At 46.4% G+C, this 138,904-nt stretch overlaps 1 protein-coding gene across 6 annotated transcripts; it reads left to right on the forward strand.

The window, feature by feature from the left end:
* Nucleotides 1-27,631: 27,631 nt before the first annotated feature.
* Nucleotides 27,632-99,005, forward strand: LOC117239480. Of its 6 annotated transcripts, none has more exons than XM_033505063.1 (5): nucleotides 27,632-27,875; nucleotides 28,481-28,576; nucleotides 46,833-48,242; nucleotides 94,040-94,192; nucleotides 96,486-99,005. In XM_033505063.1, exons 3-5 carry the CDS (start codon nucleotides 47,184-47,186, stop codon nucleotides 97,455-97,457), a joined length of 2,184 nt encoding a protein of 727 aa, XP_033360954.1. In that variant the 5' UTR covers nucleotides 27,632-27,875; nucleotides 28,481-28,576; nucleotides 46,833-47,183; the 3' UTR covers nucleotides 97,458-99,005. The 6 variants fall into 6 exon arrangements, with proteins under 6 accessions (XP_033360954.1, XP_033360957.1, XP_033360952.1 ...); XM_033505066.1 differs by lacking the exon at nucleotides 27,632-27,875 and adding an exon at nucleotides 27,930-28,080; XM_033505061.1 differs by lacking the exons at nucleotides 27,632-27,875; nucleotides 28,481-28,576 and adding an exon at nucleotides 33,181-35,149.
* Nucleotides 99,006-138,904: the final 39,899 nt, after the last annotated feature.

The following is a 138,904-nucleotide window of genomic DNA, read 5'->3' on the forward strand; positions in this document are numbered from 1 at the left end:
GTGACTCGACTCTCTCTAGAGAGGGAGAGGGTGGCGGTGACGAAGCAGGGGAAGAAAATAACGGCGAGAAACGGGGAGCTCGTTATGCAGATTATTAAACTTTGATAATCGATAAATATTCCTGGCTCGTTTTCGACGAAGGTCAACACGCGCGCGGCCCTTTTTCCGCCCTCGGCTTTGCCGAGCCGAACGCGATGGTACAACCACGAGGCGACTTTTGTTTACGCGGAAATGCCGTTTGGCATAAATATTCGAACGGAGGCTAGCTCCGCCTGTTCGCTGTACAAATATGCCAAATTTCTCGGCGAGTATTCGACAAAGTCGGACACTCTGCTCGATAATCGATATTCTTTCGCCGGGCTTTGTGCTGGTTTCCCACACCCGCGGGCCTCGCGAGAAATTTCTCGATCAGCGAATATGGGAACCGACCGATTAATAACTGCTCATTAGCGGCGAAACGTCGTTCTATCGAGCACCCGCGCCACGATATGCCGTTTCGGATAACCGAACCTCGGCGCGGCGATTCGTGGGAAACGTTCGATGGAAGCTTCGCTGCGCTTTTCGTGGTTAGATTACGAGGGGGAAACGTGCATGTTCGTTTAGTGGCTGGATTATTTGGCTAAGGATGATCGATCAATGTAATATTTCGCTGCTGAGAAAAACCTAGAGTTTTACGATAATGCCGTGGCGGGTGGACAATTCCTTGTTCGGCAGAAGGAAAACATTTGTCGTATCCGAATCGAATTGTGAAAGTATAGTTATATCGGAGAAGAGCGTGCAAGCTATCGTAAACTGGATACCCGATGAAGAGTAAAACCTGGTAAACTGTTCTTTCACCGAACGATTAAAAAACCACGAAAGGAACTCTTTCGTAGCAAAAAAATTCCATTTGAAACGATCTATTAAGCTGGCGTTTGCTCTTCGACAATTTTTCATTCTCGTTCTCCGAGAGCCAAGGAATACTTTTATACGGAAAGGAACGCGTATCTACGTTCCATTCGAAAGAAACAATTCAGATCAGAGGAAGATTAACGGAACAATTTTTTCCAATCAACGACACTTCCGACTCTCTTATCAGGCGGTGAAACGATTAGTAACCCACCACCCCTAGCGACAAGTTTAAGCGGAGCATCGAGGAACGCGCGAAATTCTTTCGCGGAAGGTCAACAGCCGCTCGAACGAGTTCAAAGAGAAATAGCTCGGTACGAGGAGGAGGAGGAGGAGGAGGAGGAGGAGGAGGCGGCTACAAGCGGCGGCTGTTCACTCGCTATGCGGCTCGTTGCGTAGATATTCAAACGCTTGCCTCCTCTCGCTTCCGGCAGTCGGAATAAGGTGGAACGACGCCCAGGCGTCCCTAATGACTGCGGATCCGTCGCGGCGCCCGTACGCCGATGATTATAATCGATAACCCAGCCGGCCTCCTACCGCCGCCACCCTCTTCTCCCCCTAGAACCAACCCCGTACTCCTCTACGCCCCTCTGCATGCCGCGTGTCCTCCGCTTCCCGGCACGAGGGAAACCAGCACACGTGGGTCCTCCCATCGGCAACCACCCTCCTCCGCATCACCGACCTTCTAGTCTGCCGCTCGTAGAAGCCGATATAGAGGAGCATCTGGTTATGTTTATCGCCTCTTTATAAGCTCGTAACCAGCCCACGAGCATCCGTCGATACCTCCACGTCCTGTTTTTATTTCTTTCTTGGTTTTTTTCAAGGATCCACTCTTTGTACGTCCACTTTTTGGACGATGCGCGGAGCAAGATTAGAGCTTAGCAGAACCGGAATATAATCTGTAATCTTCGAACGTTCGTCCTCGTTAACGAATCCACGAAGTTACGTCGTGTTGCGTTGCGTTACGTTGTGACAGTGAAGCGATCGGTCTTCCTGATCTTCGATGAAATATAAAAGAGAGATGAGAAATTTCGAAATTGAGGGCAAAAGAGTTTGGAATGGTAAAAGATTAGAGATAGATTTTCGAGATAAGCGAAGACGTCCGATGGAAACAAAGAATCTATTCTATCGATGAAATACAAAAAAGAAAGAAAAAAAAAATAGGGCGAAATCAGGGAAGGAAAGGGGAAAAGAACTTTGGAGGAATTCGGAATAAGTTGCTGGTCGCTAATGGCGAACGATGGCGAAGACCAAATTTCGCTTTTTACGTTCGAGAAACAACTTCCTGTGGGAAATTAATGGAAGGTAGAACGAATACTGTCGAGTACTATCCACTGGATGGAAAATGAAGGCAAAAGGGTGGCGTTGATGAAGAATTTAAAAACTAGGGTTTGGACGGACGATGGTAAAAAGTAGAATAGGAAATGCGTACAAGGTAAGATAGTCGGAAGACAGCTTCTTCGAGAAATTCGATAGCAGTTCTTTAGTTTTCAATTTCGTATATTCTCGAGATATCGGACGTGGAACGTAAATCCGAAAGAGTAAATTAATTCGTTAAAAATGAAAAAAATGCTAAATACTCTGGATTATTTTTACCAGATTCTGACAAGGTTGGGCGATACATTTTGTGGTGATTAAAATTCGAAAGATGGTAAATCGGTATGTACACCGTGTCCTTGGATGCACGGGTATAATCGGAAACGATCATTTTCCTTCGACTGGCGAATCCGAGTTCACGCCTTTCTATCAGGTTACGACTTCTCGTTTTATATCCTAATGGCGTATAATTACGTTAATTATTAAAAATGTTGGAACGAAAAGTATTACATAAAACAAAAAAAAAAAAAAAAGAAATAAACCGCATTCGCTTCACGCCTCAAGAGTGGTAAGAACAGGTTATGGAAAGTCATACTTCGTACAGCAACGAGGACGTTATGATAGGCAGCCGTGGTAATAACTGAAAAAAAAAGAAAAGATCAGAAATGACTCAATTAATCGGAAGGATGCTTAATATCGTGCTCCTGAGAATCGAAGATCGTGTGTCCTTCGTACGTTTTGCATAAACGCAAAACTTTAGGCCGCGCCACGCGAAATTATCGTTTTTCTTAATCGAAATAAAAGCGATTCGTCTTCAATTTACGATTAAGCGAAGTGTACGCGATTAAAATTCGCCAACTTTTCTTAACGAGGTACACTCTGACACGCGTATTTCGTCTTTGTAACAATTAAAGCGTTTTGATTTCACAAAGTTTTCAGATATTGTGTTTCCTGTATCCTTATCTTTCTCCACGTTGTATTATCGTGTTATCGTTCGTACAAGGTGATCTACGAAATTGAGCATACGGTGCTCGTTAAAATAATCAGAAATACCGTTTCATCGATGTAGTCCAGATGAAATTAATCTCGAAGAATACAGGACAAGATAAAATTAGAGTTTTGTTTCAGTCATTTCGGTCGTACGGATATAACTCGATAATACGATATAGGACGAGACAAGACAAGGGATTAAATTGCTTGTGAAATCGCCTATATTCGATCGTTTCAGCCTGTAAAACAATTCCAACACCCCGTATATTTCAAACGAGAAACCTTTGTTCCCATTTGCAAAGATGTCACAACGAGCACATATTTATTGTATTTTTGAAATGTTGTTATTGTATGTTTTCGGCTGCTACACAATTAAACGTATGTATATCATTGCACGAACGATCGCGGAATTTCAAAAGATTTTTTTCCATATGGACGAGTGAACATTCGAACGTTCTCGTTAGAACCGACCTACCGATTTGTCACCACTTATCAAAAAGCTGATAGAAACACGGCCTGGGCTATGCTTATCGTCCAGACGTAAGCTCAGAAACCTTAACAACATATATCATTGATCGATGATACCGTTATCTCCACGTACGATGGTAAAGTGTCTGCGCAGTCGTACCTGGAACACGATTTTACGAAAGGTTGGGGTCGGTTTCTGGCATGTTTCATCTGTTTCTATGCACTTGAATTTTTTTTCATAAAATCCTATAACGTTAAGGATCTTCGTTTTTCCACTTTTACTTTTTAATATAAACATTTTCTACTTTTATACGTAATAATATATATGCCTTATTCGTTTCGCCTTCTTATCGCGTTCATTCGAAACTTCGACGCGATTTTTTATCCTTAAGCCTTCTGTTTTTTAATTAATAATATCCGAGAGAAGGTGTCAATTCTATTTCTAATTCCAATAGCGCTTCTAAATTACATAAAATAATTGCGAAATAAAATAATTCTACGTGAGTAAGGTAATTCAAGTATTCTAAATAAAATAAAATAATCCTCATTTTTTCAAGCTTCTAGGTAATTCGCTGGAGTGGCAATCGGGTCGAACGGCGTGGAAATTCAGCGAGCGTGCAATTTTACGGGATCCTTGCTCGGTTCTGCCGTTAGCAGCATTATTGATCGATGACGGCGTCATTTTATCTTGCGGCTAGGTAATGGTTATGTACGGTCAGTGGCGGCCGCATCATTAGATCAGCAGGAGCAACGGTCTGCCAAAAATATCTGTAGCCGATATCGTTTCACGGATACGTCTCTTTACAGATCCCGCACGTTTTGTACATTTGTTTTCTTCCCTTTCTTTTCTTCGCTCGTTCGTTAGGATTTAATTATTAGATACGGACAATCGTCTCTTTGACAACTGGCTACGGGTTAATTAATTTTGTTAGCAGCACGTTAATTAGATTTATTACGACGGCAGCTAAACTCCAACTAATTTCGTTCAAACAGGCGGTCGAAAATTTGAACCGTAGAAACACATTGTTGCATACGATAATCTATGCTTTCGCGAAGATTTACGATTCAGGTATAAATTCTAACGTTTAGGCGACATCGCGATTAAAGATACAAATTAGGGATTAAACGGAGAGTAGAATAGAAAATTCTGGTGGTCTACCTTACGCAGAAATTTATGGATTGCTCGATCAATAATTCGTAATTTCGTAGCTGTCTTTGCAAAGCTACGTTTTCGCGTAACGAGAGTAGAAATTACTTGTTAGAATTGGTTATCGCTGGAAATTACCAATACGACGATCTTATCGCCGTTCTATCGGCAACCAGCGTTTAAGATAATTTTACCCTCGAAATAATTATTTTATTTTTTATTATCACGAATGGCTGTGGGTTGGTCGAATGGACAAAGACCTAGACATTGCGGTCTTTTATTTTGCGATACATGTCCATTCGATCTCCGTCGTGAGTACGGGGCAAGATAACAACGTCATCGATCAATGTGCCTTTGAGGCGTGTTGGAAGCTCGGCAAGCGATGCAAGCATTCTCGAAGGGTGGAAATAATTGCACCGTGTCATCGGAAGCCAACAGCTTCTCTACTCTATCAGTTCAATTTTCTATACTTGACGCACATTGAAAAATAAGAGGCGCTCGCCAAAGGCAAAAAGCCTTTTCGTCAAAGCGATAGTTTTATTTAAAACACGGAAGAGTCCATTTTAACGATCTCAAAATTTCTATTGATTTTTTCCATTCGACAAATAGCGCGACTCGGAAGCGATCGGGTTAAACCTTAATCTTTGGGCTAAAGGGTCCGCGTAATAGCAAGCGAGGGGATGAGGGAAAATTAAGAATAGAAACGGTGCGATTAAGAATAGAAGCGACGATGTGGCAGGTTCTGGGCGAGCATCGAACTCGGAACTGATTCCGAATCGATTACATCTGCCGCGTCTCTGATCGGCGTTCCGACAGGTTTAATAAAATATCGTGTCGCCAATGGCGGAAAATTTTCCGCTCGATGCTCGTGGCCGACGTCTACGGACAAAGCGGCTGCTCCGATGAATGATGTGTATATTAATTCTTCGTCTCTCTTTTCCTCCTTCGTTTCAGTCTAAATTACGTGCTTCGTGTTCTCTCAGATACCTACACTGCCGGTCGACGCTTTGGAATCGCTACTGCCGCTATATGGAATTCGAAAATTAGCGAAAAGAAAGTGAATTTAAGATTCTATTTTCTTGGAAGGCACGTTAGTGAAAAATTGTTACGAAGAAAATCCCTTTTTTATTTTATCGCAAAGGTTATTATCGATCGTAGTGTTAACACGAGAATTATTAACGATTATAGCGTGAAACTGGTATCAAGGAAATAGTTATTTAATCGGTATATCGTGTAACTAATTATAACGCTAACCATCGGAGTTAGTCAGTCAGTCGATGATTTGATTAATTTGCGAAATGATTTCGTATCACGTTGATACGTTAGTTCGTTGGTTTGTTTATCGACTGTTGTTGATCGCTAGTCGGATTCATTGTTTTATCACCTGATTAGCTGATTGCTTAATTAACTAACTGCACGAATCAGTACGCCAGCTAACCAATTAATCTGCCAATTACACAATTATACGCTAATAATTAGCAATATAAATTAATTAGTCGCTTAGTCATTAGTCGATCTACCAAGTTACTAATATCAACAAATTATCGTTTCGTTGATTAATCTGTCAGTTAGTTAGGCAGTTGACCAATCAGTCGATTAACCAAAAAATTAAACTATCAATTTTCCAACATAAGAAACCATCAAATCTCGAAGGATATCTCTCTAGATATCTGAAATCGATTCCACAGCCAACGCGGGAATATTTTCTACCACCTTGTACAACGCTAATCTGTCAGATTACTACCGCGTTATTCGGCTAATCAAACAATTAGTCGATCGTTCGACAATACCATCGTCGATTAAAGCAATCCTCTGTCCAAGACCGAACTCTCGATCTACCCCTGTTGAAAAAACTAGAACCGTACACACACAATCTCGTATCGATTCAACCCGAAAGCTAAATTACAAAACTACGCCTTCGATCACCGTGAGCAATCCCATCTACGTGCTTAAAACGGCAAATGAGGGCGGGTATCGGTTCCTGGTCGGGCAATTATAGCGGCGATCACGCGGCCCTGAGTGTGTAATCGACGGCCCGGTTTCAGAGAGAGATCCGAGGCAAGTAGGGTCGGCAGCGGCGTCGAAATTAAATTTAATGGGGTGAATCAGAGAGAGAGAGAGAGAGAGAGAGAGAGAGAGAGCAGGTCGAGCACAGCGTAGTCGGCCGTCACGTGGAATAAACGCGGGACAAACGGGCACGCGAACGAGGATCTGCCGCGGACGTGCATGTTCCTCTGAATAACGTAATCGCCGTAGTCAGCCCGGCTCTGGTATCGTTGGCTTACATCGGCCTGGCCCTTCCTCTCCTCACGACCCACCCTGTCGATTCACCCTGTCGGTTCCGCCGCTTCCTGTGTAGCCTGCGGGGGCAGCAACGTCACTGGGACACCGGCTGAGAGTGAGGGATGAGAGTAGACTCTGCGGGTGGAAACGAGAACGTCGATGAGGGATGGAGAGGGTGGGCTGGTCGTGGCAGTGCATAGAAGGGTGAGAAACGAAGGGTGGAGAAGAGCGGAAATATGAGAAACGAGGAGATGGAATCGTGGAAGGGAAGAGTAGTGTGAAAGAAGACGAAGGGGCGGGTGTGCAGGTGGAAGAAGAGGCGTTTTTCGCAGGGACTTGGGTTTTAGACGTTTGCAACTGGAATTGCGTATTCTTAACCTCCTGACAGAGATGGCATATTATACGGTTTATTGGTGGATTTGGATCTTCGTTCGTTTAATGGGGAAAATCAGGGGTTGGGAAATTGAAATTAAAAAAACCGGAGGAACAAGATGAAACTGAGAGGATTTGAGCGGTAGACGAAACGACGTAAAAGAATGGGACGGCGAGAAATAAAAGGAACTAAAAGTAAAAAGCTTAGAAAATTGAAAAATATAAGACGAGTCTACGGATCGAGTGTACGAAACAACGTATGGCAAAAGAGATGTTATAAAAGAGAAAAGGCTGGTTTAAAAAGTCGAAAACGGGAAGAAACAAACGACGGAATTTTTATAGTATAGAGGAAATGAATAATACGAATATGAAAGCGATCTAGAGGGTCCACTGTGTTTAGAGACGCGAGATACGGTAGAAGATGAGAGAGAATATCGTTAAAAGAGAAAGCTCACACTCGGTTGTTTTTCGAGTGTGAAACAAAGTGAAAGAGGCTACAAGGGAAAGAGGAAGAGCAGACGAGAAAAGGTAGAAAACTTTCAAGAAGCCAAAACTAGAAAAGCCTAGGAGTAAATTTGCGAAATCACGGAATAAATTCCGAAATAAATTTCGGAGAAGCTTATCGAGACACCAAAATATTCTATGGCGTAGAATAGAAAGCCAATTTAAAATTTTCATAATTTCCAGTTAATCGAATCGAATCGAATTCTATAATTAAGTAGTTCGAAGAATAACGATTTCGTTCCGAGATGTAAAATAAAGGTTCTATTCCGAATCTTCCCAACGTTCCGCATCTAAAATAGAGATATTATTCCGCAACGAATGCGTAATAGGATGCGAAATTACGTGTAGTCTAAGTAATTTTTGTTAATAAGAACGTAGATTGTCACATATGAAATTGCAAAAAAAAAAAAGAAAAAAAAAACATAGACAATTACACCATTCGCGACGTAGCCTGCGTCGATATATAACGGGTGCACAAATATTAAGAAACTTTTAGAATATGCAGTTGATGAGTTCGGCTCGTGAGTGGCTCGATTCTCACTGCCGCGATATTTAAACAGTCGGAATAAAAACCAGTGTAGAAAGATGCACAAAACTGGCGCGACAAAAGCAAGAGACAGGAAAATCCAGAACGGATGCAAGAACAGAGTGGAACCGAAGAGAATGGATGCGGACGCAAAGAGCCAGCCAGGAAAATGGTCGTAGAAAAATGATAAGAGAAATCCGCGTGGAGGCGAACATCGAACGTGGAGAGGCGCAAGGGGATGAAATACAGAACAGAGAGAAGGGAAAAGAGGGAGAGCATGCGTGAAAGAGAGGGTGAATGGAGGGTTGGCGGGTAAGCGTGGGGGTAGGAGTCGAGGACTCGTATACCCTGGGGGCTTACAGCTGTCGCGTACCCAACACCTTTTTTCCGCGCGCCGGTAACATGTACGTAGGTTGCAATGCGTGCATAGAAATTGCCTGCATAGGGGTAAATCGCACATTTCCTGCGTAACGCGTGCAACTGAAACGCGACGGAACGCTTTCCTAGGAGGCTGGCTCGCCTTTTGAATTACTTGCCATTTTTTCGGCTGCGTGCCACGTACCCGCCTCTCCTTTTCCCCCGATCTCTTGCGCGACGACAATTTTTGAGCTTTCCATCTTTAAATAAAAATCGATGAATTTTTGAATAGCCTCTCGTAAATCACGATTTGATAGAGAAATTCTTTGATTTTATGTGAAAACGAATCGAAAATGTGGAATAAAATTTGTTCGTTTGAGATTTCATTTTTGTGTAAATCGAGTTTGGAAACTCGATGAATACGCGTTACATTTTGACTATATCTGTAATCAAACAATCCCGTCACGCAGAATACCCATCAACCTCCCAATTTTTATCATATTTCGCAACTGAAAATGTATATCTAATAAGAAAGGATATTTACGTATCAAATAATTTGTCAAATATATAAAACTAGCCGGTTGGCTGCGCAAGCAAAATTTCACTTCGAAATTTCTTTCCCGCAAATTTTTTGAAAAAAAGAAAATGGGTTTAACATTTACAAAAGTGACCTGCCCGATTCTCTCTAAAAACAAAACGTCAAACGAAAAAATTGTATCCCACCTTTTTGTTATATCTTTTCTCGAAAAAACCATCCAAACCGTCAAAATTTTTATACACGTGGAATAAATGTTCTTGTATCGCGTTAGCGCGAGTATTTCTTTTTCTATAAAGAGATATTAAATTTCTCTTGCGGAGTCGTGTTCTTTCAAAGTGAACAGTTAAAAAACCGCGGAAATTTCACGACGATCCGACCCGGTTTCTTCCTCTGGTTTTCCGTGTTTTCTAGCTGCAAGAAAATTGCGCGTCGACGGATTTTATCGTTGCGTCAGGAAAATCGAGAAGTTCTCGAGCGGAGAGCGCGACGGAACAGAGAGAATCCGTGGATTTCGCGAATTATAATTTAATTATCGCGGCGGACCGCGCTAAAGCGCGCTGCTGGGAGTCTCGTGTCGTTTCCACGAGCGAGCCGGCCAGAAAAAAACCGCTAATTAACGGCTTTTCGAAATTCCATCGGCGATGCGATCTCACGTTGGCAATTCTGCTGGAAATGTTCACGAACGTTCGGCGTTGTTTTCGCGGAAAACACACGAGGCTTAATGGATAGCTTACAGTTATCGGTAGATTTGTAAATGGTGAAAATTAGGATTTCTATACGAGAAAATAGTGGACGACGTGTTCGATGAATTGTACATGGGAAAAATAGGAGGATTAGTTAAAATTAGGAATTGTAAGAAGTTGCGCGTACAACGAACATAAATAATTAGGCATGATAAATATAAAGCGGTAGCACGTTCGTTTAACGTAGACAAATGATTCTGTTTATTTATAAAGAAGTTTAAATCGTAATATTCTTTAAAGATATAACATTCCTTTAATTCCACATTAAAATAACGAAAAAAGATAAACGTTAATATATACGGACAATTATTTGGTAATCACGCTTGCAATAAAATAAAGAATATCAAAATACGAAATTAAAGAACAGAATAACGTAATGTCCACGAGATTTTCAGATGCGGTAAATTCAGAAAATAAAATATGTTTAAATATACAAAATTTTAAAATATAATAGCGAATGTGTGACGCGTCAAATGTAATGTTAAGTTATGACGAACAAAGACAACAATTTTCTAGCTGGCATTTAAAATTTCTGCATTTATACGATGTTTGCGAATATGCTCGTTCTGAGGAGAATAAAACGAGGGGAATAGTTGACGCGCAAGAAGAAAACACGAGCGATATAATGCAACATAAGTTTGCGAAGATCTGGTCGCTAAATGCAATCGGAGGGACAATTTAACCGATAAAAAGACTCTCAAAAATCTGGCTGCTAGACCTAAAGTCGAAAGCAACCTTTCTTCGTCTCTCGAGAAGCACCCAGAACACCATTTACAAGACCTAGCTCAAACTAAACTAGCGTGCAAGGAAGCTACCCTGGTACCCGTCGACTCCCCGAACCATCGATCACATCAATCCCGGTTGCAAAATCTATCAGCGACTGCCTGGCAGGATTCCTCGAAAGAGCACCCCATTCGATTCGGTCAGCCAGAACGCCGCCGGCACTCAAGTGTCGGACAACCGACCTCGCGACAAATCGTCGCATTAATTCGTGCGGACGAACGCGTCCCATTCGTTTCTAAATCGGGCTTCTTTCACCGGCTCGTAAAAGGAGAAAGGGTGAGAACGAACGCTCTGTAATCCAATATATATATGCATACACCGAATGTTTTAAATTTCTTCGAAAGAACTGCTCGACTCGCGATCCCTCGAAACGTCTAAATATTCATTTCAAAGTAGCGTCGTGATACGACTTTTAAACCGACAACTAGCGTATTTCCATCTTCTTCTTCGTCGTATTCTGCAATGACAAATTCGTACGTACCTATAGGTATATTCTATATGTGTGCATGCGTATACACTGTTATATAGACACAGAGAGAGAGAGAGAGAGAGAGGAAGGGGGCGCAATCACGTTGTCTCCGTGCTCGGGATCATAAAGCTTGCGGTGGCAAACGGGTCCCGGGACTTTTCAGCCTGCCGGAGCCACCCTCCCGCACTCAATAATCCCATAACGCTATAGCGAGCCCCTATTACGAAGGCTGGCGACCCCCGTGGCAAGGTATAGAGCCAGGGGGAAGCCACCCTGGTTCGAGGCCGCGTGGCACGCTACCGTGAAACCGCCCTTGTCTTCTCACCCTCTTGTACCGCTCGGCGCGAATCGATGGGGAGGCCTGATCGTGACCGAACCATCGTCGCCCGGTATACAGATTCGTAGGTGGCCCGATCCGCTACGAGAATCAAACGTTGAGTCAATGGACGACTCGCTGGACCGAACTGTGAATGAGTAGCCCGCAGGGATAAGAGGTTCGCTATGGGAATTATATGAATGGTCGAAACGTTCAATTCGAGATTTTTCATAGAATCTTCGTAGGTTGTAATTCCGGTATTGGACGAAGAGCAAATGACAGTGGGAGATTGAAGAGGGGATAAAGGGGGAGAAATTTCGGGATGTTTGCAGGATTTTGTTAAACACGGTAGAGTAAAGTTAGAATATATAGAATATATATATACCCTTTCGTTATTCATTTTTTTCAGTTTGAAGCTTTACAGCTTTGGATCTCGAGGGAGCTGTATTCGAAATTAGTTGAGCTGTGAAAATTTTAAATGGGCTTGGTCGGTCGAGTTAATGGAGAGGATCGTTGGTACGAGAACTAGCGATGTTTTTGAAACGGCTGCTTTGTTATATTTTGTAGAAAGAAATTTCATTTTAGTAGTACATTGCTCTGATCGCGAGAAATTGAGAAGGAAGCAAAGTTTAGAAATTAACGAACGAAATAGTCGTCTTGTGTCCGTCGCTTTCGTCGAATATTTAAATATTTTAACAATAATCTTAACCGTTTTATCGTTTACCACGACACGCCCTCGCCTTCTCTGGCGTTTCATCGAACCCGTACACGAGTCCTGGACTAATTAATCTCATCGGCTCCCATAATTTACGTCACCTGGACCCGAAACTAATCACGCAATTGAATCATCTTTCGTTTAACGTGGCGTTAAGCCCGACTGAAATAATCGCCGGGGTGGCGGTCTAATCTCGCGTCAATTAATATCGACCTCGAAAAGGGACACCGGCAACGAGATAAACAGCCCCGACTTCGTTGCAACACCTACCACCCCATTGGCTCGTCTCTTCGCAACTTTGCGTCGAGAGGAGGCGAAGCTCCGGTTGCCAACTGCGAGACGCCGGAGAAAATCTTTCCGCCCTCTCTTTCTCTCTCGCTCTCTGTTTCTCTCCGTCACCAGTAGCCAGTTCGAGGGAAACTGTGCCATGAATCAAAATTAAAGTCGCTTTATCGTAAATTTTCCTGCGCCGCCCACGCTCGACTCCTCGTGGCTCTAAGCAGGGCAATTAGTCATTCTCCGCGGCTATGATAAAACGTAAAAGTCCCACTCCTTGGCCCCGTTCCTTCCGAAACTTCTTAAGAAAACGCCGCTTGAATCTTTGCGAAACCCGTTCGCACTCCCCGCCCCTCTCGTCAAGCATTTACGGATCCTCGATCGATAGTTTCGAAAACCGTTGAGAGGCTTTTTCTTTCCAAGTTTGGAGATCGCGAGACCGTTGATTAGAAATATTGGAAAATTGGGAACTTTTCGAAGAGTCGCTTAATCGCGAAACTTTTTAGGAAATGCGTGAATTCGGGAGATTGCGTGTCAAGAATCTCTATAACGAAGAAGAAGAAGAACTAACGCGAAATTACGAAGGAATGGAATCTCTGTCTTCGATTGCGTTTCGATGATATTTCTGTAGCAGCACGACGAAAATTTGAGTTATAACGTCTCTCGTTATTAGAAACACAAATTATAAGTAACTTGCACGGTTTCGTATATTTCTGCATTTTATTTCCGATATATTCGAGCATGAATTCAAAAATACGCCTGAAAGAAGAAATACGCGCTTAATTTAAGGGTTCGAAAATACTTGTAAATTGGGTGATTGTAGTTTCGATAAAATCGTAGCTATGATGCCAGATGTGTCTTCTTTCAATGCTAAAAGAGAGAAGAAATATCTTTGATCTATCTCTTTGGTGTAATGAAACTAATGGGCATTTTGCATGTCCTTTGTTGTCGAGAAAATTTATTTAAATACTCTATCCAGGCCTGTTCGAAAATTTCCTCTCTTTAAACCTGCAATGCATAATGCGTGCGCCGATATTATTTCGAACGTGAAAAAGGAAAACCGTTGCAGTCTGCAACTCGCTGTAAAGATCATTTTTCAAAAATGTTTCAAAAAATAACGCGTTCGCGCTAATGGCGCTTACGTAGGAGTTGAGAATCGTTGGTCCTGAAAATGTTTGGAATTATTGTCGCAAGTAACCTGGTTAACTACGTTTCATCGGACGTATAATTTACAAATCTCCCGAGTAGAAACCTACCGCCATATTGCAGCGATTGCAACGAAAGTTTTACATTTAAATTCAAAAACTTTATAACGCGATCGATTAGTGCTCGTGTAACACGTTTCATGCTTACGTCGACTTTGGCGAACAAATATCGCGCCTCTGATTCTGTGCCATTATCGGTTATCAGCCTCGTGCTAAGAGCATTCGCAATAAAAATATTAAAACCCCGATGAAAAAGCGTTTTATTCGAAGAAACGGCATTTTCTACGCATTAACACGATAATTATGAACAACATAGCCAAATGCATTTTCGTCCCTGTTTTCTATTTATGGACTAAAGTGTTCAACTGTGATATTCTTAATAAAGAATGTTTCGTGTCGTTTCTTGTACTTTCCCCTGTCGCTTTAATCGTCCGTAGCTAAAACAGCCCTGAAACCTGGCCGTGTTTCCATAAAATCCATGGATTATTCGAAACTGTCAGCGCGGGGCTATCGGACCGCGCCGGTAATTAATGGACAACGCGTTAAATAATTCATACGTAACATTCGAACGAGCGCAATAAACGAGCGCGTAAAACTTCGGATTTGTCGCGCGACCGTTTTCCTCCGCGCCGGGAAAAATCGCGTCGACGACTGCGGTCCCTTCGTTTACGATGCCAAGCAAAATCATCGTGATTCGTCGTACGCGAACGACCTCGCACTCTCTTCGACGTTTCCGTATCCATAAAAAGATAAAGTAACTTTGAGCTCTGGTTAGTTGACAAATATCTAATTGAAAAATTGCTCCGAGTCGTTTTTAGAAAAATGTTAATGCTACGCATCGATCGTGTAACTTCGACCTGCTATAAAAATTGACTTCTCTTAAATACGCGTTATTCGTTGTTTTTTTTTTTTTTTTTTTTAGTTAGCCAGTGTCATTAACGTGGCATATTTTTCATCGTCTTCGCTACACTCGTTGAATAATGGGTCTACGTACTACCACGTTTGACTATACTGTCACTGCCACTAAGCGAATATTCATCACTGCTGTCTGAAGGAGGATCGACATACATCTTCTCATTGTCTCCGGACATTCAATAGGATGGCTTAAAATTTTAGGTTCATTTGAATTGGTAATTGTTGCCAAAGGTATGGCAGTGTGTATTCGAAGACAAGCGCGATAGAAAAAGTCTCACCGGTAAAGATATTGTCACCAGGTACTTCAGAGTTCTAAATACTCCTGAAATTACTGACTTTGCTTAAACATGTTACCAAATTACTCGCTGTTGCTAGTTGTAATTCTGATAAATAAAAGCTTTCAAAGAAACCGCGATACCCGCGAAACGATCCAACGGATATCGTAAGGATTACGAATTCTAACTGAATCACCGTATTCCTTTTAATTTTCCCTGGCTAGATACACGCATTTCCTATCGGTATAGGTGTCGGTATGAAATCAGGGAGCAACCGATATTCTCTGCGGCGTGCATCCTCAACGACGTCTACGGGGACCCATATCCGGCGACGTCGACTCTCCTTAACCACGAAACCACGGTACCATGGAGTGTACCTCTAAACCGCCAACCCGTAGTTTTGTTGATCACAGAATCAACACCTCCCTTCTACTACGACCACCCTCGTTGTCGGCGTCGTCGGATACCCAGCCCCGTGTCAGCCCATCTGCGCGACGAACTGAAAATCCCGTCGCTCCACAGCGAAACCGTTTCCTCATTAATTCGTAAAATCATCGAACGACTCCTTCCGTGTCGATGGATCGATCGACGAGGGGAGTGCGCGCCCTGGGGTCGCGGAAGTCGTGCAAAACGAATTATGTAATAATTCGGTGTAGCGGAGAAATGTTGCAAGCTTCTTGCAGACTTCTTTGATCGAGAAACTGTAGCACCGGTTCGCGTAATTAGATTTCGAGGGACGCGTTCTTTGAAAATTAGCCGGAAGGAAAAGAGTGGCGATATCGAATCTATCAAGAATGAAGATGTTTTCGCTCGTACGCCACTTGCCTGTCGGAATTCCTTTATCGCGGAATACACGGGCACAGGCAGCTTCTTCCGCTGTCATTAATTCTCGCGTGGTTTTCTACGAGCATGCTTATCGAAAAGGGCAAAGACGAGCGTCAGACGAATCGGTAAGGGTTGTGACGGTTTAGCGGCGCGAGCGAACGGAAGGAAGGGAACGGTGGCAGCGTAAATGGGTGAGGCTCTTAATTAAAATGTTTAACACAGCCGCGAGAGCACGACGTCGAAACGCGAAACTTAATTAAATTGGTTATGACAATAAAAATAGAGGCTGCCCCACGGAGTTGGAACGAAACCGAAGCGGAGAAAGAACGCAGGAAAGAATAAAGCGAATGCGAACGAGCAAAAGCGAGTAAGACAGCGGGAGGGGCAGTGGCGGTGGAACAGGTTGACGTGGAAAAGGAAAACGAGAAAGAGCCTGGAAAAGGGTGGAAGACGCGTGGAAAAAGCAGCGGAGGGAGAGAAAGAGATCGAGAACAAAGAGGAAATGTGAACAGCGTCGACGAGTCCGGCCGCACACGGTTACATACTCTCGCGTCCGTTGGGTACATGCAATCAGCGAGGCGTACGTATATACACGATGCACGCGTTTAATTTGACCAGCACGCGTCTCCGTGAGGATTTTTCGGTTCGACGACACAGGGAGGCTCGAGGAACACCTCGGCAGTCAAAATGAGAGAGAAAAGGGAAGAGAGAGAGAGAGAGAGTTGGAGCCGGAGTTAAATATCGGCTGGGGGAGGGGGGTGACAGAAGGGGGTCCCGGAGTGTCATTCCAGTTTTCCTCGGTCTGGCTCTCCGGCTAAAGGACGAAGAGAACAAGCCAGAGAGAAAAGCAGAGAGAGGCCGACGGTGGCGCAGGATTTGCGAGACGTCACTGCGAAAATACGCGCAATTGAACTTTTCAACCCCGTCGGCCTTCCCTCGGCTACCGATCCCCTCCTCTTCCCGTCCGCTTCCATTTACTCTGTCGCCGTCGGATTCTCGGCCCGGCTTGTCGCTTTCCTCTCCGTCTCTCCTTTTGTTCCTCTTTTTTCCGCTCGATCTATGTCTTGTTCCTTCTGTCACGCTCCCGTGCTCGCTCCTATTCTCTTCCCTTTTCCCTCTTACGCTCTCTTTGTCATTGGTTTCTCTGTTGCTCGCCTCTCTCCCTTTCTATCTCGCCCTCTCTCTCTCTCTCTCTCTCTTTTTGCCTCCTCTGCCGCCTCCGGCTCGTGGGCCCTTCGCTCTTTTGTCACGCCACCCTTGTTCGCGCTGTCCCACTCTATTTGCCACCCCCCGTCGTTCCATCATCCCTCAAAGCCGTACAGTCTAACCGGTGGCACACGAAGGGTCGCTTTTGCCGGTGTTCGTGAACGACACGAGGCTCCACGATGGTGATAGTGGTGTCGGTGGTACGGCGGTGGGCAAGCTCTCGTTGGATTTTTCTCCGTCCTTCTTTCCCTCGTCGTCTCTTTGTCCTCTGGCGGCGCGGAATCCCGGGGTGGGATTTGCAGGAGCCGGCAAATATGCGCCCGATAAAGACTACCCACACCGCGGTTCTACCAACCCTGCCAAGGGATTACCTGAAGCCTTCGCGGCGATCATCTCCTTCCGACGAGGCTTTGCCGCGCCTCCCCGTCAACGGTTAATGCGTCATGCCTGTTCCTCGCTAATCGACGATTCTACTCTCCAAGAGCCGACATACGCACTGTTTGCCAAAGCAACACCCCTTTCGTGTCGTTTTGCGGGCTTCGGATTACCGGAAATTAGGACTTCTGGGCGTGGAGCTCGAATGCCTGCGGGAGAAAGTTCAGGCGAGGTCATCGAGCTTCGCAGTTTTCGACGATTATAAGGATCTTTGATATTTGAAACGAAACGAAAGGGTGGCTTTAGCGTCGACGTCACGAGTGTCGACGGTATCGGGGAAAAATTGCAACTAGCTTACGAGTGCTAACGAACTAGCATCGCTCGATACACATACGCGTTTGTATCGGACTAAGTTTACGTAATTCGTTGGTTGATAGTTTAGAAATTTTACTAATTATTAGCGGAAGAGACGCGATTCCGATGTAATACATCGGACGGTAGATCGACGAACGATGCGTGAAATGGGATAGCTTCCTAGACGTTACACGTTCGTGCAATTTATTGTAGCATTGGAACGATACTACGAGAAATATTTTAAGCAATGTACGAGTCTACGCTAAAAATCCTACGATTCCAATATATCATCCTACTTTCGATCGTATTTCGATCGCTATTCAGCAACAAGTATTTGCAAAATTCTTCACCCAACCCGGCAACCTCATCTTCCCCTTCCGACGACCGCGTCCAAAAAAAACTGCTTAAACTTTGCAGAAATATTCTTTCACCAAGTTATGGCGAAATTTCGCGCGTCCCACATATAAAACTGCGGAATTCCGTCGAGAAGAGCCCCCGACACCTATCGATCGTGGTCGTCTATCTGGAATCGATTCTCGGTACGTATCGTCGACGATTCGAGAGGCGAATGGCTGGGGACCGATTCGGAATCGAAACGCGGCCGTGCAACTCGCGACGTATTATGGACGAAAGGAGTGAGAGCAATCTTCGTCGATAGCGTCTTTCCTCGCACAATAAAAAGATCGATATCTCGTGGCGTGTTTCGCTCGACGCGACCGCCAAGATTCTTTATCCGACATCTGTGTCAAGGAAAAATTCTTCCGATCCTTGCCGTGATCCCGTCGTTCTCGGCTTCTTTCGTAATCCTTTCCTCGGTTACCCGTCGAACCGGCGTCCTCTTCCCCTTTCCTCGTCTCTCTTTCGCCCCTTTTTCCTTTCGGGGTAGTCGCGCGTGGCTATGGAAAACGCCGCGGGAAAGTAAAATGCCCGTCGTTACCCGAAGACCCGCGTCAACGACGTTCCACCGAGGGATTCCGTTGCTCGAGGATTCGACGAAGATTGACCGAGATTAACGGGGACCTGACGAACCAATCCTTCAACGAGGCGTACCGAAGATATCGCGATGAGGGGGATGCTCGCTGGAGATGTTGGTTTCGAACGACCGGCAGATTGGTTGGGCAGATTTTGGTCGATGCGGAATTTCAGAAATTCGCTCGTATATTTTTAGCGCGATTTCTGACTTTTACGTTATATTTGTCGGATTAAGGTTGGAATTTTGGGCGTTCGATGAACCTTTACTCGAATTTACCATCGCGCATACAGCCGATGTTTACCGGTACAAATGTGTGTACTACGAGAGGCTACAAGTAACAGCGGCGATAGGATGGTCGAGATGCCGATGACAACGAATTCAACTTCGACAACGAATCCACGGTCCACGGGATGACGGGACACGATTCGGATAACTCTCTCGATAACTCAATCAGCAATTCGCCCAACGACTAACTAACTAACTAACTAATTAACACGTAATCCAAATGAAATTGCCCTTATATAGTCCTTTTCTCACTCCTTGGGTCAATCTCTGTTTTTGAGGAGAGCCGCGCAACTATTTTCTACTTCCGTTATTACACGTCCCTCCCGTGACCGTGGTTCAGGTTAGGGCCGAGGTGACTCATTATGTCACCTCGAGCTCAAACCCATCGTACCTTAAACCTTAAGTACCCGCATAGCTATTTCTTCGTTTATTGTTAAATGTCGTTGTCGTAAACATCTGGATTGGGGTATTGGGCTTCTCCGAACATTCTAAAGAAAGGTCCCGATGTTCTTTTATCTCCGACATATTTATTATCGCGATCTCCTCTATCTCTGTCTTTGTGATTTTTATCATTTCAGGGGATTTTCCTATGATTTTCGTCACGTACGAGTAAAACTGACCGTATAGCTTTAAAAAGCTTTAAAATCATTTAGCGAAAATCCTCGAATATTTCGATCTTCGTCGGATTGCTGTTCAGCATCGTCAGGTCACGATGAAAATCGGTCACGAACGATCATACTCTATTAGGATGATCGCAATGGCGATGATGCGCGAGCGCTCGGTTCTGGCCCGGTAGGCGCGTCTTAATTAAAATTAATTGTCCCGGCCGCGTAGCGTCGTAAATCATAATAACCGGGGCCGAAAGTTATGGATGTGCCGCGACGCTCGAACGGATCTTTCATCTCGATCGGCGATCGATGGTTAACCCAGGGCCGCTGGAATCGGGACTCCTCGTGGCGGACAGTGATTGATCGTCCGTGTGGATGCAGAGGATCCTCCGCTCGACTACCGTTTCCTCGGCGGACACGCGAGGAAAACAAGCGACCGATCGAACACGACGTGACACAGCCGGGTGTCAAGCGTGCTGTGATCTCTCCACTCCGTTCTCGCTCGCGATTAACCCTTTCCGCTGGAACGCGTTCCGCGAATACAGGATACCGAAATCTAGAAAACACGGTATTTTGTGTTTCAAAGCACGCTAACCAGGCTACTTATTAATCCCGAATCGATATGAAGCTAACTTGAACGCTAAAAAACCAGCGGCATAACGCGATCAATTACAAGGACGGAGTAAGAATCAGGATATCGAGGAACGTTTTCTCTTTAATTTTGAATTCGACGAAATCTTCGTTCTTTCCATCCATCGTAGAACAAAGTAACGATCAGGATGGGCAGTGACGTTTTTCCTTCGATTTTTCAATTCGACAGCATCTTCATTTTTTTCCGCCCACGGTGGAACATCGACGACATATGGGATAGACGACAGGTTGAAAAAATCGCGTTGCCCGGAGCTACAGAGCTGTCGGCGTATTATGCACGCGTCGAATCCAATCGCATTAGCCGCTCCCAGGAGACTTTGGGTGGCCATGCGTCGCGGCAAAGGCAAATATTATTCGAATTCCGCGTGCACGCCGCCATTAGGCCATCGTTCCTCAGCCCGTTAATCTCTCAGGGGCTAACGAAACACGGAGTCGGCCGTTATTAGTGCCGAATTTAGAATTAAGCGTGGCCTGGCCACCCCTCCGGTTCTCCCTTTTGTTTCCAGCCGGGGGAAAGCCTGCCCGTGGAACAATGCCGGGACAATTCTTTCGCCGCCGCGCCGTCGACTTAATTCGCAGGACCACTTTTAATTTTCATTTTCCTTCTCTTTTTCCCCTTCGTTCTACTCGCGCCTTTTCTTTCTTTTTGCGTTCTGTCGCGTCGGGTTAATCGCTGTTCGATAGAACGATTTGGAATGTATATTCGAGGTTCGAGAGATCGGGGGCGTTCCTCCATAACGTTTTATTCTTCTATTTCTTGAACGTGTTTAGCTTCGGTGATGATGAATTTTGTGGCGAAATACCAATTGATCGTTTCGCCCGTCTTCGCCTATCTCACGAGCTTCCGCGTTTTATTACACACGTTATATCCGAAAGTTCATAACTCCGAGGGGAAACATCGCCGTCTCTTTCACTGGCCTTCGTCCCAAATGCAAATAGAATACAGTCCCATAGGTTGACCGAAGCCTGCTCGCAAACACTGTATAAAAAGGGATGCTGGTTTAACCGAACGAATAATTTAATTGTTCCCGAATTTACCAATTATATCCGTCTTTCGTCAGAGATCGAGGTACCCGGCAAAATTGTCCGAGTCTTTGAAAATTTTGTCTTTTCGAATGGTTTAACAGCTTACAGCATACAATTGGAAAACAGTAAAGAAACATATAAAACGATGTGAAATAGCTCGAAAAATCATCGATTCCAATCCAACAACGATGAAATAATACAGAAAAAGAAAAAAATGAATAATACTCGAAAAATGACAAAATCTACCTTCGCTTTATCAAAATTATTCTAAAATTCAAACCTATCTTCCTAAAGCATGCCTGTACCGTCGACCGTCTAACCTAACCCTAAGCCGTATTGCTCGATAGCGCGTCACAGAAACTTTCTGTTCTTCGAAAAGACTGCTCGTCGTCCAAAGGAAAAAAAAGGCGAAGAAAAGCGAAGCGCGGAGGAAGAAGCGGAACGAGGAGAATACGAAGGAAAAGAAAACAACGACGAGCAACCCAGTTCCTCGAAGGCCTCTCTCTAATCGCATCCGGAGCGTTTCGTCGCTGAAGAACGAGCGCGCGCGTCTCGTTTTCTCGGTTGGAGAGAAGAGACAGAAGAGACAGAAGAGACAGAAGAGACAGAGGTCGTATCCGAGGACCCTTTCTCACGCGACGTCGCCATCCCGCCGGATCAAACCAGAATTACTCTGCGCGCAACCCCTTACGATCTTCGAAGATTCAACCCCTACGACACCAGGGTCGCTCGCTTAGCTGCAAACGGGACGGAACTGCTTGACCGTTGTCCAGTTTCTCAGCATCCCTCTCCCTCTTCCTGCTTTTCATCGTTCGCTAGCCCGTGCGCGTCCCGTGAGAATCAGCCTGGAATCGAAAACTGGTCCAGCGTTACGCGGATCCTAGAATCCGATGCACGATTGGCGGAGAGAGGTGGAGAGAATCGCGCGGGCTGCACCCCAGGGACCAGTCCGGGGAAAAATGATGTTCGTCTTCAGTTTCGGCGCGACGGTACGACTCGCGTGACCTCCAAACGAACGGAAATCAGAGTGTGACGATAACAGCCCAGTGGCAGGCGAGAAATCCGAGTTCACGTTCTGTGAAACGTGAATTTGTACGAGACGAGTAGAGGAGGAGGAGAGAGAGGAAGCGATAACCGCGAGGTCGAAGATCGCGGCGCCGAAAGCGGTTGCGATTCCACGCGTCGCGTCGTGGCGATTACGCTAATTGCCGCTCTAATTGACCGACATTCGCCGGCGTCGCGTCGTTATCGAGCTCGAGCGACGCCGCCGTTTTTCCGGCCATCCAACGCCCGCCTGATCCAGCTCCGAGCCAACCCGGAAACTGGGCTATTGTTGGAACGAGGCGGAGGTTCGCACCTCGCGAAGAAGATCGTTCTTTTTTTTCAGGATATCGGAGACACGGCGACGAGCGTGTTAAATTTTCGATCGTGCAGTGATTCTCGTTTGAGTTAGCTGTCGAGATGGTTTTTTGACGAAAGGGAATTTTCGTGATCGTTTTTCCGTTCTTTGGATGATTTGGCTCGAAGCGTCGAATAGATAAAAAGTACAAAGACGCGAAGAGAGAGTTTGTCAAGTTTTGCTCGTCGTTGCATTTATCCTCGTGCATGTTAGAATGGGAAAGTATTTTTTCTTTTTCTTTAACATTGTTTCTACGTTTTCTACGGTTACATTTGCACGATACATTTTCTACTGTTCGCGTTCGATCGATTTACCTTTATAATCGCATGCATTTTTCCAGTCTGTAACACATTTCGTGGTGTTATCTGTTTCTACTTTGTACGTTAATATTACCGCGTTAAGTTTAGATCTTTCCAAAAATTCACACGCCGCAGCAAACCGTAAGAAGCAAAATTTCGAATCCGTCGCCCTAACTTTCGACGTGTATTCCATCATTCCGGATACCACTCCTACCCGGTCGGACTACGAAGAATCGATATCCCGAACGGTTGTCGTTCGATCGCCATCGAAAACTCAATCTACGCGATTCTCGGAAAACGGGACGTTTGATCGTTCGTATAGCAGCAACTCGCGTTAACCGACGAAATCGTCGGTGTGTTCGCTACTCCCTAAATGATTCGCTTCATTTACACCTATAAACGGCGAGTTTTATGGCCGGTTCATTCGTTTCTGTCGCTTAACTAATTGCCGGGCCGTGTTTGCCCGCCGCGCGGATCATCCCCTGTCTTTTTCCTGCCCCTGTAATTAGCCCTTCTTCGTTATTAGCATTAATTTATTAAGCGACCGTTCTGGTCGGAGCGCGCGGGCGCTATCGCTTCCACCAACGATCCACCTCGACGCGTACATCGCCTTTAAAAGCTCGCCGCCTACTCCGTTTCCTTTAAGCCAATTCGTTCGACTGAAATACACTTCCCGAGTAATCCATCTTAACGTAATTAACCGATTATACGTTGAGCAGTTAGCGGTCGACGCTAAGCTTCGCGTCACCGGTTCACCGGCTCACTGATTTTTCCTTCCGACCCTCGTTCTCACCTGTTCCGGCTCGTTGTGGTTCTATGAACGATAGCTGAAGAGATTCTACCTGAGGAACTGCGTGGAAATTTTGTTTCGCCGGTTTGCCGAGGTGATAAGTCCAGAGTCTCGAGGTTCGCTTGTAATTTTTCGCGTTGCCATTGTATTCCTCTGTAGAGAGGGTTTGCAAAAGGGTCGTAGGTGCACGCGGAGCAGATTTTTGGCGAGTTTGAAAGGATATCGAACGGGAATTTTGAGGGTGTAGTTGTTTGAGCAACGGCGGGACTATATCAGATTGCGATAGAAACATTTTTTAGCGACTAAACGTTTTATTTCGTTGATTGTACAAAAATTGACGGTGACGGGTTTTTGGTTAAATTTTTGACTGTTCGGTGAATTGTATATAAATGTACGATAATGTGTACAAATTTCATTTGTATCGGGAAACTCGACGAATCGGAGACTCTTTTCTTTGTAACTATAATTTTTATCGAGTGTACGAAGTAGAAAAGACTGTTTGGCATTTTTCATGGGATATTTTTAATTACGGTATAATATAATCTCTTGAATGCGAAAGAGAATCTCTGCGAGCTTCGGCGTTTGTCGGAACTTGTTAAACCTGTAGGCATTAACGACAGCTAATTAACAAAAATTTGGATCGTTTGGTAACCAGAACAAAGCAAAGTGCAACGGAGGTTGATTTCCGCGAGTCTGCGAAGTTCACGGTCCTTCGTTAAATTCGTAAGTAAAATTCTGTAATATATTCCCTCAGAAATTGAAGAAGCCAAGGATTATTTTTGCTTCCGACATTCATTGAAATTCGTTAAGTCATTAATTTGTTTTTTCTTCAAAATTCAAATATCTTCCATTTCCATTTTCACCTATTTTTATAATCGCTTGTTCCTCCATCTATTAAACATTAACACGATCGCATTTATAATTCATTGTTCGCGAAGCTTGTTATCGGCCTAAGTTCTATTTTTCTTCTGGCAAATATTCCTATTTGATATTTGTTATCCGAATGTAATGTTCCAGCGAAACCTTACTTGTCTCTAAGCGTAGAACGTATTGTCTAGCTTCGCGCATTCGTAATCCACCGAGACGCTTCTATTCTTCCTGCTCTAAGAAACAAAGGAATAACGCGAAATTAAATTCCAAATCCTAAATTAAAATTAAACGAAAATACGGTATTTCCAAAATTGAAGCGAAGAAACCGTAAAACCGCGTAGCGCACGCTGTTAATCCTCGCAGGAGTAGAAACACATCGCCGTATCGAACCGAGCCAAATATTACCGGCAGCGAGGTTCCATGCTGTTCGCCTTGAATTGAAGTTCGTTCGAGGGTTCCCCACGAAGCTTCGCCGGAGATACGAATTTTCTATGTATTTTCCGTGCGCGATCCAAGATCAACACGCGGGATAACTGGCTTCCGTTAGCCGGCGAATCCCCGAGCAAGAAGAATCCCGGTTTCCTGTACAACCCCATCCATCGTGGGCCAGGATGTTCCTGCAGTAGGAAGTCGCCAGTTAGCCGGGAACGCGCGGCTTCCAAGATATCGCGCGCGTGCGAAATTTCTCGTCGTTAACGCGGTCTCCATTCTTCTTCCGCGCTCATCCTCGCCTCCAGAGTCGAGATTCGTCGCGGTCCTCCGCGAGACTTTCAACTTTGTCCAACTTTGGCTTCCCGGAACGGAGAAATCTTCGCGTGGCGTTTAGAAAAAAAAAAAAAAAAAAAGAAAGAGAGAATCTTTAAAACGAGACACGTGGCTCGTGTGCGTCGTTCGCGAAGAAAATTGATTAACTTCTGGCAGGAATTTTGAAGGTGTTAATCTTGGTAGATCGACGAAACTCCTGGCGAGAAGATGAGAAAAGTGTATCGTTGAGAGGAGGCAGCAGTGCGGTGGAAATTAAGGTACGCGAAGACGCGAGGATTTGAAAATTAACATTGGCAGAGATATCGATTGACGGAGACTGAAAAAGTACGTGCGATATGTTTAATCCTCGACGAAAGAAAGAAATTATCGATCGTTTTTTTTTTTTTACATGTAGAGAACCAATAGGAGGACCTTCGAATTAAAAACTGCAGAGTAGAATCTCCGAGGGCCAAATGTTTCGTACATTCCGTAAATAAAAATTATACAGATAACGATCGTCCGTGTAAAATACTACTGGTACGATTAAAATGAAAAAATTATCGACGCTCGCCGCTTAAAACTTTGTTTCTAGGAAGGAGTGTCTACCGGAGAAGCGTTGGAGAATTTTTTACGAACAACTCGAGGAAAACAAAGTCGCTGAAACGCAATGTCCATTGCGGAAGCCCAAGGTCCTGTCCAAGGATAATCGTTTCTCTCTGTATCGTTCCGCAAAAGTTTCCAATAACGGAAACGACTCGAGAAGACATCCTCCGCGGCTCGATATCCGCGCGCAATCGTGCGGATAAACGCGCGACGTTACCCAGGGCCGAGTGTTTCAACTTTTACAGATCTCACCCCGTAACGGGCGAAAGGGTGTGTGTTAAGGGGGTTGGCCGCGTGTATGGATTTTTGCGTGCTCGTGTGCACCACGGTACGTCGCCTCTGATAAAATTTTATCGCCTTCGACGCCTCGGCCATTACGCTGTTCCTTTTAATGCAACTCCACGCGCACTATTCTGTCTTTTTCCTCGTCATTATCACCGTTTTCATTATAATTTTAAGATATAGAATCGATCGATTTGATTTACGAATTTTGGCAAGGATTATTTTAATTTTGTTTGCCATCCGATTGACAGATCTGTTAATTTGGTATCTGTAATTATTTTCACAGTTATTTCTTCGTCAGATTTATACTTTTAGATTAACTTTTGAAGTGACGTTTTAAATGAAGTTGATATTAAATGCGGTATAAACATTTGATCGAGTATTTTGATCGAACTATTTATTTGTAAGATTTTCAATTTTTATAATATCAGTCGAGAATCTCTCTGTTTTACGATCAATTTTTCAAGACCGTCACGAAATAACGTTTCGCTCGAAACATTCCATTATCGTACGAAAAATTAACCGGAGCCGATTACGTGTGTTCGATCGTTGCGAAAAATCCAGTTCCAGATTCCACCTTCCCTGCCACTTCGTGCATTATCAAGCCCTGCTTCGAATTAGAATCCAATTTCCTGTCTCCCGCGTTTTCACTCTACACCACTTCCAAAATCCGCCTGAAAAACCATCATCCCTTTCTCAAAACTCGTTACGTTCCTAACCCCAAGAACGTCAAAGCAAATTGCCTGTGACCCGTGCGAAAATATGCTCTGAAAAACCACTCGTCTTCTCGAAATTTCAGGATAGTGAAAAGAATATTCTAATTTTCTATAATTCCTTCAAAAATGTATATATCCCGTTGCTTATGAGTGCTTTTCAATTTCTTCGAATCTGAATTATTTGTAATTGTAAAAATACTAAGCCCAACGGACAGAGACTAGTTCCTAACTTCACAATTACCGGCGGAAATGCCTGCATTCGTATAAGGTAGTATCCAGTATTAGTAAATGCAACGAATTCGCATCATTCTCAGTTTCGAGTTCTCGTCAAAATTCCGTCAATTCGACCACCTTCGATTTCGAAAGATAAGTTCCACGTTAAATCCAAAAATTTCTCCCGAACACCGATCGGAACCACCCTCCACCGCCGCCCATTCGACATCATTGGCTCCAACCCAAAAAAACTCCCCCCCCTATGACCCTTGATCTGTTCCATTTTCTCATTCAGACTTGGGAAACTTTACGAATACCCAAGTGTCGGAATACTTCGGCGCAAATCGAGGGCAAGGTGTTTCAGAATCCCAGGTATCTCGAACGGGACGAAAGCAAGCGGACAGGCAGGCAAGCAGTCAGAGACAGACAGGCAGGCAGCTAGTGAACGAGAAGGAAGATAGTGGCGTGCGGAGAAAGAACGGAGGAGAACTCGGTGGGGCCAGCCAAGAAGGAGCTTCTGATCCGACGGGGCAATTGGACACGAGCCAGGGAGACGGAACGGGACGGGCGTAAGTGTACACGCGGCCGTGATTGCGCGAGGAGAATGTAATTAGTGACGGGACGTTGCCGGCGATCCCTTCCCGCGACTGGGCTGCACGATATCCGGGACAAACTCGGCGGGAATCTATGGACCCCGGGACGGAGCTGTTTGCGGAACGTTTCCGTGCGATTATGCGCGCCTAGGCCGCAAGTAAGCTGTTCCATGCTGCGAAGGTGAGAGACAGGAGAGCGAAGAGAAACGTCAACAGCAGCTCGTTGATCTCGTGTCCTCGCTTCTGTTATTTTACGGTTGTGCCGTTTTTCGCGTTTATCGCTTGTTCCGTGTTGTTCGCGGATTGAGTCGAAGCAGAAGTTAAGGTACTTCGAACGAGATATCGACGATTAATATCGCAAGGTTCTTCAAGAGTGTAGTGGCGGCTCCTCTGTCGTCGACTTTTATTCGTCGAATGTGCGGTTTCTTTTAAAGTTGCTAATTTTATCTAATATCGACGTTTTAACGACGAGACACACCGAAAAATTGTAAAGAGCGCGAAAGTTAGTTCGTAGCTTAGCAGGATGATTTATCGATCATTTCATTTAGCGTGTGCTAATAGACGCTGTTATTTTTCGACAGCGAAGCGGTCATTACTCTTCAAGGACCACCGAGGAGGCGAAAGGATTTCAGGAGTTGGAAACATTACTCGAAGGAAAACAACATTTATCTAACAGGGTAAGTGTGTTCCTTCAGTTTTGCAAAGTACAATACCCTCTGTTTCGCGAAGTACGACACCAACGACGTACATTCAACGCGTCCACGGTAATCGTTTAAAAATCAAAACTTTTCACCAAAGAAAGGATTTTCTCCACGCTGTCGATTTAATTTCACTGTTTTTAAATTATGCCACGCGATAAACGCTATTAATTGCACTTATCTACGTTCGACCGAACGTAACTGGCCTTCGTTTATAAAACATTGAACTATCGTAACAAAATTTACGGCCTTACACGTGCCACTATATTTAGAAGCATTATTCCAGTAAAAAAGAAGCGACCAGGCAGAATATATTCATCGTAACGTTAAATATTCCGCTTGACTTTTACCTGTGACGATTTTCGAGCACTTAACGACAAATAGTCCCGAGAAGAGATTAACATAGAACAGCTTCTACGTAGGAAGCAAGAAAGACGCCCCAGGGAAAATATTTTTCCGTAGAGGCTCGATGGTACAGAGTCGTTCTCTGATACCTTCATTTAACGTTCGTCGTTTGACAATGAACGAAGTATTAGGATCCCTTAAGCCTCCCAGGTAACTAAACCCGGAGGGACATAGTGCAAGTGGCTTTACGGATTCTTTGTGTCGGTGAGAGGCAAGGTGGTCAAGAAGGTACAAGGTGTCGAAGGGTCGTCAGGTTCCCTTGTTTAGATCGTTAAGCGAGGACAGGGATCGCGCGGCATAATTAGGCTTCACCTTGTCCGACGCCCGCGTCACACGTAGATTACAAATCGGTTCGGTGTTCTCGGTTTCCAAAGACTTAGCTTTCGTGTCTACGAACATTTAGCTCCGATATGGTGAACCGCGTACAGAATTTTACTATCGCAGCCTCCTCCACGATCGTCTAACGAAAATGTTTCGAGTCTCTCGGTCATCGTCCTCGAAACTATACATCGATCCACTTTCCTTCGAACGCTAGACGATCTTCCATCTTACACGGTAGCGCGTTTCCTATCGTCTCGTAGAACGGCAATCGATCTCAGGGTCGCGTCGTCAGCCAGCCGTTTCCCTGGAATTAACCCCAAAAAACGTTGTCGCTGCGCGTCAAAGCTTCCCTGATTGGTAGGCTCGATGGCGGCCGGCTTGATTGGTATCATTGTAGAGGGAGGGGAGACATTTTATGCAGCGGCCTGTGCACCACGACTCGAACTTGAATACCGAATCAGCCGGTCGAAAGAGAAGCAGAGAGGCAGAGAAGCAAAGCCAAACGGAGGGACAGGGGGACGCGATAAAGAGAAAAAAAGATGGAAAGCGACGAAACGCATAGGAGCGACGAGGAAGATTTTACCGGTTTCGTGGCTACGTAGCCCCGGTAACAGTAGAACGAACGAGGTTCCCCACCCCTCTGCAGCATTTTAATAATCCCCGAACTCCCTTCGGAGCAGCCCGAACAAGGATGCAGCGCAGCTGGACCCCTTTTTGCCTCGTGCCCGGTGTTAAGGGGGTACCGCCCTCCCACTGCGTTCCATCTCCCGGCTCGACTTCTCTTTCGTCCCCCGCACGCAACCCTCGTTCTCGCGGACGAAGATCGGGCCTCTTTCACAGGCGACAATCACAGCGTAACCCGAAACGAATGCCGCTCGAACGTTCGCCGGCCCGGAGTGCCGTGTGCTCGGAGTTGCGAAGCGATGCGTCGAGCGTGAAACGAACGGGGACGGTGGTGGCATAGCGCGGCGGTTGTCGGCGCGATGCGGGTCCATAGTTTCTCTATGCTGTACGCGGCCATCCGTGGACCGTGGATCGCCTGTATTTCGCCATGTCGAGCACGCCTTTGTGCTCAGGTATTCTGTCGTTTCCCTCTGCCCGTCTGTCTTTCCTCTTTCATCCTAGCTTCTACCATCCGCGCGATGTCGCCTTTCGTTTCCCTTCCTTTCTACCTCTCTCGGTAGCGGTTCTTTCTTTACCCGGATTACGGCCGGTCCTTCTCCGTTCCACGGTTCGTTTTCTCGTTTCTCGAACTCTCTATCTCGTTCAAAGTCACCCTCAAAGTCTGTCGTTCACAGTGACGACGGGAACGGGTGGCGAGACGGGGAGCGAGAAGGACAGAGAAAGGGAAGACAGGCGGATCGAGATTAAGGCAACTTCGCAGACTCGGCGACTGCGCCCGCGGCTCTCTGTGTGCGGAATACTTTGTTGGAATAGCTGAGACCGCCTTGCCCCCGATCGGAAGCGCCGCGACGACGAAAGCGGACAGGCACCCGCGCGCGTCTCGCGCCGGCCGATCTCCTCCGTTTCCTGTCACCGACGCCGACGGCTAACCCCTCGAACGGCCAATAGCCTCGGCTTGTTCCTCGTATCTCCACGGACGATTTTTCCTCCTGAAGACCATTGACTATTCCTCTGATTCCAGCGAATTACACCGGTATGGTAACTAGCGATGATGACGAGTCGGCTCCTTGGATCCCGGCAGCTCACTTTCAAACGCGAAAGAAAGTTTCCCGAGCGAACCCAGCCTGATTTCTTTTCGTAGATTCCTCGAGACGACGAAACCTTTCGAAATGAGATTCTTGGTTGGTTCGTTTTGCACGGTGGGTAGATGTTTTTTAAATGACAGCTGCGTAAGTTGCTGTTAAATATACCGTGCTAAACTGGTTTGAATTTTATTAATGCTTGAGTCTCTTTCCTGATCATATTTGATTGCGAGCATGTCTCTACTCGTGCTCGATCCTTCGCTAAGTTTCGCTAAGCTAGATACGAGTTCGATCTTCGAAATATCACCGGGCGTTTTGGTTTCACGTCGCAATGTATTTTCAATTTCCTAGTCTTTTCGAAAGTGGCAATGTAATTAAGTAGATATCCAGGTTTGACCATTGACGCCGAAAGGATAGTCGCACACGAAGCAAGAATGGTAGCAGTTGGAACTCAACCGCGAGCTCCGTTAGTTTTGTACTCGGACCAAGGTTTCAGGGAAAGATCCGCAAACGCAAATCACGCTAATTCTGTTTGCGATAGTAACTAGCGCAGTGACTGGCTGCGCTTTGAAGGGCCAGCCAATTAGTAGTGACGAAGATATTACGTAAATCTACTTAAACGAGCGAACGTCGAACCGTACAAGGGTCTTGTATTTACCGTGAAATACACAGCCACGTACAATCTTAAAAATCCATGTCAATCCTCGCTAAACGATCCATTTTTAAGCTCGAAAGGAAGAAATCGCTGAAATTTGCAATTCGCAAATGAATTTTAGTACATGTGACGAGATTTTCAACTTGATATTCCCAGAAATTAAAACGTTAAGTGACACCGATATTACGAAAAACGTTATCCTACAATTGCTTGTCCCTAGATTTCAGATTATAGTAATAAATTACAATATCTTTCGTGGAATTCCGCCTCCGTGGAGTTAAAAAAGCGACGAAAAATTCGAAGTGGAACGTAATTCCTGTGGCGGCAGTCGCGACAGTTGTCGGAGATCCCCAGAAAGCCGAAACGGGAACAGCGAAGTTCACGTAGTACGGGTTCTGTCGCGTGTATCGAGAAATTTACAGTCGCCCGGCAATACGGGACGAATCGAAGCGGGACCACCGCATCCCGCTCCTTTCCCGGCGTTTTGGTTTCCTGGAAATCTCTGGAACCGATTCGCGCCATTATCGTGAAATCCAATTTCTCTGGAAGCAATTTCCACCTCGGCTGCCGGCTTCCCGAAACTCATCCCAGCCGGCTGAGCGACGAAAAATTCGTGAACAAGGAGAGGTCGGTCGGTCGGGCGGTCGGTCGGTCGGGCGGTCGGTCGACGTTGTCGTCGACGTTGTCGTCGTCGTCGTCGTTGTCGTCGTCGTCGTCGTCGTTGTCGTCGTCGTCGTCGTCGTCGTCGTGCCGCCGTTCCATACACACCCGTTACATCCCCGCGGTCACGTCTCTCTTTATCTCTCTTCGTCCCTCTCTTTCTCCACTCGGCTCGCCTCTTCTCGTTCGCAGCCTCTTTTTTTTCGCTCTTTTTTTCTCTCCCTCGTTTCCTCTCTCTTTCTCTCGCGTGCTTTCGGGCCTCCAGCACGTTCATCGGTGTCTGAAAAGCTCCGGTAGGCAGGCGGACCTACGATATGCTACCGCTCGAGTGTGGGCGCGCGCGCGCGCGCACACGCTCTCCAAAAGAGAGAACAGAGAACGCCGACTAGGTCGGAGGAGGACAGCGGGAAAACGAAGAGGACGGCGCGAGAACGGCGTGACGAGGAACGATCGCGGGGTCGGAAAGAGAACGCGACAGACGGAGGAAGAGCGAGAGAGAGGGAGAGAAGCGAAGGAGAGACGAGGACGAAACGACAAAGAGAAGCCGACGCTTGGAGAAAGAGAACGAGGGAGCGGTGCACACGATCCGAGAGGAACGATCAGACCGAGGGATCGTTTAATAGACAAGGACGGAGGGCGAGAATCCGAGAGAAGGAGAAGAAACGTGGAGAAAAAGAGAGGCAGGATCGTGCGCGCTTGCGGAAGAGAGCATCGGCTGAAGCGTGAGGAAGGGGGAGGAGAACGACGACGAGGAGATCGGGGATGAGGTGGCGGCGGAGAGGCAGAGGGAGAGTAGCGGCACGGAACGGAGCGCCAGAGAGAACGAGGGAACGAACGAGCAACGAAGAACGAGTTAGTGGAGGACAACGAGGACAGAGCGTGGCGGTCGACGAAGACGGGAAAGTCGGACTAACGCGGCCGCCCGAGCGAGACCGAATCGAGCCGAGGGAAGGCAGTGCCGTTGGCGTAGTAACGTGCCGTGGCTGCCTTGCTTGCCCGCCTGCCTGCCTGCCTCTGCCTGCCTGCCTGCCTGCCTGCCTGCCTGCCTGCCTGTCTGCCTGGCAGCCGCCTGTGCTCGCCTGCCTGACTCACCGTTAGTGTGAGAACGCGGCTGTGTGCCGGCGCGCTCTCTGCGTGGCGCGTCCGTCGGGTCTCTCGCTCTCTTTGTGTGTGCGAGGGGAGACCCGACCGACGAACGAACGGTTGTGTGCGTTTCGTATAGGTGGATGGGGGTCCCGGCCCGGCTTTCGGCCCGTCCCGTCCCGTAGGTAGAGTATCGCACCGCTCGCCACCCGCTATCCACAGCAGTTTCAGCCAGCCGCCCGCCTGCCAGTGTCCCACCGCACGCCGAACCGTTTGCACTCAGAAGCGATCAGGGAGCCCTTCTCTCCCTCGACTTCCCCCTTCGAGAGAAACGTGCGCGCGCGCGCGCGCACGCTCTTCCACCCCGGCGAGTCGCGCATCGCGTACCCCGCCGCTATACGCCGCCTCTATATCCGTTTCTCGTCTCCTCTCGTCTCACCCTCGCTCCTTTACGCCCTCGTCTTCGTTACACGCGCGTTATTTCTCTTTGTTCTTCCCGGCGGGACGATAGCATCTTCGTCCCCCTTTTCCAACTTCTCCCCGGGTTCCGTCTACCGGTCGTCTTCTTTTTCTCCATCGGTTTCCTCCCCGGTTTCCTTTTTCCTCTCTTTCTTCTTCTCTTCTTCCTCTCTGCCTCTGTTTTTCCTCCTTCGCCGCCAGTCTCCCGACGCTCTTCTTTCTTTTTTCGCTGTCAGTCACACTCGAAACGCACGAGCGCCGACTATCGTTCTCTCCCTCCTGCTCGCTCCCACTTTCCTCTCTGTCGGTTGGCTGGCGTTCGGCGTGTTTAACCTCCCGCCGTCCCACAAGCAGCCCCTCCACCGCCGACACCAGGCTTCTGTCTCCGTTGGCAGCGCGAGCGGGCCATTCGTTCCGTCTCGTTCGCTCGACTCCTCTCGTGTTCCGCGCGCACCACACGGCTGCTCCGTCCCTCTTTCTCGCTCCTGAGTAGCGCCGGTGTGTACTCCCGCTGTCACCTGATCGCGGGACGCTTTTCGCGGGTGAGATACCGCTCGGCCACCGAGTCAACCGAGTCTGCCGCCGCCGCCACCGTCGCTCGGTTTTCCTCCTCCGCACCCCGAGCCGCCTCTTCCTTCGGCATCTGCTCCTACTCTCCTCCTTCTTCCTCTTTCTTTCACGGGACGCGCGCGCGCTTTCCTTTTCCTTTCCGTCTCGCGCGGACACGTCGTGCTGGTCTCTTCCTATACTCGGCTCTTTGCCGCCGCGCTACGTCGAACGTGCACGCGGCTAGCTGGTGGTTTTCGAGAGGGAACGACACGAAGGGAAAAAAGAAAACGAAGAGAACCCTCGAAAGTAGCGGCGAGACAGGAAGAAGGGAAAACGTCAAAGACGTGGAAAACAGCCGATGAACCGAGGCGGAGCTATAGGCACACGGTAAAAAAAGAAACGGGAAAAAGACGGTAAAAGGGAGAAAGAGAGAATCGCAAGAGGAAAGAAAGACGGAGGATCGAGAGTGCGAGGGTACGAGAGAGAGAGAAAGAGAAGTGCGCGCCACCGACATCGTCCAACCACGACTGGCTTGGCCGATCTCTCGCCTCTTCTTCCTCCTTTCACGGATCTTCGCCGGTGCACACGTCTGAAGCCGACCGACTGGAGAGGGAGGTGACACTTTCGGAACGTGGACACGCGGCACGCACGGATCGTCACGCTGGATACGTGAGGATCCAGGAGAACTCCGCTGGCTACCGTGCTCTCGTGCAGGTCGGTGATATAGTGTGTTGTGTGTTCGTAACCGCGCGGCCAGTCAAGTGTTCTGCGAGTCCCGCTTCTTTTTTTTGCTCCTCGTCTTCGACTCTCCGATCCGTGCCGTGCTCTTTTTTTTTTTTACTTCCGCGCGCTCGAGCAACGTTCTTTTTCTCTTTGCTTTTTTTCTTCTCTTCTCTTTCTTTCTCTTCCTTTTCGCGAGCATACCGCCAGTCTCGCGAGTATATATCGGCCAGTCTCGAGATCGTCGCGACCACGACAGCCGCAACGACACCGTCCACGATAACGACGACGACGACAACCAATGCAAACAGTGAGCGCGTGAGTGTCCCTGATGTGTCTGTGAGCCGTCTGCCTCTTTCCTTTTTTTTTTTTTTTTCTCTTCACCGTGTCGGAGCTGCGTGACGACCGGTGCCGCCGATAACTTCGCAATTCGAAAAGGCGGCGATAATTCGTAAGTGTGTTGGTCGCGGCACGCCTGCGCTTTTTTTCTTTTTTTTCTTTTCGTTACGTTTTACGGCTCGTTAAAGCTCACGGAATCGTCGCGCTTCGACGTCGTCCCCCATGAATATGGAGATGAACGGTCGCCCGTCGATCCTTCCCTTGCTCCGCGTCGCCTTTCTTTCATCCGTCGCCCCGTCATCGTCGCCGAACGGCGACGTGCTCGAGTTTCCTTCGAGCGTTCGCACGCGATCGCCGTGCTTCACCCGTCGCGCGTGACAACACGCCACGCGAACGCGTCCCGTCGCGCCGTTCCGTTCACGACCCGATATTTGGCCACCGTCGTGTTTCCCGTGCTGGAAAAAAAAAGTGTCACGAGGAAAGTGTCGTTCGATCGGCCACCGATGGCACGCTGTCGCGCGTGTGTCACGCTTTCACGAGTCGAATCGCCGCGCCGTGTCGAACCACGAGCAGATCCGTCAGTCGATTTTGGACGAGCCGCGTTTCGCCAGGAATTTTACCGGAATGCCGATTCGACGAAATTATTTTTCCTTTTCTCTGAAAATCGTCCGTCACGTTCGTGAAATCCTGTGACAGCAGTGTTTCGACGTGTTTCGCGTGCCGATCTTTCGCGATCCATTCGTCGAAATCGATCGAACGAGCCATCCGTATTACGATTGTTTCGGTGTTAAAGAATTATGTAAAAGAATTCGGTGCGAATTATCTCGTAAAATGTTTTTAGTTACGTCGATCGGTCCAAAGAAAACGCGTCTCTTTTGAAATGCCACGCGTTTTCGTACGTGGAATCGGACAGTCTCTCTGGTGAAAAAGGTCGCCTTCCTAACGATTTCTCCTCCCATGGTATAAAAAGAAAGACGAGAAAGGTGGAAGAAAAAAAGAAGTAACGGTGGAAGGTAGAAAAATCGCGAAAGGCTTGTCGACGGAGAAAAGTTGAAGAGAAGTTGGGAATCGGTGGTGGAAAGAGGGAGGGAGAGAGAAACGCCGGGAGTCGCGTCGGTGTGTCGGAGGAGATAGCGGCATCCGTTTCGGTGCCCGTTGCGGGACGGTCGCCACACCCGCCCGTTTGGGAATTCAACTTACTGCCGCTCGGGACACCGAAGCGTTCGACGTTTTCTCCACGGTGTGTGTAACGGGTATCACGAAAGGCGGCTGTTCGCGGCGGATTAGATTCTGACCGGCGCAGAAATTGCTGCCCCACGGTCTTTCGCTTTTCTGCGCCGCGCTCCGTGCCGTTACAGACATTTGAACCGCCGTGCCCGGTGATACGTAACGATGGAACATCGAACGGAAGCGATCAGAAATCGTGATTGAGAAAAAAAGAGATCGATTCGAATGGTGTTTCGCGGATCGAGCGATTTTTAATTTGATTTTAAACGTCGACCACTGTGCAATTGATAAACAAAAAAGTGTGATTCGAACGAAAGTGTACACGAATCGTCCAAAATCGGCGCGGCATCATTTGCGATGAACCGAGGATCGAATAGGTGAATATTTCAGTGGTGATATTGGATTTGTTTCTATCTTCCTTTTTTCTTTTTTTTTTTTTTTTTTAAATTGACAAAGTTCGGAAAGTTACATCGCGTGGAAATTACATGGAGCGCTGTAGAGCAGGTGTTTTATCCCTTGTTTTTCGGTAAGGTGTTACGATTCTTTTCTGACTTTCTTTATCGAATTTGCGATCGATCCAAGATTCGTCGAGACGTCTTTGTCTTCGTTTTTACGTTGTTGCCACGAATGTGTTTAAGGTGGTCTATCGTGGTAATTAACTCGTGTTTTATATTTTTCGCGATTTTCGTGGTTCCTTTATTTTCCTTTGCAATTCTGTCAAAATGTAAGTGCAGTATCATTTTGGTTCGATCTAAATCGGGACCACGTTCTAAGTTAGAAAGTGTTGTACCGAGACAAATTGCGTCGCGGAAAGGAGACATCGAAATTGTTAGGAAACGCTTTGGGATCAAACCTACTGTAAACTTCGTATAACGTAAAATACATACCGAAATAGCCACGTAGATTCTACAAAAAATCAGTTACAGCCCATTCCATTTATTCGAAAAGATAGCGCCGATACGTACTGCGATAGAAAGATTTAGTCGACTGGAAATGATCAAAAATCCGATTCGATCGTCGCATGGGAAGGTTGGTGAGTTTCGATGCTTCGAACGCTTCGACTATCAAAGTCGTGTAATTATCTTCGAAGAAATATCGAATGGCGTGCAGTTTATACTCGCGGAATCACGTGGGAAATAAAACCGAGGAAAAGAGGAGAAACATGGAATCGAGTGGCGAAAAAATTCCAATCGGGCCAGGAAAAGTATCAAAGCGCGGCGCAAAGAGCGTCCTCGTCGAGTTGTCGAGTCGAGGTCTGGAAAGTTTCCTGACGCATGGATACGCTCAGCTATCCCGTTGGCTCTTGAATATCCGTAACCTATCTCTCTGTTTCTCCACCTATCCTCGACAAGGTGGAAACTCGGCAAAAATTCCCCATCTTCTATTCCCGTGGTCCTAGTTTTCCAGAAGCCGCACACCCCTGCCTGAACACGGATCTCTCGCCCCCTTCGATCAATAGTCTAGGTAAACACGTTACTCGCGGCAGACTGCATCCCGACACCGGTCGGAAACTGCCAAAAGTGCAACGTATACCGGGGGACCTGGGCTCGACCGCCAGGATTGCCCTTTTCCGCTCTTAACTTTCCGTCCCGATCCGTTTTGCACTCTCCCAATTCGCGTTAAAACACACAGAAATTGCCTCTTTCGATTTTCCACGGGTAGACACGGGAACGATCGTTCGATATGGTTCGATGAACGGGTTAATGCACTTTCTATAATCAGAGTGTCGTTTATATCATCTGAGATTTGCCAGTTATCTTCGACAATTGGCGTATTTCGCGTATAGTAGAGACACGTTCGCGAACTATTTTCACATTTTACACGTGTCACTAGGAATCCTGGCATAATCGTAGAAATATTTCAGTTGCATGCGTTTTAGGGGAAAAATTTTCGAGCTTCGCTCGCACCTAGTTCGCGATCTTGGCAAATTTCATCCCCGAGACGAGTCAAAACGTAACATCCTGTGGCATCTTCGATTCACCTTCGATGCAATCCTCCTTCCAAGCCACGTTCCAACTTAAATCACGGTCTACCGTCTAGAATTCCAAACTACCCACCGATAGCAGAAGGAAAAAAGAGCGAGAGGAAAACAAGAGAGAGAGAGAGAGAGAGAGAAAAGCGAAAAGCAAGAAGACGTGGTAAAAGAAAAAAATCCCTCGGAGAGGTAAAGAGAGAGGGGGTGGTTTCCGAAAGAGCGCACAGGGCCGGTGGTTGCAAGCGGTGCACGATGGCACGACGAATCGAGCAGAAAAGTGGGCGCCGCTGGGCTCTCTCTCTCTCCCTCTCTCTCTCTCTCTCTCTCTCTCTCTCTCTCTGCGTTGGTCTGGCTTGCGAAACCGATCGTGGAAAGGAGAGAGGAGAGTCGGGTTGCGTGGTGCGCGGGAAACGGCCGGCCAAAAGCGGCGCGTTACTCGCGTACGTGCGTGCGTGCGTACATGCTTGCGTGGCTCTGTTGGATGCGTGTGGCTCGTGTGCGCGCGCCTGTATATAGAGACGGTCGGATGGCCGCGGGCCACGGTAGAGGTGTACGTGGTAATACAGTGGCCATGCGAGCTTGATTACACATTGCGATCACGAGTGTTCCACGAGCGGGCGGACATAAGGCCTTTTGTCACACCATGGCCTGCGGGCAGGAAGCACGTAGCGTGACACCGGGCCGCCTCGCTGTGCAAGCGGCACCCACATTATACGCCGCGCGTAATATGTATATGACGGGATACGCCGGTGCGACGAAGACAGAGGGAGAAGGTCGACGTAGAGGCAACCAGCCAAGGCAGAGGGTACAGCAGAAAGAGGGAGAGGGAGAGGGAGTAAGAGAGTGTGTTGGGAGGTGGACCGAGGGTAGAGGACGCGCCATAATACCGGTGGTCCCATGCCGGTACGTGACTTGTGTGCCGCTTTAAGTCGCCGGGACGCCCGAGTCGTGGCCTTCCCGAGAACACCAACCCGGTTTCTGCCACCTAAAGGAGCGCGCACGGCTCCTATTGCGGCCCGGGTTATTGTATCCGGTATCGGGTGGCCGCGAGTTTCGACCACGGTAATCGATTGCGCTCTCGGGGCCGGCGAGTTGTGCGGCGTGCCGGCAAATTGCCGAGAGGCTCCGTTTAGCGAGCCGTCTCGCGGAAAATCGGCAGCGTTACCTCGCTCCGTAACCGAGACGAAGGCAGGCTGATCCTGATAAGGGAGATGGATTAGGGCGAGTAGTTTCGCAGAAACGGGAATCTTGCGTTTTGAACTTGTTCGTTGGAATTGCCCAACAATTCGAAGGAGAATTCGATTTAGCTCTGAAACCTCGTTGCCACTTGCGCTTTCTTACTAGCTACGAATGGGAACAAAATTTATTTATCGCGCTAGAATTGGAATATTTAGAAAGAGAATACGTGTATTGTGTGTGTGTGTGTGAGAGAGAGAGAAGGGTTTATGTGTATTAAGACTGGAAATCCTACCGCAAAGGGAAACTAAAAACGAACATGTCGTGACAAATTGTCGTGTTAGCGATGCTTTCGCAGAAAATTGAAATCGTCATGAAAGATCTAAGGGTTTCGAGAAAGTGAATAGGGAACGTAGCGGTTCGTAGAAAAATCGAATACGTCTTTGGGATTGTTGAGTTGCAGCTGCAAGGGTGGTGAATCGACGAGAAGACGCGTTCAGACGGAAGTAGGGCGAGTCGGAAAACCGGAACGTATCTTATTCTTGGAAAATTCGCAAAACTCGCCAAGGCCATCGGTATAAGTAGGCAACTGTAGCCGAGCCTTTGTCCCGGTAGAAATCGATGATATTTTTAATCAAACTCGAAGCAAGGCGAACGATGATCTTCTTAAGTGGATAGCACACTGAGTATCAAAGTGACTTTTTTTTACAAATATAATTTTAGAATACTAGTTGCGACGTCTAATAGCTCCGGTAAAGATAAATCTCGAGGCAGGGAATAAACTGCAAGCTGAAAAAAGAGTCGTTACCTGCCAAAGACTTGTTGCATTCTAACGATAAGAAAAATCGTTGGTTCGGCGTTGCGTGCTTGGCGATCGGGAAAATCGCGGTAGAACGGCGCGGTGCAGCGCGAGCCGCGATACGTGCGAGTCCCGTTCGCGTGAAAGGTGACGTGTCGCCTTCAATTTTCTCGATTCCGTCGCGCGATTAACGTCCTCGGCGTGTCGGCGTATCGGTTCGTTCTCGGCCGCTCCAATTTTTCGCAGTGTGCGCGTCGCATTCCTCCGATCGATCTCGTACGCGGTTTCCGGTTGAATTCCGCGGCACGTCGGATAATTTTAAGGATCTGTTCTCTGCAAGACGAACCGCCACGCTGATTAGAAGTATCTGATTATCGCGAAGAAGAGCCCCGTGTCAAGGTTGCTCTATCCTCGCTTCGCTCCGCCATTGTTCTCCTTAATTTCGATTCATTGATACCCCAGCCGACAATAACCACGATAATCATTCCTCGACAGGACTGCCAACAAAGGTCGTATATATTTGCAATTCCAAGTGACGTCGATCTTTCTTTAAGGAGTTAAATGCCTTTTTTGTGACGCGTCACTTTTTATAGAGTACTTAATCTTCGTCAACAAACTTGATCGTATACGATGGCAAACAACTGGAAATCGAGGAACTAATGTAGTTTTTGCGCAAAATCACCGAACGTATCGAACGTGAAATTTTTCACGCGTGGAAAAATATATTCTATACGATCAAGAATCCGTTTTCTCTCCGAATTGTTCCGGTCTCTTCGATTCGCGTTTTATACTCGAAGAAAAGAAAAGACAGATTACGAAAATATTCGTGAAACACAGAAAACGGACGCTTGCGTTTCTCATCTTTAAAGATCAACTTCGGATCGGGAAAGCATGTTTATTCGCTTTTTTTATTCGAACGAATAAAAAACCTTGCAATTAAGACGGAAGAAACAGCGATGTGACATTAGCATCGATCGCGAAAAGATAATACAGTACGATCTATCGTTCGCAAATAGACACCCTGTTCGATACAAAAGTTTGGCACGCTCTTCGTTTAATGAAGTGTCATCGTTAAAGGAAATTCGCGAATAACAAAATTCGCAAACCGCAAAGTCACGGCACGGCGGTAGCATATTATTCTTCGAACGCGAGTCATTTAATTCGAACGTAAAATAACGAAAATGCTTTCCAACGATAGCGAAGCATTTACTTTCCAAAACAAAAGAATCTTCTAATCCCACTCACCGCGAGCCATTTCTCTCGCTTACGCGGCTATTGACCTCTCGCGATGATTAATTAGATCCTCGTTTAATTAATTCAGCTCTTCCGAATACGTTTCATCGGCCAAGAGCCGTTTCGTACGTTGTGTAAAACAATTTTCTAGATTCCTTCGCCGTTGCTATCTTTCCCTTCGATTCGACAGTAACAACGAGTAAAATACCAAGAACTAGAAATTATCGGATCGGTTCTCGCAAGTTAATGAGAATTTTGGCGGGTCTGTTGCAACGACAACGCGTTATCTATAAAAATTATTTTACGAATTAATGGAATTCGCCCCCACTACGATCGGAATTTTTGCCCATCGTAAGAAAAAAGATTACGGTTGATTATGGTCGACTAAATCTAAAGATTAGAGAAATGCGAAGTAATATCCGTTATAACTAAAGGAATTACTTTATAGCCAATAGCACAGTGTAATGCCACAGTGATAAGGTAAAACGATACAGCAGTTAATATGTAAAATATGTAGTGCTTAAAAATGTAAATCAGAATGCACTTGCATCGTAAGCTACGTGACATCAATAGGCGGCTAATAATTATCGTCAAGGTGGCAATGTATCGTAGGTAAAAATAAATCTTATCGTCTTCCGTTTCATCTCGCGTTTCAGTTACAGATAAATAAATAACTAGAAAAACAAAAATAGTGCAAGAATAGTGCACCAATTCCCGAACGGCCAACGAACAAGATGGGCTTAGAGCTTTTTGGTTGTGCGCAGCTAGCGTTCCTGGGTTTTCTAGGCCCGTGTAGTTGCACCAAGTAACACAGCCTTGCGGTTTTACAACAACAACGATGATAATAATCATGGTAATAACAAAAACTTGGATCGACGATAACGGTAGAAGGAAAAAGAAACGCGTCCTTGCGAAAAAGAGAATACGCAAGAAATTTTTCGACGAGTCGCCAAGGAGAATAGGCCTCGTCGTCATCCGGCGGCGGTTTTCCCTCGATTTTCATTCTTGGTCGCGCGCGCAATCTTTGATAATGACGCCGGAGATAATTTACAGTAAGCCGTGCGCCGCCTTAAGCAGCCGCGCCGCGCCGCGCTAAAGACCTCGTTTCTGCCACCTAAAGGAGCGCGGTTATATCGCGACGAGGCTATCGGCCTCGTTCCATCGGTTCCCTTCTTGGACTCTAGCTTCGTTATCGCTCCCCGTGGATAGTAATTCCCAGTCGAGATCTTGGAAATCGATTTTTCGACCCGATTTTTCGGTTTAACCTTGCTTCGGCTACGTCTTCGTCGATTCGGATAGATCGACGGTAAATGGTTTTGGATTTGTTAGAAATTAAAATTGGCTTGCGTAATATCGCGTAAAAGATTGAAAAATAAACGACGGTTCGCGTAATCCGTATTCCAAAATAGCTACCGAAATTATTAGAAGCTCGACTTTCGATAGTTTACCGCTGACCGATGATTACTTTCTCATAACTTATCAAGGACAAATTGATAAAAAGTAGACTTTGATATCCAACGCATAAATAGCGTATGACCTAAGTGTGCTAACGCATACTAACGTGCGATATACTTCGCCTATGTCATTTGGTCTTCGATTAACAGATTTGAAAAAGGGTTTACGTAAATCCTTAAATTAGACGATCTATAAAAAAGAAAAAAAAAGATAGGTTTTGTCGGAACTTTTCTATAAATTCCACCAACTCCTATGATAACCGATTTGCACTCTCTCTCTCTCTCTCTCTCTCTCTCTTTCTCTCCCCTCTCTTCCTTCATTTCTGTTGAATTCTGTTATCTAAAGGAGCGTGGATACATCGCGGCGAGTTCATTACACGATTCAGGCTATCGCGGCGTATGGTCTGCCGATCGACCTTATTGAATTAGCGTTTGCCGATGGGTTTGCTTGGCGATTATCTGACGCGGCCTATCTCTATATACCTGTCGTTCGTTACGGTTGTCGCGCCGCTTTGCGATAATTACGAAAACAAAATCTGACTCAATTATACGAGCATTCCCCACCAATAACTTCTTTCCTTTCCCTAATCTTTAACCCTAATCTAGAGATTAATTCTTCTTCGCAATTACTAGGAAGCTGAGACTAACTTTCGCTTGTTCGTCGCTTTTGCGACGTAAAAATTCGATTTAAATGACACGAAAAACTTGCATTGAGAATGATATCGGTATCGCTTACGAATTGGCGGATGTTTCGTATGTCGTACGTTGCGAAACTGAGAATATTCAAAGTTTAATTAAACATTACAAAACCTTGCTCTGTCTCTTAGAAACGCCATTAAGAAGGCTATTGCTACATGCAGGGTAGAATATTTAACTCGAAACGTGTTCGATGATTCCATTGGCCGATCGAAGAGGGTCTCGTCTCGATCATAACAGGCTGACGCAGGGGTTAGTTTGATCTGAGATAGGGCTGGAATCATGGGGCGTAACGGCGAAGGGTGAGCGCGACGAGGGGATGTTGAAAGTTCGCTTCTCCATTTTCGTGAACGCTTTTCCGTCGGCTTCCTTCCTTCTGCTCGTTCGATTTCGTGGTAGTCGATAATTAACGGACGCGTTGCGCGCTTTCGAATCGATGCGCGTTTCAATATGTACGATATTTCGACCTCTTAAATCAGTCGACTAGATTTTCTCAATATGCAGGAGGCAAGCTAAAAAATCGTCGGCGAAGATTTTCAAAAAATTCGACGCGTATATCGCTAGTATCGTCAATGACGAGACGTTAGCGTGGCGAGACGATCGCGATACGCAAAGGAAATCGGTGGCTGGTTAAATAACCGGTTTCCTAATTCGCTGCGCCGCCGTCCGAGTCGCGCTCGTGTCTAATTGCATACCATTTATGTCGCGCCGCCGTTCTAACACCTGTCTTACGAAAATCCATTAGTGGCGCGCATGCACGAGTCCGAATAGTCGGCTGACGTGCGAATTCGTAGCTTCGTGGTCGTAGCCGAATGACAGCCGCCGCCGGCTTACCATACAATCCCTGCCCCCTTCTTGCGCTTCCATCACCATTTTCGCGTCTTGGGATCCTCTCGAGGACGAACGTCGTTTTTCGCGTGTCGGAAACGTCGCGGCTCGTTACACCGCCACGATGAAGCGTTGGTTTCTATATCGATTTCGTCGAGCGTCGAGAGTCGTTTAAAAAACGTCGACGCGTTCCTGTTTTGTTTTTTCGATCGTTTCCTTTTATTTCAGTTTTGGTTGGATACCTTGCAACGCATGTGTGAATCGCGATCGTGCATTCGTTTCTTTGGTTTTGCGACCAGTGCGTGATATGTGCTCGGCAAAGACACAGTTTTTCAATTATCTCAAGGTATTTTATCGTTTGGCGAAAATATCGGTAGAACGGATCAGAATTTCATGTAAAAACCATCGTTCAGGGAAACTGAATATTTAAAAACCGGCGTGTTTCGATACCTATCGCGTGGGGACTAATTATTGAAGCAATATTTGCATACGTGCGAAACATATTTTCCTTGTCCTTTTATCACGAATACAACGTTTTAACCACGCCGTCTTTATTTCAGCAAACAGCCAAAGGATTAGTGATTCGAAATTTTCGATATTTCTTTCCGTGTACGTTTGTTAGCCTACGGTGCTTTCCAAAAAGTAGCGAGAAGAAGGAACGATATAATAGCGAAAGAAACTTTTACTGTTGCTAGGAAACACCGTTAACGGCCGCGGTACTCGCTACGACGATAGACGGAAACGTAGCCCGCGTTCATAAAGCTTTTCTTCGCACATCATCGAGGCTAATCCTAAGAGACACCAGTCCTTTGACAGTCTTCTCGAACGAGCTAAGGATTCTGACGTGGTGACAAGCTCTCGAAGCAGCCTAAGTTCGTTAAAATGACATTTTTCCTTGAAAAATGAATACCACGTTTGTTAATTAAGAATTTCGAGTCCGCGAGGCCGGAATAGTGAGGTGAAATCGATTAGACGCTAAAGTATATGCGTCGAGGCGACAATTTAGAAACACGAAAAAAGATAAGAAGCTTCGGCCTAATTCAGGGCCGTGCGATGTTAACTTAACTGCTCTGTCCATTTCGAGATATCTAAATACATTTCATGTATCGGAAACATACATTCTACAATTTTGAAAGCTGTTTCTGAAAATACGTGAGTTGTTATTCTTCGCGCAATGCGCATATTTTGAATAGAATATTAATTCGCAAATCACACCGCACTTTATGCGATAATCTTGAATTATTTCGATACAATCAGCAGACGGCAGATATTCTTTTAATTTTTAGTCTAAAAAAAGGCTGCAAGGTCGATTTAATATTAATATAATTTGTTAGTATTAATGCAACTCTGTTTTAATATTAATCTTTTTGCCACGTTCACCCGTTTGTTGCCCGTTGTACGAAACACATGGTGTCGCGAGTCTACGCTTTGCCGTAAAGGGTAGCAGGAGCGAATGGAAGAAAATAATTGGACGAAAAAATGTCAGTCGACTTGAACGAAAATTGTCAACTAATAACGGAAAATGTAGACTGTAGTCGAGCTTAGTGGACGAATAAGCGGATCGATACGATTTTGTTTTGCAAAGTTACAGCCGGTTCGAAAAAGCTGGAGCTGGAATCTCGTAATCATCCACGTGGTTGGTGAAATCTACGCCGATACCGATCTTTCCAATCGGCGGTCGTAAGCCTGTGGTCGAAAAGCTAATTTTAGGCGAAAAAAGTTTTTCTCTCGAGAGAAAGAGAAAGGCATTGCGGCACCGTGAACAGGCGAAACCAATTTCTGTAGGTGAATTTCAGTAGCGCGTATTACCGTGGCCGCTACGCCGCTAGGTTTCCACCTACTTGGTCGGCAGTCCATTAGCGGGCCGGCCTCGTTAAAACGTTTCCGCCGCTTAATCGTGCATAGCTAATTCCACTTGTCACACGTGCCGGTATTCTTTTTCTTTTGCAGGCAAGATTCCTAGACGAGGACAACCGGGTCGATTTTCCCGCGGGCAACATCCCGGAAGCGACGACAACGACTGGACCGTCGCCAGTGGACATCGTGGACGTCGATATACAACAGCCAGCACACGACCACCCCCTGTCGCTCGCTCGGCCTCGTGTATCGTCTCTCTGTGTACGTGGCTGCTGTCTGTGTCTCCGTCCGTCTGTCGGCGCGTGTACCCGCGTACGAACGATAATGCTGGCGGCTGACGGTTTCGGTGATCGACGACGACGCGGCCGGTGAACTAGTGACAGTGTGAAATCGATCGTGAGCAGGGAAACCGGCTAGCGGTCGCACTAAATATACCCGGGAATAATGGCCAGCGCGACAATGGGACTCCGTCGCAGAGTGCCGGTGAACAATTCGCCGACCCCGTCGGGCCAATCCTCGTCCACCGGCTCGTCCAGCAAGCGTTCTAGATCCGAGAACAACAACAGCCCGTCCCATGGTAATCTCAACTCTATGCCACGGGACGAGCCACCGACCAAGAAGTCACGTGGCACGTCGACCAACGCGACCAAGGGCTCGTCGTCCTCGTCGCCGGAAACCAGTCCCTCGTCCAAGAGTCGAGGTGGTTCCGTGTCGAGGTCCAACGCCCAAACCAAGACATCCTCGGCATCCGTGTCCACGTCAGACGCGGTGTCCAACAACAGCGTGTTGTCCAATAGCTGGCAGACCTCGTCGAACATGTCCGATGTGTCGACGTACGCATCGGTAGCCGGATTGAGTATGGCCGCGAGTCCAACCGCTGGCCTGTGCGCCGGTGGTCTCAGCATGCCCACTCCGATCCCGTACATGTCGTCGTCGATGGCGACGTTCGTCGGAAATGCCACCAACCTAGGCAAGAGCTCGTCCGTGTCGTACCTGGACATTTCCAACATGACCGGTGGCTCTTTGAGCACGTCCGCTGGCTTGAACAGCGGCTACGTCGGCAACGGGAACGCTGGCAACGCGATGGACTCGAAGAACGGCGTACCCATGCCGTTCCCTGGAATGTCGGCTGGCGTGAACGGCGCTGGTTACGGGATGCAAAAGGGTCAACCAGAGAACGCCGGTCTACCCAAGAAATTCCAAAACGACGGAATGTTCAACGCGTATCAACCGTGGGTGATCAAAACGTACGGAGATTTGGCGAAAACTAAGACTATCACGATCAAAAAGTACGCTCGTATATTGCGAACGCTGAGAGGTGAGGAAGTGAACAGTGCGGAGAACAGTAAGTTCCGGTTCTGGGTGAAGAGCAAGGGCTTCCACATCGGCCAGCCGGAAGGATACGACGCGAAACCGGCGGACAGGATTATCGGCCGTCACGCGGTGACGAGTCCAGGATTGGATCCTCCGCTGTACGTGCCCACACAGCTGCCGCACAACAAGGTGAGTCAGTCCGTCTCTTCTATGGATTATCGTGTTCCTCGTGGATCTCGCCGCGCTTCCGGCTATAGGCTGCAGCTCTGTGGCCAGCTGTACGAATCGTTCCGGGGAATCGCGTGCACTCAACGAAGTTTCGACGTTTCAGGATAATCGTTTATTTGTTCCAACGGATAGATGTAACAGGACGCGAAGATAACGGTCTACCTCGGTTTCAGCGGTTCCGTAGGATGATGCTTCGATAACGCAGAGAAAGCATATTTGTTCGTTCGTAGACGTCGAGACGTTAAATTTTTCCGAAATCAGATAAAACTGGAAGGGATCGATCCGAAAGCAAGAAAACACCTGGAAAACGAAGCGAAACGAGTTACTCCAAAATCACAAGTCGTATGGTCGGTACCCAAGGGTTTTCGAAGCGAGCCACGCTAAAAATACTTCGTATTGAGTTCGCACATTTGTCCGACGCCGGACTGAATATACTCTGACCACGTATAAACACACTTCAGTCTGCTTCGGTTCGGTTTCGCTTATAGTCATCGTTTTTAAACTTCGCTTCGTGAGAACCTTAGGCAAACGCGTTACGATCACGCGTCGCTCCTTTCCTCGCCGTCTGTGAACTTCGATCGATTTCTAAAACTACAGTTGCGGACATTTCGCGCGACTAAACTCAACGCATCGCGTTGCGTCACGTTTTCTCCGATTCGTTGTCGCTTAGATCATTCGTCGTTACGTTTCTCGTCGCTGCGTTCGAATTCGCTAGGAAGAAACGCGTAAGACGAAACTCGCGCGTACCAGTCGCATTAAAATTGTAATCAACGAGAAATAGACGCTGGTAGAAAATCAACGACAAAAAGCTGGAGCGCGTTTCTAACCAGGCAGATAATACGTATCATCATGCACGAAAACTCGCCATAAAACCAGCATCCCCGGAAGCTGTCGCGCTTAAACGCCTCCGAGTGAGTGCGCGCGCGAGCGTAGACCGCAGACGATTTCTCGGTGGATTCGCGCGGCGGTCCAGCGAGGTTACGGGTCGAGAGAATTTATCTAGCGGGCAAGTGGAAAAACCGCGAGAAATCTCGGGCACGGTTGCCAGGAAAATGGATCGCGAGCACGCTCTTATACAACGCGAACGGGGCAAGGGTGAGCGAAAGAAAGAACAGAGCGGCGAGGGAGAAAGGGGAGAGGAGGTGGTCGGATAAGGTGGCTGCCTAATTACGTCTAATTACACGGACGTGCATAGGCAGCCGCGGTGGCTGCCGGCGCGGCGTATTCGCCGCTCGACCGGCCAAAGAAATCTCGAACAACTATGCGGTTCTCGATCTACGTGGTTCCTCCGATGCCCGATCGATTTTTAACCGTTCGAGTGCACACGGCTCGTCAGAGAGATCTGATCGAGAAATATCAAACGGTAGGATCGTGTTTTCCTATTTATAGAAGCGTCTTGGCAAAAATGCACGTAGTTTTTAACACTGGAACTGTCGCATGGCTAAAAATATATAGAGCGTCTGCAAAAAATATTGGCATACTTTGATAAAAAAAACGCTTCATTGGAAAACAAAGGAATGTGGCGATACATTTTGTAGCCGCAACAGCTTTTGTGCTCTTGAAAAAAGAAATATTCCGAGTTACTAGGAGAAGCGCACAACCGATATTTTCCCAGCGCTGGTCGTGTGCATTCTTCGAAGATCAAAAATTCCGCGAGTTCCATTTTCCTTCGGTTTTTGTCGCATTTTTGTCGACTGGCCGGTGGCCCAGATCTCTCTTTTGCGGCTCGATCCAGCTCGCGGCAGTTCCCAACGTAACGCGCGCCACGGCCTTCGATCTCGGCCGCGTAATGGCCTGTCCATTTCTCACGGCGGGATCTGGCGCGGCGGTTCTCTTCTTCGCCGACTGCCGTCTCGCAAGTGGAACGCGCGCCACGGTGCATCTCCAACTCTTGATACGCGTTCGCCGCGAAAAATTTCAGTCACGGGCTGCCGTGATAAATAACCGATAATAAGTTGTCTGGCGGAACGGCGAGGGGAACGCGTATGGTAATCCCAGGTCCGCGGAACGGATCGATCTTCCGGCAAGATGATCGCGCGCGCGGCCCAACGACCGCCGCGCCGTCGTTATCATCCCACCACGATTGCAATCGATTCCTCAGGCTTTCTTCCACTCACCGAGACCGTTTCTTGTTATCGAGACTCGTCTCGATCGTTCTCTTGCGAATAGTTCCGTGTCGTCTTTCGTCCATGTATGTACGTGTACATTTTCTCCGGAGACTTTGGTTTTCCGGTTTTTTCGGGCGTGAGTTTCTTTTCCAAGATTCTTGGCGCCACGCGTGGGCGAGAATCGCGGTGACGCGTAACGTTACGTATTAGCGTCGTACGCTGTTTCTCGTAAAATGGTGTTTCGCGTTTGTTAGCGTAAAAGTTCGAGATATTTTTTAAAGTTACGGAGAACGGTATTTGCTCGATATCCATGAGCGATGTTTTCCAATCTCGAAGACGCAGTCCCTATGACGTGAAAAAAGAAACGCTCGAGTTCGAGTTTCCACGCCATCCGATTACGAAGCAGCGAACGACGGGCATCGTCGCGAACATCCGGCATTTTATACCGTTCGACTAGCATTATCTAACAAAAGAAAGCGCATAGACATCGACAGACGCAACCGATCGGAGTTAGAAAAATTTAGTCGAAGTACATAACTCGACTGTTGAGAACGTGCGGAAAAATTTGCGGGAAGGTGTTTAAAGTAAAATAAAGTAACAGGTTCGCGCCGTTAAAGCGGACCTTAAATCGCTCGAATCGAGGTAATTTGACTAGCGCGAGACTCGATGGAACTGAAAAAAAAAAAAAAAAACAAAAGCGAAACACTATCCAACAGCGTTATCAAACGCAGTCATCGAACCAATTAACTAGTTCGAATGAACTCGTCTTACCCGCTAGAAGCGTTATCCAACGCGAAATGAACTCGATGAACCGGTTAAAAGGATGTAGTATATCTCGAAACCCAAAAGTTTCACCCGCCATACGACATCGACTCATGGTCGCCGCGAGCGGCGAGAGGCAAACGAGCGAACGAACGCGCGTTTTCCCGAGGCTTTGGGTCTCGAGGCGCGCGCGGGCGCGTTTTCAGGCGACGACGGAGCAAGAACGAGCGAGCAAAAGAGAGAGAGAGAGAGAGAGAGAGGGAGGTAGGGAGAGAGCGAGAACACGACGGCAGAAAGGCAGAGCGCGGCTCGGAGCTATCATTAACGACGCCGCGACGCTTCGCAGCCCAGGAAGCTCTCTCGGATTTACGCCTCTGACGTTCGTGGCGGCGTAAGCGTGGGATTCCAGGCGCGGAAGTAACGAGAGGGAGAGAGAAAGAGAGGGAGGAGCGAGAAGAAGAGCGAGGCGGTAGCGACGGTGGCAGAGAGAAGGAGAGAGAGAGAGAGAGAGAGAGAGAGATTGGCCCCGCTTCCCACGGAAGGAAGAGAAGCAGAGCAGGCGCATAAAGTTGCCCGGTTCCCTCGTTCATCCGATCCGGATTCAGTTCCGCGTGCTAGTCGCGTCGGAGATCGATCAGTGGAGAGGCGTCTCTCTTCCATTCGATTCGCGATGCTCTAGCTCTTCGAATCTTCCCCAACGACCAAGATCTTAGTACGCTCGAGGCCGACGATCGTGACACGTATGTATATGCGTTCTGTCTGGCCAAACAAACGCCACGTGCGAATCTGAAATTGATATCAGTCGGCATTCGGAGCACTTTTTACGCTAGAAATATGAAATGTCAGAGATAAACGGGAAATTTCCCAATCTACGGAAACACTGCCCGGTTTATTATTTCTTCTTTTTAATTTTTCCGTTTCGTTTGGCAAAATTATCATCCATGTAGAATAAATGCTCGGATATTTCTTTCGTAATTAACAAGTTCGTTACGAATCGAATTTCTGCTGTCCTTAGATCGTTACGAATATTTTCAAGATACGTATATTCGTAATCGCGAAGAAACTCGATAAGATAGGCGTTTTTCGAAAAACGAAAGAAAATTGACAGTCGATAGAGTCGTCCTAACGATCTCCTCTCGGACGGCGTACACCTCTCCTTCTCGTTCCTTTTTCTACACGATTTCTAGTCGCCGATCTTTTTACATTTTCCTCTTGTTCGTTTTCTATATTTCGATTCCCTCCTTTTCTATCCTTCTCTCTTATTTTCGTCTCGTTTTCCTTTATTTTTCCTCTAGTTGCGCACGATGTGTGCTCACGGCGCGTAACGACGCCGTTCGAACGCGCCACCCGTAAAATATTTCTTCGTCGCGATAGTCATTTTTCACGGTTGACCGTCGTCGAGGGCCGCGAGATAACAGCGGCTCACCTCTCCGGTATCTGTTCTCTCCCGGCTACGGCGCGCGCTCCTCGTTCTCTCTCTCGTTGGGTGGCAGAAGAGTAGGTCTGGCCGGCTAGTCATTAGTCACTTTCCGAAGCAGAGGCACAGACAGGCTGCGCCGGTATCCGTTCGCCGCCTTTCTTTCTCTTTCGCTCGCTCGCGCCTCGCCTCTGTCGCCTCTCTTCGTTTCTCTGTCCGCACCGCTGCCTTCGCACGACGGCGAGCTCTCTTCTGCGTTTCTCTTTCTCTCAGCGACGCCGTGCCGTGCCGTTCCTTCTCTCAGTCGCGCGCTTTGCCGCGTCTCTATACCGGCCACCCTCAGCGATGGTTTCGAGACGCACCAGGATCGACGGCAACCAGTCGAATTCGAGCAACTTCTCAGACGTCACTGGATTTTAGCGATCCCGTGTGATCCTATGCGATCCAATGATTCTATGATTTTAGCGATGATCTTTTAGATGATAATTTCGCAAATAGCAGCCACCCACGTCTCGACGTATGTATTCTCGACTGTATGTAAAGAGACTGGTTATTGTACTTTCATATCGTGGCTGAAATTTTCGATAGGACAATTAAGTCGAGGTACGTTTGCTTATTTCGCATTTGCTGATGCCAACGTGCGATATATTCAAGTTTTTATCGTAGTTGGCTACCATCATATTGGAGAAAAGTCCTGACGATGTTCCAAAAGAACGCAACTTACGTATGAAATTTCAAATGTAGCAATTCGGATAGCAATGGTCCATAAACACAAGTACAAATATCGAATTACAGGCGAAAGAAACAGTAAAATTTGTATAACGTTGACGTAAAGAGAGAGAAAATAAAAATCCGTGATACTCGTACATCTCGAGCGATAGTCAGCAAGTCGATGAAATAGCGTTTTAGAACGCTTACGACAAAAGTATTTAAAATACAAAAAAGAAGAATAAAGTGAAGCAGGAAGAACGCTATTCGTTCGATTATCGCAATTTTCCTAACCCGACAGACGCTAGATCCCACCGCCAAAAATCCCTGAAACCAACGGTAACACCAACCTCGCTGCAAAAAGTTGCTGAGCGAAAAAAGGGAAAACAAGAAAAAGCCAACATTTCACCCAGCAGCGCTATCAACAAACCCGGATCACCAATTAATCCTTTCCACCCCAACTGCTGCAGCAGCGTCGCGGCAATTTCCCCGCGGAGATATCATCGTGGCGTATTCGCGCTGGAAATTGTTCGAGAGCTCGTGTCTCGAGCGCCCATCGCTAACCACCCAGCCACCCACCCATCCAAGCCATCCACCCTGCCCGCCTCGTTCGTTCGTTCGTTCGTTGGTTCGTTCGTTCGTTCGTTCGTCCGTTCGTCGTCCCCTCGAGCCGGCGGCGGCGGCGGCGGTGGCGGCGGCGGCGTCGGCTGCGACTCGAAGCAGTAAGTCTCCCTTCTCGGTTCCGCCGCCTGTGGCTTCGGTCCGTTCTCCGGTCCCCGCGTCACCCTCGCCGCCCCTATATCGGTCGCTCCCTCGAGTCACGGAGAAATTCTGCCGACGCTCTCTTGCCTCCTCTCCCGGTGCTAAGCCTCTCGCGCGCGTCTATCTTGATTGAGAGCGAGGAACGACGCTGGCGGAGCGCGCGGCGGCGGCACAGCCTGTGCCCTGTGCCAGAGAACGACGATGAAGCGGCGGCTGTGGAGAGCCGCGGAGAAGCGAAGTACGGGGAAAGGGAAGCTGCGAGAGTAGGGTGAGTGGAAGCGCACGGCAGGAGGGGAAAGGTGGCAGACGCGATGGAGAGGAGGAGCGCGGGGCGAGCGGTCGGAGAACGTTCTCTCCGAGACCCGTGATCCGGAGCGAGAGAGCGTTTATCGTGCCTTCCGTGAACACGACCGACACCGAGGGACGTGGCGGGAGGGGCGGGTTGTCATTGATCGTCCCGACTGTGGCTCACGAGCCGCTAAAGGTCCCGTACAAGTACGGGCCCGTGAGCGTGCGGCGGCAGCGGCCGTCTCTCTCGTCCGCGTGTGGGCGTGCGTGTACGTGACGATCGCGCTCGACGCGGTTCTGCGTAGCCTGCTGCCGCGTGTATACACATACTACACACGGTGCACGTTACACACGTGTGCCAACGACGACCGGCTCTCTCTGTCCGCCGCCGTTCTGGTGAGCACGCACGCACGCACGCATGCGTTTCACCGACTACACGGAGCGGCGCGCCGTCGAAAAGGCACGCTCGGTTGCGCGCCGGAACGATCGCGGCCGAAAAAACGCGACGACTGGCCCCGAGCTACGGAGAAGGACGCGCGTTCCCCTGCTTGCCTCTTCGTGTCCGTTTTTTCCCTGGAAATTGCCGGAATGGTTACCGCGCAGGGTGAAACGGCCAGGATCGTTGCGAAAGAGACGATGTGGGCTTTTTTCACGACCGCTTTTTTTTTTTTGCCTTGTTTTTTTTCGAATCGTCCTTTTTTCTATTGCTTTTGAAAGTACAAACAGGAATGTAGGTTTTGAGAGAGCGATAGATAAAAGGGTTGAGGGATGTGGGTTTAGAACTATTGGGGTGGATTCGATCGGCACAAGGCCTCGGGGAATCGTGTTTCCCAAAAGTTCAGCTAGAACGGACAGATATGAAAGCTGAAAAAAAATTGAAATTTAAATTTAGAAGAGTTCTAGCGAGCAAGTTTCAGCGCGTAAGACGATACTTTCGAAGAATATTCTCTCCCTCGATGAGAAACGTTTTATTTAGCGTCCGATATCCCTACGATGTTTAAATAGTTCCAATGAGAAATTAATACTTTCTAGGAATCGAGAGTTATCGACGTTGGAAATATTCGAGGCTGGAAACTTGAATCGAAGGGTGACGTTTAACGGGGTTAATTTGGTCGAAAGGGCGGCGTTGGAAAGCGATTACTCTCGCGTGTGCTGGGCTTGCACGCTTTTCGTCGCCGTGGCCTTCTCTCATTGTATGTACGTGCACGTGTGTGCGCGAGTGTGTATGTCGCTCGGAAAAGATTGCGGCCGGCTGGCTGGTGCTTCAATAGAAAGCGGTCGATCCGACACCGCAATCGCGGCATCTGTTACCGTGACGATCGACCGACGATTTTCGCTTCTCCTTTTTTATCCGGCGAGCTAGCTAATCGTCGGGACGTCGTTTGCTTTCCCGATGGAACGGTACGCTGTTTGCACAGTGGAAAACTTGTGCGCCTCGTTTTTTTTTTCTCCGAAGCTCTTTGTCCAAACCAACAGGGGAAAAATGACTTAATGATTCTCGTTCCAGCGAAAGCTTTGGTCATCCTTGCGAATATTCTTTTGCTTCTAATTGGATTTTTAGTTTCTATCTATGAATGATTTATCTGGCGCATTCTTATACGTCGGAAACGAACCTGTACGCAATTTTAAAGCGACGTCGCAAAGAAATATACTGCAACGCCGTTATCAGCGGTTTTCGAATTTGAATCTTTTTACGGTCGTACGTTTTTAGTAGAAAAATCGTAGGCTTTACGTTATTTAGGAGAAAGAGAAATAGATAGTTTCCTTTAATATTCTTCGGTTTTATCAGTACCATAACTTCCAACTTGCGCAAGATATACATATATCGGAAAGTATTGATCTCAATTTTTAATCTATCGAAGTCCAACGATTAATTTCACGTATTTTATTTTCATTTCTCCGATATCTCCGAAGCGTTGCGAAAGAAAAAGTTCTGTTTTTACACCTAGAAGGTATAGAATGTAAAAATAACTAGAAATTCGATATACGTTTTTCACGTTGAAATTCTTGAAAAATATTTGTGAAACAATCGTAAGTATTTTATTGCTCCTTTCGTAATGTTCCGAAAATCTGTAACGCGTTCAATTATTTACCTTATATTTTTCCAAATTTTCGTTCGAATATGAAGCTTATGCCGTGTAAAGTTTGGGAGGGGAGGGGGAGGGGGCGGGGTAGGAAATATTCTCGATAATTCAAAAAATTGAACGTAGAGCCCGTTGGTTTATATCGACCGATGGAACGACGAAACATTCGGCGTAACTTTTCTCGACGATTCAAAAATCCACGACCTACCGATTTACGATTCGGAATGACCAAAATTCCTTAAAAATACATTTTTAAATTGCCGTTCTCTCGTACGTGCGCTCTGCTCGTAGCTAAAGTCAAGTACAAAGCAACTAAAACCTGGAAAAAGGAAATAATCGTAGAAACTTATTGCGATTTTGAGGGTAGAAACGCGCAGTTCCAATATTCCAGATATTTTTAGAACGTTTTCAAAGGGTTTCCGCAGCATGTTCCATCGACGCAAGGAGAGAACCAACGTCCTTGCTTCGCGTAGAGAAAAAGGGGAAACGGAGCAGAGCGGCTAACTGAACCGATAATTCCCCGCTACGATTTCAGAGGTTTGGCTCGGTTAACCGTAACCGTGGTTCTCCGAGGCCGCGCACCTCGACCCTCAGTCAATAAAACAGTTGACCTCCTCGAGGAGAGCAGAAAATAATGCGCCGCGGCTAGAAACCGCCGCCGTCGGTTGACTGGTGCACTTGGATTTTTTGGCAAGCAACCTGGACTCTGCTTCTCTTTCTCCTCCTCCTCTAATAGCTTTCTGGTCACTGCGAAAATCGTTCGTTCGATTCAGCCCTTTTATTCTTTGCCCCGTGCGTATGGATAGCCGACAGGGTTGAACGATGGATTTTGTTTAAAAAATGATATCCAAACTGGTACCAGCAAACAGAAAGGGAGAGATGCGATGTTCGTTTGATTCAGAGAAGCGTACACTTTGTAAAAATGTTCTCTCTTCTAGAAAACTGTCTAGAAGTGGGAATGATTGGGAGTGGGATTGAAAATCGCCAACGAAAGCGTAACAAACACCTATTTAGGATGTAAATTTACAGGAGAATCAAAAATTCCGGAAACCTCTTTCCGCAAGGAGCATCGATCGCTCTTGGATTCGACGTAAGCCGAAGAGTACCGCGCGATAGATTAATTCCCCATCGATCGAGATACGAAAAGAAGCAATGAGAAAGGCTCCGTTGGTTCCCTATACTTTAGCCAAGGTAAAAAACAAAAATTCCACGAGGAAAAAACAGACGGATCCACGGGGCTTGTCCGGGCCACAGGCCACGCGGAGAGACCTCACGCGTTTCTCTTTAGTGCGTGACTCAGCGGAGCCGAAACACCGGAGCCACCCTCATTGTGTCCCCCACTCGTATGTGCAGTGGCTGTCCGGGGCCTGAATGCAACCAGGCGGCGAACCCTGCTGCTCTCTCGACACTAATACCAGCACGTGCGTGTACTTTCATTATCGGGGCAGGGTCGGTGATAATAATCGTGCGCCGTTGGCCCGCGGTGAGAGGGACGCAGACAGAGAAGAATAGAAAAGGAGAGGCCGAAAGGGGTGCGCGCGCTACGCCAGATCCGGAATACGGGATATATTAGGGCAAGGGGTTGGAAACCATTAGGGCCGGCGGGGGAGCGCCGATATTTTTTCCATCCCGCTCGTTCCGGTGTCGTCCTTTCGATTTCTCGTCCCAGACCCACCGGTCGTTCGAATTTTTTTTTCTCCGTTTCTTTATGCAGGGTGCGTGCAGGGGCTCGACGATGTCGAAGAAGGTGGGTATATTTTGAAGGGTTAGGCTTGGGTCGGGGTTAGCGTGCGATATAGACGATCGTGAATTTTTGCTTGACGTTGAGCGTGCGGTAGAAGTTGGCGCAATTTGAATTCCTCGAATGCCTCGTGTATTACCGAATTTAATCGAACGACGAGAGAAATAGCGCGAAGATTTTTAACGGCAGTATTTGATCATTCGCGATATTTAACTATTATGATATTTAATCGTCAAACAACTATTCGTAGACCGTTACGAACGAAACCAGTTCTAATAAAATGCGTTTCAATACTTGATACATTAATGAAAACCAATATTTGGTGTTTTAAACGTGAAAAATTACTATGCGAACGCAATACACGATAATGGATCCTTTTCTCCTAATATACGGAACGTCTTCGATATAATTTATTATCAAAAACCTATAATTTAGAATATTTTTAAAATGTTCACGCTTGACATTGAGGAGCGAGCTGTAAAGTACACAGAACTGGGAAATTTGTATCGAAATCGTAAGAATCTTGACGATCGAACTATCAACTTTCGAGATACGTTTCATTGAAAACGAAACAGGCTTTTCTCCTATCCGCCGTAAAGAGAAAAGCTAAGAAATCGTCAGACCGCACGGTTTCCCCGGGAAGAGCAAGTTTATTGCGGTGTCCAGGGTCGAACGAGCGCACTCAACAACGCGAACGATCGAAATCGGTGAGCATACATGCAGAACGCTTCGCGTTTCCGTGAGATCGTCGTTGCGCGCCAAGGCGCAACCACGCCACACTTTTCTGCGCGAGAAATTCCGCCCGCGAAGAGAAACACGCCGTCGGTGGTTTATGAGCTGATATCTGTTCCGCGGTTGAATAGGGCTCGTTATCGTTACCGTTAGTTTTCCCGTTTCGAAGCGCTATCTTCGCGATTCAACCGTGTCCCCAGGAAAAGAGGTTAGCCAGAGGGTGGTTTCGCGTTTAGTCACGCGTTGGCTCTTTCGAGATCCGAGAATCGCGAACATCCAGAGCCGTCGTGACGCATCGATCCTGATATCGACAAAGAAACGATATTGAAATTCAGCTACAAAATGTGTTCTACGCGAGAACAAAATAATCATCGTATTCGTACGATTAAACGCTTCTGGTGTAATGCGTTTAGTTTATGCCGTAACTTTACTCGAAACATTAAACGTTTGATTTCGAACAAGGAAAGAAGGGTCGTTCAAGATATTCCAAGAAACATCTCGAATTCGTTATGCTCTCCAAAAACGGAGGCGACGTAACCAAGCAAACGACACAGAGCCAATCCCGAGATGTTATCACGCAAAACGGAACAGACAGCTTGGCCTTAAACCCGATATGCCTCACGCCGCAAATTAGCGCGAGGATCGTGCGAGTAGACGCGCCGCTTATCTCCATCGTTCTCTCTCTCTCTCTCTCTCTCTCTCTCTCACTCTGCGTGCCGATAACTCGTGGTCGTCATCGGTTCGGCTAATTAGCGAGCCATCTTTCCCGATCATCGGGTCGGAAAGTTGAGATTTCGCCTCCTCTTTCGACGCAATCCCGGTGCGTGATCGATCCTCCTTTTACCCCCCGGGCCGCCAGCCCCCTTCGATTCACAGAATTCTCTACGATTCTACGACGAGCCATTTAGAAAAGCATCGCGCGCATCATGCTACTTCGCCCTCCTATTTACGTAGCCGACGGCTGTTTTGAATTTAACCGGCGTAACGATCGATTTATATATCCCACCGGCCACCTATACATATCTCTTATTTATTTGCGCAACCCGTCGACGCCGCCGCCTCGACGTCGCTCTCCGTTGGCTTTCGCCGCCTCAATGAACGTTATTTCACCCGCTGACGCTTATCCGCGCCGCCTCCACTCAAGGGGATCTCTTTGCACGTATATACGCACTTAATGTATCTTTGCGCGCTCCGTTCTTCCTATTTTTTGGTAGCTATTTGCTATGTTCTCAGTTCTCGGGAATTTGGTATATCGATGAATTTGAAGTAATCCTTGAGAAGATAAATCGACGGATGACGGCGACGTATCTTGAATATTTAATTTTTGGCGAGAACTTAATTTACAGCTGCCTTCTGAGAACAAAGAATTCCGCTTTCGAAGGTTATTCTCGCCGCGTTTGTTCGCAAGCTTTATAAAGAAACCAACGATGTATGCAGGCAGCGAACATGTCTGGCCGCTTTAAACACTCCGTCGATGCTGATACGTGGAATAAAAAACAAAGCGTATCAAAAGTCGAAGATTTGCATAAGAGCGTTTAATTATGAAGAACAGCGATTGTGCTTGGTGAAGAATCGGTGAATTCTCGACGATTCTTGTACGAACGCCTCGTACCAAATTCTTGCGCTCGGTGAAAATTTCATCTTAGAATACAACGCGGCAATCGCGGAGAATATAACTGAGAATGAAAAATTCGCCGAGATCGAGAGGTGACGAAGCCCAGAACGAACAAACTTCTCCTTGGACGCTCTGTTTCGTTCTTTCGTTCGATTGGGGGATACTAAAAGTTAGCTTAGTAGAAATACGCATATCGGCGGATACAGACGAGCTACGGCAATATGAAAGTATCGCCAAATTACAAACAGCTTGACCAATTAGACCAAAATACCGAGTATCGCTCCTTTTTACCTTTTTACGCGTCCAACTATCTGTCTTTGAAAACTTCCGTCGATCCTATAGACTACAGATTATAAATGTTCTTCGTTCCATGACAAAACACACTCGCATATTCGTATTCCGTGCCTCGTCATCGAACTTTTCAAACGGACGTCCTCGAAATATACTCGGTCGAGGTCTCGCGGCGCGATCAAGACCACGTCCCGGAAAAGTCGTCTGCATTCGAAAAGCGGGACGCGCGACAGTCGAGCTCGAGCGCCGAAAGCGCATGGCGCGGTATATAATTCGAGCGTCCGAGCTCGGGCCTCGACCATACAGTCACGCCTATAACCCACGGAACATAACATAACCGTGCTGGCTGTTGTGCGTGGCACGATGCTCAGCGGCCCGTAGCCAGGAGCGGCCGGCGGCAATTAGTAGCGGGCCGCCAAGGGAGCCACGGCCTCAGCCTTTTTCCCCAACCCGCTGCGCCCATACCGTCCTCACTCTGCCGGCTCTCTGTTCGTCTCCCTCGTGCTCCATCTCCCGCGTTGATCTCACTCTCCCTCTGTCTTTCACGCGCGCGGCTTCCCTTTCCTCTTCCTCTTTCCGCCTCTTTGCCCTTGGCGTAGTCATCGCCGCGCTGGTTGCTTCTCCATCCTTCTTTAGCCGAGCACACGGTGCTCGACTCTCTACTCGACTCGGCTCGACTTGACTCGACTCGACTCGACTCGACTCGGCTCGAAGCAACGCGACCCGGCTCGACTCGACTCGATTCGGTCGTGCTTGGCCAGAGCTTCTCTTCTCTTCCACGGCTTGACTGCCCTCCGTCTCCGTTCCGCCGCCGTGGCTTCCTCCTTTCTCCTCTTTCTTTCTCGTCGTCTTCGTCGAACGCGCACGGTGGTATCGCGTGTCTCGGTCGCTCGTACACTCGATTGCTTTGGCCGTCGTCGGAACGGGACGCGACAGAGAGAAGCGCGCGCGACAAGGAGGGGAGTAGCTAGTTTAGCAGGGTGCGACGAGGATGGAGCGAGAGCAAACCCGACGGAACAGTTGTTACGGTGGAGCGAGAGGGACGGACGAGAACGACGAGAACGGAGTGCGGTAGAAGCGACGTGGCAGCAAAAAAAGAGGCGCACGGAGTGAAAAGAGCGGCGGTTGGGGGACGAGGAAGGGAAGTGAGGACGAAGGGGAAAAAACGTGGAATCGACGATGGAGGAAGAAAGACAGCGAGGAGCAGGGTAGAAGCCGCAGGCTTTTTGTCCCGCCACCGCCGCCGCCACCCGACAAAAATAGACCCCGTTCGTGTTCCCCGTCCTCCCAGAACGGGCGCGTCTGTGTGCGCACGGGGTACCCGGCGTGCCATAGAAGCGTTCTCCTCGGCTCGTATCTCGGGCTTCAATGGCGCCAACGGGTCTTCCGTCCTCGTTCTCCTCCCCCTTCCACCTCTTTCTTCCCTCTTTTTCCTCTTCTGCTTCTTCTTCTTCTTCTTCTTCTTCTTCTTCCTCCTCCTCTTCGTCGTCGTGCACGTTCCCCTTGCCCCGCGTTCATCGCTTCACGCTGCTGCTTCTTCACGGGCCGAACACGGAGATCGGAGCGGTAACGGAGAGAGCGAGCGACGGAGCGAGAGAGAACGGATCGCGAGGTTGTTAGAGGGTGCCCGAGATGAGGCCGATAGAACACGCCTCGATGATCCCTATCTGCCAGGCGTCCGGTAACGTGGGCGTAGGCGGCGAGCTGCCTACACGCAAGCCGCGACAGGCCGGAGAGAGACCGCTTTTCCCCTTCGTTCACAGCCCTCGTTTCTGCCCGATAACCCGGCCGCCCGGCAAATCGCGATACGTATCGACCCCTTTCTACGACCCCCTTCCCTACAAATAACTTGCCAAACTCCTTCCACGGACGGGATCCCAGAGCGTACGGTCGCCGTCTCCCTTCGTCGCTCCCGATTCGCGTCCCGTCGCGCTGATGGCTATCCCGAAGCGAGTCGGACAGAGAAAGAGAGAGAGAGAGAGAGAGAGAGAACGAGAACGAATGGTGAGCGGCTTGGAGCGCGGGATAGGTGGGGTTGGATTACGTTCCTGGGTGCGGTTGACACTTGTTCGCCGCGGCTGACGCCGCGGCACGATTTAAAGCGACGCGTTTAGATCGCACGTCGCGCGCGCGGTGAAACCGAGTCAAGCATTGCCCGGGGTTAGGGTGGCGACCGATGGCAGGGGAAAAGCGAGACTGGACGCTGGAACATGAGAAATTATTGGAAAAATTCGACGCGTTCGAGTAATTCGAGCACGGTTCGAATGCTCCAGCGGATAAAGCGCACCCCCGCGCGCGCGCGCTTGGTCGTGCACCGTGGTTTGGCGAAACGGAAGCGATGAACTTGAATTGCTTCGATTCGGGCGACCGTTTTTTTCATGCGATGTTTTGGCGTGTCGTTCGATGAATTCGATAGTTGGGCTACGCGTAAATGGAGATAGGAAAGGATGGAAGTCAACCTGGTCATCGAGCTTGGTGCTAAGGGAAATTGGTATTTAGGGCGAAACGTCACGCGCGACTATGATACAGCGTTATTCTAACCTACCGTTTATCCAATGCCTAGCAAATTAAAACGTAACGTAGAATTTACTACAATTCTCGAAATACCGCTTAAAATTCCAAATTACCGCGAAGCACCGGAATCGGATTCCCGCGAGTAGAAACTAGAGATTTCGATGCAATTTTGTCGGCGGTTCTATAAATACGAAATAAGTAGCACAGCGGGCTGTCGGTTCGTTCGGCTCAAAATTTCTTACACATTTCCAATCCTGCGAGACTTTTTAACACCGACCCTGCATACGCGAATTTTTCGATTCTACGCTGATATGCATTTCTCTCTCTCTCTCTCTCTCTTTCTCCTTGTGGCTGGTAATCGATAGCAGAACTCCGTCGAGCATCAGGAATTCGTTCTCTTCGTGCATGGAATTCTCCTGGCTGGAAAATAGCATTTCCTCGCTGTCATACATTTTTATATGATACAAGGATGTTCCCGTCAGCGACAAGATCTTCCAGCGTTCGCAATGTTTCCTGTCTCTGGCCAGTAATCAAGATCTCTCTTTCTACGGCTTCTTTTCCTTCGAAAACCCTTTGTGCGTCACAGGTCTTCGTGGGATTCGACAAATCGATTCGGTGTGCACGGTGGACCGCGATCGTGTACGATGCAGATGCTCGAGCACGGAGTTTCTTACTCGGTTTTAATATTTATCGACGAAATTCTTGGCTTTTTAAATTTTTCAAGCGATCGAACGTAGTGGAAGATCGGAAGGCGAATCTTTTTACGTGAAATTTTGAGAACTCGAGTTGTAGTATCGTAGCAGAAACTAATAATCAGAAGTTCTTCTCCGTTTCCTTTGCTATTTCAGTAGGCGACATTCTGCATAAACTGTAAACTCTGCGGGTTTCACTCATTCGATATTTAATAGTGTTCTCATTCATTCATCGACGCGAAAGCTGAATTTTTTCAATTTTAATACAATTAAGACATCGAGAAACATGTTAGAAATAGATAGGGAAAATTAACGTTAAAAAATAATTTGCCTTCGGATAAAACACGAATTTCGTTTCAAGCTTCAATTTCGTTCGAACGATTTTAGCTCTTTCACGAAAGATACACATATAGCAAATTTTGATCGCGTGTCATTTTGTACTTCCGATTTCGCGATTGTAACATACACTCGCGTGTAACTTGCAACTGTCACAAGGAGCTGATTAAAGAAAAATGTGAAAGTTCGACTAGCGCGATTTAACTTCAGAAAAGGAATTCTATTTTCGTGCAATCATCGAAAACGTTAAAAAACGAAACAAAAGCTGAATGGAACTCGAGCTCCGTTTACGTATATACGTATATACGCGTAGGTAGGAACGGAGCAGAGCAGAGGGTATCAGAAATCCCTGAAACTAGAGCCGTATGTGATCCGACTGGAAAGGAAGTATTATACCGTGCGTTCTACGTTGAAACGGAGCGCTGGATGTCCCAAAGGTTTGAAAACGGAGCGGCATGTGCCTCTAACTACTTACGTAGAAAGGAAGCACCGCGCGTATTCCAGCTACGCGTACATGGAAGTCCGCATACTCGAGCGGTACGCGCGCCCCAAATGCTAGGAAACCGAGTATCGCGAGTTCCGTCCGTGTGAAAACGGAGTTCTACCTATTTCGACTACCCACGAAACAAGTTTCCACGATCCCAAATGCCACGTATGTACTCAACACCTGCGCAACTGTATTACTGGCTGCTTTCGAACCAAGAAATTAGTTCGTTTTTTATCCGTTTCTATCTTTCTACCTATCTACCAATAAGTGCCATACCGCGTGACATTTTTCAAGCGATTCGTATTATCTACGTTTACTTACGCTTTTTCTTTTCAAATTTTCTTTCCGCGGATACGCGGATATTTCGATATGGGAATGTAACGATCGGCCAGGATAGCAGATGTTCCGAGATGTCGTAAGCTTCGAACATAATCCTTTATTTTAATATAATTTTCCAATACCTTTCAGCACCTACTTCACGTCCAAGCTATTAAATCTATCGATGTAACGCGTAACTTGGAAAACAGTAGCGCGCCGTAGACTCCGCTGCGCTCTGCTTTATTCCCAATGAGTTGCGTCAAAGTTACCAAAAAACTGCCAACGTCATCGGAATTTCTGAAAGATCTCGTCCGAGAGATTACCGATCGGAACACTTTTCACGGATCGATTCGTAATTCCGCGTCCGTAGGCCTTCCGATTTGTCCGAGAGGGGACCCCTGTCGACAATCGATGCAGAAGTACGGTCGAGTATCCGGAACACGTTTCCCTCGTTCCCCGGAGACGACGATCGCCACGACGTAACGCGGCCGAGTGAACGCTGAGGAAAACGCCGAGGGGAGGGAAAGACGGAGACGGAGTTAGACAGCGGAGCTAAGAACGGCAAGGGGGCGAAGGGGAGAGAGAGAGGGTCGAGTGAAACTTCTCGCGGCCCGGCTGGTATCCGGTATCCACGGCTAATTAGCCGCACCTCGCCTGCGCTCTTTTATCATTCCAGCATTTCCATAGCTTTCTTCTTTTGTTGTTCGGCGAACCGTCCACGAATCGGCCCTCTGTGCCACGACGAGTTGTTTATTTCACGGAACGGTCAAACTGTTTTCGCGGTCATAGCGAGAAATTTGCGGTTCGTGCGGCGAATCTTGCGGAACGCGCTTGTCGTGCTCGTGCCTCCAGAACGGATTAATCTTTCTCTTCTAAGTTGTTCTCGCAATTCTCTCTCCTTTATCTTGTTTCCTCGAATATCGAGTTATATTCGTGGCGTGTATCATCGATCGAATATGCACCAAAGTATCGAAGTACAATTTGAACAATGGGACATGGGTCGCGAAAGCGATCGGTTCGCGTAAGACACGGGCGAGGATGACTTTTCTATCGTATTAATTTCCCTTGCATCCATGGAACGATGGAATTTCCGTGTAAGACGTTCGGTGGACGGTTTCCTCGAGGCTCGGATATCGCATCTCCTGAAGCGCCACTCTTCATTTCCGAAACCATGAACAGGGAAAAGTAGATGGGAGCCGCGACGTCGGGATTTTGTGGCCCTTGGACCGAGTCGACGAGTCACTCTAATTCCCTGAAACTGCGGCGTGTTTACGAGCGGAAATCAAAATCAAGTCCGGAAAATGGCGCCCTTGTTCCGTCGTCGAAGCGACCCAGATAGGATGACAGCTGGTCGCGAAAGATCTCGTGAATTCGCAGGACACCGTTGCGAGCTCGCGTTTTATTGTTCTAACTCGATTTACTCGTTCGCGCCTCGAGGACATCCCAGGGACAGAATTCTGACGGTTTAAACGGGTTTCGCCAGATCGAGAGTCCGTGGCATCCTTTTCTCCCGTCGGTTGCTGCTGTTTTTTAACGTCATCTCTGGTACGTTCGTTGACGCCGGATGACGCGTTAATCGCACGATCAATTCATTTTACAATTTGAGTATATAAGTTTGTGGAATATGCGATAGATAAATTTCGTAAGCTTCTTCGATTACTTCTTTCTGTCTTTCGTTAGCAGGATATTTATAACGGTGGTTTAAGCTGGACTGCTTGATGGAATGAGAAATCTCGCCAGAGTTCCGTTGATTGAATTTACACCGAACGCTTATTTTATAAAGTTAATATGATTTTCCTCTGTTATTCTATTATTCTATATTCAAAAGCTAATGGTCGCCTAAGGCCGCTTCTTCCAGTTTCAGCGTATGACGCTTCTATTCGGTGCGTATTTCGAGCGTTATATATTAGCCAAGGAATATAAAATTAATTCTCCATATTTCTTTGGTGTGTTATCAAAGTTCTGAACTCGAGATGATAAATATTGCCGGCCTATGGGAATTATCGCGTCGGCAATTCGTTTTCCGACAAATTTATACGTTCAATGGTTTTGCAACATTATATCAGCGGAGGAATAATGTCAGGTCTCGGAACTGTAAATTGTTCCGGCTAGAGTAGACTGTCAGGAGCAGGCGATTTCTATACAATCTCCATTATTTCAGTTCTAATTGAGCCGAGGTAAAATCGCTATACTTTCCTCTTGCGAAAAATAACTCGAAGAAGGAATTTTCGAAAATGGGAAGAAACGAATTTTCGATTTCAAAACGAACATCAGTCTGACAATGACTTTTTAATTACGTTTAATCGAATATTGTAAAATAAATTGGAATATCGTAAATCGCAATATCCAATGCCGTAACTTTTACACCAAATTACATCCAACTGGTTCAACTATCTTATTCGGAATAATCGTTTCCGATCGCACATTTCAGAACTCTGAGTCATTCGAAAAGTCGTCATCGAATAACCTTCTCGATGCATGGAGCTTCCAAGTTTTTTCTCTATTCTTAGCTTATCTGACCCGACGACGAGCTAGGTAGTTGTTGGAGTCGGTCACGAGAGTGGAAAGGCCAAGTGTGACTGCGTCAAACCGTCTGCTACAGAAATCCATTATCGGCGTCGAAAAGGGGACGGAAGGGTTGTGTCGTGGAAGAATTTCCATTAATTGTGGCGAACCGGAGCACCGTGTCGTTACACAGGTCGCGCAGATCAACGACGTAACGTCCGCAGTATGTTTGCCAGCGTTCACGTGACTGTTGCAAATTAGGATTTAACCGCGCGTATCGATCAGCGCGTTGTTCTTCATTAAGGATCGGCTACGTGCGACGAATTCCAGCGCGCCATCCTCTTTTTCATCCCTTCCGCCCTTCCTGTTTTTGCCCTTTGTTGCTTGTTACTTGGCCGGATAGATCGGAAAATCGGGTATACGGAGAACGATGGCGGAGATACAGATTGAATGGAGATCGAATACTTGCTCTAGACGCTTCATGATCCTGCGGAGATCGAGATACTAAAAATTCCATGACGCGTTAAATGGGTGGGTCGCACCGAGTATTTCAAAGACTTTATCGACAATTTTAGTATAAAAGTTACGCGAGAAACGTACAATTTTGTCTAAATAAACGTGGCTTATAATCGATTTACGAATAATTTTACGAATAATAAAATATAATTGATTTTTGCGCTGCATAAAATTAAGTCTGGCTGTAGTCTAGACGCTGTCACTCTTCTATGAATTGTGAATTTCATATACGTCCCGCTTACTGTTAATAGGCGATTAAATGTATTTTAAATGACTGAAGTGAATATTCTCTACGATTTAAGATACAACGAAGAACGATAAAATAATAAGAAACAACGAGATGGACGGGGATAACGAAGAACTAGAAACGAAGTTACGTATATCGCGTGAAAAATAAGCAAGTGGCCGGATGCCTCTGTGCGATGGTGTATACACAGATATGTATGTTCCTAGTCACTGGTTAACGGGCAGGCGTTATCGGACGTCGTGCTGCAAAGATCTGAGGTATAGCCGATAATATCGTCGGCAATATGAATGACAGCGGGGATAGTTATCGCCACTATGCGCGGCTACCTTCTGCCTGGAATTATCTCCCTCGACAACGATATCGATTGTCCTGGCAGATAGCGTGGCGTGAGTCGGCACTTCATTCTCGGTTTCGCTCCTTTTCATTCCGATCGACCACAGGATAAGCCCGTCGCGAATCCATTAGGAATCGCGGCTTTGGAAAAATTACGTACCCTATCGACGTCCTTGGACGTCCGGGAAATACGGCTTTCCACCTTTTATTTCGCTATTTATTTATCGCCGCGATTCTTCCTTACGATTTACGATTGAACGAATGGAGCATCGATTTATTTCGATTGGAGCTGATCGTGTTTCGAATTAACTCGCATTTGTCCCTCGTTCTTCCGACATCATTTTTCTTACAATTCTCGTCAGTTCTCCTGAAAGACGTACGCATCTTGCGTACCTTGTGTACTCTATATTGTTTTAGAGGTACACATTTTAAGCAGAAAGTACGAAAAATCAAATCATCACGCAACGATCGTTAAACTAGCCAAAAACTGCGTTAACGAACGGCAACGTGGAACGCGTTTCGGCCGTGCATCGTAAACAAGAAGAAGGAACAAAAAAATAAAGAAAAAGCATCATCGGGAAACAAGTACTCGTGGAAAAACACGCCACCGACGGAACGTTAAACGTGGCCGTCTCGGACGTACCAGCGGGACCGGCAAAAAATCGCGGCGGAAAATTCGGAAAGCTCCGTAAAACTTTCCGCCGCTAACTTCGAGGAAACTACGTTTTTACGCTCACCCTCTAACGCACATATACACGCGCGCGCGCGCGCATACGAAAAAGGAACGTTTTTCGTGTCCGGAAGGGAAAGGGAAGAAAAAAGAAAATCAACAGAGCAGAGAGAAGGAATTGGGAGCGGAGTGAAAGAAAGGGACGGAAAGTAGGAGGTGAAAAGAGATGGAACATGGCTCGCGAACCGCGTAAAACCCAGCTTCGGGTAATCGAAGCCACTCTCGCGGCCGTTTCGTTTCTCGCTGATCGGGACGGGCGAAAAAGCGAGCGTTGGGCGGCGACGGGGGGATAGCGCGGGGGGATCATCGATTTTCAACAGGCGTTCGACGCCAGAAAGGGCGGGAGAGAGAGAGAGGGAGGCAGAGGAAGGCAGAAAAAGGAGAACAAAGAGAGAGAAAGAGCGAGCGAGAGCGAGCGAGAGAAAGAGAGAGAGAGAGAGAGAGCGGTAGCGCGCGCGGTGGCGCCGCGAAAGAAGCCGGCGCACGGACATTTAAATCTAAAAACGAGCGGACGAAACTCGGCCCTGGGGTAATTGGAGGGTCGCGGAATTTGTTGCCCCGCCGACGTGGTGTGAGGCCGACCAAGAGACGGCCGACGAAATACGAGCGACGGTTAAGCGCGCGGCTCTCGGCTGACCGTGTCGTGGGAGAGAGAGGCCGATACGGCGAAACCACATCGAGGAGACGGAGACGAGAGTAGTCGGTTAGAAAGAGAAGAAGCGTGATACTGGTAGGTGCGAGAAAGAGAGAGAGTGACCGCGCGCGGCTACGGACGAAGGAGAAAAAGGGACGAGTGTACGAGAGGAATTGTGCCGGGTCGTGTAGGAAAGAGGGAGCGAGCCTGGCTAGCACCATGGTTGCCGGAGAGGAACTCGGAAAAGAAGGGAGGGGGGCGGTCGGATAATCGGGGCGTACCGCAAATCCGCGTGCGTGTAAGCGAGTTAGAATACAAGTAAACCAAGACGGCCGGAAGTGATGGAGGAAAGAAGAGACGAAGGGTAAGGGAAGGGGAGAGAGGAGAAAACAGAAAGAGGAAGAGAAATAGAGGAGAGGAAAAAAAAAAAGACGAGAAAGCCGGAGAAAGAAGCCGTATGGACCCGAGACCACCGACCCTGTGCGCCGCCGTTGGCCTGCTCGCGGAACGAGGCAAAAAAGTCACGGATAAAAACGCTGCGGTGTCAGGCAGGCAACAGCCGGAGCGTGAGACAGAGACGGCTGAACAAAGAGAAAAAGACGGCGCGAGGTAATGGGTCGTAGGTGCGAGGTTTGCGTGTAATTGGATTCATCCCCTCGCTACACGTTTCACCTCTTTCTTTACAGACAACGCGTTCTCACCCGCCCCTAAGCCAACGTGTGTCCCTCTCAACCGAATTAACCCGCGCACAATCACGAGGCAGACGAAACCGGAGTCGACGGTGTGCGCGCCGTTGTGACTGTGACTGTGACTGTGACTGTAACGCGGTACGGTGTCGACGATGTGTATCGTGAAATGGTGTGCATCGGTCGAGAAGAGGAGACGCGGTCGCTCGACGGTGCCCGCTTCGCGCCTCCGCTCTCTTATCTTCCTAACTTTTCCGTACTCGCTGACGTCAGTTCCCTCCCCTTGCCTAACCCCTTCCACGCGATCCGCCGGCGGTCGTAGTCGGATCTCCTCCTCCTACTCTGGCCAACTCCGTGTATAGCGCCGCACACACCGACATAAAGACTCTGCTCGACGGCTTCTCTCGACGACGCGACGGTAGCTACTACCGGCACCGCCAACCCCGTCCCACGTCCCACGTCCCGTGGCTTCGGGCCACCCTACGTGCGAAATTTCAAACTTCCAGCGTGCGGCAGCGGCGGATCGTAAAACTTGAGGTGGCTGTGGGAGCCCGACGACGAGCGCGACAACGATCACCGAACGAGACCGGGGTCGAGGGGCGGAGGCACTCTCGTAACATGTAGCGCGCCGCGGTGGGATCGTTCGTTCGTCTGTGTGTGTGTGTGTGTGTGTGTGTGTGTGTGCGTGTGTAGGCGTCGTGGCGCCGGCTCGTTGTGTGTGTAACGGCGACGACGACGGCGACGACAACGACGACGGAGACCGCGCGCACCGGACCGGAGCGGATGTAAAAGGTTAGAGTGGGGCCCGCCTTGGAATTGCTCGTACTGCGCTCTTTTAACGTGGGCGCGTAATGCAGCGATCCGTGAATCCATTGCGCGGCCACCGTGGAATGGACTGCTGAATTTTTTTTCCTTTTACCTCCTTTCCCCGCAGTTTTTTCACCGTTCACCACCTTTTTTACAGCCCGTCTTCCTTCTTGCTCTCGTTTCTTCTCTTGTTAGCGTTTCCTTTTTTGTTGCCTGACTTTTATTGCGCGGCCGTGAGAGCGGCGGGGAAAGGCGGCGCGAGGTTCGTTCCAGCGGTTTCTTCGTGGCGTGCACGTATAGGTGGCTCGAATGGGACGGAGAAGGGAGGCATCGATAGGCGGCGTGATGAAGTGACGAGTTTTTTGCCGGCACGGTCAATTAAGATCGTTCGCAATAAAGCAGCACGCTCGTAAACGTCCGGCTCGGAGATCCGTCGCCGCCAATAAGCCGCGCGTCCGGGAAAATCCCAACTGGCAGACTGGTGAAGGTGTAAAGCGTGCCAAGAGGCGATATGTACCGATTACCAAGACGTTCGCGAATCTCACGCTTCCCGTTACCAGATGGACCGAGTTACCGTTCCGAAACCTCGACGTCGGCCTTTCAACTCGGCCGTCATCGTTCGATTCTCTCTGCGGCGGCGAAACGGACAGCTGCGAAGAAAGAATAAACGAACAAAAGGGACGGGAGAGAGCGAGAGCGAGAGCGAGAGAGAGAGAGAGAGAGAAGAAAGGACAAAAAGATAGATAGAACGAGTGAAAGTAAGCGTCGGATGATGACGCCGTGGTCTCGAAAGTCGGGGTGGGCCGATCGGTTGGAACAGTTTCCGAACGATCGATTCGGAGGCTGCACACAGTGCAACGAACGCGGCCCTCGGGGTCACCCGGTATAAACGTCGCCGCTTGCGGGATCGTGGCTTCGGGCGTTTAGCAGCCCGCAATCGGCCGACTGGTGTGTTGATTCCCCGTGCCAGCGATACATTGCCAAGCCGGGTGAGAGGCAGGGAGACAGCGCACGAGAGTCAGAGCTGGGGAACACGGGGGGAAAGCGGGATCCGACCGACCGACAGGCAGAAGCAGGCAGGCAGGCAGACAGACAGACGGAGAAAGAACACCGCGCAAGAGACATAGTCAGCCAGAGTTGGTGTGTGTGTATGTGTGTGTGTGTGTGTGTGAGAGAGAGAGAGAGAGAGAGAGAGAGAGAGATGGAGAGCGTGCGCGTAAGAGCGACACAGAAATAGTGCGCAAGAGAGATAACAACGAGGGTGAGGCAGAGTGGGAGAAACAGAGGTTGGAGCTTGGCCCGGCGTGGCGCAGCTTGGCTTTGCTTGGCCCGACTCGGACTCGTGCTGTGCTCGACCCTGCCTGGCCTCCGTTGCCGCCTGTTTCTCCGCCGACTCCTCTTCCTCCACCTCCTCCACCCTTGGCAGCCGAACGCAAACGTCTGGTTAATGAGGCGCACGCACACACGCTCGCGCGCACGCGCAACGTACGTGTCCCCTCAACGGCGACGCCCTCCTCTTGCACCACCACGCCGCGTACAGTCCTCCTCATCCTCCTTTCTTTCCTCTCCGCCGGCCTCCAACACAATGCGCCACGTCGCGCTGCCTAGGCGTCACGGTAATGACATACTCCCACATGCACGTTATGTCCGATATCGTGCCGCCTAGCAGTAGCAGCTATGCTGCCACCAGTCTCACCGCACTACCACTACCACCCACCATCGCCGCTTACAGTGACACCGACTCCGACACCGACACCAATACCAATACCAATACCGAAGCGCGCGACGTCCTCCTCTCTCGACGCGACCGACCGGTAGCACCAGTAACAGCAACACCGTCGGCGACAACGTCGTCGTCGACGTCAACGACGCGATGCGATGGCAGCAGCTGGGACGTAGCGGCTGTCCGGTCAGGAAGCCACCCCGTACAAACTATCCGATATGCGCGACCGTAATTGAACAGGCCGCGAAATTGTCAAGAATTATTTTTGCATGAGCGAATCTTCGGCTCTCTCGTTGCTGCTTTCCGCACGGCCTTGCGCCGCGCGATCGATATCGACAACGAATCCGATGCTCTCCGACGGTATATCGGACCGATCGTTGGATACGACGGTTCTATTGCTTCGATTCTCGTTCGAACAATCCGTTGGATTCGTGGAGAGAAGATGCTCTTACGTTAGACCTCGTCGAAGTCTGGCCGAAACGAGGTGGAAAGACGAGGGGAATCTTTTTATTATTAATTTTAAAGAGGGTCGCGTTATTTTGGCATTTGTCCGATCGTACGAGGTAGCGGCTCGCGGTTAGTTCTAACATTTTTCTCCATTTTCGAAGAACGCAGGTAAAAGACTGCGTCGCACCCAAAGAAGCGAGAATAGAACGCGCGGAGTCATGGGCGTGGAGAGATCACATGATTCGAAACGACATTGACGACTCTGTCCTGTGTGACAGCTGTGATCGCGATAGAATGATTTAGAAATAGTTATCTACCCGGTTAACTAATGCTTTACTACCATCTCGGCGTGCGAATCACATCCACCACTGTGCGTTCGCAAAGCTGCGTATAAAACTCTAAATAAAATGTGTCCCATCTCGCGAATCGTCGGTAGACGCACAGTCGAATCACCGGAACGCGAATCACCGATACAACCTCTCCTCGTCGTTCACTTTTTCTCTTTCTTACCGGGAAGCCAACGAAGCGCATATTCTAAATTGCGAGCCAGATAATGTTAACGCTGGTACACGAGGGGGCAGAGCGGGAAGCATTTAAAATCCATCCGGCAGCGCGTCGTTACCGGCACGCACCGATGTAAAGCCGGCCCACGGTCCATGGAGATTAATATTCCCACATGCAATCAGAGAACGTGGTACCCGGCAACAACTACAGAGCCGGTGATTACCGTATCGATGCGGCTGATTGCTCGGCGAGGGAGGGGAAAACCGACGTCGTCGAATCTTACCGCCACCGACGGAACCACGGAAATCCGTAGAAACGCGAGCGTAACGCGAGTGGAAAAGCACCGTTGTTTCGTCTCTTTTCGATGCACGTTGCATGCTCGCGATCTGCCATATCCCGATAGCTTCGTAATTTCGACAGCGCCGCGTCGTGACGCGCCGAGATTCATGACGGATGCGGCTTCGTGAATTTTTGAGATGTTACGCTCCTAGCTTTTTCGCCTTTTCCTTCTTCGTTTTTTCTGTCGCGGTTTCGGAGGCGGAGGTTTATGATTTACGTCATGGAAACTTTTCACGAAATTGTAGAATATACAAGGTGTGAAAGAAAGAGTAGGCAGATTTGAAGAACTTGCAACGTTCGTTGAACTAAGATTCCGATTTGCTCGCGAAACTTTCGCAAATCTCTCGACGTCGTATTCAGACGTCGATGTAATTTGTAATCGTGTTAATTATTTATTATAAATCTGTATAATCCACGGTGGATTAAATTTATGCAGACTTTAATACGTGGATTAATTTGTACGTATTCCTACAGTATTCCTACACTTTTTTGATTAGAATTTCGCATCATTTTGTACGATCGTTAAACGAATGAAACCGTTGACTCGTTATATTTAATAACGTAGGAAAGAAGTGGCATAGAAATAGATTTTATCAGACTTTGTCTTTATATCTGTGCGAATAGGTGACATTAATGGAATCGTTTCCATGTAGCTGAGACGTTCAAATAAATATTCTGGTTGCACCGAAGATACGAGTTCCGCGTTATAGTCCGTGAATTATTATTAATGATTTTCGAGAATCATAGTTTCTTTACTGCAACGAAAGTATAACATATGTAGAATTTTATCTACCAAAAATCATTACGTATTGCATGGACAAAGAATATCGCGAGAAAATTCTGAACCCCTTGCGTATTTCTCAGTTTTTCGAAAATCTCGCAACCTCTTGATCGTCATATTCAGCAGACTGTAATTCACGGAAATCGTTCGAAGCCTTCCGCGCGCGAGCTCCGCCCGATCTATCTCAAAGGAAAAACAAAAATGTCGGGGGGAAAAAGAGGCAGGAAGAGACGAAGATACACGGCACGAAAGAGGAGAGAGGCGAAAAAAGAATACATAGAAAAGAGGAAACGCTATTTCCACGATGTTCAGAAAATGCGCCGGAAATTCCTCCTGGGACGGCTTTCCGGCGTATCAATTTTCTTCGTCGCCCGCTTATTCCACGTCTCCATCGGAACAATTTCATTCAAACGCGGCAGTGGAGTGTCGTTTGTTCGTTCGCTCGCTCGTTCCTCTTCTCCTCTTGCCGGGCTGAAAATCGCGCGCGCTCCCGGAAAGTGTTTTAACGCGTTCCTTTTTCTGAGAGACCGCGCGCGGCTCGCCGCTTCCTCGAGCTTCGCGGTAAGAGATTAATTCTGCCGGCGCGGCATGGCGCGGCGCTCCACTCGTCTTCCTCCTTTTTCCCGTATCTACCTCTTCCGCCTCTCTGCCCCCCAGCTTCCCGCCGCCACCGTTTCTTCCTGCTTCTCTCTTCCTACGCGTCTCGCGGCCAGGCATTTTCCCCGAGGAAAAAAGAAAGAGATCCGACCGGAGGAATCCCCCGTTCATTACGTCGCGTTGATCCCCGCCTGAACCTGCACGTTCCAACGAGCAGCCGAGAGCCACGATCTCTCGCTATTCACCGCCGTCGCCCCGTTTCTAGGTTATCGTTCCAGGTACGCGCGTTCCGCTGCTCGTCCAAGATTACGCGAAAGTACGTATTGCGCGCGTGAAAAATCGCGGCTTCTTCGACTACGTTTAAGAGAATACGGTCAGGATCTGTGCAACGGAAAGGACTGGAACCAAGTTCGCAAGGATGCATTGGTCAAACATTTTGCGTCGATACACGTAATATCAAGACATTTCTGTTCCTTACAAGACGCCTAATTGAATGCTTATTCAGCGTGCTTTGTGCGCGACAAAGTTGCAGGTACGACATTCGCGCTATATTTTGTAGTTCTGTGAATAAATATCTAGAGCCAGGTAAATCTCGTCCTTACGTACGAAATGAGAATAACAAGGAGGAGGTGTGCGTAAAAGTTAACAAGACTATGCGAATAAAGTCATCGGACTAGAATTCTCGTTTTCACTCGCTCTACTTGTCTCCCTGCAAATAAAATCTACGTGCTTGATACGTGCAGTCGGAAAAAGATATTAAGTTTCGTTACAATTTTAAGAAACCTTGGTACGCCTTCTCTTTGCAATAACCATCTGTGAAATGGAGTAGTTCTCCTTACGGAGTAAGTCAATTTCACCGGACAACATACGCGAATCAGGTCTCGCAGATGTATCTTTTCTCCCAGGAATCGTTTCCTTCCGCCGTAGTTCGCGGAAAACGATCAAAAATCGAGTTTCAAGTATGATAACTTTTACTTCGAAAGTTACAGAACGTTTCCTCCGAAAGCAATTTCGACCGCGGACTCTGCATTTGCTTAAAAATCTAAGAAACGATAGATAGAGTCTCCTCGAGAACCTTTTTGACGATCGACGTCGTTCGTTGGTTCCTTGTTGTTGGAAAATCAATGAAAAACGAAAGTCGACGATAATCAGCTGACCATTGACGAGAAAGCGATTACGGTTAAAGAGATCGCGTATGTATCTAAAGTAGACTTAAAGATCGGTTTGGAAAGATCGCGAGATTCCAAAATCGTCAAGAAATTGCTGCGAAAAGCTTTCATTGGAAAAGAGTTAACGGAAATCGGTACGTGGCACGGCGAAAAGTTGTCGAAGCGGAGCCGTTCGCAACGGGTTGACGACGGGAAGTGAGAAAAAAGAAGCGTCGGGACAAGAGCGGCGGAAGGAGCAGCGCGTGAGGAACGCGAGAAGATAGACGCGATGGATCCTGAAGTGGGATGGGCTGGAGTGGAACGGATGAACGGCTGGATGGATAGCGCGATGAAACCTTTCAAGAGGAAGCATGCGTACTGCCGCACCGCGCCGTGCAGTGGCGGTCGTTGCCGCGCCTTTTACGTTTTCCACGCGGAGCCTCGTAGCTTTTTCGAGTCACGCGCAAAACCCGCTTCGATACTTACGATTCAAACGTAATCGTATACTTTGACGATTTCCTTCGACCGTTTCTATAGAATTTAGAAACGGTTCGCGTCGCAAAAATCGGGTTACAGTTTGCTCTTTTTTTTCCTCGGCGCGATCTAATAACGGAGTATTTTTATTAATTTCGGAAAGCGACACGAGCGAACCATTAGATTTGAACTCGCGAAAAAGGGAGAAAGCGAGAAAGCGACATCCGACAAGATACGCGCAACTCGCGACGTGATCTATGGGAAAAACTTCGGCCTTATTTCTCGCATAATTATCAATTCATCGTGGCATTTTCGGTTTTACCGAGCTCGATCCGGTTTAGTTAGGAAATTCGGTCGAAATTTCATTTTCATTTTCATTTTCGCATTTCGTGCGTTCGCGTTTGCGATTCATTGTTTTGAAATTCTATCGAAATTCAATTTTCATTTTCATTTTCGCGTTTTATGCGTGCACATTTGGGATTCGCTGTTAAAACGAGGTTGCCAATTGCTATTTTGGCTTTCAAACATTTCGATATAGCGTTTCTGCGATAATTTCCGTTGGAATTATCGTTTGTCATATCCGACGAGGTATCGTTGAAGCGCGCAACAGCCCGCGTAACCGTAGAAGGGTCCGTCGTCGAATTAATTTGCGAGTTCGGAGATGAAATTCGCGAGAGCAAGAAACGATCTGTACCTGACTCGTGAGAAGCAGTTGTCGAACGTGAAAACACCATCGATCGTACCGGTTCGTTTCATTATCGCATAGAGCAAGTCATCCCGCCTTTGGAAACAAAGAAGGTATCCACCTTCGCGCTACGCTGACTAAACACTTTCGATTCAGCCAACCGTTGCGTCGCGTCACTTCGATGCAAAACGATATCCGTTTAGACGCAAAAAGAAGAAGAACTTCTTCCACCATCCTAGACATCTCGATCGATTAAAAAGGTCAACTTTCCTTCGCTCTTTCCACAAAACTCCCACACGTTCCGTCAACCTCTCCGCCTACTCAACACGCCGCGCAACCCTTTTTCTTCCTCTTGCCGATGTACGGCCGGCTTCGAGCCTCGAGTCGCATCTGCTTCCCGGCTGCATTTCTCGAAATTGCTGCAGGTCGGGCTAGGCGGAGATCCAGTCGGTTTTATCGTCAGGGCGGCCGGCTGGTCGTTCGTCATTCGGCCGCGGGCCCGTATCCAGGCGAAAAAGAGGGTTCGATCGATCCCTCGCGCCGATCCTAAATGCCCGTCTAATAATTCACGTAGTCGAAGGCGGGATCAGCCGGAATCACACTTGAGAGGGTCCAGATTACACGAGCGGCGCGCGATCGAAATGGAAGAGCACGGAGGCGTCCAGGGGTGGATAGGAAGGGTGGAATGGTGGTAGCGGCGAATTCGAAGCGACGGGGTTCGATGCGTGACACGGTAACGCAAACAGAAATCCGACACGCCAGCCAGACGAAGAGCGAGAGGGAGGTAAAAAGGACGAGAAATGGAGCGAGAGAAAGACAGGTAGAGGGTTGGACGGGACAGACCGGGCCGGAACAGGGGTGGGCTTATGCCGTTCGTGTTGACTCGACTGTGGATCGTGCTCTCTACCCCCGTGGCCCCTGACTTCCCGTGTCACCGTACGAGGGTGGAAACGCGAATTCGTCCCACAATGGAAGTCTTTTTTTTCACCGTACGGCAGCCGTGCACGCGCCAGCAAGAATTTACGAAAGACAGAAGCACGGACGCTTTCGTGGTCGTCCTCTCTCTCTCTCTGCCTGCCTCTTTGTTGACCAATACGAAAAATTGGAATTTAATGGTGAATTTTTTGCCGAGGATACGTATATATGAATATAATTATGACTAATTTTGCACTCGTTGTTGCAAGTATCGAACGTACTTAATCGAGCTTTGAATTTGTTCAAAGAGGGAATTATTTGTGAAATTTCCTATCTTCTTAACTAACACGATCTCGCGTCATGAACGATCGATTTATATTAACGAGTTAATTGAACTTTAAGTAGGAAATCCGACAACATCGATCACCACAATGGTAACCAGATAAAAATTTGCGAATCCTTTCCGAGGAACCGCCTTAGCTACATGGACTTACGCACCGTTTTTCGAGAGTTTTTCAGGAGAAGGGAGTAACCGAGCTATCAAAAGATCGGATACGATGATCCAAAAAGCGACGCGTGTACGGAACAAGCGACAATAGCTGGGAGAGTAGCAGCAATAGCCTGACAGACGTTAGAATTACGTTGGTAAAACGCGAATGGAATCGAAGGAAACACTTGCACGCCACGAGTCGCCTTAATTCCACCTGCAATCATCAGGCAGGACTACGTTTCAAAATCATTCTACGTTTACTCTCTTGAAAAGGAGAAGGACAGATTTCGAAATACCATTGCACAATCCTCGTACTCATAACCATAAAAACAGGTCTAGAAAACTGGTCAACTAAGAAAGACGAGTTAACTCGTCACCTCGATGGCCAATATCTTGAACGTGGTAATTTATTTAACTGGAGATATTCTGGTTTTCAATGCATCTGTACATTTCCATTTACACTTGCAAACATTGAAATTGACGTTTGACGAAATAGTTTTGCCTGTGTCTATGAGTAAAGGAGTGGAAGTTGAAAAGACTTATAAGGTGCATAAAATGTGCGCTCATTTTTTTATAATTTGCCTGACAATTAACGATTAACCAACTCGCAATTCTTCTATGGCTATCGATAAAATAAAGACCTTTGTCAAAGGGTTGGAATAAAAATATGGAACGATATCGCAATGCAACGCGAATGTACGCACTTTCATATTTCACTGGTACAAGTTTGCAACGTTGCTATAAAGAAATGAACAAACGAACGAGCTCGTTTACTCGAATCTGTTCACCAAGTCTGACAGATTCCCGAGTACCAAAAATGGCATCGTAACACCGACGGTTGTAGACGTCGACGCTGTACTACTAGCAATTAAGTAAACGAAGGATTAGAAATCCAAAAGTTTCCTCCTTTGACAGGTTTCAGCGTTCGGCGTTGGATCGCAGACCCAGAAGCAACGACGCGGCGGTAGAAAAGGCAGGAATTGCACGACTCGCCGCGGTTTCTCTTTTCTCGAGCGTTCCTTGGTGCTCGTCCAACATCGCGAATCGTTTCTTGCCAGAATTGGTTTAAGAGTTCGCGACCTTTTCCGCCACGAGATGACCCTACCGCGAATCGTTCGTTTGAGCAATCTTGCCTTTCTTCTTTGGCAAGATTGAAACATCCCCGGCCCCTTTCCCAGTGCCGTTTAGCCGCCTCGAGCAACAAAATTGCGTTTACCGTCGCGTCGATAGAGAATTAAATCCTTGGGATTAATTTCGCCCTTTCCGCGCTTGCCCCAACTTTCCGAAATACCGGTAGGCATACTTTCTCGGACCCTTGGCAGATTTTTGGAAGGTTTCAACTACGAGGTATGATTAAATTTTAAGCGAGAAAAAGCCGAGTTTACGCCACAGTTGATAAACTCCATATTAACAAAAAAAAAAAAAAAAAAGAAAAGAAAGAGGCAAAGCGTTCGGAATCTTCGTAAGTTGGGAACTTTTGCGACGACAGGTATGTGGAACAACCTGTATACGTTCGATTGTAAATGAACTGTTGGCAGTTGGATGAAGCCTGTTGAATTATGGATTTTGTAAAATGGTTTTAGCAGATCCATGAACGTATCGTAAACAATTTTCGTTTCATCCCAACAGGTTTTTAAATGCAGTAATACATACTCCATCCCCGATTCTTTATCACGAAATTTCAACTATTTGTCGTGAAAAAGGAAAGGGTTAGAAGCGTTCGTAAATGTTCGAAGGTGTCGACGCGCGAAGAAAACGAAAGCTTTCCGACGAAATGGAAGGAAAATTCGTCGATGGTACTATTTCGCGGCGATTAGTTTCATTTTCGAGCATCTTTAACTCCATCGATGGCAAAAAAGAACATTCTCAACGTGCCGGTATCATTTATTTCGCGATATTCATAATGACACCATTATATCGTCCAATCGATACAAAAATCTCAACGAACATTCTCAAAAGGATCTTACACTGAAAAGAATTGCATCCTAGAAATTCAACCGTCTCCCTTAATCGCCCCTTTCAACCGCGGCACGATTGCAACCGCGCCACCTATTTTCACGGAACATTTTCTCCGCGCCGTGAGTTCCCGGCACGCCTTTCTTCGCGTTCGAGGAACTCCGTGCCACGAATTCCCGGCGTTCGAGTATAAAACATAAAGGAAAAAAAGAAGAAAGGAAAGGAAAGGAAAGGAAAGGAAGAAAAAGTAAAGAACCGACAAACGGAGAGAGAGAGAGAGAGAGAGAGAGAGAAAGAGAGAAAGGCAAGAGCCGGCGAGACGGGTCTCTCTACCGGTCCCGTGCAGAGTCGGCACGGCACGGCACGGCACGAAAATGCTACCGGGTTCCTCTCCGGTCCGGATTCGGTAGCTCTCAAGCACGACGTACGCCTTTCCCCGTGCCCCGTGCCCCGTCAGCGATTCCACATTTTTTTCTTCGGCCACGGAGCCGTTCCGTTCGACTCGGCCGCGCGCGGCTCTAGCGTGTATACTTTTTAGCGTTGATCTTTACGGGACAGCCGTGCCCTCCCCCTGCTCTCTTCCCTTCACGTTTGCGGCTCTCTGCACGCGCTACCTCTTTCTTCGTCCTGGTTCGGTCGCTCTATCCTACTGTTGCCTCTCGTCTCGTTATCTCCATCTCCTTCCAGCCATCGGTCCCCTGTCCGTCCGTCTCCGTCTCTCCCATGTCCGGTATAATGCGCGGCGGCGGTAAGCCGGCTGGCAGCTGCCTTCCGTGCAACCAACAAGCCCGGTCTGCCCCGTTCCACGACTCTCCATGCGTGGAATCTCCGGAGATTCCTCTTGCCCCTGTGCTCTGCTGCCGCTCCTCAATCTCACCCTTACTCTCTTCCCACCGTCGTCGTTGACTCCAACACCGAGCGATCGCCTCTAGTAGGTTGCTCCTCGTCCCACGCGTGTCTTCTCTCTTCGTCGGCCGTTCGGTTGGCTCGTTCGCTCGGCAAGTCTCACCGTATTTCGTTCTTCGTCTTTCTCTTTCGTCCGCCTATTCGTCTCGCTTGCCGCTGGCTTCCAGTCTGACGCAGACACCGTCTCTCTGTCGGCCCCGTTCGCTGTTCGCGTTCTCGCTCTGTCCTCGTCCGATCCGCGTCGGCTCGACTTCTCTTTGTCAGGCAACCGCGCGCGCGGCAAGCGGCTTCGAGCCGTCGCGCACGATGGAACGGGACGCGCGCGGCGGTGCTTGTGCGCGACCGACGAGGACGGAGAACAAACGAACGGCTCGAAGAGTCAGAGGATGCCGAAGTTTTGTCCTTCGCGGACAGGCCAAGTATTGTCCGAATCCCGTCCCGCTCCGGGCTCAGGGGTCCCGTTCGAAGCCGCGGCGGCAGCGACGGCCGAGGGAACGACGACGAACCAGGCCTTCCAGTCAGATATGAATCTTCGTGCCTGGAGGGCGGCCCGCGCTCCACGCTTAACGGCAGGGGGGCATCCAGGAGGGCATCCAGGAGGCCGATGGGATGGGACGGGACGAGGGGCGAGGACGCCAGCGACGGCGATGACGACGACGACGACGACGACGACGACGACGACGAACAAGGAGCCTGCGTAATAATTTATTCGGTTTAGCCTCGCTGTCGGGTCTCTTCGACGGCGGATCACCGGAACTCTCTCCCCTTGTGACGTACAGCGTCGTGTCGTGGTTCGTCAAGGACGTACACGATGTACGACGTACCGGCTGCTCCGTTACATTGCTCGATCGCACGCACGTGGATCGACTTTTTTTTACTTTTTCCGCCATTTATGATTCGTTTTTCCTTTTTATCGTCATGGACGTCACACACAGATTTCTCTTTGATCTCGGGTCACCGACGTTCTTACGCTGTAACGTCGTACTTGCGCCGAGGATAAAAATGCGCCGGTAATGAAACTATGTGGAAAAGTAATTGATCACGCGATCGAGATGGAACACGTAAATGTAAGAATCGGAGATTGGAAATTTTGTATAACCAAAGACGGAAGCGCCTTCTAACTAGGTCCGCAATTACTTCCAGTGACTATAGACTTTCGACATCGACGTGAAAACAAAGCCTCTGTCGGGAAGGTTTCCACTTCTTTATATTCGTAAAAGTACGAATTTGCGTAAACGTTCGCAGGCTAGAAATAAGATTAGACTTTTTCTTACGTCGAATTTTAAATGGTCGTTGTTCATCGTCCCGCAAATGACGTATTTTAGTCTGTTTGGTGTAATTTTTCGTAAACTCTTGATAGAAGCACGCATCGTGTATACTCGGAATACGCGAGTCCTTACGATCTCTCAGTTCCTCGAAGCAGTCTTCGCGGAAAAACCGATTTTAATAATTCATTATTTGGATAATATCCTTGAACGATTTATTTACAATCGGCTTCGTCTATTTATACGATTTACACCAAGTATAAAAAGTTTACTTGTCGTGTGATCTTGTATGACTTTTTAATGAAAAAGTTGCCTTGGGCTAAATAGTTCAAGTTAGGAGGTCTGATTTGCGTTTAAAATCAACGTTTAGATCTATAAATATGGCAAAATCAAATATTCATGAACGAAGAATTTTTCTCGCGCAATTTTATAGAGACGTATCTCTTCTTATAGCCAATGCTTTACGTAAATTACAAATTTATTCCTCCTTTTTCCTTTCGCCTTGCGACTGGCGTCTGAGTCGAGTCAAAGGAGCCTCCGATTTTCTCAAAACTTTGAAGATCTATCGATACGTGCGAGTATCGTCGTAAAAACTCAACGAAAGAAATCTTCCTCGTTGCTCGATCGTGAAAAACCTGGCAGCCCTTTAAATTGCGGCGAGGTATCCTCGGTAGAGCAACAGGACACTCGTCTCGATCGAGGCGAGCTCGACGGCCATAAATCTGGAAATCAATCCTAGCCGCGCGACGGTAGAAGTGCCGTAAAACGTCCGGCGTGTCGATAATGAACGCGGACAGGCCGGAATACGTTTCCGCGGTATCTTGATAACGGCACGGACGTGCAGGGCGGGGCAGGCAGGCGTAGTGGGAGCAGCCGGAGGTTCCGGTTTTCCGGGATCGGCGTTGCAGACATGCCGGACGCGGCTTTTCGGATGATTGGCCGGCCAGTGCGGCCGACACGATCGGTTTCCGGTCACGGGCCGTCGGATTCCAGGTCGCCGCCTCGCTCGCTGTGAGTCGACCGAGCGCCGCCGGTCCCTTATCGATTCGCGCCTCGTCGTTAGCGATCCATGAGAGGGAAACAGAAAGAGAGAGGGACAGAGAGAGAGAGAGAGAGAGAGAGTCGACGACTCCAACGACCACGAACAACCGGCACCAAGAGGAACAGCCGAAGGAAGGGAGAGATCCGAGATCCGTGACTTTTTACGAGCGAATCGACGCCGCTTGGAGGATGGGAAAGGCCTTAGCGCGATTGTGAACTGCAGCGGAGAATGGCTTGGGTTTACGCGAAAGCGACACCGAGAGTCGATGGACTTCGGCGGTGAACCTCGTGGGTTTGGCATGGAATCGCGGGAATGCATCGGGGCTATCGATTCGGCTAGAATTTGATCGGTGATTGCAGCGTAATTTGGAATCGCTGGATTGGTCAAGGTCACCGACAGCTATTCCCCGGGTCATCTCTTTTTTTTTCAATGGGTAGTTGGTTTTGCAGATTCGCACTGGAACGTGATGTTTACAATACGACACATTTGACGCAGAAATTCACGCAAGGCTTGTTCGTTTTATTCCATTTTTTATTCGGTCGTTGTCGTATAAATACTGGATAGCATCGATCATTACGAATCACGACGATCTCTGTGGTGCAAAGAACGGTCTGAACAATCCGATACCTCTTTATCGTCTGTCTTTCAACCTCCGCTCTAATCGCATTGCGCCGTATCTGGGTGCCCACGCAGACCAGTTTTTTTTATCCGAAGATAATACGTTCGTCACTCGGTCGAACTTTCGACGAACCTTGCCATCTCACGGATAGGCACTCGACTGCAATTCGTAGCGCTTCATTGTTACCGTAGGCGCGGAGTAAATCGTTAAAATGAACGAACCTGAGGGTTTTCGGCCGCGCTTCGTAACAGCCTGGAAAGGAGGGGGCGTCTATGTCGTTCGGGGCTTCCTAAGTATCTAACGCGAAGGAGGAGGTGTCGAGCAGGATGGCCTTGCTGCCGATAAAACCGCGCGATTTGCGACTCAGGCGGAGGCGACGAGCAAAAAACCCTTGGGAACTGACGGTGAATCCGACCGTAGTGCGAGCATCTCTCTTTTTCGTCTGTCTCTTTGCCGCCCCTCGGTCCACGCTGTCGCTTGGTCCGCGATGAAACGACTCGCGAAAGGAATTCCGCCTTTTTCTCTCCTTTTTCCTCTTTTCCTGTTTTTCGTTTCGTTTCCAGCCAGAAGATAAAATTTTAAGTAATACCGTAAGTAACGGGGCCTCAAAGGAGAGAGAGGGAGAGAGAGAGAGAGAGAGAGAGGGGCAGAGGGAGGAGAGAGTGAGACGTAGTATGTTGAGTATCTAAAGCGTCTCGAGGATCGATAATCGGGCGGAAAGGTAACGAAGCGCGTTCCGCTATAAATAAAACAGCAGTTCCTCCGTGAGATCGCCTGCGAAAAATGCTGGAAAGTTGCGCCGAATTAGCGAACCACCGTGCCAAGCTATAACGACTTCCTGGAAAAGTTCCGGGTCGCCTGGGGATTTTTAAGCGAGCCACCGCGATGCGGTTCGTCCTGGATGAATAAGATCAGCGCTCACGGCAAAAGTCCACGAGACCCCTCTTGTTTTTTAATTAGATCGATCTCACCGGTAATTTTCGCGTATACGAGTTACCCTTCTTCCGACGTTTTTCAACGTTCTTTAACTTTTGTTACGTGCAAAACGAACGGACTGCAAGAAACGAATTTAGATTTTTGCTCCTTTTTCGCACATCGTGGCTGTCGATCTACATCAGCTACGACACTCGGCTCGCTTCAATTCGCAATCGATCTTCATCGTATCTTATCGCCATACTCCTTTGCAAACCTCCCACGTTTAACGAATCCACGCCTTATTTTGACTGCGTACGATAAAATGTCTTCGTTATCGGTCTCTACTTGGTTGCAGGAGTCGTTTCAGTCGCATAAGCTGAAATTTTGTTGGCGGTATCGGACCGTGAAAATTAATATCTGGTTTAATCGTTGCTCCACTTTCGATACGTTGTACGAGTGGAGAGTTGCTTGGTATTTTCATACGGTGGCACCCTGCTCGAACGAGGAATTTTGCCGTCTCATCTTTGTTTCGTCTCGAGCAATCGTGGTATTCTATAAATTCTCGCGTAGTTAAATCAGCCTCGACGAAAGTTTCGTATCTCTCGAGAGGAATGGATATAAGCGTCGAGAAAAGGCAGGTTTCCGGCAAAGAATTCCGAAGATACGGTGTTCGGTTAAAAAGCGTTCTGATTAGCGGGAGGAGCAATTTCGCGAATAACGCAGAGAGCGTTCTCTCGTAGCGAGGCCGCTTTACGAGAACATTCTTCGAAATTCCAGCGGTTCGTGAACAACTGAATACTCTCGCGTCCGAGGGTCTGTAAATGCCACGAGCCCGCAGGAAAGTCGATACCACCACCTCGGACTTCCGCCGGTCAGCTCGTAAAAGAAACACCGCCACGAGAAACAAGATCACCGACTGCTACGAGCCGCTTGAAAAACGGAGCCCGTTCCGAGAGCTTTCTCAGGCGATGCTCCCCTTCGGTCGGTCTTTCGTAGCTTGGCAGAAATCGCAGGCCGATCTAACCGTGAAATTTCTCTGCGCGGGAGAAGCCGAAGCTAGAGTGCGAGAGTCGATTTGTTAAAAATTCTCAACAGGCGCGCTATTCTATTTTTCTGCGAGAACAACGTTATATAATCGGCATTTGCATTTGAATATTACCGAGCATGGATCTTGATCTCCAGTGTTGTCCGTCTCTTTGTCGCGTCCCAACAAGCGAACGCTCGTAAATCCAGTGCTGACAAGATATTTCGAAACCGTGACAATCGCGTGAATTCTGCGAGATCGAACGGTGTCTTTGCAACGCCGCAGGATTTCGGTTACGAAAGTAAATTGAAAATCGAAGGAGATTAAACGAATCGAAAGAGATTAAACGTTGCTCGGTTGAACGAGGCCAGGAAAAATAAATCGTTGTACACCGAACAAATCGCATTACCAATCTACCCTATCGGAGCTCGCACCCCATCGTTACCCGTTCTCGCGCTTGCCATTGAAAGCCAGGCAAACGTAAGACAGACTAAACGCCGTCTCCGCGAATTCGCCGAGAAGAATCACAGAGGCGATCGGCGACGGCAGACGTCGCGTCGGTGGGCTCCGAGGCAAGATCAACAAATATCGACTTGGAAGGCGAGACGCAGGGCGGAGCACGGAGGGTTTGGTCAAATAAACGAGAACGCGAAAGTAGGATCCGCAACTGAGAGACTCTTTGTTCCGTCACCGAAACCCAAACACTTTTTCAGGCTACGACCGCTACGAGTCTCGTGGTATGATCTCGTATGGTGCGCCTTCGAGTTCTCCGCCGACTTCTAGGCAGCAGCCTGTGACCGTCTGGAAGCGTGTCAGTCCTTTTCTCCTCTCTCCTTTTCCACCACGCGTGCATACGTCCGTCTTCGTTGCTCGTTTTTCGTCGCACGGGTATACTTGTTTCCGTGGCGGCGTCCCGCGGCACTCAACGGGGGCCGGGTCGTTTATCTAAATGGCTACTGGGTGGCCTGGCTCCCAGCGCCCTGTCCCGTCGGACGAAAACTAACCCGAGTCGGTCAGAAGAAAGGAGCCGGGATCCGAAAAACAAACGTCGATATAGTTGGGGCTCCGATAGATCCAGGTGTATATACATGCGCTCTCTACGTTCCGACGTGGGTCCGCTCCTTTCGGGCCTGTTCCACCTTACTTCCTCTTTTTTTTTCCTTCTTTTTCCTTTTTTTTTTTTTTTCGAGAAACGTTCTCCGAGGGAAAAGCAAGCGTTCCAGCGTCGCTCGAAACTCTTCGCCGCGGTAACGAGCTTCGATTATAGCGCACGACGTGGTAGAACCGCGATACTACGTGGGAAACGAGTACTTAGACGTAACACGCGTACACAGAGATGCAACAGGAAGGAACAATGCAGAACTTATTCGGAAAGGAGAGAGTGTTGGTTGCGGCGGTTATACGCTGATTCAGCGAACCTGGACATATCGTGGCTTTTGAATCGACCCTCGACGCTCTCCTTTCGTTTCATTTTCGTTTCATTTCATTTTCCACGTGGAACTTGCTGGCTAGCTTGATTAGGAAAAAAGTAATTCGCAAACGAAATTCCGGTATCGATTCCTAACCTTTCGTCTTCTCTTACGTCTGCCTCCCACGACAACAACGCTACGAAATATATAACGTTTTCATTCGTCTGACGAACTTTGCGCCCTAGCCATCCGCTGTCCGCTATTACTGGCCACCGATGGTTCGCATTGGCACGGAACCCGTTAAGCAGCACGAAGAAACGAGCAGGGTAGAAGAGGCGAAGAGAGAGAAAGAGGCAGTTCCGAGTATACTCCTCGCGGGCTCTTTCCTGAACGGCCCAGCCGTGTCGTTCCTTCACGTAATGGAGGTAATCCGACCTCGTTGAGAATATTTAACGGCCGGCCGCAATGATACCGTGCCACTTTCGCGCCGCTTCCTAGTATCGTTGTTATGCAACGGACACGCCGCCACCTCAGGACCGTTTCAATGGCTACGGTTGCCCGTTAGAGAAGCCGCCGCGCTGCCTCGCCTAGATCCGCTCGTCCAGCGCGATGCGTGCCAGGACAGCGCGTTACGCGCGTATACTATTTTCAGAACGTTTCCCGAACTTCTTGACGTCAGCCGGCGGCCGCTCGCTTGCGTCATCGAGTCAGTAGGCGAGTCTGCCGGATGGTCGTGTTGCCAGACCGAGATTTTTGGGTTTGGAGCGGAGCATCGGAGATGCTTTCGGGCAACGTCTCGGGCTCGTGACTCGCGAATGGAAGCAACGGATTTCCTTCCACGCCCGCGTATCGTCTTTCTCCGAATATAGATACACATTGGTCGACTACTTAAGAATTTAATCGAGAGCCGTAACGGAATACAGCAGCAGCAGCATGGAAAGTGGCGTGGTTTCGTTGGTCGGAGTGGTACGACGTCGAAATAGGAATTGCAATCGACGCGCAGAACGTTCATCGGCGTCACGGTCGTCGTTACACGCGCATACGCGAATTGCGAAAGCACTTGACGCCGGTGCAGCGCGAGTTACGTAATCCAAAGTTACCGAAACGACGCCACGGTAACGATACTCCGTGGTAACTTTCTTGCCGGCGCTTCGTTAACCCTACTCGGTTCTTCGGGGATCTCGACCGATCCCCACGCATTTCTGGCTTACTTACGACTTACTTCGCTTCGTTCAACTATTAATTGTTCCGGCAACTTGCGAATCGTTAGCCGACGCGATCACTCCCTGGCTGACCGACTTTTCGTTGTTCAACTCTGGATGCGGTTTCAGATAGAACCGCGCGTTCTATCGACCACACTCTTCTTTAACGATTTACGCAGTTTCTTTTTGATCTTTCCGTCTGGCTGCCAATTTCTCCAACTATCTTCGAACAGAGCGACTTTTCCAATTTCTAATTCCTTTCTTTTTTTCTTTTCTTTTTTACTTTTTTGCAAGAAATATCACACGTTCTAACGGCGGCGCATAGTTGTACGCGTGATAGCCAATGCTAAGCATCGTCGTAAAGGGACAACCGCAACGCGGAATATCTGGCCGGAAAATGCCGAACGGTTAATAGACGATAAAAACGAATATCCTGTTTATTCGATTGTCCGTGCGACCGAGGCGTGGAACGCTATTCACGGATTGTCTCGGTTTTCCAGCGCGGCCGATTCGTTCAAAGTTCGATGCGATTCAAGCCCCGTGTTATACCGAAGGGGAACGGCTGTAATTCGATTTCGGGCGAATTTGAAACTCGTTCGAAACGGGCCACCCGTTAGCCGATTCCTCGGGCGCCCATCCACGCACGTTTCACGCGCGTCTCGATGCCCGCGAGTCCCCCGTGAATTTTTTTTAATCCGATTCTCGTCGCCGCGCGTTTGCGTGGCGGCCGCGCGTTGTTTTCTGCCCCCGTGCCCCTCCCCGTTCCTCCCCAAACCGGACGACCGGTCGTTCGTTTAAAATGCAAACTCGCGGTCCGTGGGGTTTTAAAACACCCGCTATACCCGGATTTCGTTGAGCCGCAAACTTGGCCCGTGCCGCGCCTCCTACGGATTTATGCCGTCACCGACTCGCTTCTATTCTCGAGCTCCGTCGCCAGACATTTTCCGGCCTGCTTCCCCATACCTTTTTCACGCGCATACCTACGCATAACGACGTGCTCGTTCAACGCGTTCTGCGAACATCAAATCACGTGGAAGGGGTTGAAGAGGTAGTCGACGATAATAGAGATGGAATGCGGATCGATGCTTCGATTAGAATCCGGTCCATATCGCTAGCGATATGTAGTCGGTCGTTTACTTTCAATTATTCAGCCGTGATTTAACACTTTCGTTGCTGTTGGCATTCCATTTTCCTTCTGCACGCGCCATGCCTATCGCTACGCGATACGATAGATGAAAACAAAAACGCAATTTAGCACGCAGTTTCGCGGTTAAGGAGATTTTAATATCTTCGACCTGTAGAGAGAGAGAGAGAGAGAGAGAGAGAGAGAAAGAGATTTTTCGAAAATTACGAAAATTAGAGAAAACCAACGTTTGGTTTCTTTGGAGAAGCTAAAACTCGATAGCCTATCCGTGTCGATAAACGGAATAGCGTCGATTCGCAGATTTCCAGATACTTGGAATCGTCACTCGCGCCGCTCGATCGAGTTCGATCCAAACTATTATCGATTTATCTCGAGCTGAAACTTCTCCGTTCGATGAAAATTCCTGCAAGCTGGAATGCAACCGCGCCAAGAAGACGCTCGAAGGTCCGACGTCGGCGCTCTAACGGAAAACAAAGCACGAACATTCGCGTTCCGCTTTGTATTAAACATTAAAACAGCTCTTAGAACGACTGGCTCAAAGTGGCATACATATTCAACGTCGACGCGTTTCCAGACACATCTCTGCCCGTGGAGGCATGCGGCAGACCGTGGACTCTCGTTATATGCCAATACGCACTGCGTGACACGACGGCCATCCACAGGCGACAGAATGCCGAGCTCTCTCTCTCTCTCTCTCTTCCTCTCTCTCGCCCTCTATTTCTGCTTGTCCGTTGCTCGGCCGTATTCAGCCATGAAACTCACCCCCGTGTGCGTTTACATAAGCGGACGCAAGACACATACACTCCCTCAAGTAGGTTAATCTCCGCCCGTTTCGATCGAACACAGGCTATCTCGACGGGGGTGGACTCCGGACGTTGTCTGACCCCGGTACTCTGCTGGATCATCGACGATTATATTGGGGTTTCGAGGGATCGGGATCGCGGTCTCTTGACGCTTACTGCATGAAATTTCTCGTTGTCGAGAAATTTAGGGACGCGGTTCTGCTTGGTTTATGGAGTGGCAAGAACGACGATAGACGGTCAACTAATTTTGACATTGAGTCGCGCACCTTCGAAACTCACAATTTTGGAAAGTTTATAGAGTAGCTGGAAGCGAATAGCTGTAAGGAGATCTCTGGTCATCGTACAAATATTTGCGTATCGCGCAACATTATCGGAGATTTTATCCGCCTACGCAAACGATCCGATTATCCAAAAGCTCTCGTCCGAAATTCCTTTCGTTATCCTAAATTTACCTCTATCGCTACGTTTGTTCGTCGCAGCGAGCTATCTGCGCTGCGAATTCAAACGATCGTAAAACATCTAGCACGATTACCACGTAGTTATACTTTCGCTAAAGAATTCCGTACTCGAATTCAACCGATTCGTCGAAAAATATTTTTTCACGATTTGATATCAGAGCCCGCGTCGCGTCTGCACACCAGACACGCGTTTATTTTCAGAGTAACCCGCTGGCGATAGCGCGAAATATTTCAGTATTATAATATCCCGATGAAATCGGTCGTCGGATCGAACGCGGTCTGCTCCGTTTTAATCCACCTCCGTTCGGTTGGCCGCTTAAAATTGAATGATCGCGTCGCCCTGATATTTGCGAAAGCATCGATTTCCGTTGGCAGCCCGACGAAGAAGAGACGCGCGGGATCGTCGCCACGATTACGTCCAATTACAGCGGAGGCGGAGGAAAACGGAGGGAGAGACGGGGGCGGTCCGTGGTCGTTCGATCGGGCGCACCGCGTGTTATCTTAAGGCGGCGGTCACCTAGATATCGGCATTGTTATCCCGCCTGACCGCAGCCACTTAACCGAGTCGTAAACCCCCCACGAGTTCAACTTTACCCTTCAACAGGTGTTTAGGGAAATACAATAATGTCGCGCATGCGCCCGTAACTTCTTAAGGTCGGAAAGTTCGTCCGAACAATCTGACCGCGGCCATGCCCGCGGACCGTCACGCCACCCGCGTCCCGCAGTTAATCGAGTTTCCGAGGTAGTTGGAATTTTTTCTCTCGACCCTCGATTCCCAGTGTTTCGATACGGAAACGCAGAACGTATTCGTAGAATGCTGGGTATCTCGATGTCGTTTGTCGTCAGTCAGATTGAGAAGCTGACTGTTAGGATTTTTCAGGCAATTTTAAAGTTTGCAGAAATCGATCGCCGCTGTTTATCTGTTTTTTCGACATAGGTTGACGAGTTTCAGCTTCTAAATATTAGACAACGCGAAAGGTCGGAGAGCACGGAGAAATGTCTGTACGACGACTTCCCAAAGTTACTTAATGTCTTTTAACGAAATTAGGTATTTGCAAAGAGCTGTTACAACGATCTCGAGTCAGGAGATTGGACCCTATAGGAATCTGTATTACCGACGACAGAGTTGGCGAACGCGATGTTGCCAAACTTTTACCGACCATAGCAAAGCGTGAACATCCGTCGGTAAAGGAACCGTAGATATCTAGCGTGCATCAGACACGAAGGTAGAGACCTTCTTCGTATTTGCTGCGCAGTTACAGCCGTTTACTTAGATGGCATCGATGCTCGCAAACTTAGAAGACGATCGTCGAATTAAATAGATATTTCGAAATTACAAAGGGAGACACATCCTGCGCGATGAAATTTGATCCAGAATGCGTTTGTTATTTGTCCAAGTTTATTACAGAAACTAATCGATCAAATGAAAAGTGTAATTCTACTTTAATTGGCAGGTGTCGCCAAGTTTAATAAGTTGGCAACAACAAGCATTAATGCGACGTATTCTAATAAATCCCCGGAACTGATCGTCTTTTTTCTATCTACTCGACTATTTAAAAGTTAGATTGAATTTTTAACTATGTCATACGTTGGTTTCAGACGTTAAACGGCGCCGAGGGTACCGTTCCACCCGGAAGAGTGTACAAGAAAGTCGCGATCGTTGAAAACTTCTTCGACATTATTCATGCTGTCCATGTTGACCTTGAGGGTCGTCCGGGGAAGCATGCCGGTCAAAAGAGAACGTACAGGACGGTAAGTTTCAAACAGGAATATCTACTACTCGTTACTTTCCCGTAGATGTTGATGCGCTTGGATATTAAGCGGTACATCTACGTTCGAAGAGTTCGCCGACTTTCCGTGCAGTGCGGTGAAAAAGATATATCCTTAGGAGGATTAATCGAGTCCACGAAGGAACAAAATCCTACGATTCTATCGCATCGGACGTACCGAAAAAGAAAACCAAACGATCAAAAAATCTCAAAGTCTCTGGCTAATCGCGTTCCTGGTTAACCTCGCGAAAGGAAAAAAGAAAGCATCGTAACCCTTGGAAGAAGCAACGTTTTCCCTGCGATGTCCGATGCGATTTAAATTCAATCGGCGAGCAGATCTCCCTAGAGAAAAGATATATCGGTACGGGCGGCGATGACCCCGAATCCGTTCGGGATCGTACGAGCCAAATTCTTGCATGGCCGACCGCGACACGCGATATTTACCGTTCCCGGGGGAGAAGGTATCGAGGCATTCAAGCGTCGAACACTCGATACCACACGTCATCTCACGTGTTCCGGCGCGCGTTTGCGTAAACCTCTCTCCGGGGTATCATATCTGTTCCGTGACACCGTCCTCCGCCCGCGACCCGATCGGTTCGTCCTCTTTCTCCGCTTGTCCGTTCCTCTTTCTCTCGTTCGCAACCCCTCCGACCTTCCCGCCCTCGCCACCCACCCTCAACCGCCACCCTATCCCATTCGAGTCGCGTCGCTGTCCTCTTTCTCTCTCTCGACCACCGCGATCTGCTTGTGATTCAAAACCTCAGGACACTTGTTGCATTGCCTGCTTACTGGTGCACCCACACGCGGCCGCGCGCACACGCACGCACGCGTGCACCGCCGGCCAGCCTAGAACCGCGACCCTGCAACCGTTTTAACGTTTAAGTCGCTGTTACAAGGCGCGATTCATCGGCTCGCGGCAACTCACCCTCCGCGGTATCGCGCGCCGCCACGCTTCGCCTCGTCTCGTCTCGCGATTCACCCTTCCCGCAACGATGCTGTTTCAACGTCGAAATATTCGCTCAGTCGATACCCGTTTATCAAGCTAACCAGGTGGCGGTCTTTTCGAACTCGTTGCTCATTTTAATTTCAATGCTCCTCTATCGTGCATATTTTTTTTATTCTTTCGGCAGGAAATGAGGTTCGAAAAATGAGAAGAATTACAAGCACGTTAACTGATCGAGACATCGACTAGACACGCGCTCGATGACCATACTACCGAATTATGCTCGTCTAATAGGAAAATTTGACGTTGAAATTAACGTTACAAGAGCTTCTTCTTCCACGTAACGTATGTGCGCTAACAAGTAATAAAAATCACGTTCCACCAGCGACGTTTATTAATCTCTGTTCGTTTTCCTCGCGGCGAAAGATCTAATCGACTCACGCAAAAGTTCTTGCACGCTATTAAAGCTTAATTCACAACCTAACGTGTAATTTTCAATTAACAGTAACAATAGCTTCAGGCACATACGAAAAACTACGTACGTAAGAAACAGGTGAAACGTTATTTCTCCGCACGTTTCTGTTTTTCCAAACCGTTTTACTTCTGTCGATGTTCGAGAGGAGTACGAATTGCGATCGCTGTCTACTGGTCTCGTGATCTTTCGTGGGTATGTCACGTCGATCCAGAAGCCATTATCCCTGTTTCTTACTTACGGCTCTTTTCTTCGCCTTTTAGACGAGCCTCGAGTAAATCTTATCGAATTACCTCAGCGTGTCGTGCACCTTCACCCAGCCACACGTACGTACAGACACATATACGTCTAGTTTGCACACGTGTATGCGGGTCGACCATTGCCTTTCTCGGCTCGCAGTCTCCCATCCTTGATTAAGTTATGCCGCTCCTCCACCTCCTTAGAGAGAAACGTTTCCTATTAAGAGGCAGAGAACATCCCTCCGGCTAAATACCTTCTCGCAAAGACATCAAAGTTCCGTTACTGCTCATGAATTTTCCCTAGTGGGCGTTCCGCGTGAAACGGCTCCACGTGACGCTGACGTTTGACAGCGGAACGAAAGGGGTCACTCACGTTGTTCACGACGAGAGTGCAGGCCCGTGCTTTCTAATCCTGCCTGTATCGCGGCAGGGAACGACACGTAACGTTTCTCGTGCCGATTTCGACGAAACTAGGACGCCGAATTTCGGCACGAGGAACGCCACGAACGGCGAGATTGCAACGCCAGCAGATTTCCAGAGTTATTTAAGTTTAATAGAATTCCTTTCCTTCGTTCGAACGGATCTTCTTCTCTCTAACGCAAAACTTTCTATTTCGTTTCAGATCACCGAAACGTACGCGTTTCTTCCCCGAGAGGCTGTAACGCGATTTCTTTTGGGATGTACGGAATGCCAACGACGCCCGCGGACCCCGAGCCCGACGAATTTATCCAATCAACCGCAGCCCACGTCGGCGACACCGTTGGCGACGACCACGCTAACGTCTACGACGACGCCATTAAGCCCGAATGCCCTCTCGACCACGTCGACGACGGTGCAAAGCAGTCCCAAGCTGCGCGAGGGAAATCACGGCGGCGAGGGCAAGCCCCTGTACAGTTATAGGCACCAAAGGCATCAGAAGGGCAGCGCCGTACCATCGACAACGGAGAAAACCGAAAAGGAGAAAGAGGAGAAGTACAATCCCTTGAGTATCACGAATTTGCTGAAGAAGGAGCCAGTAACCGGTAGCTTTTTGCCGAGCGCGGACAGCCTACCGGACTCGAGAAGAACCCCGGAATCGGACCGGGCGAGCTCGAGAAGTTCGGCCTCGTCCAAGAGGAAAAGGATGCTGCCAGAGGGTCGAACGCCGTCCCCTCAGCCCAGCCAACCGTTGCCAAGGCCGTGGAGCCCTGGACTCGATCCTAAGAACACGCCCATCGACTACAGTCTTCCCATCACTACCTCGTACCTGAAGCATCAGCAGAGGCTACTGCAGCAGGCGGAGAAGAACAAGGCTGCAGCGATCAAGGAGACCGAGCTCGAGCAGAAAGTGACCGTTCTGCCGGCGGACGAGATCGTCGATACCGTCGAGAGGGACAGATACTCCCCTGCTACCGGATTAATCGACACCAATCTCAATCTATTGGCCACTATTCAGCACCTGCATTGCCAAGTGATGCTGGCCCTCACGGAAAGACTCAGACCGTCGATAACCATGCCAAGCCCGCTCGTTTTGCCCACGGCGGCCAACGTGCTGACCAATGGAATGATGATAGGCCCCGAGGTGTCGGTACAAACCGGCGAGAATCGTACGTGAAAGAAAGGACGCTATTCGCGAAAGATATGAAAGAATCCTGGAGCGTTCTATTGACTCTTCCCCTCGTTGGAAACTTCTGTTGCGAACGAGTTTTTGTTACAGCCGTCGCAGCCGGGGAGACGATACGATGGATATATTGTTCTAATCGGACGTTGAGTATAAAAAAGTATAGTTTTCTATTATATTCCGTTAGGTGGTTTAAGAATGGAAACGTGACAGGGGAAGCAGTCATAAACAGACTCGATCGATACTAATCTTAATCTCGTCACTACCGTACACCGAATTCCATTAACGAAGGTACAGCTTTACGTTCAAGTTTCAGATTTCACGATCTCTTAAGAGACTTTTGAACGATCTCAGCTTTGTAAATCCTTGAGATATGGTGGCTTTATTTTGCTTCCAATATATTTGATAGAAACGATTCTTCAAAACTTTACGGAATAAATTTCCAACGTATTCGATATACCGGATCGAGAGATAATCAGACCTAACATCCACCGATCCAGCGTTCACGTTCTTCTACGAGAGAACGTTAACGCGGCCAATATCCGATCCTAGCTGCCATTCAAACTATCGGCTAACGCGATCATCTATTAAACCGGATAAGATCAATTACTTGGTCGGCGTCGTGGCGTCAACGTCAGTTAAAGTCGGGACCGGGGCTGGATCGGATCTCGTTTCGCGCGCTCGATATAGACGGCGAAACGAGACGAATTATTCGTGAGTCTGTCAAAATATGGGTCGACTCTGTCGCACGTTGTCGATTTATGGAGGGAACGACCGCAAGCCGAGCACCGCAGGCCCTTCTATCGCGCGATCGAGTTCGATATTTTGAGATCCGAGTGGAACGCGATCCGCTCGTTAGACAGAGGTCCCCGAAATGGACGGCGGTTTCGACAGGAGCTAGAAGGACAGCTTCTGAATATTTAACCGTCGAACAAGATCGATGATGACCTCTGACTCGTTGACCCGCGACACTTTTCGGCCTTTCGTTTTATCGTCGACGAAGTTCGACGAATATGCGATAATTTGGCACGGGAACAAAAACTATCTCGTCGAACTCCGAGTTTAGATATCTGATAACAAATATTCACCATCTATATTTGCGATATACGAGTATGTTCATTTCGATTTCACGTTGTTCGTTTTAATCGTTCGTTGACATTTTCAGTTTTCGAACGCGAGACTCGTCATCGATTCTTTGGATACGTGAGACGCACAATTACGTTCAATTCGCAGCATCCGATTTCTCGTGATGATGATTACGACGAAATGGTGATTATATTCAGAAGAGTAGATTAATATTAAAGGACGAACAAATATAATCTTCGTGTAATCGGGACCTCGCCTAGCGCGAACGAATATTATACCAAAGGCATCGTAAAAGGCCACGACGAGGATCTCCTCTTTTTAGGGAATTCCATCGAATCGTTGATCGATGTTTGAGCTATCGTCGAGAACGAGACAGGTTCCACGGGTGTGACTCGTACGACGTTAAACATTTTCGTATTTGACCGTGTAGACTAGCCTTGTGTATGATATTAAAAAAAAAAAAAAAAGTATAGAAGGTAGTTTCTTCGTGTATTATATTATCTTGTCGTTAAAGACGCCGCGCAGGCGTGAACGTGTGATCACACGCGAACGTGTTCGTATTAGGAGTTTGATAATCGTTGTGAAAGTAGAGACAGACGTTTGAAGAAAATAATGTAACTTAAGAGAAGGAACCTTCGAAAGTGTTGAATAATACCGAATCTATTATTTTGTATATAATCGTTGTAACATAGCGCAGTTAGTCGTTAAGGGGTAAAGAAAAGAGCGCGCGGCTCTATTATTATGAATATTATTCCTATTATTATTATTATTATTATTATTAATATTATTATTATTAATATTATTATTATTATTATAATTATTATTATTACTGCGACAGTTATAATCATTATAATTAATAATTAATTATTATTATTTTATTATATTTAAATTGCACACGAACAAGATGGGAAAATATATAAAATCGCAAAATCCGAACGAACAGAGTTTTCATTTTTCCTTCTTCGCATTCACGTTTCATTAGTTTCGCCGAGAGACGAACCTTATCCAGATATTTCCAAAACTAATATAAAGTTTACTATCTCGTTGGTGCCGTGTCAAGTCTGCGCTCGAAAATTAAAGATCCCACGGATGATCGTCGCCTTGGATATGCGTGACGCGATCCATACGAAGATACGCGCAACCTTTCATCCGTCAATATAATCTTTTCACGAGACAAACTGTGGAAAGCCCGTGGAAAGATCCGTCGATCTTACGCTCTACGAACGAACAATGAACGCAATTGACACTTCTGGCTGTGGAACCGAGTACAGTCGAATCGACGGCGCCTTGACGTACTTTAATATCACGAACAAAGAGGATAGAATGATCGAGAGTCCCCTTTAACAAAGAAGGAAAGGGCAGAGGGGCAAGTTACTTGCTCTCTCTCCTTTTCTTCCTCTATCGCTCTAGGTAAGGATCGTTTCTTCGAGGCACCACAGGTAATGCAGCCTTTTCCCATCTGGCTGTTGCCAACGTTGTAGCGGCCTCGTTCCATCAACCGGTCCTGTCTCTCTCTCTAAGTCCCCCTTTTCTCTCTACCCCTCCTTCTTCGCTCCTCGCCACCTGTCTCTTCCGTTCCTATCCCTCTGCCCTTAGGAAAACTCACCTCCCTCTCCACGATTCCAATAAGGCTGCCTCGCACCACGCTTTCCACCCTCTCTCTTTCTGCCTGTTACTGCTCTTCTGGTTCCCTCTTTCTCTTCCCCTTTCTGTCCTCTCCTAACTCTCTCTGTCTCTCTGCCGTATTCCGCTCGTTGTCTCACCCTCGTTCGTTGGCTCCCTCTACCTACCCTCTAGCGCACGGCTCAGAGAGAGAGAGAGTTCCCCTTTCCTCGGTGCCCCTTCGTCCTCACGCGAGCCGAGGCCTCGTGCTTTTGCCACAGCATTGTTGCTATCGATTCGGCTCTGGAAACGTGTTTTTCTTCGGATATTTCGTGGCTTTCCCCGGCCACGGTCGGCTCTGCTCGTCTGGAATAACGAGAATTCTAAGAAACCCGAGTGTCCCTCCTTTTCCCGATTCGTCTTCTTCCATGTTACTTTCTTTCTTTCTCTTATCATCCCGCGAGGTCTTATCCGCTGCCCGAGGGCAACGGCGATCCCGTTTGTCGCGATCCTTCCTTCCGAATGTTGACGCCTGCTCGATTGCCGAGGAAGGTAAACTCCGGTTCAAGCAACGAGTCTTTCTTATTTCAATTTCTTTTCCTTTTTCCGTATAGTTTCGTTCGTACGAAACTCGATCCTATAAGAGTTCGTTAGGGCGGATAGAATGCGATCCGAAAATATACATTCGACAAACATTTGATTATCGACATTTGATATTAGTTTTAGAAATTAATTTCTCGTTTGTACTTTTCATTTTCTACGTCGCTGGAAAAATATTTTTCATTTATGACAACGCGTTGATAATACTTATGTGTTTCTGTCAAACCATAAACGCTTTCATGAAAAATCTATCACAAATTCTTGATGACCAATCAAGGAGCTAATATTCACGGTTGTCCTTCACGAAAATACAAAATTTTCTATTCGGTTTATTGCCCTCCTTCCACGCGATTTCCATTCACGCGTTATCATAAAATACGATCGTCTTGTTCGATGATTTTCGGTAAACGGCTGACGAAGCTCTATAATCTGACTAATTTTGCACGGTTGCATGAGTGAGAAGTCGCCATTATATTCGACGATTACGAGAGGAGTTTCTTCAAAAGTAGATTCAAGCCATTGCGCTGCTTGTTCGAACGAGATCCCTACTGATTTGTCTTCAACCATATACCGTAAAAGTCATTATGAAACGCGGCAAGTTTGCGGGTGCAACTTCGTTCGCCGCTGGCAAAGCGATCGATAGAGGATAAGTATCGAAATTGAAGGTGATTTCAACGAACGGACGTCTCTCCATTCGCCATCTAACGCTATTAAATCAACAACTATTATTACTACGTTTACGTTGCAGGTAGGAATTTGACTTTTTCATTGAACGATCCTTTAAGAATATAGAACTGAAGCGTTAAGAAATGACAGACGGATGCGCTGAGATAAAAGCAACAGCAACTTTCTGCATTAACGAGATAATCGATTAAAATCGAATGTTCAGTACTAACATCGACCTTAACTGTATGAACGTGTCAAATAATCTCGGATTAACGAATAAAAATCTTTCAACAAATATAAAGAAGAAATCTTCTTAAAATATCAAATTAGATCTGATTTATCGCGTCTTTTCTGTAAGCATTTCCACTTAAAATATAATCTTTGGTAGAAAAAGATTCCTATCGCAAATCTTTCAGACTGTTTTATTTACCATCTCTACGACCCTTTTCAAAATATTCGTTATCGCGAACAACTTCCGCGATCTTTACTTGGCGCAATAAGCTCGACGAGCGTCGTATTCTGCGGCAGAAATTTAAGAAGCGCCGAAACTCTGCCGGAGATTTCAACGAACGGTTACACTTTCCCCGCGGGTAGTACGCGGTCGTCGTACGTTTTCCCGCGGCATTGCGCGGAATCCGTTGCGAACTCGTGATCGAAGCCTATCAGCTCGCCTCCCACCCGTTCTACACGTTTCTATACGTTCACTCGCAGTACCCGACTTTCGTTTTCAATGGTTCGGTAGACCGATTAAGGCGTCCCTAACACGGTGACTATATTATCGGAGCTTAAGTGGCGTAACTCGATCGGCCAGTGATTTAACATTCTCCTCTCCACCCTCTCTCACTCTCTCTCTCTCTCTCTCTCTCTCTCACGAGCATGCCACGACTCGTGCGTGACGTCCATTGTTCTTCGTCGAGCTCCTCGTGATCTCCTCGTGTCACGGGCTTCCTCCGGCGGGGGAAAAATGTAAATTGCGCCATCGCTCGACAATGCCTGCTTCGATTCGTTCGTCACCGCGGATGTCCATTAGGCTTCGGGGGTATTAAATATCGATATCGAGTCGGCGCCACCGACGATCGACCCATGACAAATCGTAGGGTTTGAAGCTATTCTTCACCCACGGTATTGCGGGTGTAACGGGACAGTTCTGCCCATTTCTTTTTAGGTTTACCTGTGACGAGGTTTGATCAGCGCCGTGTGATATTATCTCGAATAAATTTCATCGGAGTTTTTCTTCGTTTCGCGTGTGCAAGTGTCATCTGCGAGTAGCATGTAGTGCGACAGATGAAAATAAATTGTTAAAAGTTTCGTTGCTGCTAACAGTGCTTGTAGGAATTAATCTACATATCGCGTGATTGATCGATATACAACAAATTTACAAAAATTTACGATAAGCAGAGGTAAGAAACAATTGTAACCGATATTAAAGGTTGGCAGCTGTTTGAAGTTGAAAAAGGATAAATAGCTCTTTACGAAGATACAATTTTCGGGAGCGCGATTTTGCTCGGCTCAAATCAGCGATTTTGAGCGGCTCTAAAAATCAAATTGCCGAGAATTCTTTCGCGAATGCTTCGTTTCTTTTTTTCTAAAATTATAAAAATAACATCGAGATAAAGTTTCATGGTGAAAAGCATTTTTCTTTTTTTCTATGTCAAGCAGTAAAATATTCGTACACCCTGTAGATTCACAACGGAGAATCCGATCCAAGTTCCCGTGCGCAAACTTGGACAGCTCAAAGCCGACGCACTCACGCCGGGTGCAAACCTAGTTATTAACAAATACCCAGACCGGGTTGCATATCGCGCAACTCCATTACCAGTGATCGTAGCGAGCACCAGGCTGATCACGATCAAGCAACGGCTGGTCGTTTTAAAATTCCGACTACCGCGACACGGCTCAAATTGTGTAAGAAACCAAGAGAACTGGTGGCGAAGAGCAGGTCGCACAGAGAAGCAGAGGGCAGGGGGGACGAGGGTGAACGTAGGTCGCCGCCACCCCCGCCGGCCATTGTAATTCGTATCGCGAGTCGTGCGGGAAGATCTCTTATTTTCCCGTAGTATCCAGTATACCTACCTATATCCCGGCTAGTGTCTACCCTCGTTTCAACCTTCCTATCCCTCCTTTTACCGTCGTTCCCTCGTTCCCCTTTCAGCCTCGTCGACGACGTCCGACTCCGCTCGCTTCTATCCTCTATGGAGGATAGCGCGCCGAGCTCTAGAATGTAAGGGATGATTTTGGAGATAGCTCGAGGGTCGCTCGGTACGTAGGAGTTGTAGGTTGGTGGGTGGGTGGTTGGACGGGGGCGGATGGTCGGGTCGAGACGAGTAGCGTAGCGAGAGAGTACGGCTGCGAGGGTGAACGAGAGAGGGTGAGAGAAGGAGAGAGATAGAACGCGAGGAACGGAAAGAGAGACGCAGAGAGTGGAGCTAGATCAGAGAGGCAGCACGAGCGAGAGGATGAATGGTAGAGCCGGTAGGTGAGAGAGAGAGAGAGAATACAGAAAGGAGGTTGGAGGATGTGGAGGAGGGTGGTGTAGGTTTGCGAAACGGGGGCTGCCATTGGGATGCTTCGCCCGCGGGGTGGTTGAAAGGGTGTATGGAAGGGGGATGGAGGTGAGTCTGCAGAGTCTCAGGAGGGTGAGTTCGGCGCCGAGGTGTCGGCCTTTCTCTCTGCCTGTATGTACGCTACGTATGTACGCTATGTGCGCCTAGCTCCGTGGCTGGCTTGTTTAAATCTAAATAAATAATTTCGCCGGTGCCACGGCGTGACGTTGATCTCGCCGATCGGTGTGATGTTTCATGGTTTAGGTAATGCGCGTCTTCGACACCAGCCTCCCGTATGCCAACGGCCGGATCGACGCGTTTTCGCTCGGAGGACAGCTCGTGCAACTCGTGAAATTTTAATCACGCGTGATTTCTCCGCCGATCGAACGCTCCACGTCGATCGCTTTATTTGACTTTTGCATCGTGAGAACCGCCGGCTTGGTCGTGTTATCGGTTAAAACGCGTGATCTATAGAAAATGACAAGACGTGGGTGTTTAATCGTATGAATATTCAGAGAGAAACGGCTGAGAAACCGGAAGATAATTTACAAGATGGTCAATTTTGAGAAAACAGTTTCGAATAATTCTTCTTTGTAAATTCATGAAATTTTTGAAATTGAATTTCACAGTTCAAATTTCGGACGTAAAACGGCGGATTGCGGAAATACGTTTTCCTTTTTACACGCGATATCCTTGGAAAATAGGAAGCAGCGGTACGTTTCAATTATAAATGATTTCCGGCTCGAAGTAAATTTCATCGGGTTTAAAAGTCGACTTAAAGTTCGTCTGGCGTTAGTCGGTGTGATGCAACGATAGAAAAGGCAGACGCGACCAGCGAGATAACAGGGTCAGGGAGCAGCGAAGACGAAGAGGGTGGACGAGGAAACGGAGAGGGGAAACGAAATGGGGTTACTAATTCCCGAATAATGAAGGGATGAATCGCTAACCCCTCTCCGGACGATAAAGGGGTCGGCACTTGGTGCATTGTTGGAGTTTTACCGTGTTTTTTCAACCACATGTCACGCATTAACCGAAACAATGTGGCTTAAATGAATGGTCCTTTGCTCCCACGGCCACGTTCTCGTTGTTAAAACGTCCCTGGTATTTGTCACGCATTTATTTCCCAAGGATCCTTGCTTTTCTTACTGCTCGCCACCCCTGCCATTGCTCGCCACTTTAAATTCACGTGTTCGCGAGGCAGGGAATTCTTGATGCAGCCGCGGATGAAAATTTGCGACGAGATTTTCAGTTTTTCCGGCGCCGGGTAACTAAGCCCCTATTTGCATCGCGCGCGTCGTGATTTTTTCTCTTCTTCTCCCTCCCACCTCTGTTTTTCTAAATTAAGAAGAACTGTCGATGATGGAATCGCCAGAGTAAATTATATTTGCACATGGAAGTACGTAATTTATTCTGTTTAAACAGTTAGAGTTAAACAGTAATATTAAATAGCCAATGATATTTCAATTCTTGGTATTCCGACAAAAGGAACGATTATCTCGTAAACGGACGTTTTCGATTACTTTCCTTAGAAACAGGCAATGTTTTGTGCTAAACGATTCGTTAGTTTAGATAATCAGACGAATTCTTCGAAACAATTGAATAGCTACTACATTTTTAGATGCACATTTAAATTTCTTGAATGCATTCCCTTTTATTCTCGATGCATAACAAGAATGCATAAGCTTACTTGAGTTATATTGACTGAATAACGAAAGAACGAATAAGCAAGTAACGAATTCGCGTCGATTTGCATACGTTGAAATATACAAAATACGATATTCGCGGAATAAAAATTAAATTTAGTTGATATCTTCGAGGGTCTGATTACCCACAAGAAAAGAAATATTCGTCGGGAGAAATCATCTTCAAATTTCTAATATTCTAATATTATTATTATCAAATTAAAAATAGAAAAATTATACTATAATATGGTTATACATATGTATATATATCATTGAAAATATCGATGGGGAAATAGCGAGAGGTTTTTTCAAGCGGTAAGGGCTAAAATACGTTTTAAACAAACGCGACCTTTTTTCGAAGCAACTTTCGTCGGGGTGAGTGAATTCCGTGAGGACTGTTTGCATGGCTCTTTATTCTTCTTCCTCCAGGGGTTTTCGCCCCTCCAGGCTCATACTCTCGACGCCTACTTATATTGTTATGTAATTTATCTTGACTACCCCTTGTGCGAAGGAATGCTCACCCTTGGACCGCGGCATTAGCGACACCAAAGGGTGTCTTTACTTTTCACTTTTGCTAATTTCACTTTAGTCATCGGCGCTGGGGGAGAAGGGGCGGCCTATATCGTTATACATCTTGCCAAGCGTGACGATTTATTCTAAACCATGGAAGATGTTAGGCGATGTCGCAATTCGAAGATCCAAATGTGTTCGTCACGTTTTGAATGTCATATCTTTACAAGAAAGTTGTTCGACCTATTACGCGAACCTATTATACCTCAAGCTATTGTTATTTTTGTCTTACGTACATTGAAGCTTTTAAAGTACGTGTACGGTGTGCATACATATATAGTTGTCAATTTCTAGTATAGTTCTCTCGGAGGAAGTCATACTTATTTAAGAGACGAAGTTATACTGTTTCGTCTTTATAAGATCTTTTTACATCCGTTTTTAAAAACGGAATTAAGTTCAGCGTTGTACAAAATACGACAGAAATATATACAAGACACGAAAAATAGCAAAAAAGATAGTGACTTTTTTCCTAGCCCAAAATAATAATAAAACCTATATTCCATTATGTCACGATAATTAAAATTTCCCGCTGTTGAATTGTTTAACAAGCATAAGGCAAGCTTTTCTAGGTACTATAATTACCGGTTCCTCGTCACGTAAGTATCTTGAGATTCAAAATTCTACTTCAATTTTCTTGTTTGCCCTAACAGCCAAGAGAACGCTAGCGTGCAACGCTGTTATTAATATTTAATAGACTTCCAGCTGCACGGTGTCCTAAAAAATATTCGTTACACCTTTCGTTGTAACAACGGAACGGTTCGCGAGTACTTGGTATGAGAAAGAGAAGTACAACCAGGGAAACCCAATATTTTAAAGATTGCATGCCGATAACAAAAGGTAATATTAAATTTCTTTTCTTATCATAACAAAGAAGGCAATGTTTACTATAAAGTAGGATCCCTGACCGAAGAAATGGGTTACGGTTTTCAAGCTTCTATCGTTATACAGACTGTACCCGAAAGTGCTAACCGAGTAGCAAGAGATTCTACTTGACAAGATCGTAAGCCAAAAATTTAAAATAAAATATCATCGTGCAAGGTTTTTTCTATCGTCTCTTGCTTTTCTTCTTCCTTGTAGCATTCGTAGGGCCTTTGGAATGGCGACGGAAATTTCGTTTTTACACGCGTTACGTGTACACACGAGGCCACGGTGACATCCTCGCATCATTTAGAAGTTATCAAAGAGCTCGGTGCCAACTTAACATTACGTTCATACGGTTTATCGTGGTGGTAGGTTCGCGTAAGAACGCGGCTCCACTACGCAAACCTCTCTTACTCACATTTTTCTCGCCGCGGGCAGGGAAACCTATATCTATGCGTCATCCACTCTCAAGTTACCATCTCGACTTTCCACTACCTCAGCTGGTTCCTTCGCATTTTTCCCCTGGATTTTGCTTGCCATGGAATAACCCCGTCTTCGGTGATAATGCGTATGGGGATTCGAGCTGACGTGCAAACTACACCACTGCACAGGGGTTTAGTAATATTTTTTAACTTATTACTTTTTTTCCTCTTTTATCCTCAACTTTTCGAAAAAGCGCGGGTTAGTGGTGCTTGTTATGATTTTGTATTTAATGTGACGAAGCGGACTTATGTTATTATGCTTAACAATTTTGTAATATACATTACGCACTGCGGATTAAAGTACATACTCTGATAAAAGTAATACGAAATAAGAATCTTATCAGCTGTTTAAAAGTTTCTAAATTTTCTGATCAACTTCATATTTTTTCCTATCTATACTCGTTCTTAATTAAAAGATAGCATCGTCAATTAGTGAGGTCTCCAGTTTCATAAATCTATAAGTCATATAGGTAAATCAGAACGAATCTCGTTTGTCCGTCAGATAGTATACCCGCATAAATTATAACAACCATAAGATTACATTTATTATTGCACGTATGTGTTCAACTTCCGTGTCGCATTCTACTTGCGTTTAATGAATGAATTTAACGTAATACACTCCATATATGCGTAATGTTCCAGAATTACAAATTTAATTCATTAATAGAATTATGCATTGCAAGAAACACAATAAATGTTATTTAATTTTAGAGTATCTCGTTTCACCTGTTCTTTCTGTTTCACCTATCGTGTAAAGTACAGGGTACAAATTAATATAACGTTAAATTAATATTACTCCAATGCTGAATAGTCGAACTCATTTACAATTCATACTAATCCCACTAGAACTGAACGATACCAGTAAGGAGTTAAAAATATCTGCGTCTCATTACCAAAAGCTCCCTTAAAAAAACGAAGAGAACCGTTTACATACTAACCTTGACTAGACCGCGTATCTACGTAGCCTTATTAAAATCTTTTCATAAGTTCTATCGACTATAACTAACTCTCGGGCGTTTATTTCTGAAATACGCCTCGTATATGCAGCCTTTACCTTTTACTCGCTTCGCCTTTGCACGAGAAAAGGAAAAGAAAAAGACTGTCACTCGTTAGACGTTTTCATTTCTCCTTACGAGTGCTGTTTGCCACGCGAGTTCATCCTCGTTGATGCCCAAGCAAAGTTTTGCTCTATTAGTAATTTTGAGGCACCTCGCGATTCAATTTGCAAGCATTGAAGAGGAGAAAACTGGGCGGAAATGCAAGAACAACGCGCGGAGACACGAAAGGATCGAAACAATTATCTCCGACAGTTTTTGCGGGGCGCGAGACGGTGGATGAGGCGGAGGGACAGGGGGTGCAGGAAGGTATCTTTCTCCGAGCACATGCCATCCGTGCGCAACATAATTCGCCAAAGTATCCGTTAATGAGCATCCAACGGTAATTCATTACATAGTTATTCTCGCGATGGCTGGCAGCCTTGTTCGTCAGAGCAACAAAGCTGGCCCCCTATCCACGCAATGCATTCCCCTCGAGAATGCATCGCGTCGTGCACCTGTGCTGCTGCTGCTGCTGCTGCTACTACTACTGCTGAGACTGCGGCACCGTAAAGCGTGGAAACAGAGAACGAGAGAGAAAAGACGGTGGGCAAACGAATGGGGGAGAGAAAGAGGCGGAGGAGCCGGAGCAGCGGTAGTACCGGTGGAGGAGGAGGAAAAAGAGGAAGAGAACGGACGATCCCATGCGGAGTAGCACGGGAAAAGGGAAAAATAGAGAAGGTGAGAGAGAAAGAGAAGGAGAAAGAGAAAGAGAGAGAGAGAGAGAGAGAGAGAGAAAGAGAGAGAAATGGAGTGAAAGAGGACGTGCGAAGGGTAGAGAGGATAGGAAGGCTTCACGTAGCACTTTTCCTTGTATTACTTAGCCCAGGATATAACCCACCGCGGCGTCGGTGGTGCCTATATCTCAGCCGAGGAAAACCACCCTCCGTGCGCGTATCTCTCTCCCCTGCCTTCCCGCCCCATTCCACCTTCTCTCTGCCACACTCTCTCTCCATCCACCTTCTGGCAGCCCGTTCTCCCTCTGAGCTGCACGTCCCCTCGCCCCCGTCAGCTATCCACCCTCCTAGTCCCCGACACACTCTATGTTCTCCTCTGTTCTCCCCCGATTCCACCCACCAACACCCACTACCATCCACCCGTTTTCCTTCCTCTCCTCCTCCTCTTCGCCTTGCACTCTCTCTCTACCCACATCCACCCACCCTCCTCACCTCTGCCTTCATCCGTCGTTCCAACTCACCCCAACACACCCCCTGCTGAAGGTGGGTGCGCCCTACTGGCGCCTGAATCATCCCGCCCGAGGCCACGACCAGGGTGAGCGGACTGCGGAGGACGGGGGAAGGGAACGTAAAGGAGAAAGAGAGAGAGAGAGACAGAGATAGAGTGTACCGGGGGGTGGCTGACTGAGCTAGGGTTTTGGCGGTAGAACGGTGGTGGTGGCGGCTGCTGCTGCTGCTCAGGAGGGTGGCTCAAGAGAGGAGGCGGTGTGGAGGAGTAGATGGAGGCCGGGGGTGGTACAGGAGGAAGTAGGAAAGGAGGGTAGCGGAGTTAGAGTCCGTGGGGGGTGAGGAGGGTGATTCGTTGGTTGGTTGGGTTGGCAGGGAAACGGGGGGAAAGGGAACGAGCGAAGAGAGAGAGAATTCGAGCGCAAGGTACGTACCCGTGGGGTTGAAAGGGGCGTCGAGTCGCCGTCGTCGTCGTCGCCGTCGTCGTCGTAGTCGACGTCGTAGTCGTCGTAACCGTAGGAGGGAGAATATAGTCGGCAAGGGGAGTGCGACGGAGGTGGGAACTAGAGGAGGCCGTCAGGGTGGCTGGCAGAGGGGTGTAAGGCTTCACTAATTATTTTTTGTCGGTCGCACGACAGGGGTGCGACTGCCAGCAATGACTGAAATTAAATGAATGAGCACCCGGCAGCGTTTCACGGGTGTACGAAGAAACGAGGCCGACGGAGAGAGACGCAGAAAGAGAGAATCCAGAGAGGGTGGGAGATCTGTAGATCGCTTTTGGCGGGTTTTCGGTGGGAGGACGGAACCCCGTCAAGGGAAAGGATTATGAATAGACTGTTCATTTTTCTCAAGTGTGAAATTATTAAAGATGGCGGTTCGTTGAAGAAGAACTTCGATCTCCTTTTTACTGACTGTCCCCAGTGTGCGCTTTTACAGGTGCCGCGCCAACTTTTGTCCAGTTTCAAGCAAACGACCTCTTTGTTTGTCTACCTGTTTCTCGGTTGTCTTCCGATCCTAGTTTCGGTCGTTTCTTACGATCGAAAACGTGTCGAGTCCTATTGCTACTACTATTACTACTATCGCGTCCGTTCCTATTATTATTAGCGTCGATGCAAAAACTTTGGTTATTTTAAAATTTAACGGCAGAAAAATACCATCAATGTTCCCTAAAATAAAAACTTAATGTCGACGAAAGCATGAGCTTTCGATACGAATAAGATTAGTCTCATGCCATACTTTTTGATCTATTCGTAATACACGAACCCAACTAGAATTTTGTGCTCTACAGAAGTAGAAGTAGAGCTGCTATTTTTTCGGAATGAAAGAAAAATCGTAAATTTGTCAACTTTATCAAGGAAATATCCAGAAGAGGGTATTTCTGTATGTGACAGCGATCGTGTCTCGATATTTCGTGGAAAAGCCGAATATGTAGGATGACTTGGATATAGGGAAAAGCTGAGTCAAATACTAAGAGTATATCGCATCGCCTACTCGGTGCTTGTCACGAACTAACGAGAGTTTCGTGAAAGAAATTTCTTTCCCTTTTCCATAGAACAAGCGATCGCAGAACGAGGTTTAAAGTGGTTGCAAGTGAAGGGGGTGGTAGTCGCAATTCGTTTCAACGAGTGCTACAATCAGAGAGAGGATTCGAATTATCTTTCCTACCCTTGATGCGATAAAAGACTACGTACTATCATTTCGGCGATTAATATTTTGTCTGTATGTTTAGTATTATTTATTATTATTATATTAGTTATATTATTGGTACCAATTTAGTAGAAGTAATTCGATAAATGTATCAGTAGTGGAAGATTAGCGCTGTTTCCAATAAATTAGATAATTAAAATAAAAATGAAAGCTTTTAGAATGTCTTAGGCATGTTTTATCCGAAACGAAGATAAAATTCGATCGAATGCATAATCTTATATCTTTGTAGTTTTTACTTCGTTCCTGCGATAGTACAAGGGGCTAAGATTTTAACAGATTTTAATTTGTAACTATTCCTAAAAACAACGAATATATTTTTTATTTACCGAAATTTCGTGCGTTTTTATTTTCATATGTACACACTATTAGATGTTTTGCTGCTTTTCAGACCTATCAATCTATGTTAAGTGTTAGCTCGAAAGCTGCCATTGATCACTGTTAAAATACTATTTGCAGATATCGATAAATTTTTCTATTGACATTTACATAACTGTACGATCGATTGTTTTTAATCATGCTTTAGTTATATTACAGACGCGGTATACATGAAATGTGTGTACCGCAAATTATCTCAGCTGAATGTGTTATCAAAGCAAATTTTCAAAAATATGAAAGCAGTGTTCAAAATTTGTTGATATCTGTCGCGAAATTTCTTCTTGCATATAAAACTTAATATTATCCAAACTTTAATATCTCTTGTACAAAAAGAATTGGTAGCAGCATGAACTTTAGCAGCATCGTATTTTGATGCGTATATCATTCACGCTAATTCAACATTATATTAACATTACCGATATAAAATGCTAATTATCAATGTTGTGTTACGAATATAAAAAAAAACCCGTTGTGCAAAAAACCTACTTGAGCTAATAAATAAAACACAGAGTAAGGAAATATTACTATTCATAGATATAAAAGATCATTATGCTTGCAGAAAGTTCTACGTAACACAATCAGTTATCCATGTTGATTCGGACCTTTTGTCCTATGACATGATTGAGTGAATGAAGGGATAAAAAAATATGCGACTCACAATGCGGAGAAATTCGTCATCGTCATCGATGCTGCAATATCCCAGAAGCGGTCGTAACAGAGGTCATCGAGGAAGAATTATCGGACTTCATGGTAGAAATGAAGACCGTAAAAAACCTTTAACAGAACGTATGATATTATAATTTGTTCATAAAGATAGAGTTTAGCATTTAGAAATTAAAAAAAAAATGAAAGAATGATCTTTATTAAACATAAAACTTTGATAATGAAAATAAGGATTGAAATTCCAATAATAATCTCTAATATAATAGTTTGAAATCTAAAAGTTAAAACTAATAACTTCTGAAGCATAGTTATGTATCTTCGTTTCATAATCCAATATTGAGACTTTAAGTTAGTTATTTGAAATAAAAAGAAATATAAAGAATAGAATTAATCGAAATACAATATGCAAAGATACTTACATTATTTGTTTTTAAAGCACCATCAGATTCAGAGAACAGCGAGGAGCCGAGGTGGTGGAAAACCTTTAACAAATTATAAAATATTACAATTTATTCTCAAAAACATACAGTGTTGTTTATTTGAAAAGTTTGAGACAATGAAAAATGGAACTAATGATTCCATGGAACACGTTTGCATTCGTCTCATAATTTTATATTAATCTTTGAGATTTTAGTTCAATAGAAACTTTAATAATAATAATAATAAAGTAAATTGGGCTACAATATAAAAAGTACTTACATTGTTAAGGTTGTGGAGAGGCTGTATCCTGTTGAGCACTGACTCTAATGCCGAAAATGTGAATTTAAAAAATGTATATACAAAAAACGAAAAATAAAAGACTAATCGGCGAACAAACACTGACTCTAATTTCGCGTATGATTATTATAATTAGATTATACAGACCGCATTGCGCGCGGTCACGATCACAAACATTTACTAAAAAAAAGCTGTATTAGTAGAAAAAAGAATACTATATTTTATTTTCATATTTTACTGTATTCATATTAGCTTTTGTAAAGAGAAATGATTGTTATTTACATATATTATTTCAAAGTATCATAACCAATATTACGAAAATGGAATACGTCTGGGACAAATGGGATATGTCCTTAAGATAGATATGAATATTAGAAAATATCTCAAATATTTCAAAATACTGTAAATACGATGTAACTAATTTTTTAACAAAACTTTTGTAACAAATAAAAGTTGCTCGGTTAAACTTACTCGAAGAGCACGATAATATAACGCGTCAAAAGTTAAACATGTTTGTAATGGCGTCGCATTATAGAAATAATAAAAGTTATTGAAAAAAGTCAGGAGATGACGCTACTATAGAGAATTCGCGCGGGAAGTACAGCAAGATATTATTCATAACCTACTATGACTATTCAGAGATCTATTTCAGAATAATGAATTGAAACAATAAAATTATTGGTTTAGTTTATTTGGGATAAAAAAGTAATTCGATATATTCTAATTTATTAAAGTTAATATATTAAAATCTTTTTTAATTGCAACAAATAGTCTAAGAAAAGGTAGTAGAATCATATATATATATATATATGAAATGATGAAATAAATGAAACATTCTTAATCATTTATGAATTAAAACAAAACGATAAACAAACTCAAAACCTATTTCAAAAGCAAATAATACAAGCTATCGGTGAGATTAACAGTCAAATATACGTCAAAAAAGAAAGAACAAACAAAAATGGAAAAAGTTATTTAATTTTATTATAATAGTGTTTAATAAACGAGTAAGTGAGTGTGATAATTAAACAAACCTAATAGTAGTGTATAAAGGCAGCAAACTAGTGATGGAACAAATTATTACGCAGTTAATAGGTTTCGCGACGCGAATTGATACATCTCACCGCTACGACTTTCGACAACTGAATGGTTCTACATATTACGTTTCGTCATGCGAAACAGTGGTGGAAATGTTTTGCTCGGCGTTAAGTCAAGCGTATCCGAATACGAATCGGTATATTCTTTAAAACGCTTTAAGAGAAATGTTTTCAAACAGTGAACAGCACGAAAGATAAAAATAAATGAGTGAGTTCGAAATTATGGGCATATTAGAAGAGAAATTGGCCAAATAAAATTCAACGACGAATATAGAGAATGAAATGAAGGTATATTTTTGATATATATTTTACTTGACCTATGGTGTATTAATTTATTATTCATACTGCTTTTAATAATTTCAACCGACAAAAATATTGAATAACGAAAAGAATGTTCTAGAGAAAATAATAATTATAGCAATACCATAAATGTCAAAACGCACGAATTAAACATATAGGTATATGTATAATAGATGAATATATGTACGTATTGCAGAACACATGAAACGAAGGGTAGCTGTGACATGTAATTCCTTTTCTTGTCACACGATTTCGTAATTTATGTCACTAATAGAATAATTTTGTGCAAACATCTCAGTTACTTTAACACTAATAAGTACAGAATAATGTATATGGTTTTCTTAATGAAGTGGCTTTAAATATTTGAATTAACAGATGCAGCCACTCAAATGTACGTTAGTATAGCATATTTAATATGATTGCATCACTACAAAGAACAATGCAATAGTCTCGTCGTTGAGATTTTTGAAAAAATTTGTTATATTTAAGATCCCGTCCCATAATTTCATTGTTAATTGCTTTGCACTATTTACACTTACGCACTGCATTATTACGCTATTGAATTCTTCACTTTTAGTCTTATACTATTAATTGTTTCACAAAAAATATAACGACTAATCACATACACGATGCACCTGTCGCAGAATAAAAGACGATACTGCGTTTTGACACTTGTGGCGCTGTGATCGTATCGATGAGTGATACATCGCGCAGAGAATCGATATTTGAATCCGTACGTTCGCGAGTTTTTGGAGATAGTACTCTCATTATTTGTGTTTAAATTAATTTTTGATTAGTTGGAATTTTATAACGGATCTCATAAATTTATTGCAGTAGTGTAGTAGCAGTGTGTGGTGTACAATGTAAAACTGACACTTCAAAATCTATAACCACCATTTATATCCGACGCCTGATAACCCTCTTTTATGGATTTTTGGGAAAAATTCAACGTGTAAAAAGGTAAGGGAGAAAATGATTGGAATATATCTTCGTATTAATTTTACACACGTACACAATAACTTTTATACCTGATAATTTTATATGTGTATATAGCAATGATACAATGCTTATTAACAAGTATCATATAACATTTTTCTTTTGGTTGGGTAAACCTAACCAAAAAGTTTCCTACGTTATTATAATGTTAAAATTAGAACGTAATATAAAAATAAGTTGCATCTACGTATTTTAATTTTATAAAAGGTTAAACGATAAATCATCCAATTAATTACCTAGTGACGTCTTTCGATACTTCAAACAACTTTCTTTTCATGTTAAACTACAAAATATTTTGTCCTTATTAAATCAATTTTATGTTCTTATTACATATTTCATAATGTCAGTTGACTTACCAATTTATGTTGCCTGGTACTACGTAGAAATCAGAAACGGATCGTTCAAAGTCATAATTCTTCCCGTCTTGTAAGACACGTACCGCTACGTAAATTACGGCTAGTTTACAAGCCTGTAAGAAGGATAAAAAGAAAGAAGCGAATGTCCTCGTAATTGCTATCGACGTAGCTGCATATGCTCCGATCACACGGCTCGATCGCTCGCAAGTACGTGCTCCTACAAAATTTAGTGACTAGCGGTTTCCGCGACGATCTCAATTAATTTCCACGCAATTAACTTCCAATGCCTGGAGCGAGTCTCTACGCGTGAACTTCTCGTCGGTAAATCACAGCGATCATGCAGTGCGTGTATGCGTTATCCCCGTGGCTCCGTAGGTGAAAAGCCGTAGGTCGAAGGTGTAAGTGTTCCGCGAGGATGCGGATACACGGGGGTGAGAGAGGATTTAAAGCTCGTGCAAACACGCCGGATCTCTGTGCTAGCATAAATACGAGGAACAAGGTGGCAAATGGCACGAGGGTAGCTCGTTCCTTTCTCCCGTGTCCCATACCAACCCCCGGATCTTCTCTTGTTTCCGTGTACGAGGCGCGGACAACTTTAGTCTGTTCGGAAAAGTAAATGTCGAGAGGTTTATTCTGGCCGTTGTTTTGTTGGAAATTTCGAGCGTGAATGTGTTGATGGGGCATTTAATTAAACCGGCAAACCTTCTTGGTATCTTGTTAATAGGTTATTAATTATTAGACGAAGCAATGTGTTTTGGGTTTAATATTAACGTTAGGAGTTTAACAACTTTTGCGTACCGCATTTCAACATTTGCGCAATAAGATTTCCTTTAGCGCTATAAATCATACTAGAATTTCGAAAATCTCGAAAATACATGATTTAAGAATATTTCAAAGCGGGAAAAATGTCTATCTACAGTTTGAAGCCATACTCATTTTACTTAACTGTCCGAGAATCATACTATATTCCTTGGAATAACTTCATTTTATCGTTATGACGAGGAGAAACATTTTAGACCGAGAACGTTAGGAGGCTCACCCCGTACATCGTTAAGCGTATTCATGAACTTGGGACGGGATGGCTGATGGAAGGGAATTAAAATCACCCTACTTATTGTCGGCATGCGGCTTTTCGACCATTCGGTGACGCACGTTGCTGGAAGATCAACTGATTTGATCGTACATGAGGGGTCGTGCTTTGTCATACGTGGACCTAATATTTCTGAGAGGGTCGGTACGCCGCGATGGGTGACGCAAATTAGGTGAACCCGTTTGACTTGGATTTTAGTGGGGCGTCGACCGATCGCTGGTTAATTTAATTATACCGCACGAATACCGTTGGTCTTGTGTTTGCCACATTCCTACAGAAAATATTTCGTACAGGGAATAACGGGAATCGCGATGATCTCTCGTTTTAAATTCGTTATATACTGCTAATGCGGTACTACACTTATCGGGTGTGAAATCGAATTTTACGTTACGTTTGAGTTTCCTGGTATCTTAAGCTTAATTATTTCTTGTTTCACTTAATGAATCGTAATAATTTCCAGTAACTACCGATAGAACGATTTAGGTAATGGGTTATACCGTAGGTTCCGATCGTAAATACTTTCAATCGATAGCTCCGTGTTTGTAGCTTGCTATCTTATCTTTTCGTTAAATTTTTACTTCTTTCTAAAAAGAACCGTTTTACAGGAACAAGCGAGTAAACGAGTTATTAGTAAATGTCGTACTATAATGTCAAGATCCGTGTTATCCGATCCAGATAACGCGTAGAAAAGTTAAAAAGCATATCAGTACTTTTATTTCGAGAGGAATCGGACGTTGCTTAGAAGACCAATTGAATGCCATGTCCTATCAGCTGACATTTCCATTTCTTTTATAAACGAGTCTTTTCTACGGGTACGTTCGATCTCCTTAAATCCCCGGAAATCGCCAGGTTCGTCGAGCTCGCCGAAAAACAGCGATTCTCTCTTCTGTGGCCATTCAGCGGACATTTCTTCAAGGTGGAACAAGGCACCGGTTTTTTCCCGAATCACATTCTGCCTAGGTCAGCCGGATCTTCTCTCTTTCCCTCTGCCCTCGTCTCGGGGATCCTGTCCCTCCGATCCTACGCGGAACGACGATCCACCTCCGAGAAAACATCCCTTATGTAAGAATCGATACGCGTAGGAGAGGAGGATGTGCAGAGGGCAAACGAGGTGGCTGCAGAGATGGCGAGGGTGAAAGACAGAGAGAAAGAGAGAAGGAGGAATGGAAAGGGAAAAGGAAAGAGAGAGGGCGGGAAGTAGCACCGTTTCAGAGTTCCCTTAGCGATCTTACTCGAGCGCCGGAAACATCCCTTATCCTCGAGGTACCTCGAGATTCTTCTTCGCGTTTGAACTCTGCCACGTGAAACGTACCTCCTACCACTGGCGCGTACCGTTCTCCTCTCTCTCGACCTCCTCCTCTTTTCTTTCGGCCGCCGGTGGCGTTGTCGGTGTCGGTGCTTCTTCCTCTTCTTCCTTATTTTCTCTTCCCGGTCCGCCCACCCCGGAAGAGTCGGTAGATCGTCCCAGAGACGACCTACGCGTCCCGTGACGCGTACGTAGAACCTCGAGCTTGCAAGGATGCTCGAAGGTTGGGCCACCGTGGAGCGCAGATGGAGGACGAGGGATGGGGTTGGCGGAAAGGAGGTTGGAGATGACGGTACGGAGTTGAGCCAGGAGGGTGGTTGGCAGGCGCGGGGTTGGAAACGTGGTGTTTGTTCGGGACGATAGTGTAAGACGGTGACGTGCACATCCCCTGCCAGCCTGCCAGTCTGCCAGGCAGAGTCTGCTTGCCTCTGCCTTGGCTGCCACTGGAAATGGAGGGTGGTTTCAACCCTTAGGTCGGGCGTAGCGCTGGGGTGAGTGAATGTGGGAGGTGGTGAAGGCGAGGAGAAACGATGGTACACGACGTGGAAGGAGGAAAGGCGGCAAGCAGGAGAGTTTCAGTCCACAGGGGTGGAGGAGGGTAACGAAGAGAACGAGGGAGAAAGAGAATAACAGACTCGCCTGTATGGCGTAGTAGCCAGGGGCCGAGAAGTACTTTCGAGGTCGGCAGGGCCGCCTTAATTATCGTCGCGTTTCGTGAAAGCTTCCACTTTATTTCGTCGTTCTTCTTCTGATCGTATGCCGTACGACCTCTTGGAACCCGTTATTTTTGCACGAGCAACGTTTGAGTTTTTCCCCTCGCTATACCAGCGCATTTTGCTACGATTTAGTATAATTTTTAGAGTATAATTATCAGTAAGATATTCTTTATGATCGTAACGGATGTTATCACGATGTTTATCAACCGTTATTTCGTTTCGTAATGGACGCCAATTATACGGATAAGCGAAACGTCAAAAATGAATGCAAAGGGATGTTTGGTTCGGTGTTGTTGATTGCGTTAGGTCCATCGTCCCATTGAAATTCATATAGAACGAACACCTTATCCTGTCTTTCTTTCTCCTCTTTCCACGCAACCATCCCCCTTTCTTCTCTACCTGTTAGAGAATCGCGTACTTATTGCTAGAACTATTTCGCGATCGGCGCTGAAGAGAGTCCCCATATCGAATGACTAATTCCATTCGCTAATCGATTGTCGAAACTTGTTAGATTAATAGAGTAAAAGATGGAATGAAGACACAAGAAATTCTTTTCTTCGAGCGTTCCGCTCGACGAGTTCGCTGCTCTATTGAAATTATTAATCTTCCGCGTAATTACGTCGGTACTTTCATCGACGTGACTGTACTACTTTGTCGTCGCTGCCATCGTTACTCGAGACTCTAAAAAATGCCCGGAATTTCCAAGAGGGGACGCTTAACCCTAGGAAGTTCAGTGCAAAAGTTCCGCTTCGGTCCTTTCCTCGGTTTCGCGGAAAGAAGGGGAAAGAGAAGTGGAACAGGCAGGATGGACGGAGACGGAGCTAACAGAGAGGAGACGGAGAAGTATACCGGGGAAACGGATGAAGAAACGCGCGGAAAGAAGAGCAACTAGGCGAGCTTCTCTGGATTTTGGAATTTTACAACCACATCGTGCGTCCCTGAAGCAAGGAGAAGGCATAGGAACGTACGGTGTTGGACGAGGGTGGTGGACGGAGTAGGGGGTGATGCTCGTAAGGGTGTGGATTGGGGGAGAGAGCAAGGAAGAGAGAGGAAGACAGAGATAGAGAGTCGTACAGGCAGATGGCAAGAGGTACGTGAGAGGAAACGAGACAGAGGGAGACAACTGGAGTTCTGGCGATGCTCTACGGCGGTGGAGGGTGAGTTACCGAGGACTCGGGGACCTAACCCTCTTTTCTGGACTCACACTCCCGCATCTCGACTCTCTGCCCCAACCACCTGCAACATCTCCTCGCTCCACCGCGTTCTACCTACTACTGCCTTTCCTGCCTCTGCTGCCACTTCAACCCCTTTCCACCCCGAACGCCAGACACGGCACATTGCCCGGAGTGTTGCGTTGTTGCCTTCCGAGGCACCCCGACGTTCAATTTTGTATAACTATCCGGCGTGCATTACGAAAGTTGCCGCGAAACTTTTCCTTCCCTTCGCGCTAGCCTGCAATGCCACCCCCTCCCCTTTACGATCCTCTAGCTCTTCCTCCTCCAAACTCCTCCCCTTCACCCCGTACGCGAACGGTCGAGACCGTTCGATTAACTCTCCCGCGCTTCCCGCGATTCATTGAAATTGTTTTTCACTCCTGCGCCGCTTCCCTTCCGCCGCTCGTCCTTGTATTGCCTGTTTGCGTTTTGATTTGAATCCGTTTGGCGCCACTTTCGCCGCTACGAATATGAGGTTTCGCGAAGTTAGTTGCTCGTTGTTCATTCCGCTGGCGAATTTCTGACCAAGTCAAGTTTATTTTCGACGTTACGTATTCTTTTTTGACTGTTATTTCGGCGCTTGCCAGGTACGTCGAATGATCGCGCCACGTTGACCCAGTTAATACCGGGGACGTCGATCAACGTGTTATCGTACAAGTTCTCCGAAGTTATTCGTTTCTTTTTCGACCGCTTAGCAGTTTCGAATGTAGTTGTTTGAGACTGCACTCTGGGTATTGGAATTCCGCAGCTGGCTCTGATCATTGATCTTGTAGACAAGAATTAATATCTTAGTTGGAGGTGCATGGAGGAACATTTTCGTAGTTTAATCGGACAATTTAGAAGGATAGAACGATACATTTAAGGTAATTCAATCGATACTTTGTTTATAAATTTTCGCCGAACAGACTGATAAGATGGAAACGCGGAATTCTACGATTTCTGATCTAAAAATTCTTTCAAACCGGAGCGTGAAGGACATATATACGGATGGTTAGAGAATCCGCTATTTCTTCATCGGGGTTTCCGTGTCGCGTAAATAAACGCGCCAACAGGCAGCGATATATCGGTCAACGGGATACGGATGCATCGAAAGGTTAATTGTGGCCCTAAAGCAAACTGGCGACTCCTCGAGCATCAACGCATCGCATCGACATCGCCGCTAGACTCCCTCCCATTCTCTCTCGTTATCCCTCTCTGTTTCTCTCTCTTTTGCCCATCAACCCTATCCACCTAGCAAGAGATGAACCCTTTCACGAGAGCCTTAACCCTTCGGAATCAGCTCCATATCCGTACTCCGTAGCAACCCCTTTCTCGCGGTGCCCCTGCAACCGTCGATGCACATCATCTCCCTTGGTGCACGCACGTGCGCCCCTTCGTGTCTATATGTTCGCTTAAACGCACCCTCGCAGCAACATCAGCGACGCTGTCGGTGATAGCAACAGCGACAGTAGCAGCGCAACGCGGTAGCGGTAACAGCAACAGCAGCATGAGCTTCCTCGCTGCCAGTGGAGGGTCTTCTGACAGCAAATCGATTGAACGGTATAATTTATACCACCCCCTACTCATCTCACCCCTCGGTTGCCCACCTACGCTGGCATATACACCCCTGCTGCCGCCGCCGCCGCCGCCGCCGCTGCCTCTGCTGCCACCATCAACCCCCTCGTCTCCCACCTTTCTCTCACTCCGATGTACCCATGCCTGTACGCCCCACTCCCCTGCTAGTTTCCCTGAATAGTCATCATGCGAGTATTCTGCCTGTTGGCGGGCGAGTGGGCGAGTGGATAATGGGGAAACCGGCGCTGCTGGAGGGCCCCTGAGTGTGTCACCGTGCACGCCGTGCTGTGTGCGTGCTCGATTATAAGTATTTATAGCGTAGATGTGTAGTAGTGTTCATGAATACCGGCCTGTACCAGAGCCGGAGCACAGATATTGCCGCATGCTTTACGTGTGTGCGGACACCGGCGTGCTCGTGTTTGCGGCCGGGGCCGCTCTATAATGAGGACTGTCCACGCACCTGTGCGTGTGCGTGCGCGTCGACACACGTGTCTAGGTGGGCACAGCCGAGCTGCTGGGGCTGCGGTCAGAAGCACCGTGAGTGCGGCGGCCTGCGTCGTCGTCACACTTGACCGAACCCGGCCCCCCACGGCCGTGCATACGTGCGTGCACGCATCCTACTTTGCCGCGAGAACCGTTGATTGCGGTCAACGCCGGGACTGGTCGAGAAAAAGCGCGCCACCCCTGTTGCCTCCTCTCCCTCCCCCCTCTATCTTTCCTCTTTTTTTCTCCATGCACGCGAGAACACGCCCCAAGATTATATACCCTCTCGACGAGCTCCTCGCTGAAATTACCCGCGATAGCTTTCGATCGTTCCTCGACCTCTGATCGTTCGGTATTTCGCGGCTCTTCCAACGACCAGCCTGGAAGATGTCACTGTCCAAACACCGCGATCGAAGAGATCGATGCCAGGCGTACGAATGTCCTTTCCATTATCACGCGTCTTATGCTATGAACAGGCATTTGCAGGGGACGAGACGATTAAAGGAAAAAGAATTTCTATAAAATTCTTATACAATTCCTCACCCTACTCGAATAACACGCAGAAGCACTTGAAGAAGTTGAACGAAACTTTTTCGAATCTTCGAACGAATATCGGACTATTATTACCGTCGTAAATAATCGCGTGCCAGAGACAAATATTTATAATGGCGACGATAGCGGCCGTTTGACGTTTCAGATTTATTATTTCGCTGTGGGTTCGCGTACACACTGTATGCGCGTCCGCGTGCGGATCGTTATTATTTGTAATACCCCGGCCTGCAATGTGTTATCAAGTGCTCGCGCGGCCACCTGTACACGCACGCTCGAGAGCCGGGGCCACGCAGAAAATCAACCTGAAAAACGTTACAGCGACTAAACTGCGAAATGCACGGGAATCTCGTGTGTTTTATTACGCGGAGAACCGCATCGACCTCTCGTTGACTGTCAGCCTGACTGATGACCGATCGAAACTGCGCAACGATACATGTGCCGATTATGAATCTTGATTGCGAGCTGTCCCATTACGTGCACGTGCACGGAACGTTTCCCTTCGAATGTTTCGCACACTCCATGTCGCATACTTTGAATAAATAAACACACTTTTTGACCCAGTTTCTCGCAAGCGCCACGAAAACACAGCAGTTGGCGCACGTGCTTATTTCGACGAGGGTAAACGCTTATTTTTTGGTCGCCTTGGGATTTAGGTGAACTTCAGAAACTTTGTTTTCCGAGGCTCTCTGTTTCTCGACTTGTATGTTCGCTGATCGGTGCGGTGTTCAAACAGGTTTCGGATAATTTTAGGAATTTTTTAGATACGTTCCGTTCGTGAGGCTTTTCAAAAGCGTAGAAATTTCTAAAAATTATTTCCAAGAGTCGCGACAAAATTACGATTCAACGACAATGTGTTGGCTTCTCTACGATCGGTAATAATTTTGTTCTTTAAAAGGAACAAAAATACACGTGGTTAAAAGTTGTATTATCTTTAATTAATATCAAAGTACTTGTTAAATATGAAATCCACTTGGAAGGTATAGGAGATTTATGAAAAAACATCGTTCAAAAAAAAAAAAAAAAAAAGAAAAAAGAAAAAAATGCTTTTCTTTTTTCTACTCCGTAATCACTAAATATTCAGCGTACTTCTTATTCATCGAATACAGCTATTAACGCGGCTTTGAACGTCCAAGAGCTATGCAACGAATGGAATTCATAATTCTATAGCTGATGCAGTACCACTGCATTTCACGTTGTTGCTGTAAGATAAAATAGGTAACTGGGAATACAAAAATCGATCAGCCATAAGCACTCAAGTCTGGGAAAATTAAAGGTGAAACTCTCGAGCTTCGAACTTTCCCCATTGCAAGCTAATATTCTTTCTATTATAACGAATGGTTAGAAAGCTTGTTGTTATTTTTAATATTGTAATTATTTATAATTAATATTGATCGTTCGTTACGATTTTTAGCTTCGCAGAATGCCAGACAATACTCGCGCATTAAAAACTTGTTGCTTCTAATCAATCGTAGGAAATCCAACACAACTCTTCCTCAAGTATAGTGTCAAACATTTTCACAAGTGTAGGTCGATCTAACAGAGAGCAGTAGACTATCTAACACATTTTTAGTAATTTTCTAGCGTAAGATAAAAGGACGTTTTTATTAAAAGACACAAATTAAAGCGCATCACAGTGTGCGATTGTAATAGAGTTTAACAATTAACGCTTTGCCACAAAATGAAAATGCTTTCTTTCGATTAATTATTTTCAAACTGTTTTGAGTTAGTTTCGTTCCGTATTTGGTATCGTATCTGCAAGAGTGTAGTAATTATATTATTAAGTACTGGTAAAATTTAAATGTTAAAGCGAAGTAGTGTAATCTGCGTACTGTGCAATTTATTATTCAAAACTGTACTGAAACCACCAGGGAACGGCCGTAATACGGCTGGTGTTCGTTCACAGGCGCCAAAAAGCTGCATTTTTAAGGAATTTTCGTTATTAAAATATAATGCTACTTGTCGGATACGAAACACTTCTTTCGCTCGATCCGATTTTCTTCTATTCGTTCTATCCGCAGTTACGAATCACCCTATGTATCGCACATATCTATTTCGTTTGAATTTAAGTCCTGAAAATCAATATCCAGAAATGTACTTTATAATCCTCCGCATTTATCCTCTTTTGCTCGTTGTACCGAATTCAAATTGCAAAGTTCAGAGCTGCCGAATTGCGAGGTTCCGCGTAACAGGAACCGAGTGGCGAATTCGAGTTTCAGCTGTCGAAAAATTTGTTGATCGTTTCGAAAACGTCACTTGACAGGACGATATCGATCCCGCCGGCACGAATGACGTCAAACAACGCAAAATGTTCGCCAGGCTTTTTGCAACGAACGTTATTCGCCCTTCCGATCCGTTGGTGTGCCTGGCCCACCCGGTACATGCGTGACGCACATAGGTGAATTCACACGTGCGGCAGTCAGCGGTCGGGCGTAATTCAGATCATCTTTTGTGGGCTTGTGGCACACGTGTGCGTGTTCGTCCGTCGACGTGTATACGTGCGTGGGTGTGTTTGCCACTGCGTGAACGGATGGACGTCGACTGGAACGGGAGGATAGGGATGGCTCTACTGTCTAAAGGGGTTCTCAATCCTTTTCTGCTGGATGATCGTAAGGAACTCGATTCTGGCCGATTTGATTCCATTAAAGAGGTAGTTACGATTACGTTCTTCAGTCAAGTGTGCGAAATCTGTCTACGCATGGTAAGTACACGACTGTGATTCTTGTCGGTGACAGTGGCCTTCTTTGTTCGCTTCGATGTTCGTGGCCTGGATGCTTAGTTCCGTAAGAATGTACAATTTGGTTTCGACGTTTAAGACAGCAGAGATAGGAAGATAAATCGTTATTTAAAGTTAAATGTAATTGATATTTGAATTTTCGTACGTGGAATTTGCTACGGCTATTGGCACTTTTATAGGAAAATGTATTATCCAATATCATGTGACCGGCCTCATTGGGGAATATGTGATGTTCGATACTGATCTAGTCCAAATTTTGCAAGTGATTAGTTATACATTGCGTATAGTAATACACCGGATGCGTAGAATATATTGTTTAATGTTCCGAGGGAAAATCGCGTGTAAATATTTGTACTTGCAGTATCTGTATTTACATATATCGAAATACACACATTCGCCTGTATTAAGACACTAACTACACTTCTTTTCTAATTCGTTTAACATTTTATCAGACTATTTATCCCTTTAGGACCAAATCGGATACATCCATCCGTCTACGAATCAATCCAAAATAACGGCTACAATCGACGCTCCCCAAGAGAGGGATGGTTGGAATAATTATTCCACGACGTTGGACGTCCTGATCGTGCGGCAGGTTCGGTAAGTGATACTTTATGTTTGGCACAGATCTCGACTTTGAGTCGTAGTCGCGAGAACGAAACCGTCGAGGATGAGATTTACGGGCCTTTAATAATTAAAGGAAATTGTAACCCGGAAAGTGTTGCGTGCCCGTATTTGCCTCTCATATACGCCGTTATAATAATCTAATAGCCGTAACGTGGCGCTTTGGAATCGCCTGTCTGTTGCCATAAGGGCAACTGTAAAATGTTGCCTAGCTTCCCTCTGTCCGTTCGCTGAAGATTTGTTTGTCGCGTCAATAGCTTTATTGGGCAAATGTTACGCCCGCCGCGGTATCATACGTCAGGTAAATATCCCCTCGCGTTTTCCGGAAGCTGTTATTTCTGTACTTTACACCGTTTTGTTGGTGTGTAATATTGAACTTGAAATACGACGGGATCGGATAAAGTGGCCGCGGTTCTTGAAGATGTCGAGCCAGTGTTTCTCCAGTGTAAAGGTTCCGCTAAGTTAATAACGTTACCGGTAAATACCGATAATACCACAATATTATTGATCGTTCAATGTATCGATAACATCGTTAACGTATTAATGTCAATAAGTATGTCGATACGTAGGTAACGATGAGTTATCGATAATTTATCGATAATCATCGGTGGCATTCCTATTCACGCGCGAATAGTCATCCGATATCATTATTCGAAGATTTTTCTACTTTTAGCCCATTTCTGTAATTTATTCGGTCAACTGCTATATTCTGTTATCTTACATTGCGTACATGGTAACGCGATTGTACTTTCGTGCGACGAGTGAATTTTCTCGAATTGAATATTTTTCCTTGGTTTGTTAGTTATTTATTCAGGTCAATGAGTCGCGCCAAGTTGCTGAATTTTTAATGAAACGTTTAAAACAGAAATCGTTAGAGCGCGAAGTTTGGAAGAATATGAGATTTTTCTGATTAAAGGGGATAATTGACGTAACCTAGTTACACGATAGTAATCCGAATTCTAACGTTGAGGATAATAGATCCAATGCGCCAAATAAGTTAGAAATTGGGACACGCTTGTACGAGAAAGAATTTATACATTAGTATTTTTTTAGAAAATTACGTTAGCGATTATTCCATGAATTACTAGCTTATACTACTTTTAGGTTTATACAACTAGGAAAAGCTGTATTTTTTTAAACGATTCAAGATTTCGGCAAGTGAAATTAAAGATTTCACAAATTTCAGCGCGGCATTGAGCATCTGTAATATGAAATATTGATTCTCTTATACAGAGACTTGCTCAAAATCAGATTTCGATGTATTTTATTCGAATTTAAAGCGGCGACGTGTCGACTCACCGTGTTTCGAAATAATTGCATGAAGATACTTAATAACGATACCGAAGTGTTAAAGCTCGAAGTGGACGGAAAATCTCGACAGATTGATTGAGCCAAACGTGACAGGATCAGAATGATTCCAATGTTAAACGTTGAGTGAAAATTAATAAAATAACCAGTCGAACTTTGTTACACACTCGTAGATACAGCGTCCACTCTAGCGTGTATTCGTATTTAAATTGATTCAATTTTTCAGCAATATTGCAACTACGATGTACGAACAAGCCATCCGTTCTTGCGGCTTTTGTGTGTCGTCTTCATCAAATCAATATCAGTTAATTGTACAAATCAATCTTTGCTCGCTGGCTTCTTATTTCGAATTGTTCTTTTGCTTTCGTTTCCTTCATCGAATAATTTTTCATAAGTTGTACGGTGCGTTCTTTGATAGAATTCTTTCTTTACCAGCATGTCGTCATAATTTACCGTTGTTAATTAATTTTCACCGATATAAACTTCATCGCTGTGTTTCTTTCATTCTTCTGGAAGTGAAAGAATTTCAGTTCCCTGTGCAAAACTTCTAATAACTTGTACAACAGACGCTATAAAATATAGTTCGAAAATTGTCAAATTTAAACATTTAACGCAGGGATCAAATTTTCCGGCATCATAGTCATGGGATTGTCTACTTTTCTATTGAAAAATAACAGTCACGTACCGTTTACGACAGCATTGTGTCCCGTGGCATAATCCAACATCTGTCGCCTCGTAGACAGATCTGTACCTGGAAAAGGACTAGAGAACAGTATTTTCTATACCGGCCTTGAACAATGCCAAATGGAAAAATCTAGTTAGGGTTAAAAGTACCCCTAACGATGGACGCAATACATTGCTGAAGTTTCCCTACCATTTTGATTCCATCGTCAGCTAATAATCTCTTCAGAGATCCACCCCTGCGAAGCCAGGTGAAACCAGCTGGTGTGAGGGCGCTGTAATTATGAATATAAATCGGCGGGCAACGCTGGTAACAGCGAGAGGGGCTAGCGAGGTTGGTGACGAGGGTTGGCGGGCAGGACGAAGGGCGTGGATGGAAACTGTGAGGCCCAGGGTGGCGCGGCAGGGGATGAAAATGACGCGGTGAATCCGACGTTTGCCGTCTTTTAATTTTAATTAAGGGGAGGTCCGGGCCCTCGCCCACGCCTCCGCCCTCATTCCCGCACGATACGACGAGGGGTTTCGTTCATGAAAAAACAGTTGCGTGGCATTACGTGCAAGGGTTGAACGGCTGCGCTTCTCCTTTTTCTTCGATTTCCTGTCGGGCCAGCGTTCTCCGCGATGGAAATAATTGCAACAGCTTTACGATTCATTTAAGCGACTTCTGCTCCTGTACGGCGTATGTTAAGCAATTACTGTTTGTAGTCGCGTTCGCGTTTTTCGTAGACAAACTGCAGCAAAGCGTGGTTTTCCTGTTACATCGAAAATGTATTTGACTTTAACGATAGCGGAAGTTGATAAATTTCTTAATTGAACTGCTACTCTTTAATAAATACATGGATTCCAAATATCTAACTTACATAACGGTGGAATAAAATCGCAAGAAGCAGTTTTCTATGGATTTCTAACCGTAACCTGAAACTTTACGAAAACTGTCCGTGCAATAGACGTGTGTAACCTGTAAGTTGTCAATGTATTCATTCCATTAGTTAGTAAATTGTTACGCAAGAAGGTAATGGCGACGAATTCCGCAGTCAGAGTACAAATCGGTGAATTTTCTAATTTCAAAGCCGGGCGACGCTTCTCTGACCGTCTTCCGACGTTATGCTGGTTCGCAACTGCCGTTATCGCTAACACGGCTACAGTTGGACGGTATGCAGCTTCTAGGATCGTCCCTGGTCATTGCAACCCCCCGAAGGAACAGCCGGGGGTCGAATGCACCCTCCGCAATGACAAACCCCTTGGCTCGAGCAGGTCGATATGCGGTACGTGCACGCGGAGGTGCAGCGCTGCTAGCTGAGGCAAAATTTTACGTTGAAAACGAAACGTACGTTTTTGTTGGATAAACTAAATATTTCATTTGCGATATAAATATTCCGTATGCGAAAATACCGAAAGAAAATAGAATTATCGTTGATAATTTTCTTGCGTCGTGCTGATATTTTATACTCTCGATATTTCTTTTGATCTTTGCGGATGGTTTTATTTTGGATTGTTGTGCTTCCCCTCCCCTCGCTTTTTTGTTCCCTGATTGTACTGTAGTTACCAAGTGCCTACCTACTTTTCGAACCGCATTTTCAACGATTTCGTTGCTTCGCGAGTGAATTATAAATAAATTTAACACGCCCAAATACAAGCTTGGAAATGCTTCTATCACGAACGGCCATTTTTAGGCGATTGGAAGTTTTGTTTTTAATTTATAGTTTCAATTTGAATTCCCCCTTTGTCCGCGCCCATACTCGTATTGATTTTCCCTGGTTAATATCTTTTATCGCGCTGTTCTGTAACAATATTCTCCACATAATATTTCCACAATATATGACGTCTACAATGGTACATCTTAAAGACCTAAATCCTTATTATTCTCCTTCCTTTTTACCTTTCTTCCTCTTTCCAAGAATGAAACTCGAACCATTCTTTGCGAAACAACACGCGGCCGCGCGCGCCTTCCTTCCCCGTTCTTTTTATTTTAACCTCCTCGCCTTAATATCGAAGCTAGCGTTAGCTATTCATTGCTATAATACCTTGTCAAATACGTGTCAAATATAAAATACCAGAACGTAATTATGTATTCGTGGTTGAAAAAATCGAAGCCGAAGTTAGAGTCGAGACTGAATTTTCGTAGAAGTACGATCTACCGAGCGTAATTCGATTTCATAAAACGAAGAATTAATTGTTCTTAACGAGAAAAAGAGGAGGGTACAAATTGCTTTCGAAAGGAATCGATGAAAATGTAGTTTTGATGGGGAAAGATCAGCGGGAACGAGGCGACCGAACTTAACCTCAAACGCAACTCGAACCAGGTCAAACTGGGAAGCAGCAAGAGATAAATGAAATGCTCAAAAATGCATCGCGCCATTCGCGTACACCTGTTCTTGTTCGGTGTTCTCGTAAAACTCGACGGGATCATCCGCTATAAATCCGCAAGAAGGAGCTTCCAGCACCGATGTCGGCGTACTCAATTTCATTCCGCCCGCGCCGTTCACCGTCCGCGGCAGATACGTTTGGCGAAGGGCGTACGGCTCGTGTAAAAGATAAGTACTAAATTTCCTTGAAACACCGCCTCCTAACGTCGCTCCGCGAGAGTTTCATTCAATTTACCAAGTTTGACATCTGCTTTTGTGCCGATGCGCCGCGCAGAAACGGAAGCGTGAAGCAGAGACGAAAGCGGGACAGAAAAAGAGAGAGAGAGAGAGGGAGGGAGAAAAGCAGACAGAGAACGCTATGCTTTGTGAACGCACAACGACAAATTTTTCGTCAGACGGAGAATTTAATTTTACAATGATAATCCGAGCGATAATCTACGATACGTCCAGTCGGTCTCTGATATTTCGACTTTCGTATATTTGAATAATTTCAATGCTGAAATTTGACGTTCAATAATGTTTCATACAATCCGGTCCTTTGATCCGCCAGGACAAGGCAAAGGGAAGATTATTGCACTTATATTTCGAGGCAATTTGAGCGAGTACATGGTTTGGTTTCCAGTTTCGCTCACTGGCCTTTCTGGATTTTAATAACGGTATCTAGCCAGCAGTGCGATTGAACCGGCAAGAACCATTCTTGATTTCGCCTACCGGACTCGTTCATCCACTGGGAGATGGAAAATTTACGATGAGCAAGATCGCGTAAAAATCGAAGGAATTTTAAACGCTTGATTAATGTCGATGCGTGGCGTAAAAGAGTGATCCACGGCCGAAAGAATTAATAACGTTCATTCAAGACCCGTTTTCGATCGAGGAACATCGATATGTCAAGCCGGTGGTTAACGCGTTAAATACAGACTCTCGATACGCCAGATACCATCGGTTGGGAAAATATACGAATCTTCGCCGTCTCCATCGTTCATCCCAGCACTTGTTCGATCTCGATCCCCGATCTATCGCGTTCCGTTAAACACGAGCGCTGATTTCGTTCGGATAATTCGAACATAAATAGCGCGTCAAGTAGCGGGCAAAGAATCACGCGATTCCAAAGGAACGAGGAAGGAAGTCAGGGAGTCGTTTTCAACCCCTATCACGAAGCATTTAATCCGTAACTTTGGCGCTCGGTGTTCCCTCGGGGAAAGCGTTCTCTTTGGTTTTCCGCGCGCAACAATAAGTTTTCCCCCGATGCAGGCCTGTCAACGACGCACAATTGGCGGCACCGTGGTTGGTGGTGGTCGGGTGAGCCTCGTCATCCCCTGCCCCCGCCTCTGGCCTCCGTTCCCCTGTACCGTCACCGTTCGACCACCCCTGTTCCTCCTCTCTACGGCTCGATCTCATCCCATTCTCTGTATGCCGTGATTGCACGGCCCGGGGGCGATATTGGGGTGCGTATGGATCGGCACAAGGGGATGCGCCTGTTCACCCTGCGTCTCCCTCTCTCGCAATTCAGTCGCCTGTGCGCTCTTGCTATCCACCACCCGCTCTCGCCGTCACTCTCTCTCTCTCTCTCTCTCTCTCACTCTCTCTTTCTCTCTCCCTTCCTTCCTTTCTCTCTCTCGCTCTCTCTCTCTCTGTCTCTCCCACACAGCCACATCCGGTGCGTCTATGCTTCTGTCCTCCTCCTAGTTGAACCTTTCTACTGGCCCCATACCGTTCTCGCGTCCTCTCTCCCCGTGTACTATTCGGTCCGCTCGTTCCTTCCGCACGATGGAGACGAGAGAAACGCTTTATGGACGAGGGTGACCCGAGAAACTTCGTGAAACTGCCACGGAGAAATTACTGATATTGGGCAACAGCGTATCGCCACGGATATCTTGTTCCTCCGGATCTTACCTCGCTCCGAGTCACTGAGATCACCTGGTTTCGGGGATGATTAAAAGACACTTGCATCGATGAAGCGTTCGTTTTCCGATCCATGGGACCGATGAATTCGTTTCGGAAGTAGAATCGTTGATCGAATGTAAAAATATTTTTGGTACACGAAGTATTACTAACGGTGAAGCAGTACGATAATCTAGACATTTTTATTTGAGATATCGAATATACGTGTACGTGTTTGGATTTTTCGCGTAGTAGAATTGTAGCCATAATTTTTGTAATTTACGTGTTCTTTTTTATAAAAATAAAACTTGGAGATGATAGAATCTTCCTCAAAGGATTAGCAAGATACTGTACCATTACTTCGAAAATTTTTGCTAGCAAGAAGGCTCGTTAAGGAGAACTTTAATCCCTTCAAGACAACGATCCCCTTCTTTCCATTTAACTTGTTTTTGAGAGAAACAGAACCTAGTGTAGGAAACAAAAAAAGACTTCACTTTTTGTCATCGCCGTCTGTGTGTCCTCTATTTTTTTTTAATAAAACTTGCCCGTCTTTCTTGCTTTCTACTCCATTTGTACGTTCTTTTAACGAAGCTAAAGGACACTTCGCGTAATTGAATCAAGTTTCGAGATCATTTCGCAATTTATTTTTTTAGATAAATTCTACGAACCTTTTCTCTACGAGCGAAATCTTTTTCACAGAATACGAATTTAATCGCGTTAATAATTCTCAAATATCGTTCTGGCCAACTGTTAAAGTATCTAGGAAATCCGTTTCCGTGAAAGATTCGGATCTATATTCGGATGTTTATGACTCTGAACTCTATTTTCGGGAATATTTCGCGGTTGGCGAGAAAAAGAGAAAGATAATCGACATTTCGTGCGTGAACTGCAAAGATTTCAGGAAATTTACTACGGGAAAATGGGATCGCGTCGGTCGCCAATTATTTTACAACGGTGTAGTTTCTTTCTCAAAGGGTTGCACTCACGGTTCAAACGTATAATGATTCGATACTTCCTTCGAATGACTAGTTGCTCTCTAAGGCGGCAGTACGTGCAATGGGCCTCAATCGTTCTTTCCAGCCGACATGCACAGCGGGGACAATACATTATCCAGAAGCCCCTTTTCGACTTGTACTCATAATCCCCTTACACGCAAACCCAACTACGAAGATGGAAAATGAAAGGGAGTCAGCGCGAGCGATTAGATTTTCCCTTCCTGCTGGACGATAAACATATCTCAGTAATTACTGGTATTGGATATTTGCGGATGGACACGCCAGTTATGCAGCCAAATCAAATTTTGCTGCCATTATTATTTCCTTTTTATTGCCTTCTCTTTATTGAAAATTACCTGTAGCGAATTTCCATAGATAACATGCAGGGAATTAGCACATTTTTGGCTCGAATTTCTACTGAAAATTACTAATTGAATTTTAAATAAAAATTCAAATCCCAAAGGATGAAATTTCACGGGACAATACGGCGTCATAAAGCATAAAAACTATGTGGCAGACGCAATGAATACGTCACGTGATCCTTGGAAATAAAGAAGAAAGGGGGATCCCAAATCCTTTTCCCATTATCCAGACGAAGGCCGCAACCTGGACCGGACATCAGTGATATTGTACATCAGCAGTTCCCGCTGGACGTGCAATTTAATCGTTTACTCGGTGACAAAGGGCACTCGCAGCCGCCTCAGGACGCATTCCTGGTTACGTTTACGGCGACGACTACGAAATCATTTGCCAGACACGAGACACAAGCATGGATACAAGCGTACAGATCTGTACACTTGCGGTCCGGTTTCATTTTGACCTAACTGAACCTTGAAACCATCGGCCTCTAACTATCTGCACTTTATGAAGGAAGAGGCGTGACTGAAGAAACCAGATGAAGATGCCTAGAAATACGTAGAACATATTTAGGTATTGAGTCTTGTAATTTATATAATTTCGTGATGATCTTTTATTAGTATCTTGCGTTATACAACGGAGTATTCAAATTGCGTATTCCGTTATTCGACTGCTTTTGTAGCATATATCATTTGATATTTAAATAGGAATATCATTCATGGTTATGATCATAGCACGTATTACGCGATTTATTGTCAACGCAGGATCGTAATTACTCACACACTGTCGTCATATGATATACAAGCAGCTAGAGGTTAATATAATAAAATATTTTTCAATTGACGATATTCACGGTGTCATCGATAACGGTATCGTATCGATATCGATAGTGTCCTAAATTATGAAACATCGATATGAAATATTAATGTCTCTTTTTTTAATTTTATTAAACAACGAAACGTAAATAATGAAATATTAATAGAAACGTGTAATCGCGAAAACGCGTGTTCGTATTTTAAAAATATTTAACGAAGTTTTCAACACTCAGCAAGAGCAGACCGATGGTCCACTTCGTGCGGACAATTCTTATTTATAGAATCCATATGAGAAAATCGATTTGCAGCTCGTTATTGATTTGCATTAAAATGTTACTTTGCTTGATGCTGTGTCAGATCCTGTTTTGATCGTGCATAGCTTCTTAAAATAGGTATTTCCATACCGAAATCCGTGTCTGTTAATGCGGTTAACTAGTTTAGACCTGTATATGTATCATTACTCGACACGAGCGAATTCACACATACGGGCGTTAGTGTGTCATCTGTGGCTCTCTTGGTGGACCGTAGGACGACCGAGATAGCTCGAACGTAATTATGTCAAATTTCCAGGTAACATGGGCATCTGTGATTTCGGGTAATAATTAAGATAATCAATAATTCTGCATTTGATTATATAAGATACCGTTGAAACATAAACATAAGGTATATCGCGGTAAATATCGCTAAAACGTAAATTAAATTTAGCAAAAATTATTTGCGCTAAATGCGATGTTACTATTACTGCATCGACCGTAGGTTAAATCAAACGACGATCTATTACGATTCTTTTCTTCCATAAGCTAGTAACATTCTAGTTACAGAGTACATAGTTAAAAAAAAAAAAGCATCGATCATTCTGCGGTAAGAACGTTTCGAGAAAGTAACGTGCGTTCCCAATAAATAAATACTTAGCGAAATCAGACCATGGCCCCGCGTTTCCTTAACGTACCTACGCGTGTAGATATTCGTACACTTGTGGTCCGTTTCCATTCTAACCCAACCACCCCCTGAAACCATCAGCCCCTAACAGTCCGCACTTTATGTGCCGTCAAGGGGGTGAGAAGTGGGCGAGGGGTTGGCGGAGGGGCGGTAGAAGGGCGCCAGGCAACCCTCCTAACTCTCTGGCCTCGGGGGTGAACGTGGGCTGGCTCATGGCTCTAGGACGGCTGGATGAAGAAGGGGAGGTGAGGTGGGGAGAGAGAGAAAGGGAGAGAGAGAGAGAGCGAGTTGGAAGCAGGAGGGCTAGGGATATTACGGACAGGACGCCGAGATATCCACCCCCTCGTCCGACCTTCTCGAGGGGCGAGTGTTCGGGGGTGGAAAGGCGCCCGAGAGACGGCTGAGGGTAGCGACAGATATAACCGTGACGCACACACGTGTTCAAGAAACGAAGTTGCGGCTCGAATTCCGAGTTGTACGGCGCCGAGTGCAGAGGGTGGGGCTTCATGGAAGGGTATTAGCTTTCCTTCTCGTTATTAATAAACGGTTCACGCGAGCCTTGATAACGAGTGTAATGGAACGAGGGTGGGTTGCCCTTATTACCACCCCCCGTGGCCCTTTGAGTAACACAGCGCGATGGCCTGTTTCTGATCGCGTTTCGTTCACCGTACGAAACCACTAGTGCACGTGCTAACGAAACATGTTTTCTCGGGCCTCTCGTGTAATTGAATTAATATTACTAGTAGAATTTTTCGAGTCACGAGTTCTACGTTATCGGAATCAAACGTAATTTCGTTCTATGATTGTAACAAGTGTGGCGAAAAAAAATAAGCGAAGGTCTACATGTACGAATAACAAGTCCACCGATTGTCTTATTTCATATAAAATACGAAGATTGACAAAATTATTTGGCTAGCCGAATTCTGTAACCTACAATTTGCAATTTTTTTACGATCATTTATTAGACGAGAAAGTCCTAATTAGTATCGTCGGATCGATGAAACTCACAAATAGAATATGACTTCTGCTAGTAAAATTTTGGTTAACTCCTAGTTAAAAGGTTTGTTAGAAATCGACAAACGTTTCTATCAAGTATATAGTATGAATTTGATATTTTAGTTATATTTTACGTGGTTTCTAAATTATTTTTAACTAACGTTCGGAGGTATAGGGAGATCTTGCAGCAGAATCGCAGGTTCATACCCTTTCCTGGGTTGGCAACAGAGTAGAGTGATGCGGTGTTCCGAAATTCCGTGGTCCTCTTCGTCTTCCAAACACCCTGCCACCCTATAGTTCGCATCCACACGAACGCACACAAACGCGCATCGCTCTGACGTGCAGCTCGGTTTTAGCTCAAGATGGAATGCTCGTACCATTTCTCCGTGAGCACACTCAGGGAGGGTGAAAATGTTTTCTGTCCTTCCTTCTGGTCGAGTGATGTCTTCGTCATTGTACAAATATGGATTTTTTTCCTTCATTGGTAAATGATACCTTCGACGTGATCCTTCGTATGTATAGTACCTGGTCGGTTACTACAATGCAGTTAGAATGTTTCGAAAATTCCGTGAAATAGAGTCTTATGAATTATGTGCATTTCGTAGCAAGGAAAATTAAAAATGGATTATTTCGATAACTTAGCTGATCGACGATAGAAATACAATTTGCGCAATTAAAATAGGAGAAAGTACGGTAAAACCGAGTATGTAATATATTTTTTGTGTTAATAAAAAGTCAGAGGACGAAATACACTGGAAGTTTTAAGTAAAGTTTACACTATCAGAAAGTGAAATTTTTCTATAAATTATTTGGCTACTAAGGGGAATGTACATACACGGAGAGTTGTATATAATATACTATTATGTAACATAAATTTCGTAGCGTTTAATGATATTTCTAATTTAGAAGTATTTTATTTCCATATTATTCGAGTTATTGCTTTAACCTAATCTTATTCTCCGCTTATCGAACGATATATTTTGTGCTGTTTCTTTGTACTTTCAAGGCTATAATTTCAGTGTTAATTGCACGTTGAATTTTATTTCGGGAATTTTTTTTACGATTATCGAGAACTCCTATGGGTATCAAAATAATTATTGTACCATTGTGCGTCACATTGTGTTGCACTTTTCATTTGAAAGAAAGCACGCGTTTATTTGCCATGAACTTAATGTCCCTTAAATTAAGCAGAGTAGCGACGAAGTTTTCGCGGCAACTAAAGTCCTCTCTTACCACTTCAACCCTTCGCTTCGTTGAAATCCCCAATGGTGCCTTGGTGTGCCTAATCATTCTTTAAAGTTTCACTCTGACGCTAATTACCTGAAGAGCCGAAGTAAGAAACTAAGAAGATTAAAAAATCCCTGGGGGAAGTTTACCTGACAATCCTTGTACAGTCTGTATCATTTATCCATATTGTCATCACCTAAGTAAGACAGTCGAAAACATAGGCTGATCGAAAATTGATTTGCAATCTCTTTATCGTAGATCGTTTCCTTTGAGATTCGTTCTGTACAATTCAATCTGTTATCGCGTATTTTATTCAGATTCAATTTTCTTTATAAACATAAACTTGGTGAAATTACTTCAAAGCGCCAAGAACGCTGGGTCTTTAACGGTGATGCATACGGCGAATCGTTTTAATATTTTACGCGGAAATTTTTAGTTACGTAAAATTTCCTGCAATCGATTCAGGGATCGATTGACTAGAACGAGAACTGCCGTAAAAAAAAGTTCCCTCCAATTGCTTGGTCGGATTGCGCGGATAAGTAAGCAATCGAAGAAGAACACCGCATTGTGACCGCTAATGGGGCAACGCACGGTCCTTATTAATTTTGACACTTTCGATCTCTTCCCCCTGTGCACGTTCGCGTACAAACCGCAGTCGTCCTTGTTATCGACAGTGGCTGCTGCATCGACCCTGTTCCTTTTTCTTCTTCATCCCCGGTACCTTTGAGCGGTCGGACAGCAAAGAAGATCGCGACGACCCGATGCAAAGCCGTGGAGCGAAAGAGAGAAAGAGTCTCTCGGCGAAAATACATCGTCGTTGTATATCTTCCTTGACCGTCAGGGGCATAACTCCAGGATGAATCAGTGCTTCTTGGACCGCACTGGACCCACCCTCGGTCTTCTTCCACCTCTATGCTCGACCCTGCCACCGACTTTGCCGCCCTCTTCTCACCCACCACCCCCTCGAGCCATCAGAGTAGAAGAGCGGAGCAACCCTCTGGCCTGAACCTTCATCAACGGAT

Source organism: Bombus vosnesenskii, unplaced genomic scaffold, assembly GCF_011952255.1.
Source record: "Bombus vosnesenskii isolate JDL3184/JDL3185 unplaced genomic scaffold, Bvos_JDL3184-5_v1.1 scf7180000014056, whole genome shotgun sequence".
Taxonomy (NCBI): domain Eukaryota; kingdom Metazoa; phylum Arthropoda; class Insecta; order Hymenoptera; family Apidae; genus Bombus; species Bombus vosnesenskii.

Excerpts from the sequence above, each read along its gene's own strand:
- LOC117239480 (XM_033505063.1), top strand. The coding sequence starts at position 47,184 with ATGGCCAGCGCGACAATGGGACTCCGTCGCAGAGTGCCGGTGAACAAT. Across the intron at positions 48,243-94,039 it reads CACAGCTGCCGCACAACAAG|ACGTTAAACGGCGCCGAGGG; the intron begins GTGAGTCAGTCC and ends CGTTGGTTTCAG. Across the intron at positions 94,193-96,485 it reads AAAAGAGAACGTACAGGACG|ATCACCGAAACGTACGCGTT; the intron begins GTAAGTTTCAAA and ends ATTTCGTTTCAG.